This window comes from Castanea sativa, chromosome 8 (assembly GCF_040712315.1).
Source record: "Castanea sativa cultivar Marrone di Chiusa Pesio chromosome 8, ASM4071231v1".
Lineage (NCBI taxonomy): Eukaryota > Viridiplantae > Streptophyta > Magnoliopsida > Fagales > Fagaceae > Castanea > Castanea sativa.
In genome coordinates this window covers 38,828,685-38,972,863 of record NC_134020.1, presented here as the reverse complement: position 1 = coordinate 38,972,863, position 144,179 = coordinate 38,828,685, and the positions used below count along the sequence as shown (strand labels likewise).

At 34.0% G+C, this 144,179-nt stretch overlaps 7 protein-coding genes and 2 pseudogenes across 9 annotated transcripts; 5 read left to right on the top strand and 4 right to left on the bottom strand.

Moving 5' to 3' along the window:
- Positions 1 to 5,086: 5,086 nt before the first annotated feature.
- Positions 5,087 to 6,023, bottom strand: LOC142605735 (germin-like protein subfamily 1 member 7; annotated as a pseudogene).
- An 8,728-nt stretch (positions 6,024 to 14,751) lies between these two features.
- On the bottom strand, positions 14,752 to 15,845 carry LOC142607959 (germin-like protein subfamily 1 member 7). Its single transcript, XM_075779649.1, has 2 exons — positions 15,671 to 15,845; positions 14,752 to 15,422 (listed from the first exon to the last, which is right to left on the bottom strand). Exons 1-2 carry the CDS (start codon positions 15,795 to 15,797, stop codon positions 14,890 to 14,892), a joined length of 660 nt encoding a protein of 219 aa, XP_075635764.1. The 5' UTR covers positions 15,798 to 15,845; the 3' UTR covers positions 14,752 to 14,889.
- Positions 15,846 to 25,420: 9,575 nt separating this feature from the next.
- Positions 25,421 to 41,054, top strand: LOC142605983 (uncharacterized). Its single transcript, XM_075777409.1, has 14 exons — positions 25,421 to 25,785; positions 25,919 to 26,596; positions 26,965 to 27,171; positions 27,289 to 27,604; positions 28,874 to 28,997; positions 29,240 to 30,391; positions 31,957 to 32,098; positions 32,207 to 32,372; positions 32,505 to 32,668; positions 33,318 to 33,403; positions 34,140 to 34,239; positions 36,914 to 36,975; positions 39,801 to 39,960; positions 40,440 to 41,054. Exons 1-14 carry the CDS (start codon positions 25,621 to 25,623, stop codon positions 40,611 to 40,613), a joined length of 3,696 nt encoding a protein of 1,231 aa, XP_075633524.1. The 5' UTR covers positions 25,421 to 25,620; the 3' UTR covers positions 40,614 to 41,054.
- Positions 41,055 to 49,740: 8,686 nt separating this feature from the next.
- LOC142607703 (abscisic-aldehyde oxidase-like) lies at positions 49,741 to 64,806 on the top strand. Of its 2 annotated transcripts, none has more exons than XM_075779294.1 (10): positions 49,741 to 50,054; positions 51,095 to 52,789; positions 53,366 to 53,625; positions 53,798 to 54,007; positions 54,262 to 54,480; positions 57,993 to 58,958; positions 60,349 to 60,444; positions 60,625 to 60,723; positions 63,236 to 63,425; positions 64,207 to 64,806. In XM_075779294.1, the coding sequence occupies exons 2-10, from the start codon at positions 51,316 to 51,318 to the stop codon at positions 64,422 to 64,424; spliced, it is 3,732 nt and encodes a 1,243-aa protein (XP_075635409.1). In that variant the 5' UTR covers positions 49,741 to 50,054; positions 51,095 to 51,315; the 3' UTR covers positions 64,425 to 64,806. The 2 variants fall into 2 exon arrangements, with proteins under 2 accessions (XP_075635409.1, XP_075635408.1); XM_075779293.1 differs by having other exon boundaries at positions 49,747 to 49,979.
- A 235-nt stretch (positions 64,807 to 65,041) lies between these two features.
- LOC142606302 (protease Do-like 10, mitochondrial) lies at positions 65,042 to 74,344 on the top strand (annotated as a pseudogene).
- Positions 74,345 to 87,240: 12,896 nt separating this feature from the next.
- On the bottom strand, positions 87,241 to 89,548 carry LOC142606301 (uncharacterized). The gene is made up of 4 exons (XM_075777675.1): positions 89,461 to 89,548; positions 88,000 to 89,207; positions 87,352 to 87,510; positions 87,241 to 87,306 (listed from the first exon to the last, which is right to left on the bottom strand). Exons 1-4 carry the CDS (start codon positions 89,546 to 89,548, stop codon positions 87,241 to 87,243), a joined length of 1,521 nt encoding a protein of 506 aa, XP_075633790.1.
- Positions 89,549 to 95,792: 6,244 nt separating this feature from the next.
- LOC142607540 (uncharacterized) lies at positions 95,793 to 100,870 on the top strand. The gene is made up of 10 exons (XM_075779078.1): positions 95,793 to 96,127; positions 96,353 to 96,610; positions 96,744 to 96,948; positions 97,359 to 97,449; positions 97,566 to 97,711; positions 98,742 to 98,985; positions 99,080 to 99,184; positions 99,361 to 99,543; positions 99,652 to 99,856; positions 100,210 to 100,870. The coding sequence occupies exons 2-10, from the start codon at positions 96,391 to 96,393 to the stop codon at positions 100,692 to 100,694; spliced, it is 1,884 nt and encodes a 627-aa protein (XP_075635193.1). The 5' UTR covers positions 95,793 to 96,127; positions 96,353 to 96,390; the 3' UTR covers positions 100,695 to 100,870.
- A 7,243-nt stretch (positions 100,871 to 108,113) lies between these two features.
- LOC142606610 (uncharacterized) lies at positions 108,114 to 114,047 on the top strand. Its single transcript, XM_075777926.1, has 9 exons — positions 108,114 to 108,287; positions 109,834 to 110,297; positions 110,429 to 110,519; positions 110,803 to 110,948; positions 111,199 to 111,442; positions 111,560 to 111,664; positions 111,813 to 111,995; positions 112,422 to 112,626; positions 113,383 to 114,047. The coding sequence occupies exons 2-9, from the start codon at positions 109,861 to 109,863 to the stop codon at positions 113,865 to 113,867; spliced, it is 1,896 nt and encodes a 631-aa protein (XP_075634041.1). The 5' UTR covers positions 108,114 to 108,287; positions 109,834 to 109,860; the 3' UTR covers positions 113,868 to 114,047.
- Positions 114,048 to 118,555: 4,508 nt separating this feature from the next.
- Positions 118,556 to 140,933, bottom strand: LOC142607260 (structural maintenance of chromosomes protein 3). 2 transcript variants are annotated; one of them, XM_075778688.1, is made up of 30 exons: positions 140,576 to 140,933; positions 139,824 to 139,864; positions 139,655 to 139,730; positions 139,030 to 139,068; positions 138,850 to 138,917; positions 138,692 to 138,763; positions 137,354 to 137,433; positions 137,162 to 137,240; positions 136,920 to 137,037; positions 136,649 to 136,824; positions 135,619 to 135,864; positions 135,226 to 135,347; positions 134,473 to 134,617; positions 132,711 to 132,886; positions 132,533 to 132,632; positions 130,230 to 130,366; positions 129,856 to 130,057; positions 128,921 to 129,008; positions 128,681 to 128,830; positions 127,633 to 127,784; positions 127,002 to 127,193; positions 126,696 to 126,879; positions 126,540 to 126,610; positions 126,303 to 126,454; positions 125,553 to 125,721; positions 125,314 to 125,460; positions 121,788 to 121,883; positions 120,720 to 120,894; positions 119,216 to 119,401; positions 118,556 to 118,875 (listed from the first exon to the last, which is right to left on the bottom strand). In XM_075778688.1, the coding sequence occupies exons 2-29, from the start codon at positions 139,836 to 139,838 to the stop codon at positions 119,217 to 119,219; spliced, it is 3,612 nt and encodes a 1,203-aa protein (XP_075634803.1). In that variant the 5' UTR covers positions 139,839 to 139,864; positions 140,576 to 140,933; the 3' UTR covers positions 118,556 to 118,875; position 119,216. The 2 variants fall into 2 exon arrangements, with proteins under 2 accessions (XP_075634803.1, XP_075634804.1); XM_075778689.1 differs by having other exon boundaries at positions 132,711 to 132,883.
- Positions 140,934 to 144,179: the final 3,246 nt, after the last annotated feature.

The following is a 144,179-nucleotide window of genomic DNA, read 5'->3' as shown; positions in this document are numbered from 1 at the left end:
TTTGGAATCATAATACATTAATTGTGAGGTTGAATACTAGGACTGCCTAATTAAGTGTTTATTTGGCAATTCCTAATTTGTAGCTACATACAATTTCAAGTTTTGTGTTTATTGTGATAGGCTTGCTTGATATTGTTTAGGTTCTAGCTAATCTCCTTTGGAGCTTGGAGAATTAAGCTTTTTGCAGGTTGACAAAAATTGAAGTTGAAAACTTTACAAACTTTGTGGAAGTTCTGGTTATTCAAGGTTTTTGAACCTACCTGGATATAAATTATGTGTTTCAAAGTACATATAACCTGTGAGCTTTATATGGTTTTAATTCTATGCCATGTGTGATTTCCAAGTGATCACCCGATTTGGTTTCTGTAGTCTTTGTAACAACGAAATCAAATCTTGGTCATTGCCCTTTCACTTTGGATGACGCATTCTTCCCTGCTGCCTATAGGAGGAAGAGGTTCCTTGATTGTGTGTGGGTGAGGCTGCTACTCATAAGGCCAAAAGACCACATGCAAAAGATGTCATATTTGACACATTCTCTCTACTACCCATAGGGGGAGAGACAAAACCTTAAGGGTATGGGTGAGTGTCACGCCCCGAACCCCTAAATGGTCCAAAGCATGAGAAAAACATCTCAAAAGTACCTGTAGATTTTGTTCCTTTTGGCAATTCAATCCAAATAAAATCATATCAAGTACTAACATCAAGAGTTATCATAATAATTTCATTAAATATACTCCCAAAGCAAGTCAGAGCTCTATGTAATAAATATAATGACCATTGGTCACAAAAAAATGGAGGTATGAATAAATAATTACATATCATCAATTTGACCCATTAGTGGAAATAAGGGCATAACCACTATTAGATACAAAAGAATTGGGTCAAGCCTACTCTAAGTTATACATCATCAATCATCTCCATCACAAAAGTCAGCCTCCATCAGCAATTAGTCTAACTACTGCTAGCCACCAAAAAGCTGTCTCAAACGATAGTTTCCTACTTTGAAAAAGTTTGTAAAATAATGGAATGAGACAGAGGTTAGTAAGTAGCAAAATTAATGAGGTGGAGGAAATGCAAGTCTCATGATGATAACAATTTACAAATCATGTTTTAATTTGCGAATTTCTAAATAATTTCTACAAAACCATTTCCAAAAATAATATGACAAGAATGAATAAAATGACATGACACAAAGCTTCTCAAAATGCTCTCATGAAACTACATGCTATAATTTGTGAGCAATAACAATACAATTCCAAACCTAAGGCCACATGATAATGCCGTCACAAAGACGGAACTAATCTGTCGCCACAAATACAAAACTCATCGCTAACACACAGTCGGAACTAAATATGTCGTCACAAAGACGAAACTAATCTTCCGTCACAATGAGAGGAGATATTTATGAGTGTGTGGTAGGGAAATAAGGGGTTAGTGGGTCACGTGTGGCCCCTTAAAAATCTAACCCTCTTTTTTTTTTTTTTTTAAGTGGCCTGGGGTGTTTCAATGAGGCTGCTGCCCATTGGGTCAAGAGACAACATACCAAAGAGGATGATATCATCTCAGTTGTGAATGGATGGATCTCCTGTCCGGTCTATGTGGTAGTGTGATATATTTGTGATAAATTACCTTATTTTAGATTTTATGGCTTTTGGAATTATATTGCTAGTGCTCACAGATTATAGTATATAGTTTTAAGGTATTTACTTTGAGAAACTTTGTGTTCCATTATTTTATCATTTTTGTCATACTATTATGAAAATGATCTTCTAGTATTCAATTAGAATTTCCCAAATTAAAATATAATTCGTAAACTATTTATCATCATGAAACTTGCATTTCCCCCCACCCCCATTACTTATGCTACTTACTAGGCTTTGACTCATCCCATTATTTTACAAACTTTTCAAAGTAGGCAAAAATCATTTTAAGACAACTTTTTGGTGGCTAGTAGTAGTTAAACTAACTACTGATGGAGGCTAAACTTTAGTGATAGAGATATTTAGATGATGTACATCATAAAGTAGACTTTACTCATTCTTCTGTATATTATAGTGGTAATGACTTTATTCCCACTGATGGGACAAGTTGATGATATGTAATTATTTATTCAGACCTCTATTCTTTTGTGGCCAATGGTCCTTGTAGTTATTGCATGGAGCTCTAGCTTACCTTGAGAGTATATTTAATGGAATTATTATGATAATTCTTGATGTTGGTATTTGATATGATTTATTTGAATTGAATTGTCATAAAAAAAAAATGTACAAGTACCTTTGAGATGTTTTTCCCATGCTTTGGACCCTTTTGGGTTTGGGGTGTGACAGGCTAGTTGCATTTCTTTTTCCCACACTCAAGCGATTTTGTTGCTCATAACCTAGCTAAACATGTAAGACATATTATTGGTTTTATGGTGTGGATGGAGGATGTTCCTCCACACCTCTATTTTGTAAGAAATTCAAAATCTTCTTTCTAAAAAAAAAAAAAAGCTGTCCATATTGTATCCAAAAGTTTTGTAGATCAATTCACATTTGTTAGTGCTTCCAATGGAGACATTTAGAATTCAAATTCCCACCCCCTGTTGTAGCAATTGATTTTTTTTTTAAAGAAAAAAGTTGTCAATGCTGTAAATATACGATATCTTTGTATTCTCTACATGATTATATATTCTATTTCTATTTTGCATAAGTGCACTATAAATAACTCCATTGTCAACACAACAAATTGATATCAAATTTTCCATTATCTTAATAGGTAAGTGTTAGATTTAGTCCCTTGAACAAACATATCATACACAGCGAAAAAGTAAATAACACAAGATATGATAACCCAGAAACCTTATAAAATAACTAGTTCCAAAGGAATAACCTGGGGAGACCAATTCCAAGAAGAACTATCCACTATCAGATAGAGATTTATAGTCAAAATATCAATTCATAGTAAACCTATCTAAAGTTAACAAACCTAGCTTTGAATCTCATAGACTTCTCTGATATAAATATGTTCCAATATGAACCTTCAATTCACTCTTTAGATCTCATGTACACTGGATTGTTAAAGCTTGGGTTGCAACTTGATTCCAGCCGTACTAAGTGTGTGAGTATGATCTCTAGTAAAAGCATGAAAGAGTACAAGGTACGCAACCTTTTAGAGCTCATAAGAGTAGCTTTCCAAGTCCTGAAAACGTGTATTAGGGTTCCCTTAAGTATTAATTGAAACTGGATTGAAAACCTAATCACTTACTTGGCTTAATGAGCTATAAAAAAAAATTTTCAAAACCAACTTTCGATCGGTCGAACAACAGCTTCGATCGATCAAAACTACAATATTTTGATTCCTTGATTCTGTAGTTTCATGTTCTTTTACACTATCTTGTCAGTTTCTTGAGCATTGTCTAATCTATCTTATAGATACTATGATCTATTCCTAGACAAGTTTGTGATCACATGTTTGCTAATTATCGTAGACACATATAGAACCTAACAGTAATTTCATTTCATATATAACTAAAGTGTGGTGTGTTTGTGTTAGAAGTACTTCGAATACCGCTCCCTCTCCCTTATATGTGTGTGTTTGTTTCTCAACAAAAAAGAAATAAGTGCTTTTCCTAAGTAATTAACTATCAATAAAGCTTGAATTTAGCTGCAAACCTTTAATTTCTCCATTACTGTCTCATACTGATCATGTAGAGTAGAAACGTGAAAGATACAATGCTTTTTCATAATGAATTATTGAACTTTCAACTTTTTTTTAAGTAGCTTTTAATACATTTTTTTTCTTAAGTGCTTGTGATTTCTGAAAGCTCGAATATGTGCTAAAACACAAGAGCTGTTTAGACCCCCAAATTAAACAATACGGCTCGGTTGGTTTTACTATAAATTAACTAAGTGCGGAATAGAGTAAATGCAAGCGAACAAACAATAAGACTACTCTAAGCCATATTCATCAAACATTAACTAGTAAAATGAAAGTTAAAGGAGTAGGGAAGAAAGATGCAAACACAAAATAACACACCGATGTGTTTTCGAAGAGGAAACCGAAGAACTCGACGAAAACCTCTCTGCCGCCCTCCAAGCGGTAAATCGATCCACTAGACAATAAGTTGGAATACACGAATAGCAAGACACCCTCTAAGCCTAATCTACCCAATGCACCTAAGCCCTCCAAACTCCTACTCCAACAAGGTTTCTCAGAACCATATCTTGTCTAACTTTCCGAATCCTTCAATACACTTGATTGCATCCGCCAAAGCTTGGCTTCTTCCAATGCTTCCTAATAGCACCAAAACCTCACTTTACTCTTAGAATGGGTGTGGTAAGTGTTTGGGCTATCAACCTCTCAAGGATATGGATATGGAGAGGTAGGAGTATAAGGAAAACCACAAAGGATTGTGTAGATGATTGTGAATATAACAATCTCTAACTCTCAAGTATGTATGCTAGGGTTTTCTCTATGAAAATTACTTCTTCCAATATGTGGGTAATAAACGTATATATAGTGTGGGTGAAGACGTAGTGGAGTAGGTATGCCAAAATAGCAAAATAGAACGTTTCGCGGGAATTTCGTGTGGGAACACCTTACCCCCGAATTACTCGCGAAAATCAGCTGTCATGACTCTTCGCATTCCAATCATGTGCTCTGCACGTGGCTCACTTCGCGGGAAGACTTCTCGCGAAACTTCTCGCGAAATCCACTTGATCTTCAATAAAAACTTGAGTCTTCACATTCTCTCTCACACACAACCCATATAATGAAATCCCACATAAAAAACAGGGCAAACATGATTAAACAAAATTACAATCAAATTTGGCACAGAATTAAAGCCAACACAAAATAGTTGTAAATAACAACTTTACAATTTCAAACGTTGTGGATCCAATGTATATTCAAGATTTAGTAATGCACTAATTCCTCAGCATTTGCTTGGACACCGTGACACATAAAAAAAAGAATCGTAAGACAATTTTATTTGATAATAATTATTTTTATGACATTACATATAAGGAATCGAGGTAAACTTTATTCAAACTCTGCTTTGTAATGGTCATCATTCCTATTACAAATTATTTTACAAATTGTGGTTTGACTAGAATTGTTTTTGAAGATAATCAAAAACATTCTTGTCCAACTGGAAGGCTTTGGCGAGAACATCAGGATTGATGGGAGGATTAGATCCAAAGATTGCATTTTCTATGGTAATCAACCCAGGATTTTGACTGTTGAGACCTGCAAATGCAACAGCATTAGTCTACCCTATGTTGAATTGGAAGTGAATAAGACCGATTGGGAATACAAAGACGCCTCCCTTGTTTAGAACTTTGGTAAAGATTTTGTTTGGGTTGGATGTGACAAATCCAACCAATAGAGCACCCTCCATAACTACCAAAAGCTCAGTGCCATGCGGGTGAATGTGGGGAGGATTCAAGCCATATGGTGCAAAGTCAAGACGAGCCAAAGATATGCCTAGAGTGTTGAGACCTAGTAATTTATCGACGTTCACAAGATTGACACTTGATCCGAGTTTACTTGCAGCTGTATTTCCAGGAATATTGAGTCCGGGAAAGAAAAAATCACAAGTTGTGACAGTTGCTGGATCTTTGCAAAATTTTCCATTCACAAATACTACACAAAGAAAAGTTTGTTATTTTCAAAAAGAAGAGAATTCTGTAATAATGGAAAATAACATTTCATGTAGGAGAAAAAAAAATCTATTGTGGATGATATAACATAGGTGATGATAATAATTTCATTAATGTGTAGAACTTCATTATAATGATCTCAAAAGAACATAGGTAATGATAACACTACTACATACTGCTAATAATGAGAGAGCATGCATATTTGCAGTTTATCAAATTAAATAAAAATAAAGGAGAGAGCATGTACATACCAGTAGAATCAGTGTTGTTAATTGCAACACAAAAGTCTTGCAAAGGACTAGGGTCATAGGCAGAAGCAAGGGAAAATGCCAAAGCCAAAATGGCAACAGTAGCGAGGTAAGGAACACCTTTCATCCTACTTGAGGTTATGTTATCTCTATCTTATGGTATAGTCGTCATGCTCCGCCCCCATGTGCACGATATTGTCCTCTTTGGGCGGCCTGAAGGCTCTCTTAGTCCCTCAAGGTTTTGTTCTTCGCTCGTGACACCAAACCTCGTTGGAAAAGGCCTCATACACATCAAGGGAGGGCACCCTTTATGAACCAGGCTCTAGACACTCACTTGAGCGATGTGGGACTCTTGGCACCCAATGCCTCACCCACACCCTCAGAGGAGAGCCGTCCTCGGCTTTGATACCATTTGTCACGCCCCGCCCCCATGTGTACAATATTGTCCTCTTTGGGTGGCCTAAAGGCTCTCTTAGTCCCTCAAGGTTTAGTTCTTCCCACGTGACACCAAGCCTTGTGGGAAAAGGCCTCATACACATCAAGGAAGGGCACCCTTTGTGAACCAGGCTCTAGACACTCACTCGAGTGATGTGGGACTCTTGGCACCCAGTGCCTCACCCACACCCTCAGAGGAGAGCCGTCCTCAGCTCTGATATCATTTGTCACGCCCCAACCCCATGTGCACAATATTGTCCATTTTAGGCAACTCAAAGGCTCTCTTAGTCCCTCAAGGTTTTGTTATTCCCACATGACACCAAGCCTCATGGGAAAATGCCTCATACACATCAAGGGAAGGCACCCCTTATGAACCAGGCTCTGAACACTCACTTGAGCAATGTGGGACTCTTGGCACCCAGTGCCTCACCCACACCCTCTGAACGTATGGGTGAGGCACTGGGTACCAAAAGTCCCACATCGCTTACTGGGTGCCAAGAGTCCCACACCGCTCAAGTGAGTGTCCAGAGCCTGGTTCATAAGGTGTGCCCTCCCTTGATGTGTATGAGGTCTTTTCCCACGAGGCTTGGTGTCACGTGGGAAGAACAAAACCTTGAAGGACTAAGAGAGCCTTCGGGCCACCCAAAGAGGACAATATTATGCACAGGGGGTAGGGCGTGACAAATGGTATCAGAGCCGAGGACGGCTCTCCTCTGAGAGTGTGGGTGAGGCACTGGGTGCCAAGAGTCCCACATCACTCAAGTGAGTGTCTAGAGCCTGGTTCATAAGGGGTGCCCTCCCTTGATGTGTATGACACCTTTTCCCACGAAGCTTGGTGTCACGTAGGAAGAACAAAACCTTGAGGGACTAAGAGAACCTTCGAGCCGCCCAAAGAGGAAAATATCGTGCACATGGGGGCGAGGGGCGACATATGGTATCAGACCCGAGGATGGCTCTCCACTGAGGGTGGGGGTGAGGCACTGGGTGCCAAGAGTCCCACATTGCTCAAGTGAGTGTCCAGAGCCTGCTTTATAAAGGGTACCCTCCCTTGATGTGTATAAGTCCTTTTCCCACGAAGTTTGGTGTCACGAGCGAAGAAAAAATCCTTGAGGGACTAAGAGAGCCTTCAGGCCACCTAAAGAGGACAATATCGTGCATATGGGGGCAGGGCGTGACAATAGTACTCTGTGTATTCTTGGTTGGGTGAGTGATGGGAACAAGTATGAAAGTTAAAATTGTGTGTAAAACACCTATGAACGTTTAGACCCCCAAAAACAAAAATACCAACACAAGCTTATAATCTAACAATATATGTGCGGAATATGAAATATAAGCTATATCCATATTGGTAAAACACTCTAAACCATAGTTAATCACAATCCCGACAGCAATTAAAAGGTAAAGAGTAAGGGAACAGAGATACAAACATAAGGATAACACGGCGATGTGTTATCAAAGAGGAAACCGAAGAACTCGGCGAAAAACCTCTCCGCCACCCTCCAAGTGGTCAATAATCCACTAGAAAATAAAGTTGGGATACATGAATAGTAGAAAACCCTCCAAGCCTAATCTACCCAATGCACCTAAGCCCTCCAAGCTTCTTGCTCCAACAGGGTTACATCGAACCTTGTCTTTTCTAGCTTACTAAATCCCGCAATCGCCCATTGCATCAACCAAATGAATCGGTCCCTACTGAACTACTTCCCAAGCACCAAAATACCTCCTCACTGATATGGGTATGGTGAGATAGGATTTGGCTAAATGTATCTCTCAAGGATATGTCAATGGAGAGGGTGAAAGCAGAGAAATTTGGAGAATCCAAGGATGAAGATTGTGGATGAGTTAATCTTGTTTTTCTTAGGGTTCCTCTATCAAAATTCTCTCTAGAAGCTCTCTACATTTCATGGGTATAAGGGTATTTGTAGTATTGTGTATGAGGAATGCGAAAAGTTAGTTTCAACCAAACAGAGCATTCTGGCTACTCAACCTCACGACTGGAATGAATCGCGAGTCTGAGTCACGAGCTAACTGCCTGGCCAGACTGGAAGTTTTGTCCTGTAGTGCTCCAGCTATCGTGACCCTTCAGCTCTCCCTACATGCTTCACACGTGTGCCATTCTAGCGACTTGCCAGTTGCGAGACTTCTTTGAATTGTACACATCTTGAGTTTTCTTCACACTCTCTCACATACTACCCTTACATAATTCTCACCTAAATACAGGGTATCTAATTGCTAAATTACAAGCAAGTTTGGCACGGAATAAAGCCAACACATGATTTAATAAATTCAACCTTACAAAGTATGATATGTCTATTTATAGAGAGGAGTCAGTGAACTTGCCTAAGTTTTTCAAAGACAGAGTATTTAAGACTTGGTAATTAAGCATGCATATATCTTGACTCTGCCCTCATTAGGGAATGTTTAATTGTCAACGGTGTGACCCATATAATTAAGCATGCTTGAGTTGTACTAACCTTATTGACCTCATCTTATCTGGTGGGTACTAAATATGTTTTAGTTGTTTATTAGATATTTTAATTTTTTGAAAGAGATCGAAAGCAAAATTACATGGGAATAGAATAGCATTTCAGAATTGTTTTACCTGTAAAGTAAACGAGAATAACACAATCATGTTTGATGTTAGTTGTTAGTGAATTCCCTTCTATATTCCAATTCTTTTCACGGCAAAATTAAAATATTGTTACAACCTTATTATTACATAACTACTTGATGATTTTTGAAGATTTAGTACTATTTCTGAATCTCACTATGTATGGTTGATCCCAACTCTCAAATGTTGTTCTTCTTACAATAAAATAAAATAAGGAAGAAGGTTACTAATGCCCTATGAACATTAGTTTAAGAAATAATTTTAAAAAAACAATTTATATAAAAATTAAAAAAAAAACAATTTTATTTTTTTTTACAGTTTTTTGTATTTCTCATGAAACTGGTGCTAAAACTTTCCTAATATTTTTCTAAAAAAAAAAACTTTCTTAATATGGTTTATTAATAATTGTCTTAAAGGCACCGTCAATAAGAAAAAATTCTCACTTCTACGAGATATGGGAGAAATGTTTGATAAGCCATCTTACCCCCATTATTTTAGAGGCTTCAATGTTCAAAGTATCAAACTTCAAAAAATATATAATTGAATGGAGATGCAGTTGCACACTTCCAAGAGTATGGGATCATCTATCCAAAAAAAAAAAAAATTGTATCGGATCAAGATGTCCCCCACCCCCTCCCCCATATGCAATTCAAGTTGTCATTTTTCATATGATTATCATTAGCACATGTAACAATTTCATCCCAGTGTATTATCAATCAATTCATGCTTCCATACTCCATGACATAAGAATTTAACAAACATTTTCATATTAATAAACCAATAGAAAAAAATGAGTCAAATTTTACGCGTAGTTACTCGTATATATTCACTAATGGTTGGATTATTTAGACTCCTATACACTCAGATTATTTAACCTAATTCATTAATCAAGTTGTTACTTAAGTTTATTATTCAGATCTAGGTTAAACTCAAACAATCACATCACATAAAGTGAAAAATAAATAACATAGGCAATATAATGACCCAGGAAAACTAATGAAACCATCCACTTTCAAGGTAAAAAATCTAGAGAGGATTTAACATAAACTATTCTCAAGGCAACAAATTCACTGTGATAGAATGAAAGTTTTAGAATAGATGTTTCCCTAAATCTTAAGCTACCTCTTGTAGTACTTACTCACGTGACCATATATAGCTCCAAATCCACGAACTCTTCTATCTGAATTTGTTGAACACAAACACCCATGTTTGTGACTTTGAGATCCCACTCAAAACTTTAGATTATCAGTAGTAGTTGATCTTGTATGCAACAACTTCTACAATACCAGATCTTAAGTTTCTTCAAAGAAAATTGGCGGTAAAAAATTTGAGAGAGCTTTGGGTACAAAAACCCTAGATCTACAATTGGAGGCACAAAATGCACTCTTGTCTCTTTAAAAACTCTTTTAAAACGTGCTTTATGGTTTTCTTTAAATACTAGGAGAATTAGATCTGAAACCCTAATTACTTATGGGCTTAATGAGTTGTTAGGCTTTAATTAAATTCTGCAGAATCCTTCTTTTGATCAATCAAACCATCTTCTCGATCAGTCGAGCCAGCCAAATTTTGATTTCCTGAACAGGCAGTTTCCTTACTCTTGTATTCTGATTTGCAGCACCTTGAGCATTGTTAGATCTTAGGAATTTATATCTAGATAAGTTTGCGTTCACGGTTTCCCAAATGTTCTAAACTTTTAGAACTTAATACTAATATTGTTAAGGAATATAATGGTGAATCATCTCAGGAATCTATTTCCGCCAGGATCCAATAGTCCGACAATCTTCAAGTTATTGCATTGAATCGTTCGTCCACAAGGCACAAGCCTCTTCTTTGACCATTGATAGAATACATGTGTTGCTAGCTACGACTGTGAAAGTGTGAATGATGATATTGTTTTTTATGCAAGTGCTGATTATGAAGATTGAAGAATGCCCAGGTGGCTAGGGCTTGATCTCTTCAAAATTGTATTTATGCTTTTTTTATAAGTTGATTGTTGGCGAGGAAAGAAAAAATTTCCTTGAATGATGGTTTTTTAATTAAAAAAGAAAGAAAGAAAGAAAGAAATTTCATGGGTTTTGTTGGAAGGTTATGGTCCTTATGGAGAATGTGAAAGTTTTTTAATCAGTGGTCAGAAAAACGAATTGAATGAGAGAGAAAACTGATAGTGAATTTTCTAATTTTTGAAAGGGAAAAAAAATTTACTTGACGCTTGGGGACTACAGTTTCAAGTATTACACACTGAATTTATCCTAAAAATATGTTAGAAAAAGAAATCCTTAAGAAAAACTGGACAAATGAGGGGGTGGGAAACACAATGCCAATAGGGAAATAAAAGTGCCAAATCAGCATTTTGAGAGTTATCAAATAAATATAAATCTTCCTTAGGAAAATGAGATTTACAAGGAAAGTGTTAATCTTTTATTCTTCTTATAATGTGAGTAGGGATTGCAATGGGACAAGTGTCAGATTAGGGGTTTTTTGTTCACTGTCCAGTGCAAGAAAAACCTAGGTAGCACTGGAGTGAGGTAAGTTGAGTTTAGAGCAGGTTGGAGATACTTTGTCATCTCTAATGACATAGAGATGAAAGAAAGAGATGACAGGTGGTCTCAAGAGTGTTAAAAGAGAGAAAAAAAAAACCAGTATTTTGGGAATAGTCATAGAATAGGTATAAAACAAAAAAATAATTATAAACAGGATATATATAAAAAAGATTAATATATATATATACACACACACACATTCAAGGGGGTGAGTCAAGGTGAGAAAAACCTATTCCCACCCCCATCAGCTCCTAAGGGAGAGAAAAATCTATCCGAGCATAACGAGGTAAGTTTGGACAGGGAATTTTTGTCATTCCTATCTAGGAGGTTGGAAATTTTAGGGTTATTTAGTTTTTGAGATAAAGAAAGATAGCGGGGGACAGTTTAAATCATATTTTTTCATTAACTTTGGAAACTGAATTTGGAGAGAGAGTAGAGAGATTTTCACAATTACGGAATTTAATAAGCTGTAATATTTTACCACAAGTATCAACAATTCCAAGAAATTTTTTATAGAAAAAGTTTGGTCTCAAACAGGTTTAGAGATATTTTCTTTCAACTCATTATGTGGTGATTAAAGAAAATATTTAATTGTAATTTTAGTCATATGACTTTTTTTATTAGTTATGTGACATGTTTAAATAATTTACATGAATTGACAAATAGCCTTAAAAATTAGGATGTAGTGGGTTGGAACAAGTTCTTCTAAATTAGTTTGTAGCTAATCTTTGTCCAAGTTGTGTAGTGTTATATTATGGATTGAATATGGTGCATATAGGGCACCTAGGCTGCATTACAGCGTAGATTATACCCATTCAAACTCCGTTTGTGTCAGCCATGCGTGTTCCACTTACCTTTAAAAAAGAAACATTAGAAATTTCATCCATTAGAAATTTCATTCATTAAGATAGAGTCAGAGTAGAATATCTGAGATAAATTATCCAACAAAATATGCTAACATTTGAAACACACTATTATTGTATTTACATGTCAGACCCAATAACAGACATTCATTTTTAGAAGAGCATTCCACATGTCAGACCAAAACATTTACGCAAGCAGCTATATTTTCGCACTTATCAGTGACTGCCATCCCTGTGATAATCGTTTCATGAAGCAAGCTTTCACTAAAACTAAAAGTTCAAATAATGTGTAAAACACCTATGAACATTTAGATACCAACACAGGCTTATATTTAAACAATATATGTGCGGAATATCAAATATAAGCTATATCTAAATTTGGTAAAACACTCTAAACCATAGTTAATCACAAACACAGCAACAATTAAAAGGTAAAGAGTAAGAAAAGAGAGAGGCAAACACAAGGATAACACGGCGATATGTTATAAAAGAGGAAACCGAACAACTCGGCGAAAAACCTCTCCATGGCCCTCCAAGCGGTCAATAATCCACTAGAGAATAAAGTTGGGATACATGAATAGCAAATGACCCTCAAAGCCTAATCTAACCAGTGCACCTAAGCCCTCCAAGCTTCTTGCTCCAACAGGGTTACGCCGAACCTTGTCTTCTCTAGCTTACCGAATCCCGCAATCGCCCATTGCATCAACCAAATGAATTGGTCCATTCTGAACTGCTTCCCAAACACCAAAATACCTCCTCACTGATATGGGTATGGTGAGATAGGATTTGGCTAAATGTACCTCTCAAAGATATGTCAATTAAGAGGGTGAGAGTAGAGGAATTTGGAGAATCAAATGATGAAGATTGTGGATGAGTCAATCTTGTTTTTCTCTAGGGTTTCTCTCTCAGAATTCTCTTTAGAAGCTCTCTACATTTCGTGGATATAAGGGTATTTATAGTAGTGTGTATGAGGAATGCAAAAGGTCAGTTTCAACCAAACAGGGCATTTTGGCGACTCAACCTCACGACTAGAACGAGTCGCGAGTCTAAGTCGTAAGCTAACTACTTGGCTAGACTGGAAGTTTTGTCCTGTAGTGCTTCAGCTATCGCGACCCTTCAGCTCCCCCTGCATGCTTCACACATGTACCATTTTGGCGACTTGCCAATCGTGAGCCAATCGCGAGATCCAGTCACGAGACTCCTTTGGATTGCACACATCTTGAGTTTTCTTTACACTCTCTCTCACATTACCCTTACATAATTCCCACCTAAATACGGGGTATCTAATTGCTAAATTACAAGCAAATTTGGCATGGAATAAAGCCAATACATGATTGAATAAATTCAACATTACAAGAACCATTTGCAACAGTCCCCGAAAATGTGAGGGTGCGATTTGCCCTAATTAGTAAGAAAAAATATTTATAATTTTTACCTTGTTTCATCGGTATGAATATGTTAGTTATTTAGAACCCTGTAAACTCAGATCGTTTAACCAAATTTATTAACTAAGATGTTACTTAAGTTTATTATGCAGATTTAAGTTAAATAATAACAATCATATCACAATAGCGAAAAAGTAAAGAAAATAAGCGAAATGATGACCTAGGAAAACCAATGAAACAGTCCAATTTCAAGGTAAAAAACCTGTAGAGGATTTGACCTAAACAACCCAGTAGGTAACAAATAACTAATAGAATGGAAGCTTTACAATAAAGTCAACCATAAATCAAATGCTACGTAGTACTTACTCATGTGACCACACGCAGCTCCAAATCCACAAACTCTTCTATTATGAATTTGTTGCACACAAACACTTCAGTTAGTGACTCCAAGACCATCCTTGAAGGTTTAGATCTTTGGAACCTTTGATGACTAGTGATGGCAGCAACTTCTACAATACTGGATTTTAAGTTTCTTCAAAGAATATTACTAGTAGAAGATTTAAGAGAGATTTAGGTCCTAGATCTACAATAGGCGGCATAAGATGCACTCTTCTCTCTCTGTTTAAAACGTGCCTTAGGGTTTCCTTTAAATACCTAGTGAAATAGATCTGAAGTGAAACCCTAATCACTTAATGGGCTTAATGAACTGTTGGGCCGAAATTAAAATCTGCAGAAACGTGTCTCGATCGGTCAAGCCTTCTTTTCAATCAGCCAATCATAGCATGTTTCGAATTCCTAAACCTGCAGCTTCCTTTTTCTTGTATTTTGACTTGTAGCACCTTGAGTAATGTTTAATATACCCTATAGACTCGAAGATTTATATCTTGACTTTTAGAACCTAACATAATACATTGTGCATACAAGGTGTAATCAAGAGTTTGTGATGCACAAATTAGCTTTTTCACCAGGAGGTACCAGATAAACGACAAGGATCTTGGCTACTTAGCCTTTGCTATGACACCATGACATAAAAAAATCATAAAAAATCATTTTATTCTATAACAATTTTTTCTATGGAATTACAAGAAGAGAAACAACGAACACATTATTTGAACTATCTAGCCGTTCATCATTCCTATTACATTTATTTTTCTAAAGTGTGGTTTGTCTAGAATTGTTTTTGAAGATAATCAACTACATTCTTGTCAACTTGGAAGGCTTTGATGAGAACATCAGGATTGATGGGAGGATTAGATCCAAAGACTGCGCTTGCAATGGTGATCACCCCAGGATTTTGGCTGCTGAGACCGGCAAAAGCAATAGCGTTGGTCTGCCCTATGTTAAACTGAAAGTGAATGAGACCAAATGGGAATACAAAGATATCTCCCTTGTTTAAAACTTTGGTGAAGAGTTTGTTTGGGTTGGATGTGACAAATCCAACTAAGAGAGTACCCTCTGCAACTACTAGAATCTCAGAGGCACGAGGGTGAGTGTGTGGAGGATCCAAGCCATATGGTGCAAAGTCAAGACGAGCCAAAGATATGCCTAGAGTGTTCAAACCTGGTAGCATATCGACGTTCACAAGAGTGACATTGAATCCGACTTTATTTGCAGTGTTTGCAGGAATATTGAGTCCAGAGAAGAAAAAATCATCGGCTGTGACAGCTGCTGGATCCTTACAAAATTTTCCATTCACAAATACTACACGAAGAAAAGTTTTTCATTGTCAAAAAAAATAAATAAATAAGAAACTTCTGTAACAATGGACAATAACAGGTCAAGGAAAAATTAAAAACTAATGTAGATGATTATACAACCATAAGGCATGTTTTCATTATTTTTTATTTATTAAAGGGATAATTTCATTAATGTGTACAACTTCCAATGATTTCAAATGAACGTGATGAAGATTACTACTACTGCTAATAATAATGAGAGTATGTACATACCAGCAGAATTGGTGTTGTTGATTGCGACACAAAAGTCTTGCAGAGGACTAGGGTCATAGGCAGAAACGAGGCAGGATGCCAAAGCCAAAAGGGCCACAGTTATAAGGGAAGTAACACCTTTAATCATTTTTGAGGTTTTGTTATCTCTATCTTATGAGTATTCTTTGCTTGGATGAGGGATGCGAATTTAGCATATGTGGAAATGTCTATTTATAGAGAGGAGTCAGTGAACCGGTCCATGTTTTTCACCCCCCAAAAAAAAAGCATATAAATTATTTGAATTTATATCATTTTTTAATTTATGGGGTGAACCATTCTTGCTTGGTAGTTCTTAAACTTTTATCAATTTTTAATTTATGAAGTGAACCATTCTTTAACCATGTCTGCACGTATTTAAAAACCAATGAAACCTGACCACTTCAATGCTATTGTATAGTTTTCAGACTGTTTTGGCCAACCCAATAATGCGCCTTATATATGTTGATAGTATATTTAAAAATGAAATGAGTGAAGCTTCCATGCATATTGACTGTGTCCTCATTGCAATGAGTGGCGTAAACTCTTTAAGTCGAATGTTTTAAACTTATTATCTTATTGTCTTATCCTGCATCATTTCATTGACTTTATCTTGATTGATGGGTAATGATACTTCTTAATGGATGAGTTAGATTTTTAATATTTTTTTATTCTTGCCGTTCACCTTCTTTTTTTTCTCTCTTTATGTTGACCCTATATTTTTGGTGCATTACGTTTAAAATCGAAGATTTTTAACAGAATATTACAAACGAATTCTCATTGCTTACATCTTACAAAATAATTTTTTGAAATAGATAGAAAGTGAAATTTGTTGGACTAGAACAACATTTCAGGATTACTCTATAATCTATATATGATCTAGATGTAAAGTAAACAAGAATTACTGAATGACACAACCATGTTTGATGTTACGTGTTAGTGAATTCCCATAAAATATATTCCAATTTCTTTTACGGACAAATTAAAATATCAAAACAACCTTAATATGACTTCGGATTTCCGAACTTTTATCTTTCTGTGAAAGGATCAGCCATTTTCAACTTCTGCGGCAAACACCGCAAAGAAGAGCTGGCATTTAAGAGTTGGGATCAACGTTAAATAGTTAGATTCGGAAATAGTATCAAATATTCAAAAATTATCAAGTAATTTCGCATGTCAAAAAACAAATGCAGCTCTTTCGTACTCCATGACATCAGAATTTATTTACATTTTCAATTAATAAAGCAATAAAACAAACGAGACAAATTTTACGGTTACCCGTATGTACTAATATTGTTAAGGAATTTAGTGGTGATTGGTGAACTTTCCCAGGAAACAATTTTCAGGATCCAAAAGTCTGACAATCTACACGTTATGGCATTTGAATCATTCATCCAGGAGCCTGTTTTTGACCTTTGTTAGAATACATGCGTTGCTGGCTACTACTGTAAACGATGATATTGTTTTTTATGCAAGTGCTGAAGACTGATGAATGTGCAGGCGGCTAGGCTTGATTCTTCGAAATGGTATTAATGCTTCTTTTATACTATGATTGTTGGTGAGAAAATGGTTTTTTTTCCCCTTGAATGATGATTTAATAAAAACAAAATTTTTAAAAAAGATAAATTTCATGGGTTTTGTTGGAAGGTTATGGAGAATGAAAAAGTTTTCTAATGAGTAGCCAAAATGAAAAAGTTGTATAAGAGAGAGAACTGTAGAGATTTAGACCCCTTAACACAGTATGATTAACCTAATATTATTCCAAGTTGATTAACAAGTTTGAACACTAGGTTGAATCACAATATGTAAAACAAATATAATGCGAAAATATAAAGAACACAAAGATCTGATGACCCAGGAAAACTAAACCGGTAAAAAACCTAGAAATGATTTAACTTAGCTATCCTCAAGGTAAAACAAATCCACTATGAAAGAATTGAAGTTTATACAATAAGACTTAGACTACCTCGAGTAGAAAACTTACTACCATGACCACGTGACAGTTCCGAGTCCACGAACTAATTCTTTCTTTGATCCACTGCAACCACAAGTTCTCCTACTTGTGAATCTTGATCTTCTTGAATATTCTTTGTGTAGTAATTGAAATGATCACCAAGCTCTTGACATCAATCATGATCTTGATAACCCCAAATATGTATGAAGGTAAACACCTCCAGATCTCACAAGAGATTCAAACAAATAACATATCAAAAGCCTAAAAACGTAGCTAGGGTTTTTCTTTTTATATGAGACATAAAATATAAAACCCTACACATCAAACGGACTTAGGTTGAGTAGGAAATTATTTAGAAAAAACAAACTACACGAATCTCGATCAATCGAGTCTAATTTTCGATCGATCGAGCCTTGCAGAATGTGACCAATAATTTTTGCAATCACTCGATTCTAATTTTACAACAAAACATACTTTGAGCAAGCCTAAACCTAGACTCTATGTTTTGATTGTGGTTTGTCAACACAATACACAAATACACATTGAAATTTTAATACATTAGTCCCTAAGGTCTTAAAACCTAACAAGAACGATAGTGAGTTTTCCACATTTGAAAAAAAAAAATTATCTTGAGGCTTGGGACTTCATTTCCAAGTATTAAACACTGAATTTATTTATACTTTAAAAATATTAGGGGGGAAAAAAACCTTTAGAAAAATTGAAGAAATGAAGGGGTGGGAAACACTATGCCAATAGGGAAATAAAAGGGCCAAATCAGCATTTAGAGAGTTATAAATAAACATCCTCATTAGGAAAATGAGATTTCTAATAAAAGTGTTATATCTATATTTTTTAAAATAATGTGAGCAGAGATTGCAATGAGACAAGTGTCGGATTAGGGGTTTCCCATCCTCTCTCTAGAGCAAGGAAAACCTAGGCGAGTTCAGAGCAAGTTGGAGATACTTTGTCATCCCTAATGATTTAGAGATGAAAGAGAAAAAAGATGGATAGTCGTGAGAGAATTAAAAGAGAGAGAAAATAAGTATTTTTGAAGTGATAATAGAATATGTATAAAACAAATCAATTATAAATATGATCGGCATAAAAAATATTAAATTATATATATAAATAATTGAAAAATATATTAAATGAAAACATATATAAATATAATGGGTGGGAAAGGGCGAGATGAGTTGAGGTGAGAAAAAACCTATTCCCACCCCATTGCTCTTCAGGGCAAGAAAACTTTAAGGCTTTTTAGTTTTTGAAAGAAAGAAAGAGAATGGGATAGTTTTAGTCATATCTTTTCATAAATTTTGGTAATTGGAGAGAGAGAGAGAGAGAGAGAGAGAGAGATTTTCACAATTAGGAAGTTTAATAAGCTGTAATATTTTTCCGCAAGTATCAACCATTCCATGAAAAATTGAATGGAAAGTTTAGTTTTATACAAGTTTGGAGCTATCTTCCTCCAATTCATTATGTGGTGATTAAAAAGATTATCTATGTGTAATTTTAATCACTTGACTCTTTTTTAATTAATCATAAGATATTTTTAAATAATACACGTAAATAATCCAATAAATTGCAACATATTGGGTTCAATTTAGGTGTTGTTGTTGTTGAGGCAAAATATAGGATAGGACTGTCCACAAATTGGGTTGGGCAGGCGGAGGACAATATTTTTAACCAACCCGCCAATAACCTATTGGGAAAATTTTAATCCCCAACCAACCCATCAATCTATAAATCCGACAAGTCGGTTAAAAATCTTAACGGTTTCAACTCAACAAGTTGAGCAGGTTGGATGGGTTGGTAAATTCAGTTGACTAAATGAAATTATTTCAATAAAATTAGACAATTGTTTGCTCCCTCAAATAATTTTTCTTTTTAAAGGAAAGGAAACACTGCAAATTATTTTATTAAAAATTATAACAAATACTGCATTGCTTATCATAAGAATGACTTCAAATAAAAAGAAATTTGAAATGCTTGGTGACTATCTTGGTGAAATGCTTAAAACCACCAAGACTGAATATTTAAAATTCATCATATTATATTGATGATCACCAAGCTTATTCACCAAGATAATCACCAAGCTTTATTTAGTCGATAATGATGAAAGAAGAGTCTATGTTCAGTCAAAGAAAATATGTCCCCTGAGTACGGCCAGTTGGAAAGCAAAATAGCAAATCTATAAAAGAAATTCATTCATTCCAAGCGATTAGCTCCTACAAAAATGTGGAGTTTGCTATCCTATCTTAGTTCTCATATATTGAGGTTCCCTACAAGTTTAAAACCATCAAAGCTTGAGACATAATGGTAGGAAGATGTCACATGAATATGATCCAGGGAACTATCCACTCTGTTGGGTTATAGATTGACCTCAATTAATTAATTCAATTAATCAAGTTGATTAATTAGGTCAAATTACATGCAAAATCGTGGAGGCACAAATAAATCATCAAATAATCTAAAGTGCAAGTGGAAATAAAATATGACACGATGATTTGTTAATTAATAAGGAAAATCTCTCATCAGGCAAAAACTTCATCGGGTGATTTTTCAAGTCACTACTCCCAAGTTACTACTCAAAATCAAGAGATTACAAGTACAATAAATCTTACCCCAAACCTGGTATATTCCAAAGTACCTACCTACAGTAGAATCATTACAACAATCCCCAATTGGTCTTGGTTTTGTAGAGACTTCTTCCCTTTGCATGGATCCCAGTACGTTATTAACTCTTAGTAACTTGAAGCATGTTATTGGATGCAAAGTCCTTCAATACACTTGAAGAAAAGGAAGCACCTGGTCACAAAACCCTAACGTGCATAAGAACACAGTAGCTTCACAATTAGTATATAGATTCTCTAATTGAGTCTCTGTATATGATGATGGCTACAAAGTAATCCTTTTATATCCCCTAAAAGTTTAGTGAACGAAACCATAGAAGTCCAAGTCATCATGGGTCGAAAAATAGATTAGGAATTTCTAGACTTGCGAAGTTCGATAGATCAAGAGGTATTAAGGTTTATTAAATCTCGATAGAAGCTTGTATCGAGCTTGTGTCAATGTCCACTCTTTTCAACTTTTCACACTTGTTTCTTTGTGTAGTCTTCAATAATATCACTTGTTTTGTTTGTAAGACATACTTCATGATATTCTAGAATCCACTTAAAACTACCCAAATACAAGTAAAATGTGTTTTGTCAAAGGATATATATGCCAACTAATGAAAAATATGACCCTAACACACTCCTCATCTAGTTCTAGTATGGTATCTCAAATTGGAAAGTCTCTTAATGGAAGGAATTGGTGGATGCATTCCTAGCACAATACCAATTTACTTCAAAAGTTACTAAGTAATAAAAAAAATTTGGAACGCACAAAGATGGAAAAACTTAGGCCATGTTGCCAATGATTGAGAAAGAATTGGTTGGATATTTGTCGATAACTTGAAGCCACCAAACTATGAAAACAATATTGAGACCTAAGCACAATTCATCACTAACTTGATACCTACTGATGAACGCATAGAATATGGAATAAAGAGTAAGAATATCCTTGACATGTCTCTCATTCTCTCTCTAATGGAGTAATTAATAGGCTAAAGAGCTATTGCCCAAAAGTAACAAGGAAGAAGAGGTTCAAATGATCACCATAAGGAAGTCAAACAACCTGTAAAAACCTAACCCAATTGGTTGATCTCGACCAACTCACAGCCTCCTAGTCAATTTCTTCAATTGACCGTGGGTTTCATGCTATGAAACCCCGACCTTCATAGGCCAAATATTAGGTGGAGGGGTGGCAAACCAAATATCAACTGATTACTTGAATAAATTGATTCTTCGCCGAAGATCCACTATCACCTATAAGTACCAAATTTGGTTATGAAATGCTATAATCTTCACCGGAAAACTAGTTATGACCGTAACAAGACTAGATATGTCCTTTGGAGGCTACAATCTTCGCCTCTCTCCCCCTCTTGCTATCATCCTTTTGTCTCTATTGCAAAAGATTCAATCTCGTACCGGAGGTGTACCGGTTTGACTTTGACTAGTTGAACAATATATTTCGGTATCGGTCAATATCGATATACCATCCATTATTTTTATATTTATAAATGGGGGTAATTACACATAACCTACCTGTGGTTTGGACGAAAATCACTTTGCCTACCTGTGGTTTGAAAAGTGTCACTTAACCCACCTGAGGCATGTTCCATTTGTTTTCTGTAACTCACATCTGTTAAAATCAAGGGTAAATAGGTATTTTTGCTCAAATTTTATGTCTCTCTCCTCCCAAAACAAAAAATAGAACAAAAATGCAAGAGAAACAAGATCAAAAAGTGGTATTTCTCTCTCTCTCTCTCTCTCTCTCTCTCTCTCTCTCTCTCTCTCTCCATTCACACAAATTTTGAACATGAAGAACATACCCAAAAAACCACTAAACATGAAGAACCCACCAAAGCCATCACCTCCACTACCACTGAAACACCATAGAATTGCCCAAAAAAAAAAAAAACGGCCACCACCACCGAACCACAACAACCCACAAATCACTAGCCACAACCACCAAGATCCACACCCATTGCGACTGCAAAACCCACCGTCGAATCACCAGTCACCATTGCTAATCAAACACCACGACCCTAGACCAATCTTCAAAACCCAGAAACATCGATCAAACCCAAGACCCACAACCCACACGATATAACCATTGATCAAAAAAAAAAAAACCACAACATCGACCACCACCACCGAACCACAACAACCCACAAATCACCAGCCACAACCACCAAGATCCACACCCATTGCCACTGCCAACCCCACCGCCAAATCACCAGCCACCACTGCCAATCAAACACCATGACCCAAGACCAATCTTTAAAACCTAGAAACGACCAAGAAACCATGACCCAAGACCAATCTTCAAAACCCAGAAACGACCAAGAAACCATGACCCAAGACCAATCTTCAAAACCCAGAAACATCGATCAAACCCAAGACCCACAACTCACACGATATAACCATCAATCAAACCAAGAAACCACTGAAACATCGATCTAAACCTAAGACCCACGCGATATAAACCTAGAAACGACCAATCTTCAAGCCATTGTCGTTTGTCTTCTAGCCTCTGCCGTCGCCTTTGCCATTGCCGTTGCCATTGCCACTAAGATAGACTTGGCTGAGATGGGAGAGTCGATTACGATGACGTTTGGCAAAACCCAGATCCAATCCAACGTCATGCTCCTCCTCAAAACCTAGACCCAATTCAACACCGTGCTCCTCCTCAAAACCCATACCCAACCAACACAGCCAACTTGTGCTCCTCCATAGTTATCACCCAAGCCACCATAACCCAAAGCTACCGACGATCTGAACTGGAGTGTGAGAGATGAGAGAGACATGGACAGAACAGAGAGAGAGAGGGGCAGAAAGAGCGTGAGGAATAAATTAATGTATAGAGAAGAAAATTAGTTAATGGGTTAAGTAAAATTTTCCTTTTATGTTATTTTCTTTTGAGTGTGTTACAAAAATATAGTTTATGATTTATTGGAGTTCTTGAGACAAGTTTCTAAATTCTTACAAATAGCATCTTTTGATCTTATTTTCTCTTGTTTTAGTGTCTTTTTTTTTTTTTTTTGAGAGAGACATAAAAGGGGTGTAGAAATACATATTTACCCCTGATTTTAATAGAGGTGGGTTACTGAAAAGAAACGAAACATACCTTAGGTGGGTTAAGTGACACTTTTCAAATTATGGGTAAGCAAAGTGATTTTCGCCCAAACTACAGGTGGGTTATGTGTAATTACCCCTTATAAATGTGTGTGTGTGTGTGTGTGTGTGTGTGTGTGTGTGTGTGTTATATAATAAATATAAAAGTTTACCATAAAACATTACCTCAATTCAAAACAAATTATTCATGATTTTAGACTTTTGCATCAATTAAAAGAAAAAAAAAACAATATAAAAAATAGAAAGCTTGATTGTTCATTGCATACTAAGAAAAAAAATAATACTAAATCATTATGCCCTTACAAAAATTCAAAAACTACAAAACTAAAATAAAAAAAATAAAAAATAAAACTTTTTTCTGTACCAATCGGTATACTCAGTACTGGCCGGTATTTAAACCGATACAAAATATTATCATTTTGATACCGGTATACATACCAATACAGTAGATATCGACCGGTACTAATACGGTATCGACCACCTTACTCTATTGTCAACACATCACACCATCAAAATCAATTGAATTTGATCGGTCATTACTCATTGGAAAGGTGCAAACATGTTGAATAATCAAAACTCAAGGGTCAATAATAGGTTCTCACTTCTCCCACCCAAATGTAGTAAGTCGGGTGACAAGTGAGTAGAAACTTGTCCTCAGGACACCATTGATCACCCTAATAAAATATAATTCATACATGCAAGCTCATTTTAAGATTGCTTCTTTGTATGACCTTAATTAGAAAATTGATTTCATCTCATGGAAAATGGGATTTTCATGATTATGAAATGGATTGTCTATGATAATAACATTTATTGGTTTAGGCTCATTACTTAGTTGACAACCCAATTTTTGGAACAATAAGGTTGCGTTTGTTTCACATGAAAATGCTTTCAAGAAACTATTTTACACCCTTGTGTCTATTTGGTACACATAAAAAATACGCCCAAACGGAAATTCAGCAACCCGTTGACCATAAAATAAGCCACTAAAAGTGTAAAATCATTTACACTTTGATTTTACCTTCAAACATTTCCCGGAAACCACAGAGAGCTCAAGCACACTCCTCACACGGTCCAAAACCCATCTCCAAGCTCACCTCAGCCAAGCTCCGGCCAACCCAGATCGTGTCACCCCCACCGCCTAGATCACACCGCCCCACCGCCAAGATCACGCACCAGCGAAGCTTCCTCTTTTTTCTCTCTTACTCCTCAACTCTTCTTCTCCCTCTTGCTCAACGTTGCCGACATCTAGATCGGAGCCTTGCATCTCGTTCTTCACCACCCAAGACCGATCTTGTTCTCGACCCACCCAAGACCAATCTCATCACTGCTGCTGAAGACCGATCTCGTTGACCCGATCTCCATCTCTTTCTCAATCTCTCTCTGTTTCCCTCAATCTCTCCCTCTTTCTTCCTCCCTCTCTTTCAGTTTGACCAAGTGAATGAATAGAGCTAACGGTTTTTTGATTTGTTAACTGTATATACTGAAATTTTCCATTATAAAATTTGTTTGGAAGCTGAGAAAATGTGAGAAACTAGTAGAAATTTGGGCTTATAGAATGCAACCAAACACCTGAAAACATTTTCTAAAACAATTTTGATAATGCAACCAAACATTTGAAAATATTTTCTTTTTCCAAAAATGTTTTCACCTAAAAATATTTTACAATCGGAAAATATTTTATACTGAAACAAATGCAACCTAAGTCTAGTAACACATCGTAATAAAATATTCAATTATGAGCCGTGGAAAAGAAAAAAAAAAGTGATGAATTTATAGAAAAATGATTGTACATTACTCATAGGTCATCATTATATCAAGTTGTGTACATAAATTTTGGGTAATGGAAATTTGCAGTCAAATTTCAAAGTGTGTGAGCAGCTTAGGAAATAAATTGATTATGGCCCTTTGTACGGAATGGACAAAATTGGCCCAGTTTTTTTTTTTTTTTTTTTTTTGCATTCATAATAAAATGCCCAAAATTTTTAAAATTTTTGAAAGTGGAATTGCTGGGCCGGATCCAAATTCAACAGTTTTATTGTGCCGGAACAAACGGTTCGTTTTTCGGTCCATTTTGTTTTTTAAAACGTTAGGCGGGCCAATTGAAGTGATTGCGCTGCGAATCGGACTGAAAAAACTAAAAAGTAAAGCAGCAGAGCAGAGAAGAGAAGTGAAGAGCTTTTTGCTAGTACAATTTACAAAGCTGAAACAAGGTATCAGATTTCTTCAATCGTCTAAAAATGGCGGTGGATGCGAATTTGGCTTCGTTGTTTGAGAACCTCAAGGTCGAAGATCCATGGCTTCCTCCCAGGTCTTGGGAATCCATCCCTTCCGAAAGCGGACGCCCTCCGCCAATCTCCTTTTCCTCTCACCCACCTCCTCTCTTCCACGCCTCCACCGTCTCCGTAAGCACATTTCTCTCTCTTTCTCTCATAGCGTCTCTTTAGGGTTTCTACTATCATTTCCTTTTTCTTTTGAATTTCACTGGTATTTTGCTACTAGGATCTTAATTTTTTGTGTGAACTTATGAATGGATAGGAGGAAAGTTTGGTGAGGTTGGCAATGTATGCAATGCAAGGCGTAGAATCGGCACTTATTAGTATCGAAAAACTTTCTGCTGCCTTTTGTTCTGAACCGGCTGATAGGACATTCCATCGAATTCCAAGCCTGTGGACTCGGGCTTCCAGCACTCATGCTCTTGGAAACATTCTGAGCTCCATAGGCTGCTCAGGTTCTCGGGTTTTTCTTCTCCTTAAATTTGTAGATTATTTTACCAATTTTGGATTGTGTGAAAACTCGACTAGCAAAGACGTAGACACTGAATTGCATGACGAAAAGCACCCTTCCTACAGCCTTGTTAATCAGGCATTTGCTGTTGCTGTTGGGAAGGTTTTAGAAGGGTACATGTGTGCTCTTGACACGTTGTATGCATCAGTAGGTTTCAGGCGAATATCAAGGAATGATGGCGCGCCATCTTCTTTGGTAGGGTGTTTGACAAGTGTAGTGCATTCTGAAATTACATTGTTGGAGCTGTACCTGCACACTAAGGACTTGAGGACTCAAATTGAAGCTCTTGCAAATATTTGCAACCTACATGATGTAAAACTTTCCCTCTCGGTATCTTCTGTTGAAGATTCAATCGCTAAAGCAGCATTAGAGTTTCGTAACTTCCATAGAGGAGGGGATCTTCTCACTTATTTATATAAACAACTGCAGGTCAGCTTAGATATAAAATTCCTTGTTTCCATTTTTTTTTTTCAGCTGAAAATGTTCATTTGAAGTAATTTCACTTGTTTCATTCACTGGCCTTAATTCTATGATATCCTTTTATATTGTTGTTTGTTGTCTTATGGTAAACTATAAAATCGTTCTAGACATACAAACGCTCTTGTAAGAATATTAAATTTCTGACTAGGTTGAAAATTTGTATCGTTCTCTGTGAAGGGGCACACTATGGTATTGGCAATTGACGTCCTGATTTTTTGTGGATGTCGCTTGTTCTTTGTCTAATTATTGAATGGTTCTTGCATCATTTTTATAGTTTTGCTAATGATTGTTTGGGGAATTTTGTTTTTTCCTTTTAGGTTGCTGATAATTCCCACCTTGCTCTACTCAAGTTTCTCTTTCTTCGGTCATGTGAACCATATTGTGGGTTTATCAGATCATGGATATTCAAAGCTGAGATTAGTGATCCTTATAAGGAGTTTATAGTAGAATATTCTAACAATCTACCACCTAATCAACACGGTAAAGTTGGCGTATCTGTTGACTTCCCATTGCCAAGTATCAGGGTATTGTTCTCTATTGTAAATATGAAACATTGGACTCCGAAGTTTTTTTCTATGTGCTCATGCTTTTAGCATTCCTTCTTAATGTTAATTATCATGGTTGGGAACTGTTAACCTCAGGAGCAAGATGTAGTTGCTGTTCCTTGTTTTCTAAAGAACTTCTTGGTTCCACTTGTCAGAGCTGGTCAGCAGCTTCAAGTGCTGACAAAATTGCTTGAAATGTATATTTATGTTGCCACTGGGGACCATACTCATGAGGATTTTCTTCCGTGTTGGAGTGGGTTTTCAAACAGTTCTCCTTGTTATGCATCTCCAGTGACTTTCAGCAAAGTAAATATAGAAGCCATGGTACTGGCAAGAGACAGTTACTACAAAATGATGGAGGAAAAACTTGAATATCTTTTGTCAAAATTGAAGTTTAGACATGAACAGGTAGGTAACCACGCTATGGTGGTTCAGATTTTTTGGTGATTTGTGTTTTTTCTGCTTCATAGTATTAATGGATGGTAAAATATGCAGAAACAATTATGAATTATCTGAGATATATATATCTATCCTTTATCTTGTTTTTATATGTTTTTTGTTTGCTGTCAAGAGCCTTGTAGCTCAACTGGCACTTCATGGTGCTTCCAAAGGAGACATTTAGGGTTCAAATTCCCCACCCCCAACTATTGAATTATCAAAAATATGTTTTTTGTCTGCAACATGCTGTGGTTCAAAGACCTATTTGTTAGTTGTAACCATCAAAACTATGTTGTGTCCTGTCTTGGCTTTTCATGGTTCAAGCTTGCTTTAGATTGTAATCCTCCTGTTTACAATTGTATATGCAAGTGATTATGATTGTTTAGTTTTTTCCTTGTCCAAAATATTTATATCTTATGATCTTATTCATCACTCTTTTTTTACCATGATTACTATGATGCATGCTCTCTTTATTATTCCTAATTCCAAGCTGTCAGGAAAGTATAATTTTCCTGCCTGTTATATCTATAAGAAATTGTCCAGCCAATTTCCATTTTTCCACTGAATATAATGCTTTACCTGATTTATGCAGTGCGAGCAATGAATCCTAAATATATCCCAAGCAATAGACTATTATTCATCTTTTTTTTTTCCCAAGTGTCAATAATATGTTCAACATATACTTTTCCGTTGCCAGTCTTTAGGCATTCTAATTCTGCTAAAATGCTATGGTGTGGTCTGCTGTAGTCTGTGAACAAACTATAGTTCTAGATTTCTAGATTTCTAGTATTTTTTTCCTTCAATTCTTAATTTAATTTTCTCTTCATATATTTGTATGTAAATTTTATATTTTAACTAAATAATAAGCGAAACAAGCTTCTGGTTAAGTCATTTAAGTTTTTGTCAATCCTGTTATTAGATGCTCTATGTGTTGTAAACCTAAAGGAAACTGTTAATCCATCATTTTCAATACTAGTCTCTTCATCATTGCTACTGATCTCTAGCTCAAATGGCACCACTATAAGAGCAAGGTGAAGGGTAAGGTTGTTGGTTGTGCATGTGTAATTACTAGTAAAAAAATTATTGTCTTCAGCATGAACCTGGTTGGCCATGTAGAGAATAAACAATTGTTTCATGTCAATAGGTGACTAACATGTCTACCTGCATGCTGGTTCTGATTCACTGCTGCTCCTGATCACCTAGTTACATGCTTATATTGAATTTTTTTTCATTTTGCAGGTAGCTCCGTGTTGCCCTGAAACAATGTATTTTGCCAATGGTGAAAGGAGTTCAAACAATTCAGTTTCGTGCACATTGGATGACACTTCAATTGCACCTTCAACAGCAGATAAAAGAAGCTCACATGTGTAATCTCTCTCTCTCTTTGTGTGCGCATGTAACATCATTAGGATATTCTGGGAATATACAAGTCATTATTATTTATGTTGACGATAATTTATGTGTGTGCACTGTATGTCAGCTGATGAATATATTTCTCTCCAGTTCATGAGCACTACTCTTTCATTTCATTTACAAACTTCTGTATTTGTCACTTTTCTTTCAAATGTTTTTAATGCTTTGTTGATGGTTTGATTTCTATAATTCTCAGTGCTAATAATGTGGACTGTGATTCAATGGATGAGTTGTCTTTTGTGATGGATACAGACGAATTGTCTGAATGTTCGTCCTCAAACAGCTATGAAGAGCAAATCGAGTCTGAGCAGCTAATTGAGCCTCCAAATCACACTAAGTATTTATCTGCTTTAAGCTTCTCTCTGAGTACTTCCATGGATATTTCTTTGCAAAAACCTCATGAATTTAAAAATTCATGTCATATAGAAAATGATTCACATGGAATTTGTGAAGTAACAGACATCCTTGGTCATGATGTGCATTCTCAAAATAAGGGTATCTTTTTAAGTCACTTACCTGAGCTGCTTGAGCCAGAGGAGTCTAACCAGTCATGGACATCTGATATTCAACATACAGATTCTCTAGCTGATAAAGTCTTCTCACCAGGACACCCCCAAAAAGACTCTGACCTAAATCCAAGGAAAACAGATGTGGGAGTAATAATGGAAGGTACATCATATTTTCGCAAAATTCAGGCCATGTTAGATGCTTCAATTGGGGAAGCCACTGGCAAGGGCCAACTTGAAAATTTCACACACACTCCGTATTTATATATGTTGCAAAGGTGTAAGTCTTACTACCAAAGCAATTTTATGAGTGTGAATCCAATGTTGACAAGTTATGCTTTCCTTCACTCAATAAGCAAGCCAGGAGAGAGATGCAATGCAAACTATGGCCGATCTTTACCTTACTTTGACTTTACCTCTGTAGAAGACCCTTGTAAGTTATGCGTGGAACAGTCAGCAACTGGTTCTGTGCATGAATTTGGATCTGAGCCTCGATTACTCATGCATTCTCATGCTTCTTCTACCAGAAGTAAGAGTGATCATCATAGTAAACAAGGCTATGATGGAGACCATGTTTTAATTGATAATATTGAAGTGCCTTATGTTTGTTCACCATCAGACTTGAAGGACCACAACCAAGAAGTTATAAAAAATGTTTCTGGTGGGAGTAGTTGGGAGAGTTTGCTTGGTGGTTCCAGTATCACCATAGATAATAGTGTTGGAGATACCTATCAAAAAAAAGATAATAGTGTTGGAGATCAGAGGCAGAGTTTGTCAGCCATGTTTGAGATACCACTTGATTTCATCATTGAAAAATGCTTACTGCAGGAAATCATTCTTCAGTATCCTTTTCTTCATGCTAGTTTTCGAATAAATATTAATCAAATTATGTTGTGTGGTTTGTTCATTTTTTTCTTTATGTTTCTCTTTAGTAATGCTCAGTGTTGGGCCCAACCAGAATTGTGATGTGTACACTTTCTGAGTTGTGTGCTTGCCTTTGATGAGTTTATCTTTGCTGTTTTTTTTTTTTTTTTTTTTTATGTTTTGTTTCTGCTGAGTATATTTTTTTTCTTTTAGTATACAATTGCTGCCTAAACATTAGATTACTATATAATACTGAAGACAGAGAATGGATGTCATAACATATTTAGATATATATTCATTGTTCACTAGGAAATCCAATTTGGAATCTAATTTTGCGTTTCCTATATATAAAATTCTAATGAATATTAGAAGTGGGCATTGATAGTAGTACCAACATTCTAACATGTGATGCAGATTAGGTATTGATGCTTAAGTAACTGGTAGTGAGGGACATTGAGGTACAATGGATGTAACAGAGGAAGGTAAGACTGAGGATGATGTTGTCTATAGAATCTGGTCAGGGTGGATGAAATTTAGAATTGATTTGTTCTTATAAACCCACTTCTAAAAATCATCCATGTTTTTCCTTGCGATGTTGGGGACTGATGAATGACAAAACTGGGAAAAAAATGCGAATGTAATGTATCCATATGAAGGTTAGATCAGTTGTGCTGCCACAATTGTAATGTTGGGTGGTGAGGCTGAGGATGCTGTTTGTAGAATTCACACCAGGTGGGAGAAGTCTATAACTAATTTTGAGCGACCTTTTCTTTTGAATCTAATTTTTAGGAACTCAACGTCATATTTTCATAGTGTATTTTTGTGGAGCATAAAATCCACAACAGCATAGTATGTGGTCTCTTGCAATGTTGGAGATTGATGAGTGAAAAGAGTGGAAAAGATGTGAATGTATTGCCCTTTTTAAGAGGGATCAAATCATTATATTAGAAGATCGGATTATGAACATTTCCTTATGTATTTAATAAATAATCAAAGAACTATGGCATTCTTCGGAAGCCATTTAAAAACCTCACAATTGACGATCACATGAAAACATGCTTCAAGTATTTCATCTTTCACTTCATGTGAATAAAGTTGTCAATTAGACTCAAAAGGGAAAAAGAACATTATCAGGTGCAGGTTGTGCAATAGAAGATTAATGTTTGAATTCTTTAATCTCCATTTTCTCTCATAGCAATGTGTTTTAGAAGCATTTTTATTAATATAAAAATCCGTCAGTGATAGGAAAGAAAATCACAGATGAAAGAATACCTTAAATACGACTTCACTTTACCCAAATCAACTTGCAAATGCTACTTATAACCCTTATGAAATAGGATGATTGTATAAATTCTCTAATCTTTTTAAAGAGGAGCACATGATTCACTGTCGATTTTCTAATATTCCTCAATTGATCTATTTCTCCTCATTTTCTTTTTTGTCTCATTGTAAAATCTTCATTACTAAAATGAGTCATCATGTTCAAATTGTTTCTGTTGGCACAGAGATCACTTTATATTATGCTCTTCCTTAAGAATGCTAGATATAAGTATGTCAGCAAGTTAACTATCAAGTTGCTTGAGGAAGGATTTGATTTGCAAGAACATTTGCTGGCACTGCGGCGTTACCATTTCATGGAATTAGCAGATTGGACAGATTTGTTTATCAAGTCACTTTGGCAACATGTATTCTCGTCAACTGATCACTATAATGCATACTATTTTATAATGATATGGTTTATATAACCAAAAACCTTCTGATTTTATTCCTTATCCTCCCCCCCCCCCCTGAAGCCGCATAAGTGGTGTGTTGCTGAGCCAGATCAGAGACTTTCAGAAATTCAAGGTTTCCTTGAGTTGTCAGTTCAGAGGTCTTCATGCGGGCGAGACCGTTATAAGGATAGGTTATTTGTGTACATGAAAGGGCACAAAACTATGCCTCTTTCAACATCTATGAATGGTATTTTTTACAGTTATTATTTGGGTACTTATTTATTTTACTGTTTGTTTAATTATTCCCTTTCAAGTTTCAAATTAAATTAAAATTTTCATCTTAATGTACCTTGATTCTGTTTGTTTCTTTTTATTGCAGGAGTGCATTCCTTTGATTTTTTAGGATTGGGTTACCGAGTGGATTGGCCACTTAGTATTGTTTTGACTCCTGATGCTTTGCAAATATATGCTGAAATATTCAGTTTTTTGGTAAAAGTGAAGCTTGCCGTATTTGCATTGACTGATGTATGGCGTTCATTGAAGGTATGGATTCCTAGGCATTGGTTTACTACTTTACTCTCCTACATTTATCAAATTGCAATAGCAGGCTGCACACTTATTGTTTGATCATATGAAAATAGTTATGTAGTAGGCTCCCCCTGTCCCCCAGCCCTTTTCACAAAACCCTACCCTCCCCAGTACTGACCTCACTTTTTTTAAATGGGATCGAGCCATAGAGGTACCACTTGGCTATAAAAGTTGGGTTCTGTAGCCATTATTGTTTTCTCTGTCTAAATGATTTTGAGATTGTAATGTGTGATTTTCTGTATCATTTTCAAGAATATGTGGTAGATGCATTTACCTATCCCAAAAAAAAAAAAAAACATGGTAGATGCATTCATACCTGCTGTTCTTTCTTCAAAATTGGAATGTAGGAGCATTTGGCTATCAACAGCTCCAAAAAAACATGGTAGATGCATTCATGCCTGCTTGTTTGCTAAAACATGAATTTGATATTTAGTGTCTGCAGAAATGGATTCAATTTCTAGTGAGTCTAAATTTGGACATCAACATTAGTTTTAAGTCATAATGCATTTCTTCAAATTTGCATCTAAATGATAAAACATCCTGCAAATTCAAGTGGCTTTTGATCATGCTAATGTATTGAACAAATGTCGATTTTGGAAAACAGGAGTTGGTGCACTTGATTAAACTGAATCGTTATTCTGAAAATCATGAAAGTGAAGTAGGCCATTTTAATATATTGACAAAGCTAAGGTACGCTGAATAATTGATTGTTTTATTTGGATCCTTTTGTTATGCTTATTTTCTGTGGCTCATAAAGCTAGCATTTACATTTGCTTTGCTACTATGTTTATTGTTTTTTTACATGGAAACATCACCCTATTGTACCAATGTTTACACAACATGGAATGCGTAAGAAATGGCTAATGGACACTTCAAAAAGTGAGAAATTTTTACAAAACTTACAAATCCGAGTACATGCAGTACACTTTCTTTGGATTGAACAAAAGTTCTCTATATAGTAGCGAGAGATGAAGATAAAAGAACGGTGAAGAATCAGTGTGTTAAATATTTTACTATGATGGGGGTGTGGGGTGAATTGAGCTAGAGCTCATTTGTTGAGGGGGGTGTTGTGGGGTGGAGTTGAGGGTGGAAGATGATTGATGTCTTTGAGCCCAATCTGTTGGGATCAAGGCTTAGTTCAATTGAGCATGGGAAAAAAAAACCTTTTCATAAATAAAAGCAAAGAACTAAAATGATGCCAATCAAGTAGAGTAAGTGGACAGCCCAATAATTTGTCTTTATATTATGTATCACCTCATCAGATAGCCCTTATTTTTTGCTAATTGAAAAGATGTCAATCAAGTAGAGTGAGTGGATTGACATGATCATCATCTCAAATAGTTCTAACTTTCATTGGAGTTTCCAATTTTAGCATGAAAATTTTGTTTTGTAAGTAATCATTCTCTCTCCATTTGTCCCATGTCAGGCATCAGGTCAATCATTTTGTATCTACATTACAACAATACGTGGAGTCACAATTATCTCATGTATCATGGTGCAGGTTTCTTAACTCCCTTCAGAATAAGGTTTGAAGAAAACTATTTTTATTTTTGATCATTTATTTGCTTCTGCCTATAGTATATTCATTTACTAGTTTTTTCCATTTTTTTTCTTAGGTAAGTTGGGTCAAACGTTTTCTAACTTGGTATCATAACTAGAAACGTGTTATGAAACCTTGTCTTACCAACTGTAATACTCATATCACCAAGAACCACTTGAAACACCATATACCTGAAACCCTAAAGATCTCAAACATCCAAACCCTAGCATTTCTCACCCAAGGCCCTACTTGAACCATCTACAACCTAACCCCAACCAAGATCCTTACATAACCACTCCCCCTCAAACCATGACATATATATTATATAATATTAGCTTGTTACATAGAAAATCCAACATAGTTTTGCAGAAAGGTTTAGTAAACATATCCGCAATTTGAGCTCTTGTAGAAACATATTGGGTAGCAATAACTCTACTCTCCACTTTTTCCTGAACAAGATGATAATCCACCTTTATCTGCTTAGTCTACTCATGGAACACAAGATACAAAACAATAAGTAGTCATAATACATAGTCAAAGGTAACTGCACATTGAGCCTTAATTCCTCAAGTAGGTGCTTAATCCACGTAAGATCACATGACTTATTGAGTCATGGTATACTCAGCTTCTACACTAGCCAGGAGATGACACTTTGCCTTTTACTTTGTCAAGTAATCTAGTTTCCCTTAGAAAGCTACAACAGCTAGTTGTTGATCTTCTTTCTAAATGCATCTACTGTAAATGACCATTAGCCCTCTATTAAAGTCCATGACCAGGATGTGCTTTCAGATACTTCATAATCCGAAGAATTGATTCCTGATCTGGATTCTGGGTAATGAGGATCTGCCCTATACTGACTCAACAGTCACTGCAAAGGATATATTTGGACAAGTAGTGGTGAGATAGTTAACTTGCCAAGTAGGCAACAATATCTCCTAGGATTATAAAACAACACCCCTTAATCCAGGTACAGCTTAAATTGGGATCCATAAGTCTATAGATTTAGAGTTTAACAGTCCAGTTTCTCCCCTCCCAAAATATCCAAATGTCTTTCCTCTGTGACAAACTAAATCCCTCTTTTGATCAGGCTACCTCAATCCCCAAGAACTAATGTAATTTTCCCAGATCCTTAGTTTGAAATGAACTTTGCAGGAACTCCTCAATCTCCTCATTGCCAATGATAATTATAGCCTCAACATAGATTATTAATAAGATGTTCCCTCTCTCAGAAGTGGAAGAGAGTGAGTGATCAGGTTGTAGAGTGATCACCCTTCCGATGACATACTTGGGTTTGCCCCTTGGTTCTTTTATCAAGGACAATATGTGATGGAGTGGTCAAGAGGATGGACAAAATGCCAGCTAGTTGGAAAGGCTCTACTTATATGAAGGGGGAAGGCTTACTTTCTAGTCTTTCAACTTTCTCTCTTTTTCCCCCATGCATGTTGGTGTAGCTAATAAGGTTGAGAGCTTCACGTTGTTAATTGGAAGATACAAAGATAGCTTGTTTCTCCTATTCAGTTTGAGGTTTTGACTATCATAAAGCTTTTGGTTTTTAACCAAGTTGTGCTAGGTAAGTGGTCTTGGCATTTTAGATGAATAATATGGGTTGCATGAAGTCTTAGCTTATGAAAGAACATTAGGGGTGATAAGGGTGTATAAATCTATCAGATTTATGTGGAAAGCAATAGACTTTAGTGTGATATGTGGTGTGGCAGAGTGCATTGAAAGCCTTGGTTCCTGGACTATTTCAAATCTCTGGTTATATATATGCTACAATGGCAGCTTATGTGGGCTGTTCACGTGGTGGTTATCATTGAAATCCAAGCTTCAACCACTTGGGTACAACAAGGGATTGAATCCTTTCTTTTCTCCTGAAGTTTTAATGGAATCAATGCTGTCTTCGAGTGTTTTAACCCAACCAGAATTGTCTCCACTGAAACCGTGCCTTGTTGGTAGTTATTTTGTTCATTTTTCTTCTTCATTGTCTTCTTCAATGGTTTCAGAACCATGATTTGTTGCTTTCACTCCAAGAGTTGTCTGAAGACTGGCCAAAATCATCCCCCGTTATCTGGTAGAATGAGTACCATTTGCCTATGTTGCACTCTTTAGTAGCTCCACCATTTGATCCTTCTTTTTTTGGGTCCTTTCTTCCATGGGCTCTTTATTTGTGCTGTAGTGACAATTACTGGGCTTATGTCATAACATTGTAAATTTGGGCTTAAGTCATAGCATGTGCATACTGCATAATCGTGTAAGTAATAGTGTTTGGGCTTTGGATATTTGGATTGAATCTTGACATTTGGGGTTACGTATTTTTTTTATGATCTTTGGTCAAGGTGGCCGTATCCTTTAATAGAGCCAGACAGAATCAAAGGACTAACTTGGAGGGTGTAAAGTACACCCTCCAAGTACACTTTACCTTGATTTTAAAATACAAAAGCGTGTATTTAGAAGATAAGCACCATTGATAGACTTCTATCATCATAATATTTTCTTTTTGTTTTTTATAATCATTAATTGTCTATAATGTGCCATTTCTTTTCTAATTTTTATAAGTATATATCAATGTTTTTATTCAATTTTTGTACCGTCCTTGATCTTGAACACACACACACACACACACACAAAAAAGATCTTGAATTTGCTTGTGGTCTATGTAGGTCAAAGATATGTTGGATCTTGATTCGGTGCATATGGCTTATCTAACGGATTCGTTACACACGTAAGTTTTTTTTTTTTTTTTTTTTGGGCATTAATCTTTTAAAACTTGAAATGTCATTTACATGAACAATTATTGCTACATAGAGTTGCAAAGTTGGCTGTAAATGAAACCAACCTCACCCTTTACCTCCTCTGAGAACAAGGTTATGATATCTATACTTCTGTAGTATGCCATGTTTATCTTTTCAAAGTAAAAATGACCTATTTAGGGGCCAGGATGCAGGATATCTGGTAAATGATTAGATCATATAACTCAACTATGATTATACCAAGATAATATATGTATATAGTCTCTGCCATTCCATTTCCTATAGCAGCGTAAATTTCTTGGATTGTTTTGTTGAAATTGCTCGTGCTAGTTGCAAAGTTATTGTGGAGTTTTTGGGCTATGTGTTAGATGCAAGAGTCTTTGGAATAGTCAGTATGTGAAATGAGGTAGACAGTAATACTCCCCTCAAGCTTGTCAAAGGTTTTAGGTCTCCTTCATGGAGTGTTGATTTACTTCAATGTCATTATGTAGTGTCTTTCTTATGAAAAAAACTCACTAACTAATCGCATTCATTTTTCCTGCCACTGTCCTCAATGCTTTTAGCACACCTTATAGCTACCAAGGGATGCTCTTTAGTCATGGTGTCTAAATTCCTCACAGCACAGTTGGAGTATTTAAGTCTGATTCCAAACCCAATTTGCATTAGTGTATGCCTTCATCTTTCTTCTTTAGTGCATGCCTTCACTGTTATGTTCCCATGATCTTGATTGTTACCTTCTTTTTAGCATATTTCAAATGTTCAAAGATTTGATGCAGAATCACAAGCTTTGCAGTCCTTTGGCAGATGCAGATTGATGGTGCTCATAAACAATTTAGCACTTAATTAGGAGAGGGTTAATAAAATGTGGGTTACAATCAATTTTGATATTGATGTAACTCCTGTCCTCCACAAGTTGCCACCGTATATGCTATACTATCATTCACCTTGAACAATTAGCTTATATGCAGGATTAACTCTGTCCTGTCTGGTACTTCTAAAAAGATTCAGTCTTCTTCATCTACAAAAATAACTCTGGCCTTGGATTGGCCACCTCAATCCTCTAATGATGTTTGGGTACACCAAAGTTTTTAATATCAAGCTCCTGTAGAGAAATGCTTTCAGCATATAAATCATTTTTGGATTATAATTTGTGAGATTTGTCACCTGCCAAGAGCCTTATAGCTCAGCGGTAATGACTGGTCTCCTTTATTAGAACCAAGATTGAAATCCCCTTCCCCACTTGTTGTAACAATCTATCAAACCTTGTGATATCTATCACCCACAAACACAATGGGTGCTGCTATACTTTCTCTAGTATGCTTTAGGAATGAGTTGCAATATGCCCAACTCTACTTGTAAATGTCCAATCTTGTAACCACAACTGTTGAAACAATGCTTGAGTTACTACACTCCTCTTAAGGTTACAACTGCTGTTACCTTTTGATGAAGTCATGGAAGATTAATATTGCCTATTTCAATAATTATTTTATTGGGCCCTTGTGCTCCTATAAATCAGTCTAAAAATATGTATCATTCACTCTTGTCTATTAAATTCCATATTCCAAAGGTAGTAGATTAAGAACAAACCTTATGCAATTCATATTGGAAGAGACTTGGAACTAAAACTTCATATTTCTCACTAAAATCTTATTAAATCACTCTTGCTGTGAACCTTTCATAATCTATTACACTTATGATTTGAAGGTTAATAAATGTGCTTAGCCTCTTATGACAGTTAAAGTAGCAGCAGTGATTTATAAAAAAATTAGAGTAAAATGCAAAACTGACCTTTTTAGTTTTTTCAGATTTCATTTCAGTCCTCTAACTTTGCTTTTGTTCATTTCAGTCCTCTAACTTTTAAGTTTATTCAATTAAGGCTTTTCCATTAACTTTTGTTATATGTTGTGGTTAATTTTTCAATATTATAAATTTTCTTCAAATTTTTTAAATTAAAAAAATTATATTAATGATTGAAAAATATTTTCCAGATTTTTTTTTTCAAAAATTTTTAACAAAAGTTAACGGAAAGACCTTAATTGAATAAATCTAAAACTTGGAGGACTAAAATGAACGAAAGCAAAATTAGAGAACTAAAATGAAATCTAAAGAAAGTTAGAGGATTAGTTTTGCATTTCAGCCAAAAAATTATATGGGGGACAAATCCTTGTGCTTAAGTGGGTCATAACTGGTCCAGACATGAAAGACGCTGACCATGTTCTAGGAACACTGACTAGGGGATTCAGGATAATTTCTTGCTTGTGTCACCCTAGGGTGAAGGATTAAGTTCAACACTGAGGGCTGCTCTTAGTTTATTTGGGCGTATTTCTGCGTCAGGCAGAGGGAAAAGTCCTATTGTGCTCTCAAAGCTCACCCAGGTTGAGTTCCTGGGGATGGGCCTTAGGGATGCAAGATGCTTCAAATCTGGGGTCTCATCTATTTGTTATAGGAAAATTTTCATCGTTGCATTTTATGATTATGTTCTTTGGCTTCAGTCTCATCTATTTGTTATAGGAACTTCAACCAGTTACTATTAAGAACTTTAATGAGGAAATACAGCTGTTTGTTCTTTAGGGAACTCTTCATTGTTGCTTCTTATAATATGCTCTTTGGCTTCAGTCTCATCTACTTGTTATAGTAATTTTAATCAGTTAGTACTAAGAACTTTAATGGGGAAATATAACTGTTTATTCTTTTCTACTGCAATTATATATGGGAAGAGGAGGAGGGGGGGGGTTGTATGTATTGAAGTTTCTTAAACTTGATATCACTTAACAGTGTACATAAATAACCTTTGCAGATGTTTCCTCTCTCATGAAACGCAGCATATAGCAAGCATTGTTGAAAACATATTACAATGTGCACTAGACTTCCGGTCTTGCCTTACCGGAGGCATATGGAATGTTGGCATGGATCGAGGAGATTTGTTGGGTAAATTTTCGAGAATCAATATATCCCAGGTGATCCTCGCATCTTTATTATTAATGATGCATGCACAACTTGAATTGTACTCTGTTTTGTTGGACTTGTTGTCTGGATAGATGCATGTAGAAATGCTCTGATTATTTGGGTTATTAAATACCCAGCTTGAGATCTCACAATGATTAAGAAAATATAAATTGAAATCATTAACAACAGGATATGTACATGAAGGGAAGCCATTTACTTCATACTTGTGGATGGCAGGTTTTAATTTTATCTATTTTCATGATGCACTATCACATGGTTCATGTTTGTAAAAGCCACGTCTTGCAGGTCTACGTTTGATATATATCTGCCTAAACACTTCTCAATCACTTCCATTATGATATAATGCATCTGTGTGCAGTGGTCTTCAATATATTCGTTATGAATTTCAGAATACCTGCTTTAGTGTTTTGAAATCACAGCAGTGGATGAGAAAACAGTTTGTTGACCTTTCAATTGCATCTGTTTACAGGTACTTGCCATAAAGCAAACATTTGACAAAAATCTGAAAGAATTGCACCTTTGCTATCTGAAGTCACCTAAACACAGGGAGTACGGGCTTTCCCGTTTTTGGGTGTCTCTCAATTATAATGAGTATTACTCAGATGTTGGTAATGGCATGGACTATTACGCTTTCTCGGTGTAAGGCTGTCTATAATGCCAACTGGGACAAGCTTTTTGGGTGTTTTTGTGTTTTGTTTGTGAAGAAAATGATGAGCGTGTTATTTTAGAAGGTAAAAAGTAATACGTACTAATAGTATAGTTTTTCTTTTTTCTTTCTCTTGGATAGGAAGTAGTATGGCAGTTTGTCTGTATCTATGGAAGCGTAAGTTGTATAGTAGAAAAAGATTATTGTCACTAAATTTTTTTATGTATTAAAAAAAATTTTGAGGGGGAGATGTGGTAACTTGCAACCAACTATGTTAGCAATTGTGGAAAAAGTTGTGTCCCTAACATTATACTTATTAGTTATTGCTGTGGTTGTGGAAGTGTATATACTGACTAGTAAGTTTTTATCCTTACCCAGGGAAAAAAAATTGTAAGTTCTTATTTAATAATAATATAATAGAAAATTTGTAATTTCAGTGCCAACGGAGGGTTGTGTCTGTAATGTAGATAACAAATCCAAATCCAAATTAGTTCTTTCTTTCTTTCTTTATTTTTTTTTTTCATTTTAATTAAATGATATACATGTAGTAACTAATGCTGCTGGTTAGATTCTTTTTTCTGAAACTTTAACCCAATTAAGAAAAATATATTTTTATTGTACCCACTAGTCACTACTAAATTTGAACTTATTCATAAGGCATTATCTACATATAATATTTATATTTATAATAGGTAGATTATATAAACTAATGCTGTTGGTTAGATTTTTTTTCGGCAAGGTGAACCTAAATAAGAAAATTATATTTTATTATAATCACTAGTCACTACTAAATTTGAACTCATTCAATGTATTGTCTACACATAATAGATGGTGGTATACTAATGCTGTTGGTTAGTTTTCTTTTTTGGCGTGGTGAATCAAGATAAGAAAAATATATTTTTATTGTAATCATTAGTAAGGGCGGATTAGAATTTTATGAAAGGGATCAAATAAAATATAAAATTGAACCAATTCAATAGAGTAATGGAAGAAATATGAAGAATTTGGAGTCTAACCATTTTTCTTTTATGATTTTTAGGTAAATTTAAGGGTAAAAGTCTAATATTTGAGAAGTTTGGGATCAATTATATATCTTTTGAAAAAAAAAATTAAGGGTCGTTTTCTAATGTTTGAGAAGTGATCTCCCCCCAACCCCCTGCCCCCACTTGTCTAAGTGGTTCTGCCCTTACTCACAAGTCACTACTAAATTTGAACTCATTCATAAGGTATTGTCTACGTCCAATAATTATAATAGATAGATAAATGGTGATATATTAACTAATATTTATTGGTTAGTTTCTTTTTTGGCATGGTCAACTAAAATGAATAGATACATAAATATATTTTATTTTACTCACTAGTCACTACTAAGTTTGAACTCATTCATAAGGTATTGTCTAGATATAATACTAATAAAATTATAATCACTACAAAAAAAAGGAGCTATAGCCGCGTTTTTAAAACGTGGCTATAGCACCATTTGGTCTATAGCCGCGCTTTTTAGGCCACGTTTTTTGTAGCCGTGGCTATAGGCAGACCAATGGCCACGCTTTTAGAAACGTGGCTACAGGACATTCTATAGCCACGGTTTCAAAACCGCAGCCATAGCCATGATATATAGCCACGTTTACAACGTGGCTATAGGGCAATTGGTAACTTGCCCTGAAGCAAGATTAGCTGCGTTTAAAACGCGGCCATAGACTTTTTAAAACGCGGCCATAAAACGTGGCTATGGCCGCGGTTTTGAAACCGTGGCTACAGTATGTGCTTTAGCCACGTTTTTAAAAACGTGGCAATTGCCCATTACTATGGCCGCGTTTTAAAAACGCGGCTATAAGCCCTGTAGCGTTTTTTGAATTTTTCTATAGCCGCGTTTTAAAAACGCGGCTATAGACTTTTTTTTTTTTTTTTTAAATCTGTACACATTCAGATGCAGCAACAAACGCTGCTATAAATTATAGAAACGCTACTATAAAAAACCTGTCACATACACAATTCAACCTGTCACATACACAAATTCCTTTGAATACCAAAGGTCAAATTCTTTCTAAACAACAACAACAACAACAACAACAACAACAAATCTTTTAAAAGTGACGTCATACCTGCAACTTGCAAAGGTACTGAGGCTGACCATGTCCTGTCTTAATGGTCTTAGTGTGCTCCAAAAGCCTGTCAGCAAAGGTATGAATTGCCATTATCAACACGAGTGATAATGGAAACTTTCCTATACAACAAAATTACAGAAATTGAACCAGCAAAAAGTACTAAAATAACAATATAGAAAACAAATCAAACCACAAATTATGAAATGGTATTGTTCAAATTTCAAACTTACAATGAGAATGCATGGCTTCACTATTTAATCCTCTTGGTCTTCTATGTTGTTAAAGCATCAATGTAGTTGTCTACATATACAAAAGATACAACTACAAGGCCGTGTGTGCACAAAAAATATTGGCCATCTTTGAATGACATGATTGACATGTGTATAATATGAAAATAATAATAATGTCTACCATACTCCTTCATGAACAGCCAAAATATTGTCACTCTATAGATAATACAATGTACAATCACAAAATATCCACGAAGAGTCTTCAATTCGATGCAGTGTTACCCTGAATACATTAAACACATCGTGTTATTTCTAAGGTAACAATTCATTGCAATAAACCACTATTTTCTTTAAATTAAACTAAACACAACATAAGCAGTACCTGGGATTGCAGCTGTGAAGCAGTTATATCACTGCGTAAATCACGTACCATCTCGCCCATTACTTTCATCACCTCTGCCATTTTTTCGTTATGCCTTGCTTCTGATTGGGCAATTGCTGAGGTGAGTTCCGCCTTATGCTGCTCATGTAACTCCGCGATTTGCTCCTGATGCCTCTGCTCTACCTGGGCAAGTTGGTCCCTCAAAGTTTGGTGCGAAGTTTCCAATTCAGTCATTCTATGGGCTGTTTCGATGGACGACAATGGAAGTGTGTACCATGAACGGTTGGACCCATTTCTTCCTGATGGAGTTGGTCCAAAACCTACCCCATGAACACGTCCAGAGCGTTCTGCCCCCATCACTTGGGCAAAAGCATCATCCTTTGACCATAGGATTCAGCAGTATCCAGCAAGGCAGATATGGTTGGTAGCATAGTATGCAGATTGTAAAATTAATCACATAACAGCCCTGAACCATTTCAATCCTAAAATCCAAAACAAAAGCAAATAAACAAAAAAGAATTTCTCTAACCCAAATACCTAAATCAATCAATCCAACCAAATATCCAAACATAAAGCATATTTAACACTCAATTAAAAAGAAAATTACCAGTGATGGTACAAATAAAGTGGAAACTATACCTGGTAGTACTGTTTCTACTCATACTTGGATTGCTTCCAAGGATTTGCCTTTTCACCTGCAAACCCAGAAAAGAAAAGTTAAAGAAAAACCATTTAATTTTTTATTACACTGATTTGGAATAGAAATCAATCAATGACAAATGAAATTTACAATTGAATCCAAGAGATAGTTAAATAAATAAACGTTGAGTGGAACGATTGGAAATTCTTCGCCAGGAGTACTCATTCAAGAAGCGTAAAAGAAATTGAAAAGATCAAAAATACTCTGCTCTCTATGCGATTGAAAAATTACCCAAAACAACTTTAACTTGAAAATCCAAAACCAAACCAAACCAAAGCAACACAAATACCGTAACCATAAACCAAATCTAATCAAATAAACTTAATCAAAATCAAATCTAGCCCAAATGCCTAAATTGAACCTATAGTACCAAAAACCCAAAATTTGGAAAAAAATTACTGTTACTCGAAACCCTAAACCTAAAATCGAAACCCCACAATCACAAAATCGAAACCCTACAATCACAAAAACGAAACCCTACAATCACAAAATCGAAACCCTAAACCTAAAATCAAAACCCTAAAACAAAAATCAAAACAATCAATTTAAAAACTTACTGTTAGTTGGCCCTGTCAGTGTCTTGAGTGAGATTGAGAGAGGGAGAGACCCAAGGCAGCGCCGGTGTACGATCGGTGGTGGAGCTTGGGTGCCTTAGGGGTTTTTTTGTTATTTTTTTGAGGGTAAGGCTTTTCGCCGCCGCCTCGGACTTCGGTGCGGGTGAGGGTGGAGGCGGTGCCGCGGCGCTTGCTCTGGAGGTCAGTCACGATGCCTTGGTGAACGACGGCGCGAGAGGTGTAGGGTGGGGCGGACTTCAGTTCGAGTCGTGTTTTGATTGAGGGAATTGGGTTTGAAGGTTTGGACGGTTTTAGGTAAGTAGATTTTTTCATTTATTATTTATAGTAGGGTTTTTAGCCGCGTTTTTTAAAACCCAGCTTCAGGGATTCTTGAAGCCGCGTTTAAAAAATGCAGCTTCAGGGTTAACTATGGCCGCGTTTTTAATAAACGCGGCTTTAGGACATACCTAGAGCCGCGTTTTTAAAACGCGGCTTCAAGACATATATTAAAAAAAAAAAAAAATTCAAATGGGTCTGAAGCCGCGTTTTTAAAACGCGGCTTCAGCCCATTCCAGAAAAACGCGGCCATTGGTCCAAAAAACGCGGCTACAGAGTTGGGCTTGGGCTGCGTTCATCACACGCGGCCATAATATAGGTTCTGTGGGTGCGTTTTTTAGAAACGCGACCCAAGTAGGGTCTTAGGCCGCGTTTTTACAAACGCGGCTGAAAAAAACGCGGCCTAAGACCCGCGTGTTTTGTAGTGAATACATGGATACTAGATAGATGGTCATGGTGATCTTAAAATAATTGATAATAATAGTTATCAAAATATTTGTATTAGTAATAAACATAAAATAAGTATTTATTATATTGGTATTTTTCAAACAAAAACTAAAATTTGTAGCATCTTTTTCAACAATTTTCGCAACAAATATTACAAAGAAAAGTTTCATTTGAAAAGCTCAACCACTACAAATCTTAGAATGGCCAAGGGAGTTTGAACACTGTGCTTTGAACAGTGTGATTATAGTGCACTTATCTGTTGAGAAGTCAATGCCTAGGGAGTTTGAACAGTGTCAAACATCACAGCCATTAATTCAGGTGGGTTTTAGCAGTAGGCTGAGCCCCATCAATATCTTAATAGCACCAACTCATGGGGAATCTTGAGTAATAAATCAGCATCAAACCCCCAAGGTTTGAATCAAAACGTAGTCCCCATTCAAATTGAGATTGAACCATTGTCATATGCTACTCAGCCTAGATGTTATGGGGCTTCTTTACCATGATTTTGGCAAAATAGATCAAGTGCTGTTAATGTGTGAATCATATCTTGAAGAGATCCATAAGAGCATATTTTTGTGTTTTCATCACATGACAATTTTTTCCCATAGTAATTGTACGAATTAGAAAAAGAATGGATGAGAACCTTTGAACTCCCAAAACCATCTAAAAAAGAGTCACAGACACCCACACTTCATCATTCGTTCTCTCTTCTTCTTCTTTTTTTTTTTTTTTTTTTTTAATCTGCTTGGAATATATCAGTTGGATTTTAATTAAATTTTTTGGCCAATCACTTAGCGATATATATAATCTTTTGAAGCAAAAAAAACAAAACAAAACCAAAATAAATAATTGTATTGTGCACCGTATGTCTTGCCAACGTATAAATACCAAGTATTCAAACTAAAGTATTGTCTAGCATCTTTCTCTGAAAATAAAAATAAAAAGGATTGTCTAGTGTATATTATCCCAAATTTCCTACTAATTATTTTGTTCCACACATTCTATTTCAAGTTTTGTAATAGCCTATATTTTGCCATGTGGTGGATTCCTTGAGAATGAAATAGAATACTTATCATTTAACCTTCCACCTCAACACAACTTGTAATCATTTGTTTAATTATTATTAGTATTAATATTCTTTTATATTTGGCAAAAAGCAATAGTGTTTGAAAAAAGTTTGGCTCCAAACATGTTTAAAGTTATCTTACTCTAATCTTACTATGTGCCATTTGAAGAGATCATTTATAGGTAAAAAATAAGTCATGTGACTTATTTAAATTATTCACATGAATAATCTTATAATTTACTATATAATGAGTAAGAAAAAAACAGCTCAAAACAAGTTTTGAGCCAAACTTTTTCCATAATGATCTTTTACAAAAATATACGGGATTAATTTATTATCATGTGTTTAAGGGTACATTTATGAATATTAAATTATTATTTTTTAAGTGATGCACTATTTATTAATATAAAAGAGAATTTGATTTTTTTTTTTCTCTCAATAAGTTGGGAGGGAGGATTTAAAATTTTGGGTTTTTCTAGGCAATGCTACTAACACATAAAAGTCTAGGCAACTTATATGATTATTTTCCTAAAATTTAGGATAAAAACAGCTGATTTGGAATGTGGCATTTTTGCCCCAAGTTCAATTGCTTTAGCAATAATTAAAACACAAACTAGCAAATCACTATATATATATATATATATATATATATATATATATATATATATATAAATAATTATGCAGTTATATTAATTAAAATAATTAAGTATTTTTTATTTCGTTCAAAAAATATGTTCATATACTTAACTTAACTATATCAATAATAATATTTATGTTTTGCTGTATTTTTCATAACATGTAATATAAAATAAATAAATAAATAACATAATCAATTCTCAATAATTTTACCTAATAAGTGTTAGACATCAACTACAAATACAATATTTTACAAAATATTTTTGTAAGAGCATCCACAGCAGTGGAGTTAAAAATTTAACAATTTAGTTCCACCAAAAGTTACTTTATCTATTTTACCTACACACATGTTGCAGTAGTGGATCTATTTTAGCTTTCAACACAATAAAATAATATAAACATCACAATAAAATAATATATCTACCACAATAAAATAATACATCTCACTACAATAAAAACACCACAATAAAAAAGTAATGTGAACACAAAATAAAAAATTAATTTTTTTAAATTTATGAACAACAGTGCACATCTATTTATAGATGCGATCAGAAGAATGAAACTAAAAAAATATAGATTTAACTCCACTGCTACATGCTTCTTTTTGATGTTTTGGTAAAGCTAAAATAACTATATAGTTATTTAGCTCCACTGCTGCAAGTGCTCTAATGAACTTATAAATTATAATGTATCGCAAGTTTCAATAAAATCACTCTGCTCCAATAAATAGAGGCTGCTGATGCCCATGTGACTACTGACAAGGTCCCATTTTTGTAAGACCCATTTGCATGGATTTTGGGGTTAGCTATTTTAGTATTTCTCGCTTCAACTGTTGCACCGACCTACATATTATTACTACTACTATTTGGCTAAATATTAAATATTAGTGTACACCGATTATTATTATTATCGATAGTAAATAAATAAATTATGGTAAGCTTTAATTAGTTTAATTGGTAAGAACTCGTATGGGAAAGTGTGAGGTTCTACCAAGTGGATTTCTTTGACAAATAATTTTTTTTCTTACATAAATTATTTACTCGAATGCCACGTCAGAGATAAGGACTAATTAAAGTTCAAAAGATAAAATCTTTTTTATTTTCTTAGATTCGCTGCATCAAGACATTCATCAGGTTCCACATTAGAGATAAGAGAGGTGCTACGTCCACAACATTTTTACAACAAATCATAGGTGGTTAGTTGTTATTGGTTCAAATTTGAACCTAACACTAAGATTACTTTTTTGCCCCAACAATAACAACCAGTAACATCCTGCCACTTAGGATTTGTTGTAAAAATGTTGTGGACATATCATTTCTCTAGAGATAATGACTCTTTATTTTCTTGGGTTCATTGTTTCAAAACTTTACTCTCTTTCACATAACACAACTTTTTATGTTGCCACTCACCATTTTCACCTCTTACACTTCTGCTATTTTATATACACCTAGTCATATCCTTTCATCTTCATGCCATAGGTTAGGTGTTTTTGTATTTTGTATTTTTTGCCCTTATAATTTATTGGTTTCTCTGTAATTTTTTAATACTATTTAGGGGGTTTATTGGAATGAGCCTTGACCATGAAAGTATAAAATGATGATTATTTTGAAGTTTTCTTTGCTGTGAATCAAGATTATCCTAACTTTAGTTGCAACCTCAACTTTAGTTGCAGCTATTCACAAATATTGTTCAAATGGTGTACACACTACAATCATATTGTTAATTCTCTCCTTCAAAGCTACAATTAAGTAATTCTTTGTATAATTTTTATATTCTTTCTTATGTATCTTTCGCGTATATTACTTATCCATCGGTATCTTTTTCATTACTTTTGTTAGTGCTGTAAATTATAATTGTTGCAATTTGTTAGGATTAGTTTCAAATTATTTAATTTATTGCTATGGTTTTGATATATGATTCTAAGTTAATTAGTGGTAAATATTGTAAGTTAATTAGGGGTTAATATCATAAATATTATATAACAAAGTAATTATTATATATGGGTCTTAAAAATATATAAGTTATTTTCAAATGAAATTGTCAAAAGTATTCGCACATTACGCGAGACATTATTTAGTTAGCTTAACTAAAGTCTCTAATGATTGAATAAGAGCTCTGAAATTTACTCTCTACCTAAACTAAAAACCGATTGATATCTTGATCTAATAATAAAAAGTTGTCATTAAAAGCGAACCGCAAACATCACATGTTAAAATTATCTAAAAAATAATAATAATAAGTTATGATTTCAATGCAAAAAGAAAAAGTCACGATTTCAAAATTTTTTTTTTTATAAATTTGTGTCTAGAGGGAGAGAGATAGTTGTGTACAGTAATCCGTGTGAAATATACATTGCTGTTATTATTATTATTATATTTTTTTGAGAAAGATGCAGTCACATGTTATTCATTTTATTTTTCTTGGCGGAAAATTATATATAAAATCCTTTAATTTTGAGAGGGCTTTACAACAATAAATGGACAATTTACTTGGCCTGTTTAAAAATGAAGCTAAAAACTCGGGTCTTTTTGCATTTTATCAAAACAAAATTCTTACAATGTGACATCATTGTCAGCAAGCTAGTGTGCAGTAGTTACTAGTTAGTAGTTAGTAGAAACCGAAGCAAACTAATATTGCTTTTGCCTTTTGTCCTCTCTCTCTCTCCAAAAAAAAAAAACATTATTGCTGTTGGACTTCTTTTAAGGAAATGAGTTGAGTTCAGCTGAGTATGTCTGTTTGTCTTTCTCCAAGAAATGGCGGTGGAGAGAGAAACCAGAAACAATCTAGTTTTTGCTGTAAATGGAGAGAGGTTTGAGCTCTCCACTGTTGACCCTTCAACTACTTTGCTTGAGTTCTTGCGTTCCAGAACTCGCTTCAAGAGTGTCAAGCTCAGCTGTGGTGAAGGTTCGTGTGCGCGTGTCAATGTGTGTAGCTATAATATTTTGTGTTATAGAGAATTCATGATTTAATTTCTTTCAGGTATACATTCTCTTAGATGGGTAGTTGAGTTTTCTTTCTTCTTGTTATGCTGTGAACAATATTGCTTGTTATGGACTGTATCTGCTGTGATAACTTTACTCTTTGTCAACAAAAAAAAAAATGCTCTCTGTTGTGTACTCTTTGTGTTTGATTTTGGCTAGAAAAATGCACTTTTGATGACATGGATTTTGTTGTATGTGTCTTTGTATAAGTATATAAGAACATTCTGGATTGTTAGATTATGATTAATTTTCCTCTTAGGAAAATGAGTTGTTTAGGTGTTGATTAAACCTGTCGAGGGGAATCACAGTATGTGTGTGTATGTGTAGAGATTAATACCCTCTCATTGCTTTAGCGTTGATTATGTGATTTGAGTATTGAACTAAGGTTAGTTGTTTTTCCTAAAAAAAAAAAAACAAAAAGGTTAGTTTTTTTTTGTGCGGCTAAAATGCAAAAATCACCATCTATGTTTCACCAAAATTTATTTCAGTTCCTTAACTTTGCTTTCCTTCATTTCAGTTCTTTAAATTTCAGATTTATTCAATTAAGGACTTTCCATAACCTTTTGTTGAAATTTTTTGAAAAATGAAAAATATTCTTCAATCATTAATTGTATTTTTTAATTTAAAAAACCTGAAGAAAAATTAAAAAATTGGAAAATTAACCACAACATATAACAAAAGTTGATGGAAAAACTTTAATTGAATAAACTTGAAAGTTAAAGGACTGAAATGAACGAAAGCAAAATTAGAGGACTGGAATGAATTCTGTAGAAACTTAGAGGGTGTGTTTTGCATTTTAGCCTTGTTTTTTTATTTTCTGCAAAGTCAAACACCTTAAACCTGTAATCCAAAATGACGCTCTCATATTTTTAGTCAGTGAGCAAGAGTCTTTCTTTTATGCTGATGATTCTGAATTTTGAATTGTGGCAGCTTTCTAATCATCTTAATTTGACTGAGATTGGATTTACCTAAGATATGAATAATTTCTAATTATCATTGAAATGATTTCTTGAATTGGTCTATAATTCATGGTTGCAGGTGGTTGTGGTGCTTGTGTTGTTTTACTGTCAAAGTATGATCCTGTGCTTGATCAGGTTGAGGATTTTACAGCAAGTTCATGTCTTACTCTACTTTGCAGCATAAATGGATATTCTATTACAACAACTGAAGGCCTTGGAAATAGCAAAGATGGGTTCCACCCAATTCATCAAAGGTTCGCTGGTTTCCATGCTTCTCAGTGTGGGTTTTGTACTCCTGGAATGTGTGTTTCACTCTTTGCAGCTCTGGTCAATGCTGAAAAGGCCAATCAATCAGAGCCCTCTCCTGGATTCTCCAAGCTGACAGTTTCCGAAGCTGAAAAGGCTATTTCAGGAAACCTTTGTCGCTGTACTGGATATAGATCAATAGCCGATGCCTGCAAGAGTTTTGCGGCTGATGTTGATGTGGAGGATTTGGGGCTCAACTCTTTTTGGAGAAAGGGAGAGAGTAAGGAAGTAAAGATGAGTAGATTACCTTTCTATAACCGTAACAAAGAGATTTGTACATTTCCTGAGTTCCTGAAGAAGGAAATCAGGTCTTCCATGCTTTTGGATTCTAAAAGATTTTATTGGTACAATCCTGTTAGTGTCAAGGAACTTCAAAGCTTATTGGAATCTAATGAGACCAATGATGGGAGCTTGATTAAATTAGTTGCTGGCAACACTGGAATGGGTTATTACAAGGAACTAGAACACTATGACAGATATATTGATCTACGGTATATTCCTGAGCTCTCATCGATTCGAAGAGATCCAAAAGGGATTGAGATTGGAGCGACCATCACAATCTCTAAAGCTATTGAAGCTTTAAAGGAAGAAAACAAAAGTGAATTTCACCCAAAGAGTGAGATGGTGTTCAAAAAAATTGCCAACCATATGGAGAAAATTGCTTCAGGCTTCATCCGGAATACAGCTAGTATAGGGGGAAACTTGATGATGGCACAAAGGAAGAATTTTCCTTCTGATATTGCTACGATTCTTGTTGCTGTGGGTTCAATGGTATATATAATGACCGGTCCTACATGTGAAAGGATTATGTTGGAGGAGTTTCTAGAAAGGCCTCCTTTGAGTTCCAAAACTTTACTTCTCAATGTTAAAATCCCATCCTGGGAATCAATAAAAAATATTTCATCTGAAACTGACACTATGTTGCTCTTTGAAACCTATCGAGCTGCACCACGACCTCTTGGAAATGCATTGCCCTATTTAAATGCTGCATTCTTGGCTGAAGTTTCTCCATGTAAAACTTCTGATGGAATCATAGTAAATAACTGTCAGCTAGCTTTTGGTGCTTATGGGACTAAACATGCAATTAGAGCAAGACAGGTGGAGGAATTTTTAGCTGGAAAATTTTTAAGTTTAGATGTTCTATATGAAGCTACCAAATTAGTTAAAGCCGTTGTGGTACCTGAAGATGGCACTTCCTCTCCTGCCTATAGGTCAAGCTTGGCCATAGGTTTTCTTTTTGATTTCTTTAGCCCCTTAATTGACAATGGTGGTAAAATTTCTAATGTTTTGTTAGAAGGATATATCAAGAATGTTAATGCTTACAAATCAAACCAGAATCATGTTCAACTAGCTCATGATAACCTGTCAAGTTTGCTATCATCCGGTAAGCAGGTGATTGAATTAAGTGAAGAGTATCATCCAGTTGGTGAGCCAATTACAAAATCTGGAGCTGCCATCCAAGCTTCTGGTTCGTAATACTGCACATGAATATGTGCATAGTAACAATGGTTTTGTTTTTATTTGGGTTCATTTTCATTTTTATATTATATTCAATACAATCATTACTAACATCCTTCTGCTGTTTGGTGGCCTCATGTTTCTTGTTTGAAACTTGACCTGCCACCTTAAAGGCTTAAGTGAATTGAACAATTTGAATTTTTGAATCACAAAGCTCCTAAATTTACCTTTTCCCCATTTTTGTGCTCTTGTATAACTAGTGTTAATCATATCTCCTTCCCTTTCTCTCTGGAAAATTTCTGCAAGCTCGCAATTTCCTCCTCAGAACCAACAGTAACTATGCAACTGCCGTTACATAGGTTGTCGTTACATAGGTTGTCAGCTTCATTATGATTGATTATTATTATCTAGCCTAGACAACAGTAGTCTGATGTGAGTTTATATATTTTTCTATTGTTTCTGCTGATGATTAGTGATATCAGATTAACACAATTATTTCCTTTTCTTTTACTTTTTGTTATATATCTTCAATTATTGCTGGAAGCTCCTTGAAGAATTAGATACTTAACTCATGCTGGTCAAGTAGGTGAGGCTTTCTATGTGGATGACATTCCTTCACCAGAAAATTGCCTACACGGAACATTCATTTATAGCACAAAGCCTTTGGCGTGGGTAAAGGGTATACAATTCCAGCCTAAACCACTTCCAGATGGAGTGGCTTCAATTATTACTTTTAAAGACATCCCAAAAGGTGGAGAGAATATAGGGTCAAAAAGCATTTTTGGTACTGAACCTTTATTTGCTGAGGAGCTTACACAGTGTGCTGGTCAGCGTCTTGCATTTGTGGTAATTCAATGATTCCATTATTCTTCTCTAGAAATATATGGCCTTCATTTCCATTGATTACAATGTATACCTATGAGATAATACACAAATTCATTTAATTCCTTGTTCTTATTAAAAAATTAATTCCTTTTTGGAGTTTCTGCATGATATACTCATTAAACTGACTTTGTAGGTTGCAGATACACAGAAACATGCAGATAAAGCTATAAATTTTGCTGTGGTTGACTATGACTTGGAAAATTTAGAACCTCCAATTCTCTCTGTAGAAGAGGCTGTTAAGAGATCTAGCCTTTTTGAGGTTCCTCCTATGTTTTACCCAAAACAAGTTGGTGATATATCGAAAGGAATGGCTGAAGCTGATCATAAAATTCTTTCTGCTGAGGTACTTGTCATCAACATGCCATTGTTTTTCTTTCCTTTCCTTTCCCAAACCACCCCCCCCGCCCAAAAAAAGGCTTATGTATGGATATTCAATTTTGCTTTATTTCAAATGTAAATATGGCAATTAAAAAAGAAAAGAGAAATCAGGATTGTTGACGTGGTTATACTGATTCAGCATCTTTTTAGTTGTCCACTAATAGAATGCATGATTGTTATCAAATTTTTTTTTTTTTTTTTGGGAATTGTGACATTCAGATTAAACTTGGGTCACAATACTATTTCTATATGGAGTCGCAAGCTGCCCTTGCTATACCAGATGAAGACAACTGCATGGTGGTTTATAGTTCAAGTCAGGTCCCAGAGTGGACACACGCTGTGATTGCAAAATGTCTCGGTGTTCCTGAACATAATGTCCGCGTAATTACGAGAAGGGTTGGGGGAGCATTTGGCGGAAAGTCCATCAAAGCCATGCCTGTGAGTATCTTGTATAAAAATCTCCTTATTTTAACTTTTTTTTACAAAATTTATTTTCACTATTGACATTGATGTAGGCAATGAGAAGCTAGTTTTGTATAATGTTGGGCAATGTTATCAATTCTGTTCTATTCCACCCGGAATAGCCAGAATATTCAATTCCATTTAGTGAACTGGTACAAATCACCCCTCCATTCTACCTAGTTCTGAATTCCAATTCATTCCAGCCAATTCTGCCTATTTCGGTCCATTCTACTAAATTTTGACCGGTATTGTGGTTTTGGCTGGTATGTAAAAAATTCATTATTTGTTTCCTAAAGTCCTTTTTATTTCCTTTATTTTACTCACATATGGAATTTTATTATTATTTTCATTGAGAATGTGTTCTTTTTTCATTTACTTTACTCACTTATGATATGTTTTTTATTTTTAATTATTAAGAATATGTCTTTCATCATTTACTCATAATTCTCCCATACCCTTTCATGCAAAATATATTGGATCTTAGCCTCTCTTTTATTCTAGAAATTTTTCTCGTACATTGCTTTCTTGCAGTCTGAAATTGTTATTGAACTGGTTTAATCTGGTATTGTTAGTAGGAACTAGGAAGTGGTGATAGATAGCAAGAGAGTTATTTCTTACTTACCTGATTCTTTTCTAATGCCGGTCCAAAGAGGAGCTAGCAAAACAATCAACACAAGAGAGTAGTTATTTATTTATATGTATATATATAAACCGAAATGGTCACTGCAAAGGAATTGACAACTTTGATGTTGAGATTCCTGTCATGGGCTGTAGTTTTGGGTGTTCGGTCTTGTTTTTGGGTTTTATTATGTTATTTTTGGTTTATATTGCGAGTTTTATTAGTTATTTAATTTGAATTTGGTACGTCCAACTGCTATTGCAGTTAGGTTTAGTTTTCTATAAAATGATGTAATGCTTTCAATTCAATGGGGAACAGGTTATTGAAATTTTCAGCATTATGCTGTGGAGTTTTGAGTGATGCAATTTTTGTCTTAAGTGTGTTTTTGACGAAACCCTAGGTGTAATTTTTTCCCTTTAATTTTTCATTGATTTAAATCAATTCCAGCAAACCCATACCTGAATTGTGTTTCCATCTTCCCCTAAAAATCAAAGTCTTAAAATCCAAAAACATCATGTCCTTCAAATAGCGTGAAAGAAATGCTAGAAGTTTGAGGGATGTGAGCGCTCTATGTTAGAGATGAAGTCTTTTTTTCTACACGCTCTCCTCGTTTGGAGTATGGTCTTTTGTCATTTTTCTTGTTCTTCCCTTCCTGTTTTGCTTGATTGTTGTAACCTTGATCCTTGATTTGTGCCCCCTTAGTACATTCCCAATGTACTCGGGTTGGCTGTTTTTCTTTGCTTAATTAAATTTTCCGTTACTTATCAAAAAAAAAAAATATATATATATATATATATATATATATATATCAAAATGCGGTTGAACTTGAGTTTTGTCTGTTTGACCTTCAAATCAAATCTATTGCTTAGCATATTTGAAACTCTACCTCTAATATATATATATTACATCCTTTCCAGCACAATTGCCTAACCCAAACAATCCTAATTGCCTACCTCCTAGAATCTGCCTTTTGCTAACTCAATTAGTACCAGAGCTTTTGTCCTAGGTCAGATACCCTGTCTACAGTTCTGGTCTAAAATTAACATTTGTAACCACTGTAAAATGAACCTGAACTTTCTATAGTTAAGAGTGATTGAATCACTGTAAATGACTTATAGGTTTGTTCTTTCTTGATTGATGCCAACTACTAGGTTATCTTTCTTTATTTTTCTATTCTTCAATTTTATTTTTGCGTCCACTGTAGGGGTGAAGCAATGTTTATACTAAGGGAGTCCATCCACCCTCTCGCCCTCCCCCCCCCAAAAAAAGAAAAAAAGAAATTGTCCCATAAATTCAACAAATAAGATAGTTATCCGGTCCATTGTCGCTCCAAATTTCTAAGTGTTACTAATATCAATTTGTTTGTTAACTTAACTTCTTTTATACACACACACACACATTCAAATTAGTGTTTTGGAAATTTTTTTTTTTGTTCCTTTTTTTTTTCAAATGAATTTGTTTTGTTACTTGCTATATGTTGTTTGGGACACAACATTAAAAAAATTAAAATTTTGTTTTGGGATTAGGATGTTGTCATGTTGTTGCTGACTAAACCTAAACAATTTGTTTAGGTGCTTCTTTTTTTTCTTTTTCTTTTTTTTTTTCACATGGTGACACATTAAGTGATTGAGGCTGGGTAATGTTAAGAACATCTGTTTGTGTTTGAATTTTTTTAATTAAAATTTGGTGAAAACACTTTTGTGGTCCTTATATTTTGGCCCTATTTTCAAAATGGTCCTAGTTCTCATAGCTTTCACTATGGTCCTTTTTTATTTTTAAACTTGCTGTCATTTTGTCCCGCCATCATCTCACTTACGAAAAACGCCTCTATGGCTAATGGACATCACTACTAGTTTAAAAATAGCGTTTAGCCAGTTTAAAAATATAAGGACCAAAATGAAAACTGTTAAAACTTGAGGACCAAATTGAAGATAAGGCCAAAATATAGGGATCAAAAGATGTTTTTGCCTAAAATTTTTAGCTTGGCAACACTAATTATTTTTTAGTTAGAGGAATAGTGAATATATAATGAGATAATAAATATGTTTTTTACTTGATAGGTAGATGATAGGAAAACCAAGTACAATATTCGAATTTTCCCACCATGAATATTGTCAAAACTTGGCTTCGCAATAAAATGGAGGATGAATTTTTAAAGTGGTCTTTGATTGTGTATAGTGAAAGGGAAATTGTAGAAAAATTTATTACATAATCAATCATAGATAAATTTTGGGATTCCAAACAAGGTCAAGTTCTATTTTAATAGGTGATTATTGAGTTGAAATGTATTAAGAACAATTCTTTTGTGTCTTTTTTATTTTATTTATATTTTGTCAATATTGAAATAGATTTTCATATATTAATTTAGGTTTGAATCTTAGTGTATTTTTGGTTCTTGAAAGATGGAAACTTTTTGTTTCATGCTTTCTAACCCCAAAGATGAAATCATGGTTCCATCCGTCCTTGATCCTTTTGGTTGTGTCTTATGCCATACCCATATAAGAAGTTTTATTTAAATGGATGCCTATGGTCAGTTTATCTTTGGATGTTAGATTGTAAAGGATAACTTCATTGTGAACCTTTTTTACATTGTAATTCGCTCAACCTTGGTTTGACATGAGAATACACCACTTTAAACTGGAGTTTTATATGATTCTAAGATCCTTAATCTCTGTGTATAAGATTTCCAGTTTTTGTTTGTAAATTAATCTCTCTCTCCCTCTCTCTCTCTCTCTCTCTCTCTCACTCTCTCTCTCTCTCTCATTTTTGTTGATTTGGTTCTCTGTATCATTTGATAGAAACTATTAAATACTCTATTACTTCTGTTAAAAATAACCCATTAGCACAAATACTTACACTGATGTTTTAGGTTGCTACAGCATGTGCACTTGCAGCACACAAATTGCGTCGCCCTGTCAGGATATATCTTGATCGCAAGACTGATATGATAATGGCAGGAGGAAGGCATCCCATGAAAATAACTTACAGTGTAGGATTCAAGTCTAATGGGAAGATTACAGCATTACAACTTGACATATTAATTAATGCTGGGTTGTCTCCAGATATAAGTCCAATTATGCCGCATAACATACTAGGTCCACTTAAAAAGTATGACTGGGGTGCTTTATCTTTTGATATAAAGGTATGCAAAACAAATCATTCAAGTAAATCTGCAATGCGGGCACCTGGGGAAGTACAGGGATCATTTATTGCTGAAGCTGTTATTGAACACGTAGCATCTACCCTTTCAATGGATGTTGATTCTGTCAGAAGCATAAATCTCCACACATACAACAGCCTTAACTTATTCTATGAGAGTAATGCAGATGAACCTCTCGAGTATACTTTACCTTTTATATGGGATAAGTTGGCCATGTCATCAAGCTTACACCAGAGAACTGAAAAGGTGAAAGAGTTTAATAGGGACAATAAATGGAGGAAAAGGGGCATTTCTCGTATACCTATTGTGCATGAATTTTTTGTAAGACCCACACCAGGAAAAGTAAGCATTTTAAGTGATGGGTCTATTGTTGTTGAAGTCGGTGGGATTGAGCTCGGCCAGGGGCTCTGGACGAAGGTAAAGCAGATGGCTGCATTTGGTCTCAGTTCAATCCAATGTGATGGAGTTGGAGATCTGTTGGATAAAGTACGGGTTATACAGTCTGATAGCTTGAGTTTGATTCAAGGGGGTTTTACTGCTGGGAGCACAACATCTGAGTCAAGCTGTGAAGCAGTGAGGCTTTGCTGCAATATTTTGGTTGAAAGACTCAGGCCTCTCAGGGAAAGGTTGCAGGATCAAATGGGTTCTATTAAATGGGAGATGCTTATTGCTCAGGTAGCTATGTGCTCTTTGGACAATTTTTTTTTCTTCTTCCCCTTTTGAACATGGGATGTGATAATCAAGACCTTATTTCCAAGCCTTTGTTAATCAAGAACTTATCCTAATTCAACCCTTTGACCTGAAAGTAGGACCATAAACACAATTATCAATAATCTTTGTTTGTCAAGGTAATAAAAAATGTTCCAACGATCTAGATATGGGATATAAATTGATGTAAGGTGGCCTTTGATTGGGATATTAAATTTTCCATGACGAGAGTATTTGGCTTTGAGCCTTTAGATTTTAAGGTTTGTTTATTGGAAGGCAATTTTAAAATTTATGGAGGGTTGCAAGAAAACTAAGAACCAAGCTGCTGTCCAGTGTGAACTGTACTCATGAACAGTAACTTTTTGAAGCTAATTTACAGTGGGCTGTCACATGGTTTATAAAATAGGAATTTTAGGACTAACTGAGGGTTGAAAAGGGTTTTTTAGGGGTCTGGTTGTGGCTCTAACCTGAAGATGAAGAAGAAAGAAATAAATTGGAAGCTTTGAAATATCAACCTAGCCTTTTGTAGTATCACCATCAAATGAGAGCATAATATGCTGAACAACTGATTATCAAAGTGCTTTAATTGTTTGCTACAAGACCAGGGGACTTGCTTATACAGAAGCAAAATCCTAAAAGAATTCGGAAAAGCTAAATACTCCTTAGTGTTAGTTAATTTATCCACACACATGTTTAATATCTGTGCTATAATGTTAGTATATTATTACAAATTTACCCCTTAACATATAAAAATTAAATACTACTCTCTTTTTTATTGAGAATAAAAGAAAAAAAAGAAAGAGTTGTAATAACATATAAATACTACTCATAATGCTTCCCCTCAAGCTGGGACATATATATCATAGAATCTCAAGCTTTAACATATTGCTGAGATTCTGAGCTGCAATGAATGATCTTGATTTAAATGACATTAATTATTTATTTGAAATGTAACTCAACAAATAAACAACCTTCACTGGTTTTGGATTGTGTCAAGGCATATATAAAACTCCCACAAATGAAAGGTGTAATTTTGTGAAGTAGTTGCTTGTTGTATGAAAAATGCCCTAGGAGGCAGGATATTTACTTGCATTTTTTATTCAGGATGGAAAGGGTCGAAATAGAAAGAAGGGAAAAGAAGAGAAGGCAGGGAAAATTCTAAGCTTCACCACTTAGAATTTGCCTTAAAACCCTAGGCTTCACCACCTAAGGGTGCTTGAAATCACCACCATGCTAGAGAGAAATATCTCTAGCATGGTGGTGATTTTGGTTGTGCTCCTAGCAGGAATTTTCCTTTCGGAATTTCTTGATTTGATACATTGCGCTTTTCCACTGACTCAGATTTATGAAATTGTAGGCCTACATGCTCTCTGTGAACTTATCAGCAAGTTCTTTCTTTGTCCCTGACCTTACTTCCATGCAATATCGAATCTATGGTGCCGCAGTGAGTGAGGCAAGTTTACCTCTAATACCTTATTGCCTCCACATTTGCTTATTTTGGAACTAAAGAAGTGCTTCTTTAAATAAAGTTGCACGAGGGCACACTTCCAGTGTACCATATTGCATTACAAGTCACAATGAGTGAAAATATAAATATCGGCTAAAATTCAATGACAAAAGTTTGGTGTCACAGGTGGAGGTGAATATTTTGACAGGAGAAACCACAATTTTGCAAACTGATATTATCTATGATTGTGGACAGAGTCTCAACCCTGCTGTGGATTTAGGACAGGTTTGCCTAATTTTAATCCTATGAGCTATATATATTGTGTGTGTGTGCGCGCATTGGGTTCAAGTTACACTTAGTATAGATTGTCCAAAAAAAAAAATTACACCTAGTGTAACTTCAGATAATGTTACACAATTCAATATTTTTTATTAGATGCAAATTTTGACAAATCCACTGGTTGGATTACATTTTCTTCTTATATACATGCTTACAAAATTTCAACGTGATTAGAGATCAATAACTATCTCATCTATCAAATATTTTAATTTCAAGTTTTTGTATTATAAAATTGTGCATAAAATGGATCGAATATTAAATAGCATTTGATTGGCACAAAATTTGGCATGTGTTTTAAGAATATAGAGAACATGTAATCCAATAGTGGGATTTTCAAAAATTAATTTAATAAGAAGTTATTACATAGTGTAATGTTACTTAGAGTTATACCAAATGTAACATAATCTTGAATGTATACACACAATCACACACACTTCACTAAGCAAATGAAGGCGTCTCTTATTTCATCTTGTCATGACCTAAGGAAGTGCTAGCCATATTTGTGATAAACCCCAAAAGGGATTTGGTCTACTGACATTCCAATCCCTACTGTGGGGTTTGATTAGATCTAGGGTCAAATCCCCTTAACTTTCATTTATGGTATAAAAAAAAAAAAAAGATGTTACCAAAAACAATCAAAATCAATGAGGATTTGTCAAATGAAGAGCAACCAATTCAAATTCTGGATAGAAAAGAGCATGGTTTACCTACCAAGAATATCCTCATAATTAAAGTATTCTGGAGGAATCATGCCATTGAGGAAGCCAATTGGGAGAGTGAGGCTAAGACGAAGGAAATATTTCCATTTTTTTTCAAGGTACATCGAATTCAGGGACTGAATTCTTGTAGGGGAAGCAGGAATAAGTATTTTTTCCCACCAAGCCTAAGACAACATAAGATCTAGGAGTTCAAACAATTAAAACAGGACGTTAGGTTTTAAATGAGGGAGATTAAAATCGCTCAGATTGTTTGGATCTGGATTATGAAAGTCTTAGGCAGGTGCTAAGTCCCACGTTAGACATGTACCAAGTTGATTTGGGCTATAAAAGTGATTAGAGAGATTCTAGTTGTGACTAATCCTTATTGCAATACCTCAAATTGTTTAACTTATCAAGAAAGAAAAACTAATATCTCAATTTGTTTGGTTTTGCGTGTGAACTTAGATTTTGAAGTGTTGTGTGCACTTGTGTTGAGTCCCATCTTTCATCAGGCGGGAAATAGGTCAATCAGAGTTATATAAACAATTATGAGGAACCCAGATTGTTATATTCCTTTTTGGGTATAATACAAATGTGGTTAGCACTTTTCTCTGATAGTGACATATGGTAGCATAACCGACCTAGTAATGCCCTATATGCTGGGGAAACTGCAACACAACACGTGCCTTGATGAGGACATAATGATTTAATTGTAGGAAAATGTGATATCTTGGATTGTTTGGATTCATGTGTGGATTTAGATTGTGAAAGTGTCGTGTGGCATGTGTTGAGTACTATATTGGGCATGTGCTAAATCGTTCTAGGTTATATTATGATTATGAGCAATCTCAATTGTGACTATTACTTTTAGGGTATAACATAGATGTGTCTAGCTCTTTCCTCGGGTTATGACACATTTAGTCTATATAGTCTTTTTAGGTGCCATACTTCCCTAGCAAATGAAGGTCCTTATTTCTTTTAGTCTACATTGCACACGTTGCTCTGGAAAATGTCAGTTTCCCAGCCAAGGATTCTTTTCTGCCTTCTGGAAGGGGTGGGGGAGGGTGCTGTGCTGACTATGGTCCTGTGTGGAGTCATTTTTATCTCAAACAATTGTAGCTGTTTCACTAGGTAATGCAATCCACATGGACTTTGGCAAGAATGGAATTCCAGAAGTTTTGAGGGATGTGAACAGAATATCCTAGAAATTAAAGCCTTCTTTCTCCATACTTTGTTGAATTGGAGTGCTGCTTTTCTCTCTCCCTCTTGTTTTTCTCTCTTACAATTGCTTGATCACTGTATTTTGAATTGATTGTATCTCTCTCTTAGTACACCACTGGTGTACTAGGTTTGCTTTTTTCTAATAAATTTTTCGTTACTTATCAAAAAAAAAAAAAAAAAACTAAACTTAGTAGTGCTGCTATTTCGTTGGCCAAAACCCAACCAAACACTACTCATATAGAGGTGAAGCCTTCTTTTTACTTTGTGTGAATCTCACCTCATACAGCTCACACAAGGACTCCTCAATCCATTTTGAACCTTTTCTTCCACCTTTCCTCTCCAATCCACGATCAAACTTGAGCTGCTTCTTTACTTCGTATGTATTGGCTTGGTTTTGTCCAGAAGAAATTCACCTTGCAGAACCCAATGCTTTTGTTGCATACAAGTATTTATGTTAGAATGTTGATACATTACTAATTGGATGCTCAAAACATCTCCTTTCACTTATAAATTATGATATCTGAAGTTGCTTCTTGCAGATTGAAGGAGCTTTTGTCCAAGGAGTTGGGTTTTTCATGCTTGAGGAATACTTGACAAATTCAGATGGATTGGTGGTTGCGGAAGGTACATGGACATACAAGATTCCTACACTTGACACCATACCCAAACAATTCAATGTTGAAATACAAAAAAGTGGACATCATCAAAAACGTGTTCTTTCTTCAAAAGGTATGTCCCTTCGAATTTTTGTTTTAAATGCAAATGGCTTTTACTGGAAAACCTTCCAGATGTCTCTAAGTAGTTGAAGTTGAAACTAATTGATGAAGCAGATCATTGATGATCTTGATCTGTTGAAACTATGAGAACTTTATGATTTATTGTAAAAATATTAAAAGAAAAATAAATTGAAGGCCAAACAAGAAGACCTATTAACTTTAACTAGATTCGCCTACTTCTTTGACAGGACCTCTTTGCTTATAACTAAGGCCATTGCAATGAATATGAAATTGCAAAACCACCCTTATTTTAATGGACTTAAAATAGTGAAATGTAAAATAAAAGGGAAAAGGATCCTCTCCATTTGAAATGGATCTGATTCATGATTCAAAGTAAATATTATAAATCTGAGGGTGTACACTGTACAGACTGCCAAGTCATTGAAATGTGGTGGTTGTATGCTGTTAGATTCAGAGAATGAAATCTTAACTGTAAACTGTGAAGTGGAGGGGATCTTGTTATAGAATATTGAAATCATACTAATCCTTTTCCAAAAACATCTTATACATTGCGGTGCTCATGGCTTTAGCCATAGACTGATGTAATGTCTACTTCCGTTTAAATTATGCAGTGTGCTATCCTGGCAGACACTGCAAAGGATCTAATTTGAGTTAGTTATCAAAACACACTCCTAAAATTAATATAGATTGTAGGCGCAAATTTTCATCGGGTAGAGTGATGTTTGTAGTCTGATCAATTAGTAGTGTATAAAATCAAAAGCTGTTTTGTGCAGCTTCTGGGGAGCCACCTTTAATTTTAGCAGCTTCAGTTCACTGTGCTACTAGAGCAGCTATTAAAGAAGCCAGAAAACAGCTTCTCTCTTGGAGTGGCAAAGATGAGTGTAGTTCAACATTCCAGTTGGAGGTTCCTGCTACCATGCCTGTTGTGAAGGAGCACTGTGGACTGGAAAGTGTGGAGAGGTACTTGGAATGGAGAATGGGCAGAAAGTGAAGGAGCTCTATGTGCTGGAAGATGGATGGAATTCATCATTGCTGAAAATAAGCTCACTTTTATCATTTGGTTTTAGCTTTTTTTTTTGTACATTTATTTAAAATAGAAAAATAAAAGAGAGAGTAGTACTTATAGAGACGAAAATTTGGGGCAAATAGATAATAATCTCCATGTTATTACCTGTGGTAGCTAATTTTTGTATTATGGTTAACCTTAATGAAAGGAGAGTTTGGTAATAAATCCTTGACCTTTTGTTATATTTTACCATCTTAGTTGTTTTATGCATTCTCTATAACCCATATTCTTCACATATTGGTGTATCCTTAAAGCTTATGTGAAAGTTGTAAATTTTTCAATGCAATAATTATATAAGAATTATACTCTGCCTGTGCCTGATGTGATTGATTTTGGAAGTGGAGGACGTGAATAGTGAAATTTTGGGTATTTTGGAGATATTTATGTGAAAGAAACTGTAATTGCATTTTTGGATGATTTTGTACATGCTAAAAGAATGCCATGACTTGCTTGCGATTGAGTCATTCAGTCATACTTCAAGCTTGCTTCTCATGTTGTTATGAGATGCCCAAATTCATTATAAACTTTTCTAGTCCATTTATATGCCACCACATGAACATCGAAACCTGAGAATTGAAATTCCAAGATTACAGGCCTTATGGCTGATTAAGTTGACAGGCTCCGACCATTCGCCTGTTCGGCGGGGATGGTACCTCTTCAAGCCTTACAAAAAGGGGGGTGGGGGAACCGGTTCGAGTACAACTGTAGTAATGTAGGATTTCTAACCATTATAAATAAGAATAGTTGACAGGCTATGGTTTTACGAGAAAATAAATCAATTGAAGTTCCCATCTAAAAAAAATTAATTGAAGGGAGTGTTTAATAGTGGCAACTGTTTTCACTGAATCCATAGATACAACTGTTTTTATAATATCCGTTAGTAATTAGTAATGATCTACTTATGATCCTATAGGACCCAAAAATAATAATAGACTCAATACCTATAATAAAAATATTGCAATAGATTTTTTTTTCCTTATGATAATTCAAAAATTACAGAAGAAAGTTAATGGATGCCTTAAGTTATGGGCATTGGTTTAAGATGTATTTTTAGAAACTTTTTATGAGAAAAAAAAAACATTTAGTAAATTTTTTTATGGCTTTTTATATTTCTCATAAAAGAAATGTCAAATTTTTTCTAAAAGAATTTATTAATAATTGCTCTAAGAATACCTGTTAACATGAACTTAGATTTATAACCAACCAAGATCTCTAGGTTTATAAAGAACCCAGATTACACGGATACATGTTTTCAGCTTCACAAAGGTGCCAATTTGGCACTAAACTGATGGGTATCTCATGTGGTAATTGGTTGAATAAGATGGCTAAATCCTACCATTCCAACTCTTCATCGAGCGAAATCTCAACCCAAGGAGAAACAAGATCTCTAGCGAAAGCTCAACACAACAAGGTGAAACAATTTTGTTTGCCAAAACTGGGGAAAAAGGGAGCTTTTCAAACATGATTACTTAAACATAACACGATTTACGTTTCTCTTTTTCTTTTTCTCCTTTTTTTTTTGTTGTGTGGAGGGACACGACATATTGACCTTTTTATAACTTGATATTAGGGGTGTCAAATGGATGTGTTTGGGATGAGCATAATTGGATTGGGTATATAAAACTCATTTACCTATTAAAACCTATTTAACTAATTGTTTCTAACCCAAATCCAATTCAACTCAATTATTATAGGTAAACTCCAACCCACCCAATTACTCAATTATCAAAATTATCAAAATGCCACTAAAGTGAAAATAACCAAAGTACTCTAAAATCTTCAAAAATGACCAAAATACTCCAAAATACCCCCAAAATCCAAAAAATGACCAAAATATCTTCAAAACCCAAAAATTACCAAAATACCCCCGAAACCTAAGAAATGACCAATACACCTCCTAAACCCAACAAATGACCAAAATACCCATAAAACCCAAAAATGACCAAAGTACCCTTGAAAATACTCCAAAACCCAAAAAATGACCAAAATACCACCAAAACCCAAAAAATGACCAAGTACAAGCACACTTTATCTTTCTTTCTTTTTTTCCCTTTTTTTTGAGCAAGTGCATTGATTTTGTTAAGAAATTCTATGACACTCTAGTTTTTTATTTATTTATGATATGCTTAAGATTTCTATTGAAATTAATGTTTCGAAATTCTTTTCCTTACATGTTTGAATGTGCTTCTTGCGTTCAATTGGGGTTCTCGAGCTTATATGATAATAGATTTTAGGGTAGTTGTGACTATCTACCCAAAACTATGAGGTGGTGTTTCAAAACTTTTCCTTACATGTTTGAATGTGGCTCTTGCATTCAAATGTGGCTCTCAAGAAAAGAGTAGTCAATTAGTTCTGGTTCAAATGGCAACATGACATTCAGAAGTAAGTTGGAGGGTGACATTACAAATTCAAAACCAACTGATTGCGTAAGCTACTAATTGGCAATAACCATATGTATATACAAAGTCTTTTGGGCTTGTCTCAAGAAAACGGATTCTAAGAAATTTTATCAGAAATTTGAAGTCTATTAAATGGCAATAACGACCCCTTGGATGCTTGAATGGACCACAGTTTGAAAAAGCCACTTACATGCCTTTCAGCTCTTCACTGCATGAAAAGCAAGTCTCCTATTGGATTTGTTAAAATAACAAAATTCAAAAGGAGCTATTTAGAGTCATTTAGTTTGTGTTTTCAAACAATTATTTTCAATTTTTAAATAACATTACACATATTTTTATATTTTTTTATTCACATGTATTTTCACAAATATTTACATTCAACAATTTTCAATTTTTAAAAATATATACCAAATGTAACCTTAGTAGCACTTCTCTGAGTTTGGGGCCCTTCTCTGAGTTTCATTTTTCCACCTTGACTTCCTTATCAAAATACCAAATCTAAAAAAATGTCAACCATGGGCGTGTGGCCACCCTTTCCACGGGCTTGGATTTAAAAATTGTGTAATTGGTCTTACATTGAAGTAAATAGGCTAAACATCTTTCAGCCTGAAAGATTCAAGTTTGAAGCGCTTCAATAACACTAGCACTGATAGTATTTTTATTAGCAAAGCTAATGCTCATGTTTCTTCATCTTCATCTTCATCTTCATCTTTATCTTCATCAACAACACAAATCAACAAAAACAATGAGACCCATTTGCGGAATGGCGACTGTTATACTACTACATTGGCAGCTCACGTGCTCAGAAACAGCAAGAACAATAGACAAAGACAACGCGGCGGCGGCGGCGTTGTGAGGCATCAACAGCAGCAAAAGAAAACGACTACGACGGATGAGGAGGATAAAGATAGAGATGCAATAGAGTTGGCATTGGATTCGGTGGTGAAGATTTTCACAGTGAGTAGCAGTCCCAATTACATCCTCCCTTGGCAAAACAAGTCCCAGCGTGAATCCATGGGTTCTGGTATTTTTCCCTTTTTTCCATATACTCACTCTTTTTTAAAGGGCAACTTACAACTTTACCCGAGTTTGAAATTTGATACTTTTACCCAATTGAAGTTAGCTTAGCTAAAACAAAATGTATAATTTTGCTCCGCATTTATGTCTCTTCCAAAAATACAAAAAAAATATAAATACAAGATCAAAAAACACTTGCATTGTGGGATTTCAAATCACATGTAAGCTGCTTAAATTTTAGTCAAGCCATCAAATTTTAAACCACATGTAGTCAACTTAAATTTAAGCTATACCACATGTAGTCAACTTAAATTTAAGTTAAAGCACATGTTTTGAGTGAGTTTTTGTGCAGTGCAATGAGAGTATATATATGTGTGATGTGAATGCAGGGTTTGTAATCCCTGGAAGAAAGATAATTACAAATGCTCATGTAGTGGCTGATCATACGTTTGTACTTGTGAGGAAGCATGGTTCTCCTACCAAGTATAGAGCAGAGGTTCAAGCTGTTGGTCATGAATGTGATTTGGCTCTTCTCCCTGTTGAAAGCCAGGATTTTTGGGAGGGAATGAACTTCTTGGAGCTTGGAGACATCCCTTTTCTACAACAAGCTGTTGCTGTTGTTGGAAATCCACAAGGTTTTACTTCTTTTTTTTGTTTTTTTTGTTTATATATTTCTTGCATCTATCTATCTGTGTGTCAATATGACTAATCAACAACATTAACAACATAATGTAAATTAATTGCAGGCGGGGACAACATTTCTGTTACTAAAGGTGTTGTTTCCACGGTTGAACCCACACAATATGTACATGGTGCAACCCAACTTATGGCAATTCAGATTGATGCAGCCATCAATCCGGGGAATAGTGGTGGCCCAGCAATCATGGCCAATAAAGTCGCCGGCGTAGCTTTTCAAAACCTTTCAGGTGCTGAGAATATTGGGTGAGTTGATTTTCACTTTGGTTGATGATAACTCATCTTCATTTATCACTTCCACTTCTATACTTTGGATATTATGTTCTTTAAAATCTGCTACTTATTTCCTGATAGCATTTACTTCTTATGACGTGTCTCCATTAATCTTCTTATGCCATGCGGCATCAAATTAAATTCAGTCTGTTTAAGGACATGGAAAATCTAGGTTCAATGTATCCCTATGACGTATCAACTTTGTATATTTGAAATAGAGATTATAAAAAAAGAGTCTTGCATGTTATTTTGTGTGGTCTTGCATGAATATTCTCCAAATCAAGCACAAGGCTTCCACTGGTCAATTGTTCTACATTAGAGTTGTTCATTCTTCATCATATGTGTGATTCCTAGGCTATGAAAGCCACAGCGCTTGGCTGTTCCTTGCAGGCTGTCCTGCATCTGCAGAGTTTGGAAGGATCATGGTCCACCAACATTTGGTAATTAGTTGACAATATCAGTGTGTATTGGTTTCAATAATGGATACAATGTATACGTGAGATTGCATTATCCTAGGGAAACATAGTTGTTATTTGGCTTTTGATATTATATCAACTTAAATGAGATCAAATCCACAGGCAAACAGAATATAGACTTTAAATTATCAAGCTTAATATCTTCAAACATTTTACTTTTAAATAATAATAACAAATTATCTAGCATAATTCATTTCATCATAAAGTTAAAGTAATTTTTTCCATATCTCCAGCTGTGTAAGACAAATTATCTATGAAAATGTTTTCCTTCATGTTGGATTGTGCAGTTATATTATTCCTGTTCCAGTAATAAAACATTTTCTAGATGGTGTTGAAGAAAGTGGAAAATATGTTAGGTTCTGCTCTCTGGGTTTAGTATGCCAGCCTACTGAAAATGTCCAACTTCGAAACCACTTCAAAATGCTCCCTGAAATGACTGGGGTACATGTGAGCAAAATTAATCCTCTTGCAGATGCATACAAAATCTTGAAGAAGGATGATATTATCCTCGCGTTTGATGGTGTGCCTATAGCAAATGATGGAACTGGTACTCGCTTTCTATTCTTTATTTATGATAATCCAATGTAAAATTTTTGTGGCATGCTGGTTTGCATTGCATGCTACTACATTAGCAAGTGTGGTTATTTTGATTTAACGTAGACTTTGTCTCTACTCTTACAAAAGCTACAAAATTTTAATTCAGTTCTGAGTAAAATCAATTGAGAGCAACCCTTAAAATGTAATACTAAGATATTATTTCCCCATACTGGTATTCTTTGCGCAAGAAACTGCATATACATTGGTTTATTGGTATGCCTCTGAACCAAATGATGAGAAGAAGATTGATGTTCATTCCTGCTAGAAAATATGTTTGTATAAACTATTTTTTTTCTCTTTTTTCCTATTACTTTTTTCCCTTCTCCTTTTCTCTCTTTTTTTCTTTTTTGATTTATCTTCATATTTCAAGGTGCATTTTTGGACATATGCTGTTCTCCCCTTACATTCATAATTTGTACTGTGATTTACACACCACACAGTTCCTTTCCAAAACAGAGAGCGGATAACATTTGATTATCTAGTGTCAATGAAGAAACCCAATGAAACAGCAGTAGTTAAAGTTCTGAGGGATGGTAAAGAGTGTGAATTTAGTATCACCCTTCGACCTGTAAGTCATTCTGCTTCATTTTTAAGATCAATAATTTCGTCCTAGACTCAATAAAATATCCAAAGTTGCTTGAACTGATATAAATTAGATGAAAAATGGAAATTTTGTTGTCTTAAAAAAAGAAACTGTCACTCGTAAAGATACTACTCAAAGAAGAAGAAAAAGAGACAGAGAGACAGAGACAGAGGAGAAAAGGCAAGAGTTTTGGTTGAGAACAAAACAGTCATGAATTGTAATTTCTGTGAAGTATGATTTATGTAGCCAACCCCCTATTGTTAGAATAAGACTAACACTAGCTGTGGTAGCCAAAGGGGGAGGGGAAGAGAAATGAAAAAGGGTAAAGGAAGGGGAAGAGAAGGGAACGGAATGGGAAAGGAAATTACGTCTAATCTGTAATTTTGGTTCTATGGAAGAAGGTAGAAATCCAGAAGAAAAGAGTATATGTTTATTTTGTTAATTGACCTTTATGTCCATATATGACAAAAATAGTATGCGGTGATAAAAAGGAAACCATGAAGGTAATGGTAATTGCAAAAGTAAGTCCCTTTTTGTTTGTTTTTGCCCAATTTGGGAGGTAACAATTTTGTAGGCACAGGTGGAAGGTTTATTTCTCCCTTCATAATTTGTTTGCTAATTAGTTTGAGAAACTTTTGATAGGCTTTTAGGGTGGGTATGGCATATAAATTTTCACGTTACCTAGCTTACTTGGAGGATATGTGCTATCTGGTTCAGGAGGATAGTTTTAGAATTACACATCTTTGATTGTATATGTTTGTGCCCTCAATGAATACTTCAACATTTCATCTGGATTAATTCAATGGTATGTCAATTAACTGAAATATAATTGTTGGATTTTGCAGCTGCAGCCATTAGTACTAGTTCATCAATTTGATAAACTCCCAAGTTAATATATATTTGCTGGACTGGTCTTTGTTCCTCTCACTCAACCATACCTTCATGAATGAGAGCTCGGATCTGTGTTAAAAACACAAGAGCTGTTTAGATCCCAAATTAATAAATTACGGTTTGATTGATTTTACACTAACTTAAACTAAGTGCGAAATAAAGTAAATATGAGTGGACAAGCAATAAAGCTACTCTAAGCCATATTCATCATAACACAGCAGTAAAATGAAAGCTAAAAGAGTAGGGAAGAGAAATGCAAACGCAGGATAACACGCCGATGTGTTATTGAAGAGGAAACCGAAGAACTCGGCGAAAAACTTCTCTGCCGCCCTCCAAGCAGTAAATCGATCCACTAGACAATAAGTTGGGATACACGAATAGCGAAAGACCCTCCAAGCCTAACTATCCAGTACACCGAAGCCCTCCAAAGTCCTACTCCAACAAGGCTTCTTGAAACTGTGTTTTGTCTAGCTTTCCGGATCCCGTAATGTGCCCGATTGCATCTGCCAAAGCTTGGCTTCTTCTAATGCTTCCTAGCAGCACCAAAACCTCACTTGACACTCAGTATGGGTGTGATAAGTGTTTGGGTTATTAACCTCTCAAGGATTTAGATATGGAGAGGTAGGAGTTGAGGAAAACCACAATGGATGGTATAAAGGATTGTGGGCACGACAATCTCTAACTCTCAAAGGTTTGTGGCTAGGGCTTTCTCTCTAAACGCACTCTTCTCAATATGTGGGTAATGATGGTATATATAGTGTGTATAAGGATATAGTGGAGCAGATATAACAAAATAGCAAAACAGACTGTTTCGCAGGTATCTCGTGAATGCCCACTTGGGAAGGCCTCCAGAACATCGCGGGAAGGCCTTACCTGTGAGACACTCGCGAAAACCAGCTGTCACCATTTGTCATAACTCTTCGCATTCCAATCATGTACTGAGCAGATGCTTCATTTCGCGGGAAATCTTCAATGTTACCTTGAGTCTTCACACACTCTCTCTCTCACACACAATCCTTACAAATAAATCCCACATAAAATACAGGGTACAAAAGATTGGACAAAATAAAATTTGGCACGGAATTAAAGCCAACACAAAATAGTTGTAAATTATAACTTTACAATGAATATGGTGAAGACTAGTATAATACTTCACCACGTCAATTATGTGAACGTGCACTTAGGGAATTGCCTAAGATGGCTGGTGAACAACTTGTTGTCCTTTCTCAGGTCTGTAGGCTTCTTCAGTTCTTTGTTGGGATTTACCAGGTTACATGTATTTTGGTTTTTTGATTGAATAAGCTGGTATTTGACTCATTTTTGGGGAAGGGGGGTTTACAGGGTCATTGGGACAGTTCGTGAGCTTTGCTCTTGTTTGGATATCCTGTGCACTAGGACTGCACCCCCGTATGTTGCCATATGAAACTTTTATACTAAACAAAAAATTGTCTCATTTATGTTAAAAGGCTTCTGAAGCTGGACCTCCATCACATCATTAAATTCATTCTTCAATTGGACACTACATTTTTGTTATATTGATTATGTTCAGGTGGTGATGGATGATATCAATGCGGGTTACGAACGTCTGGCAGAGTTACAGGTGCTTATATTTATGTTGTTTGTTTCTCATAACTTTAATGGGTCTCTTTTAACTAGCTGTAAATAGGCACAGACAATCAGAATAGGAAGAAGGAAGCATAGGCCAGGCACTTGATATGTCTGTAAATTTTCTACGTCAAATTCCTAAGTCTACACTGAAATAATCATACCATGGGTACTGATTTTCCTGTAAATCTCCTTGGTCCAAACTACAAAATCAACCTACTAAGATTTTTATACCATGAGTGTTTTTATCTGTAGAAGAACTTTTGTTGGTAGATGCTAATATTAGTCAGAGTGGACTTTTGGAGTGGGAGATTTAGTGATGCCTTTTGGGGTGGTCATGTCCTGTGTGTACTCCCACTCCCTGGTTACATAAAAACCTGGAAAATGCAAACGACCCCCTTGTGGTCTGTCCATAATTTATGAAACAACCTTAAAGTTTGAAGCATAGCACATAACCCCCTTGTGGTGCAGATTAATACGCAAATGCCATATATCCTTTCAATGGTAATGGAAAAATTCATGTAGAATTGCGACTCGCGTGTGCCTATCTAAACTCCCTGAATGCAAGGACGGGATAATTTTCCACCTCTTTCTCACAGATTTAAGGCCATCTTTTGGCCATTATCTTTCATTTCGCAAGATTACAACTAGTTCCTTCCATGATGACTTATGAAATTAGTTGAAAAATAATTTGCCACCTCAAGAGTTATCATGTATTGAGAAATGTAAGATAATGTCAAAAAAATATCCTTAAATCTATAGGAAAGAGGCCAGGTGATTTCACACTCAATCTGCTCTTGCATTCAGGGCTTTTAAATGGGCACGTGTGCCCTACATGCACTTTTCTATCACTATTGACGAAAAACATTACATTTTCCCTTTGATCTATCCACAATTTGGAGGCTTTATGTGTCACACTTCAAATTTCAGGGAGTTTCCTTGATAACGGAGGTTTTTTGTAATTCCTTAGAAATTTAGTCAACTCGGAAGCTTTACCAAGTACATTGCCAAGTTGTTGCTGAAAATTTTTAATTGTATCATGCGCAGGTCAAGAAAGTTAATGGTGTAGAAATTGAAAATCTGAAGCATTTATGCCAGATTGTGGAGAACTGTAGTAATGAGAGCGTGAGGTTTGATTTGAATGATGGAAGGGTCATTGTACTGAACTATCATTTGGCGAAGATTGCCTCTAAAATTTTGAAGCGCCACAGAATACCTTCTGCCAAGTCCAGTGATCTTATTGATGAACAGAACAGTTTGGAAGTTGGGTTGGCCTGCTAGTGCTCAAGCTGAGAAAACCTAATTGAAATATGTTGTGCCATTGTGGCCAAGGATTTGAGCTGAATTTTCTTCAGATACCTTCTTCCCAAATAGTGGCTAGTTTATTTAATTAGTGGCTAGTTTATTTAGTTAGCCGCCCTCTACTTCTTCCTTCATAATTATTAGTGGCTAGTTTATTTTAGTAAGAAAGGTTGAAGATCCAAATTCATAAAAAGTGAGTGTATCTACGTATCTATGATAATATTATTGATATAAATAATTTCAATTACAAACTATTTATTTGTTATTCTAGAAGTTAGGCTGTTTATTGATACAAACCTAACCTAATGTAGGTCAACAATTGATATCAACCTAAGTTATATTATTATTAAAAAAGTTATAATTTGCTCAAAATCGCATATGGAAATTTGTTTTACATTTTTAAAATTTTACCAGAAAAAAAAAAAAAAAAAAAAAGGGATCCAGGATTTGATCTGTTTAATGAGATAAGGATATAATAATTAAAAAGAATATAGAATTTTTTTTTTTAGCAATTAACTTTTTTACATATTCAAGGGCTGTTTGGTAACGTTATTCTAATAACGTTGTTTATATTTTTTGAAAATACGTATGGGTAAAAAAGTTTATGAAAATACGTGTAATGTTATTTAAAAACTAAAAACATGCATTTAAACACATATATCAAACGAACTCTCAATTGTTCAAAATACACAATTGGTGTTTATTTACAAAGTTGTGTACCTTGGTGTTTGGTTTGTTTGGAGTTCATCGGGTTTTGCTGAAGAGTTTTATGGATTTGCTAGTTTCTTGACAAGATCAGCTTTGGGCTGTCATCATAATATAATTAAGGGAAATACTAACGAATGCCTTAAGATATTGGTTAATAATTCATTTAAAAAAAGTTTTTATGAGAAAAGGAAATAAAGCAATTAATATTTTGACAACTTTTTTCATTTTCCATAAAAGTAGTGTTAAAACTTTCTTAAAATAGATTGTTAATCAATACTCTAAGGACATTCGTTAACATGACCTATTAATTAATTAGAAAGTTGTACCCCATTGTTTAATATTAGCACGTTGTGGCAGAAAATAAATGAACTGTCTAAATGGATCTTAAAATTTTTATTCTTCAAATCTTTCTCCCTTGTGCCGCTTCCAAACCAAACGTATTTGATTGTGAAGAAAGTTTTGTGATTCCTCTCGCTGGATAGATAGCGCCTGACTTGCATTCAAGAGTTGAGACCCTAAAATGGCCACTCAGACAGAGACCAGACAATCTATGCTTAATAGACAGTACAAATAAGGATGGGACTGTTGCGATGTGAGACAATACAATCTATGCTTAATAGACAATACATCAAGTTGATATCGATGTAAAATCTAACTTTGGATGGTACATGTGCATCCCCCCCATCTCTCTCTCCAAAACGAAGTAAAGGAAATTTAAATAATAAAAAAAGGGACCACCATAAAATGATTTATGGGAAAAAAAAAGAAAGTAGGGATTAAAATCAATTCTAAATTTTATTTATATCATAAAATAAAGAAATAAATCATTTGGTTTTTAAAGCATGTAAACATTTACATTAATCAAAAGAGACATTAATTTTAAGAATTTTGACAATTATGTCATAAAAAGTTAATCACATTCTTATAATAATTTTGATCACACACAAAGTTAGGGTAGCTATTTAAAATATAAATATTTATTTTACTATAATAGTTGTTTAGTACCTATTTGCTAGAGGCAAAATATTCACTTACTAAAAATTTCTAAGAATGATAACGAATATCATCGTCTTCCAATAATAAATAATTGAGTTTTGCTAAAAATAAAATAAAATAAAAAACAGATAACAAAAGACATGAATTATCAAAATTTTCCATTAGGTAAATTATAAGTTTCAAAAATTTAAACTTAGTTCTTTAGAAAAGAAATAAAATATCTTATATTATCATTCTAACTTTTCAAGAATTATTACCACCTAAAACTCAAAATACATAAAGAAAATTTTTGGGACATTAAAATTTAGTGAGAGTATTTTTGACATTACACAATAAAATATTTTAAGAATCATAAGCTTTCGTTAAAGTTTAATTGAGAGAATAATAATATGACATATTTGCTATTTTCCAAAATATTAAGGAAAAATTGTTTAATTTTAAAGTTTAAGGAGGAATTGTAAACTACTCCAAACATAAAGGATGAAAAATGTTTTTATCCTAAGTTTTTGTTTTTGATTTTTGATTTTTGATTTTTTTTTTTTGGTTTTGGTTTTTGTTTTTGTTTTTGTAAAATGGTACATAAAGAAAAAAAAATACAAAAAGTCAACCCAAAAAAACTGTACGTGAAACAATGAGTTTTGGCTCAATAAAGTTGACTAGATCAACAAAAAATTTCTAAAAACACAATAAAATGGCACAACATTTTCATAATACCTTTATAATTATATTTTATTTTGACTTGTAAAAAATTGACACCTCAACAGTTTTGAAAATATTGGAACGACAATAAGATATCTTAACATTTTCACAAAAGAAATGTTATGTCCACAATATTTTCACAACAAATCACAAGTAATAGATTGTTACAGGTTGTTGTGGATATAACACTTCTTTGTTATGAATGTGTTTTACACACATAGTTTTGGCACTTCTTGAGTGAGAAAATTAAGATAAAATTTCAATTTGAAGAAGTATGAAACTATATATAAAAAATGTATGTCATACAATGTAAATCTCATTCGTATAAAAAAATTGATCACACACAAAGTTATGGTAGCTATTTAATATATGAAAATTTATTTTACTATTATAGTTTCTTAGTACTTATTTGCTAAAGGCAATATCCACTAACTAAAAACTTATAAAAATGATAATGAATATCATCATCTTTCAACTATAAGCAACTGATTTTTGCTAAGGCATTGTTACAATATTTAAATTTTCACAATGAAGGATGTCATATACTACAATTGAAGAACTTCATCAAATACCTTCAACCATACACAATGAAAATTTTGTCATTCATACTTTCTTCTTTATCATTCTACATGAGTCTAGATGCAATCTTTAGCTTAATTAGTTTTTAATGAACACCCATTTTAGGCAAGAAAAAAAAGATAACAAAATGTGTTATCGAATTTTCCATTTAATAAATTATAAGTTTTGAAGATTTAAAACTAAAAAATCAATGTTCTCTAGGTAACAAATAAAACAGCTTATACAACCATTCCAACTTTCTAAGCATTACTACCATCTAGAACTTAAAATACATGAATAAAAATTTTGAGATGTTAAAATTTAGTGAGAGTATTTTAGACATTACACAATGAAATATTTTAAGAAACATAAGCTTTCATTTGGGTTTAATTTAGAGAAAAATATGACATATTTGCTCTTTTCCAAAATAATAAGGGGGAAATTGCTTGATTTTTTAAAGTTTAAGAAGGAATTTTGAACTACCCCAAACATAAAATATGAAAAGTGTTTTAATCCTTAGTTTTAGTTTTTGTTTTTTGTGTGTGTATGTGTGTAAAACTATGTGTTTTTACTTAAAATGGTGCATAAAGAAAAAAATACAAAAATTTAACCCAAGAAAACTGTACGTGAAGCTATGAATTTTGGCTCAATAAAAATTGACAAATAAAAAAAATTTCTAGAAACATGAAGAATGACACAACATTTTCATAATACCTTTATAACTTTGTTATATTTTACTTTGACTTGTAAATAATTGACATCTCAACAGTTGTGCAAATATTTTGAGGAAAAAAATGTCTTAACATTTTCACAAGAAAAATGCTATATTCACAACATTTTCTTTACAAATCATACATAATAGGTTGTTACAAGTTGTTATTAGTGGAAAAAAAAAAGTAATTTCATAAGATTTGATATGAAAATGTTGTAAAAATGTAGTGGATGTAGCTGTGAGAGACGTGTCCCTCAAAAAAGAGATTTAGGTACCTTTTAGGGTACCTCTCTTTTTGGGTAAGTGCTATGGAGTTACCACTTATTTTTTTATGTACAAAAAATAAGAAAAACGAAATACTAATTTACATGACTAAATGTTCCATTCATTGATTGAATAAAATAAAATACAAGTTTGAAAATTTGAACTTTACATGGCTTTGGGTCCTAATTACAATCTACCAAATATACATGGCTTTTTGGTCCTAGTTACAAACTACCCAAAATAAGGATAAAGCTAAGTCTACTTAACCAAAAAATCTAAATCTGGAGGCTAGGTTACGCAATGGGAAGGTGTTAGACACCCATTCCGCCCAGACAAAATTTGGTCTTTTAGACTTTTGTGACCAATGTACTATTTTATGCATGACATGTTGAACATGTGAAATAAACTAATTACATAAAACCATCTATGAATGCATCCTCTTTTCATTTAAAAAATTCAGATCTATTTTTATATTTAAAAGAAATTGATTTTGGCATAAAAAATCAGATCTATTTTTGTTTGTGGTAAAGATTTTTGAAGAGAAAATTCAGATTTGTTTTTTCTTAATAAAAACAAATTATTTTGATTGGTTTTTTTAAAAAAAATTCAGATTTTTTTATATATATATATATATATTTAAAAATTATGTGAAGAGGATCTCATTCACAAAATAATTTCATGCTTCATGAGTCAAACAAAACAAACAGCAATACGATCTCCTTCTTTATTTCAAAAATCTGCATGCATTAAAAAAGTCAGATCTGTATCTAAAAAGATACAAAATCCATTTTTGTTTTAAGGGAAAAGAAATTCAAATCTACAATCTAAGGAAGATGTAGATCCTTTTTTTTTTTTTTTGAAGAAAAATTCAGATCTACATCCAAGAAAGGTGTAGATCTGTTTTGTTTTGATGAAAAAAAAGAGTTCATTGCATGCACATCTTTAGAACTAAGAAACATATTATAGAAACAATAAAAACATGATCATATTATCACAATCTACGTTAACAAGTCAGAATATGAGTGTTTAAAAAACAAGAAAGCATACATCATCACAATTAGAGAGATATAAGAACAAAAGGGTTAGAGAACAACCTCTTGCATGAGCACACTTTGTTCTTGAAAGGATGTTTTAGGGTTCAAAGAAATTTGTTCAATTCTCTTTGAAACTTAAAAACCCTAATTTAGGCAGCAACACTCAGAGAAAGGATCAGAAAATATGGATGATTTGAGAGCCTAAAACGTATGCCCCTCAGAGTGTAAAAAAAAAAATGCTGAATTATGAGGTTTAGACTCTATTTATAGATGCCAGAAGACTCTAAAAAATAGGTACAGACGATTAGGGTTTGAATCTGGACGCATCCTTTTGTGAAAATGTTGAAAATGGTGTGCATTATTATCACTCGAAGGCTGTTGAGCCAAAGCCCATCCCAGCGCAATTTGGCACTTTCAAAGTTCCAAATTGGCCCTTGGATACCGAACGCACTTTCATGTTCGGGTGCCAATCAAACTCTCTTTCTAGGGTTTTTTGGCCGGTCCTTGTACCTAGAAGCGTCATCCTCGTCTATGATTTTTTATCTCTTTTTTGGATAATTCAAGCTTTTTAAGAACAATTATCTTGACCCATTATTTTGTGGATAAACCCCTTCAAATAAATTTCGATAAAGTTCAGACTATCCACAATTTTATTGTTATCCAATCATTCCTTTTATTTCTATGCATGTATCTCTAGCTTAACTGAGAGAATAACAATATGACATATTTGCTCTTTTCCAAAATATTATGGAAAAATTGCTTGATTTTAATGTTTGAGGAATTGTAAACTACCCCAAACATTAAGGATGAAAAGTGTTTTTATTTTTGTTTTTATCCTAAACTGTGTAAAACTATTAAAAAAAATTTAGGTGCACATGGTGTTGTAATTAGAAAAATAAAATAAAAAAGTTGATGAACAGTACATATTAAACAAACCAAAAGATACTATAACTTTTACACATTCTCGCTTTTTATATATAGATATATATAGAAAACCAACCTAGGAGAAACAAAACTATTTAAAAAAAAAAATTAGGTGCACATAGTGTTGTACACATGGCAGGTAACCATATTTTAAAAAATAAAATAAAAAAGACTGTGAGAGACCAGAAACTTTGGGGCTCTTAAAAAAAGAGATTTGGGTGCTTAGGGCACCTCTTTTTTGGGTAATTGTGTGGAGTCGCCACTCATTTTTTTATTACAAAAAAATAAGAAAAAAAACATCAAATTTACATCAAATACATCAGACTTCATTAATTATATAAATACAATTTTGGTCAAATAATCGTTACAAGACTTTGGTCCTAAATACAATCTATGTAAAAATTACAAAGTTTTGATCCTATTTACAGTCTACCAAAACAAAAGATAAAACACTAGTCTATTATCCAAAAACCTAAGTTCGGGGGATAGGTTACGAAATGGGAAGGTGGCCATGCTGCCCAAACAGAATCTGGTCTTCTAGACTCTAAATGACTATTTATATACCCTTTCAAAGATGCATGATATTACAATGACATATTAAAATCCCTAAAATCAATATTAATTCATTCTTTGAAAATTCAAAATCTGTAGTTTTTATTTAAGAAGAAAACCATTTTTTTTTTATCATAAAAAAGTTCAGATCTGTATTTAATGAAAGTACAGATTAGTTTTTTACGCTTGCAAAATTCAAATCTATATTTAATGAAAAAAAAAATTAGTTTTTTATATGCAGAAAAAATTGCAGATCTTTATTTAATGAAAATGCAGATCTTTTTTATATGCAGAAAAATTTTCAAATCTATATTTAATGAAAATACAAATTTTTTTTTATATGCGGAAAAAATTACAAATTTGTATTTAATGAAAATACAGATAAATTTTTTGTTCAGAAAAATTTTCAAATATGTATTTAATGAAAATAAAAAAAAAATTGTTCAAAAAAAATTTCAAATCTATATTTAATGAAAATACATATCTATTTTTATCAAACAAAATTTCAAATTTGTATTTAATGAAAATATAGATCAATTTTTTTATTTAGAAAAATTTTCAGATCTATATTTCATGAAAATACAAATATGTTTTTGTTTTTGAAAAAAATTCAGAAAAAATGTCCAAAACTGTATTTAATGAAAATACAGATTTTTTTTTTTTTGGTGATTAATTGCAGATTTTGAAATTTAAAGAAGAACTAAATCATAAACATGTTAATCAACTAAAGAAAAATCCAACTAAACATGTGAACATGGCATATATAAATTGTGAACAAGATCATATTGACAATGAAATCAAACACATATTCATGAAAACCATGCAATGAACAACACATATATGTCAATTAAGAAAGAGAAAAATAAACAAAAGAATGAAATTAAATAACTACTTGCATGAATGTACCCTTCAATGGAAGGCTTCCAAAACGTCTTTAACGTACGGGGAGCAAAGAAGTCAAAAAAAGAAGGGCCAAAAAAAGTGGTCCTGAATGTTGGAGGCCTCCCCTATTTATAGAGATGTTAGTTGCTTAGAAAATAAGCTAGGTTTGCTTAAAAATTAAGTCCAATCAGTTTAAAAAATAAGCAAAAAACGTATGGGTAAAATCCAAAAAAAAAAAAAAAAGATTTGGATAAGAGTAAGCTGATTTTTCAAATCAGAACAAGTTTCAATATTTTGATCATATCTTTTTACTCAAAATTCAGATTAAGCTAAAATTTTGACAGCTGAAGGGAAATTCAATTCACTACAACTTTGTCAGGATAGCCTAGTCCGAATTTTGAGCTCTACTATGCCAAAGGTGCCTTGGAACGTGAATCTAAAATTTGCTACTTGATTAGCATGTTTTTGAAGTGTTTTCCAAGTCTAAAACTGTATTTGGATGAATGTTAGAGTTATTTTCATGATAAACCTCATCCCAAAGTGATAATTAGGATTTTTTAAATAATGATTTTGAATATAATTATCCTAAAAGCCTAATTATCTACAATCTTTAAATATTATCAGCTTATTTGTTTTAATTCCATGCAACAAATCTCACTTTAAGAAAAATACTTAACCAATCACAAAAATTCATTTAATTTATTTTAATAATTAACCAATCAAAATTAATTTCAATTAATCACATGTAATCGGCTTCACCCTCATACAATGCATGCAAACCGTGAACACTTATCATGTGATATCTTTCAATTCGATGGTCTGATTTGGGAATTGGGCGTACCGTCACGACCATTAGAATCTCAAAATCATTTTTATGATATGCAATGAATAAATTGATGCATGTAATGCAAATATGATTTTTCAAGTATTTGAAATGGTTATTTTAGTCATCTTCCAAAATTAAATTAGGAGTGCAAAATCGAGCGTCTACAAAGACGCTAGATTTTCCCTTCTCTTTGGGCCTTAATCAGGGTGGATACACTTAGAGGTGGCAATTCGTGTTCGCGTATTGGTTTTATGTCATGTCAACTCATGCATATCCGACTATATGGATTAACACTAACTTGACATATTTATTAAATTATTCAAGATTTCTCAACCCTAGCACAACTCATTTATTAAACAAGTCAGTTGTGTCAACCTGATTATAAGATTTTATCAAAATAAAGAAAAAATTTTATGAAAAAACAAACATATAAATATTTTAAATATAAAATTCAAAATTAATGAGTAACTATATCACAAATTCAAAACTAAAGCATATCTCAATATCACAAATAATCAATCACAATATGTCAAAGAAAATAAACCACAACAACTAATAAATTTATATACCTAAGGTTTGAAGGGTATATTGGTAAAATTTTATTTAATTAAACTGATCAAACGAGTCAAACAGGTTTCATAGGTTGAATACTAACCCGACCTGTTTATAAAACAGGTCCATCATGTCAACTCAAATATGACATGAACTCATTAAGCCTCAACCCATAACCTGCTAATTTCGTATCATGTCGTATCAAGTTCGCAGGTTATGTCCAATTTTATTACCCCTAGGTACACCCAAATTGGTCAGGAATTTTCTGGAAAAAGAAAAGGATGAATTTCCTATTATGCCTAAGTTTTAGTTAATTCAATTGGTAAAAAATTTTGTTGCAGAATAAGAGATTTAAAGTTTTTAACCCCCTTCTACATGATGATAAATGGCAATCATCATGATAAAAGAAAAAAAAATGTTGCTTATGCTACAAAATTATCATAACTCATAACTCCTTCATAGGCCTGTCCAACCAATCCGAGCACCCGACCCACCCGGCCAAACCGACCAAACCCGACCCATCTGCTGTCCAACCCGACTGTTTGGTGGTCGGCGGTGGGTTCCTGCCATCCCAAACCGACTCCGGCGGGTCGAGTGACGGGTCTTCCCTTCCAAAACCCGATCTACCCGACCCGACTGTGAAATATAACCTGTTAGTTCTCAGTTCTCTCATATAGTTCTCAGTTCTCATTCTTTCTCAGTCAAGCCTCTCTCTCGCTCTCTCAATCTCTCAACATCTTCGACATGTGCTGCTGATCTACACTGATATCTCACCATCGCCGAGCTCATCGTTGTCAACCTCGTCATCGCCGATCTGCGCCGTTGCTGTTAACCTCCATCATCACCGTTGCGCCAAAATCTCAACCTCTATCACCGATCTGCGCTGATCTCTCTACCTCCATCATCACCGATCTGCGATTCTCTTCCGTTCACCATCGTCGATCTGCAATCTCTGCCATTCAACATCTCCGATTTGCGAGTCAAGGTTGTAGTTTTTAGAAAATCTATTTGTGTTCTTTAGATTTGTGGGCTACTGGTGTTTGGTTTTGTAAACTTGTTCAATGGTATAGATTTTTTTCTTCCAGATATGTGAAAATTGTATCAAGTTTGGTTCTTGATTTGTTTTTTAGTCGAAGTTGGATCCAACCGCCGTCTACCTGAGCCCGATCCGACTCGACCCGTGGTGTTTCACGGTCAACGGCAGGTCTGCCGTTCTGCAACTCGACAGGATCGGGTCGGTTCCGAGTTGGGCACAAACCCGACCCGGACCGATCCGTGGACAGGCCTACTCCTTCATACTCGTTGTTTCATACACTCAATTCCCTATTTTACTCTTCCTTATCCTATTCTCCTTATATGCAACCAATTCACACTATAAACCGACTGGTGTTTAGGGTTCTAACCAGGGTTAGAACTACATTGCCCCTCCAAAAATTTAAAATATCTTTTCCTAGTATATATATTAGTGAAAAATTTTAAAGGATTCATTAAAAAAAAAATCAGGATTTGGCCTCCCAAAAAAATTCAAGTTCTCAAACAATGCTCTAAAAAAAAAAAGAATTGACTAACAGACCCAATAATTATAGAGATAATGAATTGTTTTCTCAATTTCATTTTTTATAATTTCATTTGTTTCTCAAAAATACTTTAAGGCTTTGGATCATTCACAATTTTGAAGACTTCGTTGCTTTCATTGGAGGTTTTTTATTCATTTTGATAAACAACTTAGTAATTGATATTACAAATGAAAATTGTTAGAATTCACTTTGAAAACGATAATAATTGAATTTTATTTTATGAAATATCGTCATCAAGTTTTATTCTATAAATTTTAAAAATACTAATTTTCATTTTATGCGCGTGGTACATATCTAATATCAAAGTAGACAACATTATGATCACTATATGATAACTTGAATACTATAAATCGGCCCACCCAAGGTAAAATTCTTGATTCTGCCTCTAGTTCTAACCTTTCCTGCACCATAAATGGATTAGTTTTAACACCTCATACTCATTTTTTTCATCCAAGAAACAATTTCTTTTGCTATCAAATAAGAAATAAGGATTCTAACCCGTCTACACTATAAACCGATTGATATCTTAACCTAATGATAAAAAACAATTATCCTTAAAAAAAATTGTTACTTAAAATTAACATAACTTGTAACACCCTCATACTCAGTTGTTTCTTTTTTTTTTCTTTTTTTTTTTGAGAAACCAGACCACAGGCCAGGGAATTTATTCAAATAACTAAATCAATGAACATCACGAAACACAAAGGGATCGATGTCAGCAGGTAAGGCTTCCAACCAAACCTGAAGCCCCACATTAGAACTAGCTTTCTTTGCTAATGCATCAGCTACAGAATTACAGCTAACATAATTAAAAGCAATACACTGAAAAGCAGAGGCTTGAACATGAATATCAGCCAAAATAATCCCAAAGCTAGAGAGCTCGCCCGTCCCAAGCTGGAGAGCATCAATGACAACGACAGAATCCCCTTCAATAACCACACGAGTAAGACCAATCTCTAAAGCAAACTGGACAATTCTTTGACAGGCCAAAACTTCCAACTCACCCACAGACCGACCAAGGGAAGTGGGCATGCAGAGCGCTCTAATAGCAGCACCACAACCGTCACGCACTATCACACCTAATCCAGCAAAGTTTGGAGACCGGAAAACCGCTGCATCAAAATTAACCTTATAAATGTTAGGTGCTGGAGGGCGCCATTGTTGCAAGGGCAGAGGGCGAGGAGGGACCAACTCATCATCCTGAGAATCCAAAAACTCCTGCAGAAGGTTACTGGCGCTGCTACGTATGCGATCAACAGGAAGGGCATTTCGACCAAAGTGCAAAGCATTCTGTCTATTCCAGATTCTCCACGCAGCAATAACAAAAATTTCGGCTCGGTACTCATCTCGGCAGTGCATAAACCTGGACAGAAGCTCACTGAAACTAGCAGGTTGGACCGGAATAGCTTGGTGAAACCACTCCAGAGACGACCACACACTAGAGATTTCCTTGCACAGCCAAAGAGCATGTACAACGTCCTCCGAATGCTCTTTACAGAGTTCACACCTATCAGAAGGGGTGATATGTCTTCGATGCAAATTCTCCATAGTTGGCAAAGCTTCATTACAAGCCCTCCACACAAAATGCTTAATTTTATTAGGAACCCGGAGCTGCCAAAGGCCCATCCAAAACTTCTTTTGATTATCCAAAGTGGAGCTTCCTGCATTAGGAGAAGAATCACATGATACAATCAGTTTATATGCACTACTAGTAGTGAACATACCCAAAGGAGTGTCAGCCCATGCAATACGGTTAGAGGGTCGCCGAATGCTCAAAGGAATTCCCAAAATTATATCAACTTCATGGGGGAGAAATAATTGCTTTACCACCTCATTTTTCCACTCAGATCTGTCCGGATCAATTAGGGAGCTTACTCTTGTATCATCTGCCAACTGAGGTAGGGGGGAAATAACAAAGCAACAAGCTTGATCCGGCAACCAACAATCACCTTTAATCCCCACAGCTTCCCCAGTCCCTAAACGCCAAATCATCCCTTTACGAATCACCTCACTTGCACTAAGAATACTTTTCCATGCATAGGACCCCATAATGGACTCCCTTGCTTCAAGGATAGAACAATCCAGAAAAAACCTCACCTTGAAGACACGATGGCAAAGCAAATCAGGGTTATTAATCATCCGCCAAACTTGTTTAGCCAACAAAGCATCATTAAACTTCTCAATTTCTTTGAACCTCATTCCAACCACCTCCTTAGCTTCACAAAGTCTATCCCATTTAACCATATGGGTCTTCCTTGAACCACCACTATACCCCACCAAAACATACGAATCATGACTTCCAAATCCTTAATTAAGCCCTTAGGGAGCTTAAAACAACTCATAGTATACGTTAGAATTGCTTGTATAATTGATTTAATCAGCACCTTTCTACCTGCTTGAGACAATAGTTTCTCCATCCACCCTTGAAGTTTTTTCCAAACCCTTTCTTTTATATAAATAAAACTTTGCTTCTTGGCCCTTCCCACAAGTGCTAGCAAACCCAAATATTTCTCATATTGACAAATAGCAGGAACACCCAAAATAGTTTGGATTCAGGTCTGCATATCCGGTTTGGTTTTGGTGCTAAAAAAAATATTGGTTTTGTCTCTATTTACTTTCTATCCCAAACCTTTCTCATAGAGAGCCAACATATCCAAAATTTTCTGACATTCCTCATCTTTTGCCTGACAAAATAACACACTGTCGTCAACAAAAAATAAATGAGATACCCTTTGACCATTCCGACAAATAGCCACTCCTTGGATATGGCCCTCCACTTCAACCTTATGTAACAAACTTTGAAGCCCCATAGCACACATAAGGAAAAGGTAAGGCGATAATGGATCACCTTGGTGTAAGCCACGTTCTGGCTTGATATACCCAACAGGCTATCTGTTAAGAAGCACAGAATAAGAGACAGATGTTATACAAGACATAATAAGGCTTACCAATCTATCTCCAAGCCCTAAATGCCGCATGGTTCTCTTCAAAAATTCTCATTCCACCCTATCATATGCTTTACTCATATCAAGCTTAAGTGTCATATAACCCAACTTCCCTTAGGTCTTCCTTTTAAGGTAATGTAACATTTCAAAGGCTACCAGTACATTATCAAAAATAAGCCTCCCAAACAAAAAAGCACTCTGAGATTCAGGAATAGCACTAGCTAGAAATTTTTTCAACTGGTTTACCAAAACCTTTGAAATTAGCTTATAGACAACATTACACAAGCTTATAGGCCGAAAATCAGAGACCTTCCTTGGTTGATTTTTTTTTTTTGAATTAAAGCAATAAAAGTAGAGTTAAGAGATTCCTGAACCACACCTAAATTAAGAACTTTTAGCACCATGGCTTTAACATCCTCTCCCCTCTCTCACAATATGCCAGAAAGACTTGTAGAAAATGGGAGACATCCCATCAAGATCAAGAGCGGTAAGAGGAGTCATCTGTTTAAGCGCAACCCAAACCTGATTAGCATGAAACTCACAGCCTAAAGGACCAGTGGCATCCTCGAAAAGAGCTGGATGCATACCTTTTAGAATATTCTCAAAATTCGACGACTTAGAGGAAGTACAAATAGCTGGGAAATAATCCTCAACAATACTACTCATGTGGCCTTCATCTTCTACCCACTCACCTGCACTATCCTCCAACCCAGAAATGAAATTTTGTTGGTTTGCCCGGCAATGAAAATAATGAGTGTTGCTATCACCCTCCTTAAGCCAAGCATTGCGGGACCGCTGCTTCCACAAGGTTTCTTCCCGAACTTCAAGCTTCTGAATCTCATCATGTAATTTGTAAATCCTCCCCAGGTCTTTTACATAGTTGCCGTCCTCTTTTGCACGCTTAAACTCTCTAAGCATCTTTGCCAAGGAATTTCGAACATGCCTAAAGCAATTTTCATTCCATGCTTTCAAGTTGTCTTGGCAAACCATAATCTTCCTATTAAAACTCCACACTTCATTTGATGCCAAAGATCCACCCCATGATGTTTTTATCACCTCTTCACAAGTACTACCTTTTAACCACATAGCCTCAAAGCGAAAAGGCCTCCCTTTCCTATAGAATCGCTTGAGTTCAGAGTCTGAACACAGCAACTTTGATTTATGATCAGAATGGAAAGCTTCTAGATGGTGGATTCGAGATGCCGGGAATTGAAGAATCCAATCAATAGTTGCCACACTCCTATCCAAACGGATCCAAGTATTTTGATCACCAGGTCTACGATTACACCAAGTATAAGGAAATCCATTAAAACCAAGGTCCTTCAAATGACAATAATCCAATGCATCCTGAAACCCCTGCATTTGTCTTTCAGGCCTATCCAACCATCCCATCTTCTCATTAGCGAACAACATTTCATTAAAATCACTCATGCAAACCCAAGAAAAATTAAAACGATGACTCAAAGATCGAAGTAAATTCCAAGAGTCGTCCCGACTGGCGGTATCAGGATCTCCATAAAAGCTCGTGAAACGCCAAGCGTCATCCACTCCTTGGTTAATAAGAGCATCAATGTGATGGTCAGAAAAAGTTTGAACATCCACTCCAAAATCAGACTTCCAATATAAAGCAAGGCCACCACCTGTATTGACACGAGGAACAACAAAAAGATTAGTAAACTGAATCTTTCTACCAATTCTTTCCAAAATAAAATTTTCAACTTTAGTTCCCATTAAGAAAACCATTTTGGGATCTTTGGTGTCACTAGGGCAACAAGCTCATCTTTTGTTTGTGGGTTCCCAAGCCCATGACAGTTCTAGCTTAGGCAACTCATAATCCTCGGTGGTGCTATCTTACAGCCACCACCTCAAAATTTTGTTCCTCCTACCCCTTACAGAGATCCATGCAATATTTTTTACTCTCCACCTGATCCTCAAGATCAATGCTCATGCGTCTTTTCTCACAGTTAACAGAATTTTTCATTGTCATAACCCTAATATCTGCATTATTTTCCTTTGTCACCTTACCCACCTCACGAGCTAATCTCTTCCATGCCTTAGGGTATGTTTGGTTGGGGTGAAAACAGGGAGATGGAAAATATGGAGAGGAAAATAGGGTGAAAAATGGCATTTTTCAACATTTGGTTCAGGAGAGAAAACAAGATAGACAAAAAATGGGGAGTAAAATAATCCTTCCGAGCCCACATTTTTTTATCCTTCCAATTTAGGAGGAAATTGGGGAGGAAAAGATGTTGAATGATGTAATTTACACAAATACCCTCACTTTATTACACTCACCTACCCCTCTCACTTTGTATTTGATGACTTTATAGGGAAAATTTAAATATTTGTTAAATGGTGTTTTGCTGCTAGGTGAAGGATGTATTAAAAACTAGTTGAATTGCTACCAAGTGAAGGATGTTTTGCCAAGTTTGCCCAGTCGCCCCTATGAATAAATTTTTTTTTTTTTTTTTTTAAAAAAAAAAAAAATATATATATATATATATATATATATATATATATATATATCTTCCCACGTAACAATGGTTAGATAAATTTTTTTTTTTTTTTGGAAAATATCATCCCAGTCTACGCCTGGTCACGTGGATAAAGTATACCTAATCAATTTTTGTTGCCCATAAATATAAAATTATATATAATAATAAAGAAAAGTAATATAAATATATATATATATAAGTATTTGTGTTAATTTTTATATTATTTAACGAATGTAAATATATCTATTTCTTATATATTATATAACAAGGACATAATCGTCAATTTATATAAATTACATTTTTCATCATCCCATTTTTCTCTCCAACCAAACAAAAAAAAATTTCACCCTTCCACTTTTCCACCCCTTCAACCAAACACACATGAGGGAAAATCAAATCTTTTCAATCCTCCTACTTTTCCATCATCCTGCTTTTTCACTCTTTCAACTAAACAGACCCTTAGTTAAAAGGGTAGGCCCAGGTGTCCGAGGAAAATCATCAGCCAAAGGATTTGGCAAAACTGAGTGGACCGTAGGCCTAGCGTGACATATTCTCTTACTCTATTCGTTGTTTCGTATACGCAATTCTTTACCTTACTCTTTTCTTTATCATATTCTCTTCATGAAAAATTCTTAAGTAGTCCCGGAGTATATTAAAATGATATTACTTCCTCTCACATTTATGATGGACCCCACCATAAATTTAATAAGTAGACCCTATCATAAATGTGAGAGGAATGAGCACCATTCTTTGTGCTCCAGAAGTACCTAAGAATGACTCTCTCTCTATATACTTATTGCTTCATACACTCAATTCTTTACCTCACAATTTTCCTTATCATATTCATATTCTCCCTATGTGCAACCAATACAGAATGTGAAATAATGGACGTTGATGTTGCCTAAACTATCGCACATTTTATTATCTGGTCATGTGACTCGTGCAATAACAAAGGGAATTTAATAAAATAAATAAACATAGATGGGTGTAAATAACAAGGCCTTCATTATTTACTTAGCCAAAAAAGAAGAAAAAAAAATCATTATTAAGGAATAAGAACATACCTCACCAAATTTTTAATCATTCATTTCAAAAACTGAAGTATCTGTTCCTGCTTTCCTAACGTTACAATTTTGACTTTTTTCAAAAAAATAAAAGGCCGTTTGAATCAGAAGTACAGGTTGCAGTTTAAAATATGCCTTTTTTGTTTTTGGGGGTCTTTACAGCATTGGTGTCTGTGCCATTTTTTTTATCCTCAAGTATCAAAATGGAATTTTGTCAACAAAAAAAAAAAGCATGAAAAATGGAAAACTGTCTACAAGCAAGGAATTAATTATTCCAATTATTTCTTATCAAGTTGCACAACTCCGTACTTGCAATTTCACGTTTTTGGTGGGGATCACTGCCCACTAAAGAGAAGGAAAATGTTGTGACGGATATGGAAATAGTACAGAACTATGGGCCATCATAATTAAATTATGACTTATGAGGACCAAACTCTGTCTTGATTTTACTTTTTAGATCAAACACTTTCAATAACCTCTTGTTTCTTCTTTCCTGTCCTTGTTTTCAAGCCTGTTATGATGAGGGAGTGGGTAAAAGGATTAACAAGTTAGAAAACAAAATCTCTTCACAGTATTTACGCAACAAGTTATAAATGGTACAACTCTAAGTAATATTAGATCATTCAATAACTTATTATAAAATTTATATTTTGAAAATCTCAAATTATATATTCTATACGTTTTTAATATTTATATTAATTTATATGCTAATTGGATGTTATTTACTATTCTATCTATAAATTTATCTTTTATATATTATTTTAAATTACAAAAACTTGAATTTATATATATAGTGAAGGCCTTACTTCCCAACCATTTAGCCCGAATGTCAAGTTTGACTTTCTTAGAGGCCCTGAACCAAGAGACATTAGCAGCTTCCAAGAAGTTTCTGTCTCCAAAACCCTGAATTTGATTAGTGCCAAGACCTAGCATCTTAAGCACTTACAAGATATATATATATATATATATATATATATATATATATATATATATATATATATATATATATATAGACACACACACATATACACACACGTCTGGTGTAACTTTAAACTTCACTCAATATTTTTTAATCGAATGTGAATTTTGATAAATTCACCATTAAATTACATTATCTTTGTATATTCTCTATATTTGCAAAATTTCAAAGTGATCAAAAATCAATAGCCATATCATCAATCAATTGTTTAAATTCAAATTTTTGTAGTTTAAAATAATGTATAAAAGATGAGTTTATGGATCGAAGAATAAATTACATCTAATTGGCATAAGAATTTGCATACATGTTAAGAACATATAGAACATGTAATTTAAAAGTTGAATTTTCAAAATATAAATTTTGACCTTACACTAGAAAAGCGTGCCAATAAGCCATATAAAAGTGATGCATCAATCCCAATCGCTAATGATTTTATCTATGTTTATTATAAGGGTTATACTAACGAATACCTTTATGTGGCGTTTGGTACGGGGTAATATTTTAGGATTCCCAAGAATGTTTAAAGATTCCTATGTTTGGTTGCAAATCATGCTAAGGAATCAGATACCAGGGGAATCTGGATTCCCCTCTCAGTAGGAATGTGGATTCCCTTTAAAACAAGTGGGAATCCAGATTCCTGCTTAAAGGAAATTGTATTTTTTATAAATTGACAATTTTAACCATTTTTCATTATCATTTAAGCAATTAACATAAAATATAAAACAAATTATTATGGATTAAACTCTTTTAAAATTATTATTAAGAATAAAAGCATTTGAGAATTTAAATAGTTATTTTTGTATTGTACCTGTCATTTTGAAATATTAGACTATAATTTTAATGAATTTTTCATAATTAATAGTTGATATTTGGTTTTTCATTATTTATTTAGCAGAAGATTTTTTTTTTTTAAGAACTTGGTAGTTCACATTCAAATCTAAGGATGGAATAGGAAAAATAAATAATTCATTTAAGATTCCTGGGGATAAACCAAGCGTTATCATCTCACATTCCTAGGAATCTTAAGATATTCTCAATGAAACCAAACATTGGAATAGCTACATTCTTAGGAATGTGATTCCTAGGAATCACATTCCTAGGAATCTAGATGCCAAGAGTAATGTGGATTCTCCCGTACCAAACGCCACATTAGGGTATTAATTAACAATCTATTTTAAGAAAGTTTTAACATCACTTTTATGGGAAATGAAAAAAGTTGTCAAAACATTAATTGCTTTTCTTTCTTTCCCCATAAAAATTTTCTTTAAATGGATTATTAAACAATCGTTAAAATGAACTTCTTTTTTTTTTTTTTGATAGATATGAAGGCTTTTAATTTTTGTTGATTTTATCAAAATCTTGTCACACAACGTATGAAAACCTATATACTTGTACGTCATTATTTAAAATTTTTAATGTGAGAAGGATCTTGTTAACATAGTTTTTGGTAAGTTGATTTTCAAACTATGTTAGTTTAAACTAATTAGGAGCCACCATCTTTTTTAGAAATCAGTCTAATATTAAACAAATTTTAATTAAATTATGTATGTTGTTTTCTGCAAATTCTCTAATATGCTTTCTTATTTATTAATATTTTTAAATTAAATATGTAGTAGATATTATTTTTGTGTAACTTGCATCTGTATTATATGTGTTATCAACTAGTAATATATTGAAATGAAAGCTCAATAAAAGACCCAAATTTTATTCTAGTTTACATTCTAAAAGTTTTTACATGGTTTAGTTTTGTGTCAGTGTCTCTCCAATTTAAAACCACGTCAGACTCATTTAAAAATACTTCAAGTCTAATTAAAGTTACTTTCAACTAATTTCAAATCAATCCAAAATTTACACCCAAAAAAATTGTTCATTTTAAATATATTTTCAAAATAACTCAATTTCATAACTGATCTGAAAAAATAAAAAATAAAAATTCTAGAGGCCAAAATTAAAAAAACCTCTTCTTTGAGGGAAATAAATATAATTTACCCTGTATTTTTTTAATATCTTTTTTTTGGGGGGGGGGATTCCTAATTTCCTATATTTTAAATGATTGACCTGCAGCCTGCTTATAATAAATTATTCCAAACACACCTAAGACATAACTAGAGACAGCTGCACTTTATCTCAAAAAAAAAAAAAAAAAAAGAACAGAGACAGCTACACGCGTCTTTTGAGTTGCCCAGGCTCACAGACAAGGAGACAAAACCGATTCTTGAAGTCTTCAAGTTACGCAAAGATCTTAAAGATCTTTTTTCTTTTTTTTTTTGGTTGATTGAAATGATATATATATATATATATATATATATATATATATATATATATATATATATATATATATATATATATTTTATACAAGATAGAATTTATATTCTAGTTTAATCTAAGTGTATATGTGTGAAGCTCTCTGCTAGAGACTTAAACCCCAACCCTTGCCTCTATACCCTACAAGCACTTGTACTTGTAGAGTGACCACCGCACCAAAGATGCGTGGTAGTTGATTGAAAAGATCTTAAGAGCCTGGTTGGTGAGCAAGTTTTAACACACAAACTCATATTTTAAACAACTTTATACATATTTTAAACTTTTTCACCCACACTTATATTAAAAACACTCAAACAACATTACTTAAACTAACTACCAAATAGTCCCTAAAGATCTTAAAATAAAGCAAATTCTAATATTATAATCTCATTTTTACAATAATTTATTATAAGGTATTAATTAATATGTGCTCTTAAAGTATACATTAGCAACCAGATCCTTATTAACTGGACCCTTATTATAATTGATCTAATTAAAAAAGAAATTGATATAATTAATAGTAAGTGATACAACTAATTTTTCACTTATTTTTACAATATTTTAATGTAACTGATTGAATCAGAAAAGAAATTGACATAATTGATGGTAAGTGATTAAAATAAGTGACTAGTACGTGTGAATCTAACAACTTTTATTTTGTTTTGTCTAATAAAACTAAAGAAATTAATATTATTTTTTAAGCAGAAAGAAATATATATATATATATATATATATATATATATATATATATAATAGATGAAACTGAGATAAACTCAAATTAAAGTTTAAATTAGAGTTCTAATTTTGCGCCATGTGTTCTAAATTATTTATTCTCAAAGAGTTTTATTTCTTAATTTTAAAATTAAATGTGAGACCACATCATAAATATTCATCTAAGTGAGTTATTAAGTACAAAAAATAAAGGGTCTAGAATAATATTGAATCGTAAAAAAAAAAAACTTTACAATAATAATAGTAATAAAAATGGACAATTTACATTTTATACCTAATAATATCTTTACAAATTTTTTTTAAAAGTTAATAAAATATAAAAATGACTATCACTAGTATTTCAATTATATATATATATAAATTATATTATTAATTTTATTGTATATCTTTAAATGTATTCATCTACATACATGCGTTTACAAACTAATTAATATAATTGATGGCAAGTGATTGAAAAAAAAAAAAAAGTGATGAGTACATGTCAATTTGACAAGTTTTGTTTTGTTTTATCCAATAAAACTGCAAAGATATAATTGATGATAAGTAATTGAAAAATAAAAGTGACAATTCTTCTCGAACGTGCCGACTTTTATTTTGTTTTGGTTTGTCCAGTAAATCTCGGTCGTAGCAGTGGAGAGAAAATAGTGAAAAAAAAATAACAGAATAATGTGAAAGTAACCATTGAACAACTCACATTTTCCTGCGCGTCTCTGTCTTTCGTTTCCTTTTTTTTTTTTTTTTTTTTGGAAGCGCTTTCAGCGCTGAAAGGCACTTTTAGTCTCGTATACGCATCTTTTTTTCTTTTCTTTTTTCATTACAAATAAGTTCCACGATATTATTTATATATTAAAAATTATTTTACTGTTTTAGCGGAATTCAAACGGAGCTTAGCACAGAGAGTTCCTATAAATTAACAACTCATTGTCAGTCTTATATATCTCTCAACCAGTTTGGTCTCTAAGCTTGTGTGTGTCTCTGTTCAGCTAGTAAGTTCAGTTCAATGCTTTCTTTCACATTTCTTATTCCTCTGTTAATCTTCACATTTGAGCTTAAATATGACATTTTTGTATATGCTTAAAGCTGTGGGAGTGTGTTTGTGTTTCATTTTTCAATCATAGTTTGTGTGTGATGCAGAGTCTCTGTTAATGTTGCTATCAGCTATATAGCATATTGAAGCTTATCTATTATCTGACTCAGTTTAAAATCTTCAGATTACAGGCCAAAAGATCTCGACTTTGGGTGTGCTAAAATGGGGAGACTTTCAAAACCCATGATGGGTTTCATGCTATTATGCTGTTTAGCAGTGCTCACTGAAGCAGATTACATAAAATATAAGGACCCAAAACAGCCAGTGGGTGCTAGAATCAAAGACCTCATGAAGCGAATGACCCTGCAAGAAAAGATCGGCCAAATGGTGCAGATCGAGCGCAGTGTTGCTACCCCAGATGTCATGAAGCAATACTTCATTGGTAAACATTTTGGTTCATATATATAACTATATATACATGTTGTACTTGTATGTATGTTGTCAAGGTTTGGTTTTTACTTTTTAGTACACGAATCCTGTTTCTGAGTAAAATGGTCTGTGTGGATTTTGGCCAGGGAGCGTGTTGAGTGGTGGAGGGAGTGTACCGGCTCCAAAGGCCTCAGCTGAGACTTGGATCAATACAGTGAATGAGATCCAAAAGGGGTCTCTATCGACCCGTCTTGGGATTCCTATGATTTATGGGATTGATGCAGTTCATGGCCACAACAATGTGTACAATGCCACTATTTTCCCTCACAATGTTGGGCTTGGTGTTACCAGGTAAGTACTTAATATACACCTTGATGCAGATTGCGGACATGATTTTTTGTTTTAGTCTTTAAGTGATTGATATAGCAATTACTTGTTTGTTGATTTCCGAGAGGACACTAACTCATTGATGGAATTTTGAAGAATATAGAATTAGATTGTCTCAATCAAATTCAAAAGTTCTGATGTTTTGAATAGTTAAGCAGCTTCACTAAAATTTAGAAGAAATTTTTTTGGTATTACTGGATAATTTAATGGTTATCTATATAGAAGCTGGGATATTGTTACAATCTGTCTAAAAGGAAAAGTTTTGATCTTGTCGAGGATAATGAATGAATGGGAAATACATCAAATTCCTATCTGTTTTAAAAAATCTACAGTCTATAAATATGTTGGATTTAATCTTGTTTTTGTTCTTTCAGGGATCCTCAACTTGTCAAGAAGATTGGAGAGGCAACAGCTCTTGAAGTTAGAGCTACAGGAATTCCATATGTTTTTGCTCCGTGCATTGCGGTAATTGAACATTTGAAATAGTTTTATTGGTGACTTCCAATCCCCACCCTCAAAGAAAAGAATAAAACCTTGAACAGTTATATTGACATATTTTGTCCACTACCTTGGTTTCACAGGTTTGCAGGGACCCACGATGGGGTCGGTGCTATGAAAGTTATAGTGAGGACCCTAAGATTGTTCAGGCAATGACTGAGATTATACCTGGCTTGCAAGGAGAACTCCCGGCCAAATCTCGAAAGGGCATTCCCTTCGTAGCTGGAAAGTAAGAGCCCTTTTGACAAATTTCTACTTTTATGACTTTGTCCTTTTTGTTTACTCTGGGTGAATTATAATTAACCTTGACTAGATTCAGATAAATGTCTCCATTGGCATATGTGTTCTATTGTAATAATTGCACGAGCTTCTCAATAGAACTTACTTGAAGGTGGCTAATGGAGACACCTTAATATTTGTATGAGCATTAAGGGAAAATGTATTTTGAGTTCTCCACACATTATTAACAAAAAAAATGCTAGCCTTATCCAATTTACTGCCTGTCAAGGGTGAACATCCTATATGAATGAATTCCTTAGTTTCACATATGCACGATAGTTTCTTTAGGAGAATTTGAGATCTCAATCCCGTAGTGGGCGATGTAGTGTTCTACATGTCAAGCATTATTAAATGACAGAAAAATAGAAAAGCTAAGTGCGCCATTTCCTTCCCATGGTCAAAGTTCAAAGCAACAGCTCACATTATTTGAATTGAGTTGGCAAGGGTCAACATCCAATTGATATGATACTTTCAAGTTTTGCCTGATAAATATTTCTTTTGGACCTCTTTTGGTTGTTCTAGATGAATGGTAAGTCTAAGTGGTGGGACATGTCTAGGCATATATAAATTATAATAACGACAAAGCTAGGTCCCCCAAGCCCTTCCTATGTTCACAATTCATAGGTGGATTTCCTTATGTCCATCTAAAAAATTTGAAAGAAGTTTTCCAATTTAGTACAGTTGTCCCATATTATTATTCTGCCATTTTCGGTCAGTCAACTTCTCTCAAAACCTTTATATACCTGCAAAGCAAGGGTTGCTTCACATTGTTTTCATGGAAGGATCAGTTCGCCAATTCTATTTATGCAAACATCATTTGTGAAAATTTGTTCTTGGTCATCCCCATTTCTTGTCCATATATGGATTAACATATTACAATGTTATATGGTAATTTATTGAATTTCTGTAGCATATAAGATGAACAGAAATTAAAACCTGGCAATAACAATTTCACCTAATTTATTGATTACTGTGGCTAGACAAAAGGTTGCAGCCTGTGCTAAGCACTTTGTGGGAGATGGTGGCACAACCAAGGGCATTGATGAGAATAACACTGTAACCAGTTTTGATGGATTGCTCAGCATCCACATGCCGGGTTACTATAATTCTATTAGCAAGGGTGTTGCAACAGTTATGGTGTCTTACTCGAGCTGGAATGGGAAGAGGATGCATGCTAATCGTGATCTTGTTACTGGTTTCCTCAAGGACAAGCTAAAGTTCAAGGTGGAAAAATTCATTTGATCAAATTGTTTAATATAGTTTTGAAAGGAAACCCTGAAGGTGCAAAGTATAATGAGTTTCTTTGGGTGCATTTCAGGGTTTTGTCATATCAGATTGGCAGGGTATTGACAGGATTACCTCCCCTCCTCATCTTAACTATTCATACTCTGTTGAAGCTGGAGTTGGTGCTGGAATTGACATGGTCTGTCAACATTTAGAACATGTCTATTGTAAATTGTACATTCATCATCGTACCAAATAAATGACATTTTGATATAAACTTAAAAATTCAGTGTTATATTTCTTCAGTATACACATGTAGGGCTTGTATTTTTATACTATTTTTCATTCTCTAATGTTTCTAATTGTGTGTTGCAGATCATGATTCCATACAACTTTACAGAGTTCATTGATGATCTAACCTATCAGGTGAAGAACAATATTATACCAATGAGTAGAATTGATGATGCTGTGAAGAGAATCTTGAGGGTTAAATTTGTCATGGGTATCTTTGAGAATCCTCTAGCTGATTTCAGCCTGGTCAACCAACTTGGTAGTAAGGTATTTCTCAAGTTTGTTATTGTCTTAGGATGATTTCAATGCTCTTCATCTATCTTTGTCAATTGGCAGAATTTTGCCATGCAATAATCCTATGACTTGCCTGAGCAGGAACATAGAGAATTGGCAAGGGAGGCCGTAAGAAAATCACTTGTACTACTAAAGAATGGAAAATCTGCTGACAAGCCCTTGCTTCCCCTTCCCAAGAAAACAGCAAAGATACTAGTTGCAGGTAGTCATGCCGACAACTTGGGCAATCAATGCGGAGGCTGGACAATAACATGGCAGGGTCTTGGCGGCAATGATCTCACAATTGGTATGTTAACTTTTACCCATTTAATATGAGTGCTCATATGTGAAATACTCTGGCAAGCCATTTTGCTTCACTTTAAAAGATACCCAACCAAAACAATTGAGACTCAGTGGAAATCGCTTAACAGATTTATACATGAAAATAGTCCGCATGATGATATGTATATACATATCTTATACTAAAGCATGTTTTGATGATTGTATAACCCTTGTCTCAAGATAGTCATCTTTATAAAAAGGTCTCAATAAAACTTTAATTTGTACAATCAAACTTCTAGGAAAATAATCTAATAGTCAATTGCAATTTAGTTCTTTATTATACACAGTTGTTTGATGGTACAACATTTGCATGAACAGGTACTACAATCCTGAATGCTGTGAAAAATACAGTCGATCCTACCACCCAGGTTGTCTACAATGAGAATCCTGATGCAGAGTTTGTCAAGTCCAACAAATTCTCCTTCGCCATTGTTGTTGTGGGCGAGCCTACGTATGCAGAAATGTATGGTGATAGCTTCAATCTATCCATACCAGAACCTGGCCCAAGCACTATCCACAATGTTTGCGGCGCTGTCAAATGTGTTGTTGTTGTCATTTCTGGCCGTCCTGTTGTGATCCAGCCTTACCTCGCAAATATAGATGCTCTTGTGGCTGCTTGGCTTCCAGGAACTGAAGGCCAAGGCGTTGCTGACCTATTGTTTGGTGACTTTGGATTCTCAGGCAAGCTTGCTCGTACATGGTTCAAGACAGTCGACCAGCTCCCAATGAATATTGGCGATCCCCATTATGACCCTCTATTTCCATTTGGGTATGGCTTGACAACTAAACCTACCAAGAACTAGGACACCATTTAGGATGAATGGCTTCTTCTATCCGCATTTTTTCCTAGCTTGGGATACTCTTGGACCTCCATGAGGTTTACCAAGTGTATTGTTTTCGAGAAATAATATTAAATGACCTTTTGACATTTTCTTTGCGCTTTTTCAATGAGAATATTAGATAACTTATCAAAAACAAAGAATGCTTGGTTAATGCAATTACTCTATTTGACCGAGATTTTTTTTTTTCTTACTGAAAATATGAGTGCACTGTGCAGCTGCAGAGTACAGACAAATATGTAATTGGATTGTATTTAGGAATTGGTGATAATAAGATATAGGCTAATTACAATTGGGGTCATTTTAACATTGTTTACTTGTTTGAAAAGTCACTTTACCACCCGAGGTTGGCTTTGTCATGTAGCCGTTACCAACTCAATCACTTTCATTGTTAATAACATTACAAAAGAAATATGATCTAAAAAGTAGTATTTGTAAAAATTGTAGAAGCAAAAGTGAAACACTACCACATTAGTGATCATCCACTTCAAGATCTTGGTCTCTCTCACACCGTAGAGCATTCACATTGAGAATGCCATATGCAAAAAGGTAGGGAACATTTAGCATAAAACTCCAAAACTAACTATTGTAAAAAAAATTTGCAATTATACTGCAGTGTAATTTTACCTTTAGAATTGTAAAAAAAAAAATACTAATCTTTTATTCAAACTTTATCAGTTCCTCTCTCTCTCACCGGTCACATTCTCATCTCCTCTTTTTTTTTTTTTTTTCTTTTTTCAGTTCCCCTCTCCCTCTCTGGTCCCTCTCTTCCCTTTCATTTTTTTTTTTCTCTCTAATATTCCTTGAATCAAGGGTTTGATGTGGTGGCAGATGGGTTTGATGTGGTGGAGGGTTTCTGTGGTGGTGGGGATGGGTGATTGAGGGTTTCGGTGGTGGGTATTATCTAGCGTGGGCTCACGGTGGTAGGTATTATCTGGCATGGGTCAAGTGACGGTGTGGTTGGTGGTGTGGAGGTGGATCGTGGCAAGGTTGTGCGTGGCGAGCTAGGTCACGGACTCACGACGTGGATTCCGACGAGGTGGGTCACGGACTCACGGTAGAGGTGAGTGGGTTTTGATTTTGGTGGTCGGCGTGGATGGTGCGCGGTTGATGGGTCTCTCTCACGGCGGTTGATGGGTCTCACGGCGATTGGCCTGGGGTTCGTGCATGGTGATTCCGATGGGGTTCATGCAGCAGCGAAGATCTATGGGTTGCTGTGAGTTGTGGTTATCAGTGGGTTTGCTTGTGGATGAATGAGCGTGGTTTGTGTGAGAGAGAAGTGAAAATATTTTTATTTTATTTTTATTTTATTTTAATGCGTAAAATGAAAAAATAAAAGTTAGAATATTAGGTGCGTTGAAAAATGATATTGTATAAATGATAAAGTAGCTTTTGAGATTATAAAATAATTTTTTTTTGTAAATTTCGGATGTGAATGCTCTTACAAATTGGTAATACAGTCTTTCACAACGAGGTCCAACTAACTCGGATGTGAATGCTCTTACAAATTGGTAATACAGCCTTTCACAACGAGCCCCACACATTAGTTGGACCTATATATTGTGAGAGGTTAGATGTATACACTTGCGGCGCGGCATGGCATGATATACCATCTCCAACTAAAATAGTCTAAGATAATGCCATGTGGCACATCCCTTACAATTTTCTTCATTTAACTTTCAAGTTTACCAAACTTTGCATTTATGTGAAAGGGTTTGGCTTACCTCCAATGAAATTTTAACTGGACATTTCTTTTTGTTCCAAGGAGAAACAGCCACGTCTCTTTTACCAAAAAAAACAGCCCCACATCTTTCACTGACAAACCAATGGTAGTGATTATATAACTCAATGCCACACCATTTTATTTTAAGCAAAAATTAACAGAACAAACCTTTTGAGCTAACGACATATTAGCTCTTGAAGTTTAAACATCATTGTTTATTTCGCTGCATCACCATTCGCAGCACAAGAGTAAGGCACAATTTTTCTGGGCAAAATTTTGAATGGGAGAAGAAATAAGAATTGATTAATGAGCAAAATATGTTTTTCTTCCTTATTCCAATAAAATAAAATAAAAAATTGTCATCAAGAGAGACTTCCAATATTAATGAGAAATTTTTAATGATGTAATCTTAAAGAAGATTTACAAGAAGACTAACCTCATCGCACGCGCAAAGCGAGTGCGATGAGACTTTTTTTTAGTGGTTTTATTTTGTAGAAAAAAAATTGTGTTTTTTTTATTTTATATATATAATTTTTATTTTAAAAGTCTAATTTATAAGTGGATAAAGTAATTTGAAAATTAACAGGAAAGTGGTCCTATCTTTTAGGCAATATTTTAGTAGGAGTTAGAGTTGCATTTTCACCATATTGTCCTTTAGTTTTATCTCTACTTAAACATAGGAGTATATGGGCATTTTTAAACTAAAAAATGAGGAATCTAAACAGTGAAAGTCCCTTAAATAATAGTATAAATTAAATGATCCTTTGGTATAGGAGTTTAAACACATATTTTTAGTTTTTAAATAACATTACACGCATTTTCACACATTTTTTCACCCACTTTTATTTTCAAAAAAATACAAACAATGTTACTAAAACAACGTTACCAAACAGCCCTTAATAGCTGCCTCAATTTGAAATTCTAAAGGCAACTTTTCTCAATCATTAGGCATGTCTTATTTTTAAACCCAAAATAAAAAACTGCCCTTTTACAGAGCACACCACCCCCATTACAAAACAACCAGCGTTCATCAAGGAAAATTACAAAATAATAAGACTATCCATGTTTTGATTCTCTGTTACATCGCAGCATAGTTTGAAGATTTAGAAACCGCATTGTTGGCATTCTTCTGAGATCTTTTTTGTCTGACTGTGCCTTTGTGTGTGGAGATCGCATAAAAAAATTTGAACAAAAAGAGCCAGATGCTTACTCTGAAACAATATGGAACAGATTAAACTTTTGCCCAGTTGTGTGTTCACACCAGTACTACAAAGGTGATGCTGCAGAAGGGAAAAAAAAAAAACGATGTTTAAACTTCAAGCGTTAAAGTGTCGTTAGCTCAAAATGTTTGTTCCGTTAGCTTTTGCTTAATATAAAATGACATGGTACTGTGTTTTAATCACTACGGCCGATTTATTAGTGGGTGATGTAGTTGTTTCTTCTTGAAACAAAAGGAAATTTTTTGTCAAAATTTTACTAGATGTAAGCCAAACCTTATGTGAATATAGTACTAATTAATTGTCATGTTTTAATGGGACAAATGCATTTATTATCATGTTTTAATTATCTTAGTATACTAATTACACACTTTTTTTTAAAGATAATTACAATATGTTGTTAACCCTACAACTCAAACTCTATTTCCCCTAAACCTCCAAGCGCTTTATACATAGAGAGGTATCAATTCAGCTACAAGTCATTAGCCTAATTACACACACTTAAGTGTCCACTTTTCAATACCATTCAATGTATTCATCAACCCCAAATAAGGAATTCAAAAGATGTATTAGAGTGACTTTTTTTTTAATTGCATTGCTTTTACGAATCAAATTACATTGGCTCCTGTGGTTTTTGGGCTATCTCATAGATAAGGGGTGGATTAGTCTAGCAAACTTGGGATACCGATTCTCTAATATAAAAAATTTATATCATATCAAAAATCAAATTATATAATTACATATCATATAATATATTTAAACTATAATAGTTGAATTTAACAATGGGCATTTGTCATGATGGTTGAATAAGAAATCTAGGATTCAATTCCCGCTTACACTAAAAATCAATTGGTATCTTGGTCTGATGACAAAGAGCTATTATCAAGAGCAAACATCATAAGTTAAAACTTTCTAAAAAAAAAGCTACATAAAAGGTTTTTCTCAAAAAAAAAAAAAAAAAAAAAAAAGCTAAGATTTTGAGGGGAAAAAAACTTAAGATCAAACAATGGGCATGTCATATATGTAACTGTGGGGTCATGGATTTTGGGATTTGGCCGAGAGCATGTGGTTTTGGCCGAGAAGCATGGGTGGTCCGAGTCCGAGGAGTACTATCTCCTCGGATAAAGCTAAACGCAAATCTGGTATAGATCCTAATGATCAAGGATGACCTTTCAGGAAGTTCTAATAATAGCAACAAGCAGCATGAATGTACAAGAGGGATAAGGACTAAAAAATATCTAAGGGAAAGCTGCTACCACCGCATTAATGAGGAAGTGACCTCTGAACAGTATTATGTCAGCCTTACAGCCACTCCAAAAGACTTTTAGAGGGGGCTGATGGGACAAATATCAGCATAAACCATCAACTGTTCACATGTAGTCCACGTGTAGGGTAAGGATGAAGGGAGAGATGTAATATAAATAAGGGTAGAGATCCCAGAGAAGGGAGAGGATGAAGAAAAGGAGAAGAGAAAGCACTATAACAGTCTCAACAACTTCTATAACCATTGTCATCCAATATATACTAGAACAGAGCTCTTCAGACTGTGCCGAGGACAAACTTTCTCGCACAAACCGGGTTCAATTCTTGTTGGCTCATCATCCAAAACCATATTAACTGTTATCCATGCACTAAAGCCTAACTATTTGACCCACTCTCTACAAATTTATTGTACTGGGTTCACTGGGCCAAGATCCCTTACATTTTTGGGCTTGGTTTGAAAATCGTGTCCCTACAGTAACTTTAAAAAAAATATATTAATTTTATTATTTGATTAAAATTATATTATGATATATAATCAAAATAATATTAAATTCATTTTATAAATTGCTTAAAACTTTTAGTAATAGAATTTTAGTTTAAGTAGAATGTTATATTTCTTGAAATTTAACAATAGAGTTTTATGTATAACTAGTCGCTAACTTGCGCGATGCACGGAAAAATTATTGACTTTGAAAAAAAAATCCAACGAGTAAATAAACATTTTGCTAGATAGTATTTTTTTTTTTAAATGAAGAAATATTTAACTTTTATACTTTTCCATAGTTTAGAAGTGTTGTCTAACATTGAACGTTATTGAGTTGCAATTGCATATAATTACCGAAACCTACAAAGTAATTTACAATTCTTAAATTAATAAAGTAAAACTCTCAATAGTTATATAAACACACACACACACACTCAAATCTAATATAAACTACAAATATATAAACAAAGACCATGATATGAGGAAGACACATCAAGTTTCAAATTTGAGTATCAATATGATTTTCTCATAGTAATAACAATATAAACAATTCAAAACATAGAACAATATCAAAATTGTAATACCTAATTCCATTATCTTTTATGTTGAATCCAAACAATTAATTAATTGAGATTAATCCAAACAAATAATTAATCAACCAAAAATCATAGCTTTTAATAGGAAAACAAAAAATCATATGAACCTAAATAAAAAGCATTTAAGATGAAGAATTAATATCAAACTTCAAAATTTATAGAATCCCCAAATTCTACTTCAAAACCAAACCAAATTCAACAAATTTATATATAACCTACCAAGTAAAAATTTATCATTCCCTAGACTTGGAGACATAGGTTGCAACTTTTATTTTTCTCTAAAAAATAGATATGCTTTATCTGCCATGTACAATAAAAAAAATTAGTAGAAATTTCAACCCAAAAACCAAACCCACGAAAATAATGTCAATATAAATATGAAGATTAACCCAAATACTCAAAAGAAAATCAATTTTAAACATAACAAAAGAATAAGATAGAAAGAAAATCTTAGATAGAAACAAATGTCCACATATGTTGAATTGAAATTTTATTAATAACAACAGTATAAAAAAATTTGACATAAAATTCATTAATAAAAGAAGAAAGTTGAATTAGATTGCTTGCATTTTTTATACGTTAGTCTCTGTTTTTTGCTTCGGTTATATATATTTTCAACGTTTGAGTTTGAGTTTGAGTTTAAGTTTGAGTTTGAGTTTAAGTTGGACTTATTAGAGAGATAGAGTTTCACTCATTGTTAAGTTTGGATTAAACAAAAAAAAAAATATTTTTTAAATGATAATGATGAATTTGAGTTTAAGTTGAACTTGTTAGATGTAGAGTTTTACTCCTTGTTAAATTTGAACTAAACAAAAATAATTTTATTTAAATTAAATGATAAATTTATTTAAATATTGTGTAAACATAAAAAATTGTGAGAGTTTTAGAGGCTTCGGTTATATATAAATAAACTATATGTATATATAATAGTTTAATCTACATAAACTATCTTAATAACAAATGTGATAAATATTAAATTTATTTTAAATTACTTGAAACTTTTGATAATAGGAGTTTAAATTTCTTACAAGGCACATGCTTTAACTAGGGAAAAAAGATTTTCTTATTCGCTTTTAGTATGGAAGTAGTTTGTTTCTCCTGATATTGATAATTTTGTAATGGCTGATTTAATCTTGATAATGTTTTGTCAAACTATTTCTAAAAAAAAAGTTTTATCATGTCAAGTAAGTAAAGTATTGGTAATAGTGTTTAATGCAAGATTAAATATATTATAATATTAATAATAAGAGTGTAGACACTTGTAGCAAAACAAAAATAGCCACTTGGTGCATCGGTGGCTTCTAGAACCAATATGATTTTAAGGACACAACCACAAGTTGGTTCTAATGCTCTAGTTTACGTAGGAATATTAACAAACAAAAACATATTTTTATATAGAAAAATAAAAGCCCGAATTATTGGCTGCAAAATTAACTTTTAGAATCTACCATTAATTACTACATTTTTAATTTCATTCCCTATTTTCAATGAAGTTATATGATATATCAATTTTTTTTTTATCTCACATCAGTAAGAGATATGGAATGTGATTTAACAATGCTATGATAAGGTTTTTATTACTATTTGTATATATATACCAAACTCTTTTTTTGGTGATCTCAATGTAATAAGTGATTCCACATTAGTTGTGTGTGTCTAGTGTCCACTGTTTATGACCCCAGTTTACAACTACAAATATTATGTCATTTTGTAATTATACTCTGGTTATATAATATATTATAAACCCTGTTCAAAATATTATTATTATTTTTGTGTGTATTCTAATAAGTATTATTATTTACTTAAAAAAAAATCCAACAAAGGTTTTACAACTCCTAGTTTGGAAAAGTATAATTTTGTTCTTATCCAAATTAAGTTGTATACACCTACTCATCTACAACGTTATCCACAACTTATCCGGATTAAGTAATAATTTTGTGTCACCGTAATAGGCCAGATAATGCTTGATAATGCTTGATTTTGAGTCATAAAAAGAAAAAAAAAATCCAGATAATGCTTTATATTCGTATTTGTCATATCAAAACAAATCCTCCACGTTTTGTTTTCCTAAACCCTCTATAAATATTTACACTGGTTTCTACCTATATGAAAAAAAAAAAAAAAAAAGCACTGGTTTCTAGGTGAGGTACTGCTATTGTTGGCGTTGGAGGTATGGGGTTTTACTCTTCTCCTCTCTAGATCTCTCCCACCACAACAGTTGCGACTTTTGTGTTTGTTTCTTTGTGCTACGTAACGCATGATCGCATGTAGATGGTATAGTATATGTTGCCTCTTCAGATTTTCCTCGTTAATTAGCATTGAGCATCCGTGATTTTTTTTTTTTCCTTACAATTAAAAGGTTTTAGTAGTATCTGTTTGTAACTTGTGAAAGTCACTCTGCAAATCTCGGTTTTCAACGCAGTCTGGTTCATTCTCTGAATAACTCTTCATGTAATCATGTTCCAAGCTTTTTTGTTTGTTGTTCTCTCTTCTCTCTCAGACACAGAAGAAATTAATTTTCCTTAGGTAACAAAGCTCTATACACATTAGGATTTAAACCTACATGAGACTAAGACACCATTTATCTCAGGTTTTTTATTGGACGACAAAAAGCTTAATCAGTTTAGCTAATTGACCCCACTTTTTTGCTAGTTAAACTTCAATAGAATCCATGCTTTTTATATCCTTCGTTTGCATTAAATATATAATTTGATATTTTCATGTTTCTAATTTTGAACTTAAATATTTTTTTTTTTCTGTAAATTTTTTTATCCTTTATTCTTTTTTATCCTTTTTTTTTTTTATGAATATTGTCTTTGTTTATTGTTCTCTCTCCTCTCTCACTCACACAAGAACTTCTCCTTAGATAATAAAGCTACCATATGTGTTAAAAATACTTAATATTCTAAAAAAAAATAACAAAGCTTCCCATAATTTCTTTTATTGATATATAAATATAACTAAGATTCCCATGCTTTTTTTATCCTTTATTTGCATTAATGATTAAACATATAATAATTATATTTGCATTAATGATTAATCATATATTAATTATAATTTGATTTTTGCATGTTCCTATTTTGAACTTAAATCTTTGATTATTTGTAAATTTTTCTATTCTTTCTGTTTTAATCTATATAGTAGAGGGTGTAACAACCATGCCAAGTTATCAAAATCTTCTTCTTTCTGATTTGCTTTCAAACTGACTTTTCCTTAGGTAATAAAGCTTCCCGTGTGTAGAAAAAAGTAACAATAATAACTAACCACCTATGATTTGTTGTGAAAATATTATAAAAATGTTGTGGACGTAGCGCATTTCTTTTCTTTTAGAAAAATGATATGTGCACAACATTTTTACAATATTTTTACAACAAATCATAAGTGACAGGTTGTTACTAGTTGTTATTGTTGGGCAAAAAAGTAATCTTAGTGTTAGATTCAAATTTGAACCAATAATAACTATCCACCTATGATTTGTTGTGAAAATGTTGTGGACGTAGCGCATCTCTTTCTTTTATTGATATATATATATATATATATATATATAAAACTAAGCCTCCATGCTTTTTTTATCCTTTATTTACATTAATGATTAAACCTATAATAATTATATTTGCATTAATGATTAATCATATAAATATATAATAATTATAATTTGATTTTTGCATGTTCCTATTTAGAACTTAAATCTTTGATTATTTGTAAATTTTTTTATTCTTTCTGTTTTAATTAAGAGGATGTAACAACCATGCCAAGTTATCAAAATCTTCTTCTTCTTTCTGATTTGCTTTCTAACTGATATTTCAATTTCCTTTCACAGATATTGAAAGAGCTATAGCTTTGAAGGATGGCGAAAAGGTTTTCAATAGCCCTCGTGGGGCTTCTGTTCCTATGTTGCAGTTGGACAGTGGTGGTAAACGCTGAAGGAGAATACTTGAAATACAAGGACCCAAAACAACCCATTAATGCTAGAATAAGAGACCTAATGAAACGGATGACTCTAGCAGAAAAGATTGGCCAGATGGTGCAAGCAGACCGCTCTGTAGTCTCGCGTGAAATTATGAGGAACTACTCATTAGGCAGTGTACTGAGTGGTGGAGGAAGTGAGCCATTGCCTCATGCTACACCACAAAATTGGATTAACATGGTCAATGATTTTCAAGAGGGTGCTATCTCTAGCCGTCTTGGGATTCCTATGCTTTATGGCATTGATGCAGTTCATGGCCACAATAATGTGTACAAGGCCACCATTTTTCCCCATAATGTTGGTCTTGGAGCTACAAGGTAAGGATTGTATTATATTCCCCTTCCATAGTATATTATTATATTGTATTGTCTATTCTAATATAGAATGAACCCAACAAAAAAAACTATGGACTTTTACTTTACTTTCCAATCATGGAAACATGTTGCAGGGATGTTCACCTTGTGAAGAAGATTGGTGCAGCAACTGCACTTGAAGTTAGAGCTACTGGGATCAACTACGCTTTTTCTCCATGCATTGCGGTATGGAACCAATTCCAAGAATCATTCTCCGGACAACCAAGTACAGGAACATGATGTTTTTTACGACTATTGTTTTGACATAAAATTTTGTAATTGGTTTATGATAAAAGTAGTATCAGTAAATCACGTTAGCATTCATAAAAAAATATATATATATTGTAAAAAGTGTTTAGTCTTTAACATTACTCTTCCATGAAATTGCATAATTTCTTTGTTAGTCCCCACCTTTGGTGATGAATTTGAGGAGCTAATTAATCTTAATGTTATTTTGCATATCTAACAGGTGTGTAGAGATCCCAGATGGGGTAGATGTTACGAGAGCTTTAGCGAGGATCCCGAAATTGTGAAAAAGATGACAGATATCATAATTGGATTGCAAGGCGAGATTCCAGCTGATTCACGAAAGAGTGTCCCATATGTTGGTGGAAAGTAAGTTCAACGAATACTATCGTAAATACATATTTTTAGTGCATGCCTTCTTGCTTTGATAACTGATATGTAGTCAAAACCATTACACCATATGAAAATATGGTTACTCACCTCATACCTAGTCCAACAGAAAGTTATTTTGAAACATAAATTACATTGAAATTTGGTGTGGTATTATTATTCATGCCCCTCACGAAATTAATTACTTAGAAACTGTCTTCCTAGCTAAGGCCTTGTGTTTTTTATATAGGGATAAGGTTCTGGCTTGTGCAAAACACTTTGTGGGTGATGGAGGCACCATTAGAGGCATCAATGAGAACAACACTGTAATTGATTGGCACGGATTACTGAGCATTCACATGCCTCCCTACTTGGATTCTGTTATCAAGGGTGTTGGCACAATTATGACTTCCTACTCCAGCTTGAATGGAGTAAAGATGCATGCTAACCATGAACTTGTCACCAATTTTCTCAAGGGCACCCTCAAGTTTAGGGTACAAACATTTCCATACACTATCTATACGAAGTTTTTTTTAGTTATTTAGATGTTTGAACCTGAAAGAACCAATCAATTCTAACTCGATCCCCATATGTTACTGTACAAATTGCAGGGTTTTGTGATCTCTGATTGGCAGGGTATTGACAAGATTACATATCCACCCGGTTCAAACTACTCATACTCAGTTTTGGCTGGAGTTCAAGCTGGTATTGACATGGTTAGTGGCCATTCTATGCATTAATCACATTTCTCATCTTGAACTGTTTTGGACTTAATTAATAAAGAAGAAGAAGTCATTTTGCCTGATGTTGATTGTTTAAAGTGAAATGCTTAACTATGAAGCCTGATATTTTGGGTGTTTTCAGGTCATGGTTCCCTACAATTTCAGTGATTTCATCGGTAATTTGACTGACCATGTCAATAACAAACGTATCCCTATGAGTCGTATTGATGATGCTGTTCACAGGATTTTAAGAGTCAAGTTTATGATGGGTCTATTTGAGAACCCCTTATCTGATGAGAGTTTTATTGACCAACTTGGAAGCCAGGTTAGTCACTTTTTTTTTTTTTTTTGGATAATTCAATAGTGAAGTAGTGAAAATTTGAACTCTAAACTACAAAGCTCTTGACTATTCACCTATATACTTAATTAGGCAAAAACATAGTTACAATTCTTTAGGTGTTATATTTTTTGTTTCCTGATTGAAATCAACCACATGGTTGTATAGACTAATTAATACAACATAAAGAGTGTTGTCCTTTTCAAAGACAATTAAATTCAACTATGTGATTCATTCTTCATTACAATCACATGATTAAATTAGATTGGGAAACTAAGGTACAGAACCTAAGGAATTGTACTCAGCTTTACCTGAGTAATTAATGCAGCTAGGAACTGTAAACATCTTTGTAATTGACTTAATCATAATATAATGTACTATTACAAATGAAATCGTGTGATATTTTCCTGACAGGCACATAGAGATTTAGCACGAGAAGCTGTGAGAAAGTCACTAGTTCTCTTAAAGAATGGAGAAAATGCAGATAGTCCATTGCTACCTCTGTCGAAGAATGCATCAAAGATCCTAGTTGCTGGAAGCCACGCCAACAATTTGGGCTATCAATGTGGTGGTTGGACTATCGCTTGGCAAGGACTTGATGGAAACAACCTCACTGCAGGTACATGCTTTACCTACCATTTCACCTCGAATTCATATACGAACAAACAGGGCCGGCCCAAGGCCTAGGCCTAAGGCCCGCAACCAAAAAACAAATTTTCATAGTAAAAATAGGCTCCATTTCTCTTTATAAAATGCTCAAAATTTTATAAAAATATAACATTTTTTAAATAATTGGCACTTCTTCTTTTTTAAATAATTGAAACCCTAAAATGTTTTAAAAAAATACTGCAAATGTAATAGATCATCAATGATGACTAATCTCTCCTAATAATTTGAGACTTTAATTTTTGTAAACTAATCTCCTACAAAACCAACGCACCAAATAATATCTACCAATCTCTTTCTCTTAAAAAGAAGATATAAAATTAAATTTCAAATTACAACTTTACTTAACAATGCACAATCATATATTCAAGTTAAAGTAAGTTTATATAATTTTAAATAATTTTTTTTAGTTCTTTTTGTTTAGATTTATTATTCAACTATGATATTCAATCTTCTATATGAAATTAACCTTAGTTTAGTTAGTATTATTCATCAAAGTATGTATTTATATCTAATTAGTCTTAATTTAATTAGAATTATATAATTTTATATAATTAATGTTTACATATAAAAAGGCTCTATTATAAAATTTCGTTTTAGGCCCCAAAATTTATTGGGCCAGCCTGCCAACAAAGAACAATTATTCCATTACAACATCTTGTATTCATTGTAATAAGCAATGAGGTGCCTCCTATTTTTTGAAAAACAGGAACGACGATTTTAAGTGCTATTACAACTGCTGTTGACCCCAGCACAGAAGTTGTCTATAGCAAGAACCCGGATGCTGATTATGTGAAGTCCAACAACTTCTCCTATGCCATTGTTGTTGTAGGAGAGCACCCCTATGCAGAGACACTAGGAGACAGTTTGAACCTGACAATTGCCGAACCAGGTCCAAGCACAATCACAAACGTGTGTGCGAGTGTCAAGTGTGTTGTTGTGGTAGTCTCTGGCAGACCTCTTGTGATTGAACCATACATGTCACAAATTGATGCACTTGTTGCTGCATGGCTACCGGGTTCTGAAGGCCATGGAGTTGCTGATGTTCTTTTTGGTGACTATGGATTCACTGGGAAGCTTGCTCGTACCTGGTTCAAGACAGTAGATCAGCTACCAATGAATGTTGGTGATGCTCATTATGATCCACTATTTCCATTTGGGTTTGGACTTACTACTAAGCCAGTTAAGGCATAGAGTCTCTCTCGTGTGTGTCTTTTCTTTTCCTTTTTTACCTTCTTGGATTTGTTTAAATATTGGTTTAGTTGTTAACGTTTAAAAGTCACATGGGTATGAGGAAATTTTGCAGTCTGACTTTATTGGAACTATACTACGCTGCTTGTCGTTAATTGAGATGTTGCGAATCACTTGTTACCTCGCTTCGTTTCACCATATGTAATTTCAACCATTTTTTTTGGGTAAAAACTAACAGGTGAATCTTCTTTATAATGAACCAAGTACAAACAGATTCAACTAAAACAAAATGTAAATGTCAAATCTATTTGTTGTTTAATCATAAAGATAATTAAAAGTCAATAACACAATAACACTCATGAATGTTTTGTTTAGACCGCAGATAAAACCTTTTTTTTTTCCCCTCTCAACAATAAAAACTTCATTTTGCCAACAATGTGTAACTACATTAAAAAGAAATGATGTATTCATAATACTTTTACAATAAATTATAAATAGTAAGTTGTTATTGGTTCTAACTTGAATTCACCATTAAAATTATTTTTCCTTCCACCCATAACCGTCATTAACAACTTGTTACTTGAAATTTGTTGAGAAAGTATTGTATACATCACATTTCTCCTACATTAAATAGATTGTTTTTAGTTTCTAAAAAGATATAAATGTCATGTCACAGCATTTTCCAATAAATTAATTTATTCTAAATGGCAGGTTTTTATTGGGCAAAAAAATAATTTCAATAATGAGTTCAAATTAGAATTAAAAACAACTTATGATTTGTAGCACTTCTTAAAAAGAAAATCAAAACTTTTTTTTTTGGGGGGCTAAGTAGTTGATGTTATCAAAAATTGATGTAACAGTAAATTTTTCACTTTCAAGTATCAAATTATATTCTTACATCATTTTTTTTTTTTAGGGGATTCTTACATCATATTTTAATATTCCAAAAATTTGTCTTACATGCTACGTTTTCTTTAAATAAATTAAAACAAATACGATACGCTTTTCTTTAAACATCATAACATTACCTATTCTCAAAAAACAATCATAACATTACCTAAAATGGTTTCTTTTTTTAAACTCATTAATTATTAAATTATTAAGACAATTTTCTCTGGATATATCACTAAAGTTTTTAATAAATTTCAAAATTAATCCAGTTGAAATTTTGTTATCAAAACTTGAAAAGCATTTAGGTAATTCAAGTTTCTTGATGCACTGGATAGTAAAAATATATTTCAGCCCTCCAAGTTCCAGTAGTCCAACTAATTGGAGTTTTTACAAATAAGTCTGTCCTGCCTTGGAGTCATATGACCATTTCAACCAAACATTTCTGGGGCGGTGTGGTGATAGAAGAAAACCATAATACCCATAGTTTTAATCTATCTATATCTATATCTATATCTATACTAAAAGTTTTCTCAAAAAAAAAAAAAAAGTTGAAACTTAACGTTTATTGTTACTACACTCCTATTGAGGCACCTCATTTATTACGTCATTGACTACATTATTATTATTTTGGGTAAACTACATATTTTGTCTCTATCCTATATACCATATTTTAATTTGATCAACAATCTTTCAATTGTGTCAATTTGGTCTCTAACCTTTTAATATCGTGTTAATTTAGTCTATACTGTTATCTTTTAAATGAAAATTGATGACGTATTTAATGACCAAAATATAAAATTAACTTCTGTTGATGTGGCAATAAACTAAAATTTTATTTTGGTTGTTTGTCATATTAGCAATTTTCATTTAATATACAATGGTAAGGACTAAATTGACATAACACTGAAAGGTTAGGGACTAAGTTGACACAATTGAAAGGTTAAGGATCAAATTGAAATATGGTTTAAAGGATAGAGAACAAATATGTAGTTTACCCTATTATTTCATATTTATTGTTTACCATTAATTTTTTTGACAATATTAAATATATTGGCTTTACAAATTCATTTTAGGTGGCTTTAAGTTTAACTTTACATATTCATCTACTTTAATGTTAATATTATAACTAATTAATAAATCAACGAAAAATCAAAGACAGTTTTAACTTTACATATAATTTTGCTCATTTATCTTCCTTTATTTTGGCTTCTCTTATTCTCATCTCCTTACTATGAACTTGCAATTATCTCCTAGTCTATGCATATTTTTCTCACACACACACAAAAAAAAAAAAAAAGTTGTCTCTCTCTCTCTCTCTCTCTCTCTCTCTCTCTCTCTCTCTCTCTCTTAATTTTTTTTTCATTCTTTGTTGGATTTTTTGTTTTTCTTGCATCTCAACCTTAGATTGACAAATATTTGAATTCTTTAGAACTTTAAATTTGGTTGTTTATAATTTTTTTTTATAGAAAAATTGGTTGTTTATAACTGAAAAATGAAATCAATGAAGAATCAAAAATATTTATAAAAATGTATTCATAAGTCTTGCTTAATCATTAATGGTTAAAAAAAAAACCAACTTAACAACGGCCCCATAGGAGATGTCCTACTAGAGGTATGTACCCCCATTGTCCTATTATTATCGTCCCCTTAATATAAATTTGCAACTCTCTCCCATTCCATGTATAATTTTCTTACACAAAAAATGTATTTATAGATCTTGTTTAATCATTGATGGTAGAAAAAATACAACCTAACAGCTGCCCCATAGGAGGATCTCCTACTAGAGTACAGTACCCCTATTGTCCTATAATTGACTAATTCAAATGGGGTTTTTTTTCAAAATAACACTAATTTTCAAACAATTTCGTTAGTTAGCATGTTTTCAAAACTATTTAAAAAACTAATATCTAGAACGTAATAAACTCGATTTTGGAATGCTAAACTCAAGTCCATCAGACTCGTTTTTCGTCAAATTGAAATCGAGCCTTACAGACTCGATTTCAGTACTCACTCAACAAAAACAAAAACAATGAAGAACATCGAAGTAGCAAACACAAACCCATTTCCAAAAAATCTTCTTCTCAAAAAATCAAACACAACAACCCATTTCCAAAAACTCTTCTTCTCCAACAATCAAACACAACAACCAAAGAGAAACAACGAAATCAACAAACCCAAGCAAACCCAAGACCCACCTGGGGTTTTGCTCGACTCAGATCGGACCTGGGTTTTGCTGGCATTGTTGGGATCGGATCAAAATTGTGAGGAAGGTTTGCTGGAGTTGATCGAATTGGATCGGTGGTTCTCTCTCACTTTGTCTTGTTCCATATCTCTCGTTCCCCACTGAAGCTCACCTGGGTTTTGCTAGAGTTAAGTCTTGCTAGAGTTCATTGAAGGGTAAGAACTAAAGTTGAATTCTAAACTTCTGAAATTTAAACAAAATCAAGTCCAATACGCTCAAGTTCGTTGAAATTGAGTTCATTGTACTCGATTGAGAACACCAAAATTGAGTTTATTACACTCAAGATGTTAATTTCCTAAATAGTTTTGAAAACATGTTAACTAACAAAATTCTTTGAAAATCAGTGTTATTTTGAAGAAAAAAAAAATCCAATTCACATGTGTTTCTTGATGCAAGCATTCTTTTAACATTTTTTTACAACCCAAAATAATTTTAATAAATGATGTTTGTTGTTGACCTGATTTGGGGAAAAAGCATATTATAATATGTCATATTTTGCGTTGTCAGATTTTAGTGTATTTAAAAAACAACAAGATAGTTTCGATAATATGATAAAGAACAACTGATGCAATTGAAGAAGATGATTTTTGTGTAGTTTCCTTTCACTTTTTATAAATATTTTTTTTAACAAATTAACAGCAAGATTGTTTTGACTTTGTTATATGATATTCTTAGATGCTTGAGTACTTGTTTTAAACATTTACGAATATCTTATATTATTCTTCCCACCATATGTGGCCAGTGAATGATTTTCCTTCATAGACAGGTTTTATTCTTATCTCATTAGTGTATTCTTTGAGATTTTCAAGAAAATAAATTCAATTTTGTGTTTTAAAATTATTTATTTATTTTTTACATATTAAATTAACTGTTAAATTAAATTATGACAGTATCAACACAACGCTTCTTTTTTCAACAAAAAAAATTCTTTACTTTTTTCTCCTTTGGAACTGTACTTCTGGTTTTATTATATATAATTTCATTATTATCAAGGAAAAAAAAATTACAATTGTTATGTATAAGGCTATATCCAGCACTTTTACATGAAAACAACATATTTCTATTGCATTTCTTCACAACTTTATTAAAAATTTTGAATTTTATCGTGCATTGAATATTTAGGTTGATCACATCACATTTGATATGTATTACATATTTGAAAAAAGGAGTTTGACTTCAATGTGAATTTTATTTTTTCATTTCTTTTTTATTTTGAATTATAGCTTTGTCATGTTTTATTAATTTTTTAGATATGTTTCTTCGTATTTTTCATTGTGCAGTATAAAAAATTGGATTTGAAAATTTTTGTTTAAAACTTTAATAATAATTTCAAATTTTTATATACTTTTTAATGATACACAAAATGTTATAAATAACTTATATTAAAAAATTAAAATTTTCACTAATTTACCGTTTGAATTCTTGAAAAATATTGTATTGTATTCATTTTGGTATGACAAATTATATATATTACATTTGTGATTGTCCCTATAATAAATGAAAATATGATTATGAAATACATTACTATTTATTAGATTAGTCGAAATTGCATAAAATATATTTAAAGAGACTACCCTAAAAATATTATTACGCGAAACACACAGGTCTGACTAGTTAGTAAAAAATCTACAACATTTCAATCTGTTGCTCCCGCTTCTAAATTCATTCCATAAAATCTACAACATAATACTAGAAAAGATGGGTACAACATGATTTAGATGAGTTGTTTGGCTTCTATACAGTCTTGTGGCTCCAGGCAAACATATATCATACCAAGTTTAAGAGCTTCTATACGGTCTTGAGGCTCCACAAGCAAACATATATATATCATACCAAGTTGAGCGCCCAAAGCAATCCAATCTGCCCAGCGTTTGTCCCCTACATGGCAGCAACAAAAAAAGTATTTTAAGCCAAACATGGATCAATAATGGTATTTTGTTTCACCTATGAACATGCAAATACTATATTGTGAGCCACAAACAAACATAATTAATGATTGGGTGATGGGGACACGGCCAGGCAGCTGATGTATGCTACACTGAGCTTGAAAAATCACTATAGTAGTCATTGCCATGTCCGAAGGAAAGGTCAACACCACTAGACATAGCAGTGTAAATAATTCTCTTAAATGTAAAATTGTAATTCTTGGTCACAGTCATCCTCTCTTAAATCATTGATATGCAATATTTTTAGGCAAAACTTATGAAATGGTCCAGACCTTAGTTGTGAGATTGGTCCTGCTCAATAAATTCTAGTGCGTCTTCTTTAGAGACAACATTGACACGGCTCACTCTATTTTTATGTGTCACCCCATATATCTTGTCAGCAACTTTCACAAGCTCTGGCCGAAACGTCGTTGTTATAAATTGAGTATTTGCCATGTCTGCCAGGCGACGTATCATATCTACCAAACAGCTGATTTAAGGATCAAACACAATAGCTTCCAATGACTAAGTGATTAGCTAAAACCAAACTGAAAACAGAAGGCCTAAGGAGTACGCAACAATTGGTATTGAGTTTCCCTAATATATGCAAGACAATGTCATTATGCAAATGGATTGACAAAAGCAATATATAGTGACAAGAGCCACTTACTGGAATAAGCAAGCATATAGGGTTCATAGCCATGTAACTAACCATTTTTCTTGTTTATAATGGTAGAAACTGGAAGTCAATTTTGCCCATAAAATACAAGGAATCAAAAGTGCATTATTATTAACGAAATTATGATCTCATCGTCACCATGTGAAGCCCATTTAGGCCCTCTTGAACAAAATAGCTCCCCTAAAGTACACTACGTAGGGCAGGACTGTTTGGTTTCAAGCTACATCTGAATCAAATCCATTTTAGGAAAAAACCATGCAAACTATATCAGACCTAGTCAACCATTTTGGGAAAAAAAAAGTTACTTAAATATATCCATTGATATAATTTAATTATTCACTAGATGTTGCTTCACAGTTTTGGACCAAGTATCAAGTTGCCAATGAGCTCTAGCTCAAATGGTTCTTCTCTTTTAAGAGAAAGGTGAAGAGTGAGATCATGACTTATGAGTTCAAAACCCACCAGGTGCATATGCAACTTACTAATAAGAAAAAATAATAATATAAATAATATGAGCAAGTTGGTGGTTACTCAAAGCCAACTGTTATTATATAAAGCCCCAATGTAACACATGCAGCCACCTGAATTGAGCAACTCGAACCCTTGCTAGCACTAGGCTACCCTAAACATTATGACTTTACATTCTGATTCATCAAGGAAAACTGCAGTTATTAAAAATATTATTGAACTTAATTAAATGCCACAACAGCCATTATTTGTTTCCAATTTCATCTTCAATTTGTTAAGACTCTTAAATGAAGCTTCAGCTATCAACACTGGTTACCTCTTTGCTGAAGTCATCCCAACAAGTTTTCTTCTTTAAGTACATTGTAAAAAAACAATATAAAAAATGCCTAAAGTTTTGACACAGCTTGTGCATCAATCTGATTCTATGGGCACTAACATATAAAGCTAAGCATCTATGATAAGCCATTAGACACAAAGAAGCTTAAGCTAGTTGGTACTGAGGAGTATTCGCGACAAAGGAGGCTCTCAATTCCCCATGAAAGGTTTATATGCTACTCCAGACCAACTAAAAAAACAAATTGAACATGAAAAACCAAGGATTGAATGATTAAATCTGATAAGAGGCATATAGCTAACATAACAAAGGATACTTCCAACAGCAGTTCTGTACTGAGGATCCAATGCTGCATCTATCTCATCAAAAAGGTAAAAGGGAGCAGGATCACATCGCTGTATGGCAAAAATAAGCGTCAGGGCAACAACAGTTTTCTGACCCCCAGACAACTGCTTCATGGATTGTGTCTCCCCTTGCCCAGTAAAAGAAACCTGCCACACCAGAAGCCAATTTGGATCATTGTTAAATTTAAAATGTAATGGCTAAAATGAAATGGAAGATGCTGCCAGCTGAGGTTCTAAAGCCCGGCAACTGCAAAAAGCAATGGCGGAAAAGAGAGATCCCTTTTTCAACATTTAACAACCCCCCCCCCCCCCACCCCCAACCTCAAAAAAAAAAAAAAAAAGTGGTCTTTTCAATTATCCCCTCAATCCAACAAAGAAAACAGACTCCCCCCTCATACAAGTCAATGACTCTTTGTTTCAGTAGTGTTAATTTCACTTTTAGTTTCAATCGCGTTAACTTCCAAAATCCAAACACTGCAAAAAATAATATATATGGGTGCATTCCAAATTTATAGATAAACAAAATTTAGCAGAAATCATTCTAGCTGTACTGTCACGTTACTACCACCAAACACAAGTCAACAGCTTACTTCCTACAATCCTATTTCAATCATTTGATTTATTTCCTTTTTCATCAATCATTTTTTCTTTTTACATCCTTTCGATAGTATATTATAATATTATCTTATTGTTTTCCTTCATAGCAGGTCTTTAAGTAGTGATTTTTCTATTTTCTTGTGATCTAATTACTACTTTATGAACATGAGAAATACTTGGGGTAAATGAAGTATTAATAGGCTTAAAACATATTTTGTTCTTCACATTCACTAAAAAATTAAGTGTTTGATGATAATTAATTAATTTTTATCCACTTTTTTTTTAATTAATGTTTATAAAATTGGAGTTGCACTAGTAGTTACTTCCACAACAATTCCCCCAGTGGGAACCACCCAAATTTTTTTTTTTTTTTTTTAAGGGATAATCCTGACTCTGCCATTCTACCCTTGCCCCTTCCAAGTCTCACATAAGAAGATACATGCCTTCACTTTCACACCAATGTATTTCTCCACCCTTCCCTCCAAATCTGCTTCACGAGGTCCATCGTCATCAAGATCGTCATCGCCCTGATCACCATCCTGAAGAAATGAACCAAAACTTATTTAATAATAATAATAATAATTCAAGATATTGACAAGCTTATGAAGAGCAAGACATGTTTTTAAAAAGGATATCCAAATTCTAAAATTCCCAATGGATCTTTCCTGAATTTGAACCACCCCCAATGTCCAACCCCCCCCCCCCCCCCCAAAAAAAAAAAAAAAAAGAAAGAAAAGAGAACCAGAGGGAGATAGAGAATCACTAATTTTACATAATCAACATCATGAACATTAAAAGCATTAGATAATATTTTGGCAAGGATAAGACAGTTACTTTGACATGCTAACAAATATTTAAAAGGAAGGAAACACTGTTTAAAATCACCAAAATAAAGCTAAAATTTAAGCAAGGAAAAAAGGATAAGGAAGCACATTCGATAATAATAACTTAAGGAAGTCCCTCCTTTTATTTTATTTTATTTATAAAAAATAGAGGAAAATTGAGTAGACCAAACAAAACAAGGTTCCCTTTATATTCTTATCTTTCTCCAAAAGATGTCAAAGAACTAGTGATAAGTCTGCAACAAAATACTTTCTTATATTTCTAGCAGGACAAAGGGAAGTAAAAATCAGGGTGGAACATAATTCAAACAAGCTATAATTCTTGTGGCACAGTCAACTCCTAAAAGATTTTTTCATGATTACTTCATACATTTTCAGGGTTTAAGACTTAAAAAAAAAAAAAAAAAAACAGATACGAAATTTCAGACTCCTTTCTCAAACACACAATAACAAGATAATATAATGAAAACATTTGAAAAATAGTAACAATCAACTCGAGAAGATTCTTTTTATGATTTCTTCATATAATTTGAGGGTCAGTGGTCAGTTTAGGCCAACTAGAGGACAGAATATTTCAGACTCCTTTCTGAATTTTTTTTTTTTATTGTCACCTTTCTGAAACTCACAAAAGATAATAAAATGGAGAAGTAACAATTTTTTTTTTGATAAATAACGTAAGAATATTATTAAAAATAATAAAGAAAAAGCCAAGACGAGTACATTGGGGATGTACTATGGGTACAAAAATCAAGAAACAAAAGAACAACGGTCAAGAAAAATAGAAAAGGAAGAACAAGAAAAATGAGAAAAAACCACACTCCATTCAAAAACTGTGTAAGAAAAATGACTTAATCTCCAGCAAAGATCATTCACAGCCCTCAAAACTTCTAGCATTCCTTTCTCGCCAAATGCACCAAATCAAGCAGTGAGGTACTAATCTCCAAACATCAATGTGACGATGTCGCGCAAACTTTCCTTGCCAAGCCTCAAACACCTCAATAACAGTACGAGGCATAACCCACTGAATGCCAAACAAACAGAAAACCAAAGACCACAACTCTCAAGCTATGGTGCAATGAAGTAGAAGATGACCCACCGACTCCCCACACCTCTTACACATAAAGCACCAGTCAAGAACTATCACTCGTCTTTTACGAAAGTTGTCTGTTGTTAAGATCTTACCTAAGGAAGCAGACCAAGAAAAGAAGGCTACCCTTGGAGGCGCCTTCGATTGCCATATCATTTTCCATGGAAAGGAAACAAGATTATTAGGGTAGAAGGAACTGTAATAACTTCTAACCTCAAAACTTGTATTCCTTGTAGACTTCCAACAAACCTTATCTGGACCAAACCCTCTCGGTGACGAGGAATAGACTAGCCCCATGAACCGGTCAAAAGCTTCCTCTTCCCAATCTTGTGGTGGACGACGAAATTGCACATTCCAATGAAACCTCCCAGCAAACCAACCCATAACTTCAGCCACTGAGGAGTCCTTGGACCTACTAAGACAATATAGCTCCGGAAAGGCCTCTTGGAGAGTACAATCCCCACACCACACATGCTTCCAAAATTTTATTCTAGTACCATCCCCCACATCATAAACAAGAAGTTTAGAGAAGGTCAACCAACCACTTCTAATATATCTCCACAAGCTGACCCCATAAGGACTTGTCACCTTCTTCGTACACCAACCACCCCACATGTTCCCATATTTTGCCTCTATAACCCTCCTCCATAAAGCATCAGTCTCGGTACCATACCTCCACAACCATTTACCTAATAAGACAGAATTAAAATTACTCAACTGTCTTATACCCAACCCCCCATCCTGCAAAGGCCTACAAACCTTGGCCCAATGAACTAAATGAAATTTAGGTTCACCACCAATCCCATCCCACAAAAAATCTCTCTGTAACTTCTCCATACGCTTAGCCACCTTACCCGGTAAAGGAAGAAGGGAAAGGAAATATGTAGGTAAGGACGAGAGTGAGCTTTTAATGAGTGTCACCTTACCTCCTTTAGATAAATACATTCTCTTCCAACCTGCTAATCTCCTCTCCATTCTCTCAAGAATAGGGTTCCAAACAGATAAGTCCTTGAATTTTGCACCTAAAGGAAGGCCCAAATATTTCAAGGGCAGAGAAGACTGTCCACACCCCAACAAACCCACCAAAGCCTCCAAATTGGGTACCCCTCCAACAGGTACCAACTCAGATTTCCCTAAATTAATACGAAGCCCTGAAACTTCAACAGGTCTGATTATATATATATATATGAGGTTAGGTACACCGGGTTTAACTCTATGAGATGTTACACCGCTCCATAACTTTTCATTGAAAAGAGATTTTAAAACCGTTGGATTACATTATGTCCTTACACCCTCCATGCTTGTAGAATATCAAGATGATCGGAGACCAATTAACTATTTCATCATAAAATGTTTAAATTTCAAGCCTTCTTAACTTTAAAATTATATTCAAAACATGAGTTTGTGGATTATACAGTAAATAAAATCCAATTAACACAAAATTCAGCATACATATTAAGAGCAACTAAGATATCGAATCTAAGGTCGGATTTATAAAATATTAATTCTACAAAAAGTTATGGACTGGTGTACTATCGTAAAGAGTCAAACACACACATTGCAGTCAGATACACCATTTTATATAATAATACAATGATCTAGAAGCCAGGATCAAAAGAGAAGGATGTTACAAAGCTAACCTTGTTAAAATACTGAATAAACTATTTCAAGTACAGACAGAAATGTTAAAAAAGTCATTGCCCACAAATCATTCTCAAACTGAACATCAAGACAGTGAATAACAGGTATAACCATATAAGCTTACTTACCTTCTAAATTTATTGTTTAAGGCTGAATTAAGGTGAGCCAAAAGCACAGGCTCTTTTAAAACAACTTTCAATGGTTACAGATTTTTATTTATTTTTTATTATCTCCGATGGCCAATGGAGCTCAATCAAATAAACAATCAAGTTCAAGCTTGTGAGTCTGAAAATCAGAAAGCAAGTGAGACCAAGAAATGATTTTTTTTCCTCCAGAGATTCACTAAAATAGTGACAGGGTTAACACAAAAGCTGGAAGAGATGAAAGATACTAACAAACCTTTTTCTTCATCATAACCAAATGGCCATGGCCACCTTGCACAAGTTCAGAAAAGACTTCTCGGAAATGCCTAGCAACACCTTTAAAAGTACGTTCTATTGATTCATCCTTGCGCTGATCTAAAACAGATATAAGTTCTCTAATTTTCTGCAGAATTTCAGAAAAGCATATCTTAAGTTCATATTTAAAACAAAATGTTATATTTAAGAGATTTGTGTATAGAAATTCCAGAATAATACCTCATCACCTGCATCCAGTTCAGCTTGCCTTTTCTGGAGTTCTTCTCGCTGCTCTGTAAAATTTACGTACTGGTCAAGTGCTTTCTTGTTTACATGGCTGAACTGTTGAAGTTGTTCATTGCACCTCTGTAGCATCTTGTGCAATTCTTTGATGCTCCTCCGTTTATACCTGTCATTATCATTTTCAATATAAAGAGTTATTGAAAATTAAGAAAATACAAGTACAGTTAAGAAATATACTGTGATAAAATTTGAGACATAAAGTATGAAAAAAATATAGACCCAGACATTGATAACATCTATCAGAAAACATTAAAGACCAGAAACTTCAAACTTAAGGAAAGTAATAACATCCAGCAGGAAAAATGAAAAAATGAAAAAGAACAAATACAGAAGTACATATTTCAAAAGCATCTGATGACAATAGACCAATTCCCTGATTTTTATCAAGTACTTTTCTAAACCAATTCCCTTTTTTACTCTTCTTGAATGGTGTTTGGTTTTACCTTCTTTTTCTTGTATTTCCCTTCCTGTGTTGCTTGATTTTTATACTTTGGTTTCTTGATGTTTTTGCCTCTTTTGTACATTTCCTATGTACGGGGCTGTTTCTTTCAATATATTTTCTATGTTACTTATCAAAAAAAAAAACTCTAGACATGAATATCATTCAGAAAACATTAGACACAAAGCAAACTTCAAATCTGAGACAAAATTGAAAAGATCCAGCCAGGAAAAAAAAAGAGGTAATACATTTCAAAAGCATCTGATGATAATGGACCCAATTCCCGGATTTTCTTTGAGTACTCTTCTTGTTTAGCAAGAAGCATATTTCTTTTACTTAATAGCTGCTCTAATTCTTTGGCTTCATCCTGAAGTGTCCTCTCATACTCATCCTCCAAACTCTGCATCAAAAAGTGGTGATCTCAGCAGCAGAAAGAGAGAAATTATAACCTCGACCCCTTAACCAACAACAACCAGCAGAAGTACCTTTAACTTATTCTTTTCATCTTTTTGCATCCTGAGTTGCTTTGTAAGGTCATCCATACGGTCAGAAACTCCTAAGGAGACAATTGCAGTCAAAACATGGAACCATACTTTAAACTGCAAAATACAAATGTGTTGAATGAAATTCGAAGCCCTCACTTTTAAGCTGCTCCGTGACATCGACAACCAATAATTTAGCATCACTCAATTCCTGCCTCTTCAATTCAGCTTCACCAGGCAAAGTTTCAGTCTCTGCAGACAATATTATGGCCTCCAACTCTTGCCTTCGCCTCTTAAGGTTAGTCGTCAGATTGGTCTCAAGCTCCGCTTTTCTTGTTTCAGTCTAATAATTGAAAATCATATACATAAGTACTTAAATTCAAAATTAATGATATATTTCAACAACAATAAAGCTGCCCAGCAGTGGGGAAAAAGAAAAACAAATTCAAAATGCATTTCTCAAACCTCAATACGATCTGTCTTGCAAGCAATAAGCTTCTCTTTAAGATCTGCAATTTCAGGGTTCAATCGTGATAAAAGCTCTTTTTCCTCTGGTGTCAAGTGATCAATAAGGTCTGTGCCCATTTCAGCCCGCTTCATTGTCATACTGGCTCTAAGCTGATCAATCTGAGTCCGTACATCTGCAAGTGACTTCTCCTACAAACAATTGACAAGAATCTGAGTGGACAAAACAGAAACATATCAAAGCAAGGCCAAAACACGCTGTTGGTCCCTAAATTATAGCTAATGAGCAATTTTAGTCCCTATAGTTTAAAGTGATCACTTCTAGTCCTTAATAAACTTTAAAAAATCACTTTTTGTCCCTAAAAAACTTAAAGTGATCAATTTTAGTCCCAAACAAACTTAAATCGGTCACTTTTCATCCCTAATATGTCTAATGGAGTGATGACGTGTCAATTTATAGTTTGGCCACATCATTTAAAGAACTAAAAGTGATCACTTCAAACTCCAAGGACTAAAATCGCACATGGGCTATATTTTTTGAACCAAAAGTGTATTTAAGCCAAGAAAAAAAAAACCACTAATAGAGAATGTTAGCCAAGGCAAGACACAAAATAATCAAAAGGTAAAATACCTTCTTTTCAAGAGCTTTAGAGATCAATTGTTTCTGCTTATTAGCATTTGTAATGTCCTGTTTAAGCTGTTCTAATTCTGACTTGTCATGAGTCCGCTTGGCGTCAATTTTCTGCTGCTCAGAAACAAGTTCTGTAATCTTCTGGTCGATCTGTAAGACTAGCTAAGCAAAAACAAAAGGCGTAGAACACAGGAAACCGTTCATAATGAGGAATAGCACCTACTTTGGAGACTGCCATCTATTAATGGTCTATTTTTACCTAAGGAAAAAGTTTACCTCACAGCCATTACATGGCGGTTAAAGAGACCACCTACGTGTACTTTAAGTCACATGACTTTTTGAATAAATCGTGTGACTTGTTTAAACAATACACATGGTTAGTCTTATAAATCGCCACATAGTGGGTGGGATGAGTTTGAAGGAAAACGTTGTCCTTAATTTATTTGAACCTTACAATTTGAGAGCTTTGATTTTTCTAGCAACATTTTCTGAATAAGATGTCACAAGTAAAATATGCTACACAATAAGCTCCATCAATATTCTTCTTGTAGAAACTTCTCGTGAAACATTACTGTTATTCAGCCATCGTGATAAACAATGAGATCTCTATATAAAAACCAACATTATAAATAAATTATCACTTGTCTCGTAAGTTTAAATTGTTAGGAAATGGTGAATTTAAGCTTTTAACCATTATTCTAACACTCCCCCTCACATGTGGGCTAATACTTCCCCTTAATAAGTGGGACAGGAAATTTTTTTTTCCAAAATAAGGTAGAGCGGTGACAAGGTTCAAACACAGGACCACCTCTCTGATACCATGATATATTACCACTTGTTCCAAATTCCTAAGTTATTAGGAAATTGTGAATTCAATTATTTAACTATTATTCTAACATCAATAATGCACTGGAATACATCAAAACTTGTATGAAGTACATAGCTATGCAACAAGCTCTTTTTATGTGTATATGTGTTAGGAAAAGACATACAAAAACAGGAATGGAACCAATGCAGCTAAAGATAAAAGCGTATGTCAAAAGGATATCTTGAAGCATATTTCTAACTTCCTCCAGTTCTTTTTCCTTCATGTTGATAGATTTTGTATTCTGCACAACTATATTCATAAACTTCAATTTCGAGCGCCTGTAATCATAAAACCCACCGGTCATACCCCCTTTCTTGCTTACTTGATCACCTGTTATAAGATAAATATCAAATTGTGTGAAGCCATCAGAGGCTGACCAAAGTTTCTGAAACAATTAATACAGAGCACTTCTATGCCAACCTTCCAAAGTTATGCAGTCCAGACCATCAGTGCGAGCAACCCTGGTGGCCACATCCAAATCTCTGCAAATCACTGTCCTAGCAAAAACCTAGGTACAAGGGAATATATAAAAGATTAAAAGCAACGCCAAAGGACATCCAACAGGAGTCAAGATAATAATATAAACAGTCACAACCCTACAGTGCAATATAATTTTAAATAGATCTTACAGTAAGCCTTCTCACATTTGTACTCTTTTTGAAGCAATACAACGGCTACCCTACCAACAATTTTAAATTTACTTGAAAGAAGTTTACTCCTTTAGCAAAATCTTTTAAAAGATGTAAAGCCAATAAAATTTCTTAGTATCTTTCACCCTTTCTATAAGTATAACAATAATATACCAAACAAAGACCACGGGCCACCATCATCTTTCACTGTACACTTGATCAAATCTCTTAGTTACTATCATAAATGATAAATCTCTCTCTCTCTCTCTCTCTCTCTCTCTCTCCTGCCAATTGAATACTTGTGTTTAAAGTAATAAAGTGGAATTTCACACACACATATTAACCATTTTACATCTTCCATTTCAACAATAAACCATTAAGTTGCTTCTATGCACTCAAAATTGTCCAGTTCACTGGCCTCCCAACATCCACTTAAGGTTTAAAACCACCTTTGACGCTTCTTGTGTATGTAACTGAGCTCTATTATGAATACTTCAAATTCAAGATGACAGTTACAAAAAAAGGAACTACACAAAAAAATAATCCCCTACAGTAAAAATAGCGCATTAATTACTAAATTATTGGTTCACCATATGGTAAAACCAAAGAAGTTAAAAATAAAAATTTTAGGAATCTATCAGGGAAATTACTAATCTAGCATCATAAACCATGCAGGGATACAAAATGTGTTTCTAACAAGGAAAAGAACCCATGGCAGATACAAACCTGTGCAAATGCTGCATGATAATTGGGAGAAAACTTTAGTCTCTTCAATAGGGGTACCACATCAGAACTCTGTGGATAAGACACATGGGGAGCCCTCACCCTGTTCAGAGGTATAAAAGTAACTCTTCCACCCATCGATGAATTAAGTTGTTTAATTATCCTGGTTGATATTTCATCATTTTCGACCACCACATGAAATAAGCTGTTCAGACAAAAACAGATGTCAAATACCTTCTTCTTCTTTTTCACTATCGAACACACACAACATGGAAGGTCCAAAAACTACTAGATATTTTTACTGGTTACCAGGCAAAAACATTGCAATAACATGCAGCTCCAAGAATTAAGAGTCCCCAAAAAGAAATCATATTTACCTGTTTCCAGCAGTAACTTCAACAGCGGTAAAAAACTTTTCATCACAATCAAGCAACTCAATGACCGGACCATACACCCCACGAATGTTATACTCTTTGCAGATGGACCTAACAGATTTCAGCCCTCTCCTCACATCCTGCGTATTACACAATGGAATAAAAAATTGAGAAGGTAGATCTGTCATAACGAAACAACTATGTTATTGTCATAAAATTTGTGGCAAAACCAACTATTAAGAGAGAGGCAATTATAAGAGAGAGAAAACATAACTATAAAAATAAATAAATAAATAAAAAGAGGCTCATGATTAATCCATTGAGGAATATACAAGATGTAAAGCCTCTAAGCCACATTTATGATGAAATGTTGATACATACGGAAACACAACAAATTAATAGATAAATATGCTATTAGCATTTATATTTTCTTTTAGTTATTAAAATTTAACTAAAAAAATATTTTGAAAGCTTTTGTCACCAATTGCATCCAAAGTTCTGATGTCTCAAACAACAATAAGCTTAAGATAGAATTCTAGTATCACATATCACCTTTGTGATTTTTGTACATATTTGTGAAGGGAAAAACAAATTTATATTTCATAATATTTTAAGATAAAGGCTAAGATCACGTAAGTCAACCTTAATTCCAATTAAATTAGGGTCATCCTTTTTCTCCATTCTATTCTATCCAAATATATATTGCATCCTTGTTCAATACATCTATTCATATTGTTCTAGGCCCTTCTCCACCTTTCTTCGCTACTTTAACTTGAATTAGATCAGCCTTTCTCACTAGAGCATTAAGCATTCTCCGCATCGCATAACCAAAACATCTTAAACTACTCTATCTCATCCCTTTCTCAATAGAGCCACTCTACCTTTAAACAGATGATTTCATCTATTATTTTCACACCTATAACTTACCATTTTCATTTTCACTACACTTGTATTAGGAATGTCTTACTTCTTACCAACCAAACACTTTGTATCATTTTTCATTCCACTACACGATGTTCATTTCTTTCAATAAAAGTCTTATTACCTATTAAAAAAAATAATAATAATAAAGCATCATTGATCTAATGGCAATTCTATATAACTTTTCCTTTCACTTTAGAAACCCAGCCCTTATCTTATGAACCATATTTATTTCAATCTCCTGGTAGGAAATTAAATTGATTCCAAAAATAAATAAAAAATTCTATTCATTGTCAAAATACTATTTGGGTTACTAGTAAAAAAAAATGTAGCATTTCTCATTCACCATGGAATAGAAGTCAGAGCCTATATATATATATTAGGAAATACTGTGAAGAGTTTGGTGGCTTTGGTCCAGGTGGTCCTCTCACATGGGCAAAGGAGAAGACTCTTAGAGAAACAATTCTTTTGGGGTTATAAGATACCCACATGTTTGAAAAGAGTTTGGCTATTGTTTGAGTGAGAAAGCACCATTGGATGTATTGGGACTACAAAATGTGTGTCTTATTTGTGAGTTAGTTGGTATTGAGAGTTTAATTTAGGTATAATTGGATTTGGGTTAGCTTTTATTTGTACAAGGTTTTGAATATGTGTGTTTGTGAGCGTTGCAATGTTGTTAAAAGCGCACTTAAGCTAAAAGTTCGAAGCCCCAAGGCTCCAGCACTTTTGCCTCAAAAGCTAGGCTCGTTCAAAGAAGCGCACTTTACGTGCACTTTTTTGCGCTTTTTCATAAAGCTCAAAGCGCGCTTTTTGGAGCTTTTTTATATTTTCAAAAAAATAAACCAAAACTGAATTAAAACTATAGGATCTTGACATTATTGATATAAACCATTGATTTTGCATATTTTTAGTGTAACTTACTTATCAAAAAAAATAAAATAAAATTGAGTATAACTTGTCTACAATAGTTTGAGTATAACTTATCACAAAACTCTTGTCACAAACTCTTGTCTACAAGATATGTTCTCACTAGATAAACTCCATCCCGTTTTAACATTGCGTACTGGGAATTGAATAAAATCCAAGTTTCAAAGTTTACATGCCTACCACAACATAACCATGAAACATAACTTTGTAAAATGCATGTTGAATCATATCATATTTATACCACTCCACAAAAAATTGTTGGCACTTATAAAAAAAAAAATAATTGTGAGCAACTACCAACACACAGAAAATTTAAGCCTAATACATACACATTTGATTGTGTCATTTTTTATAAATCACAAACTCCAGTAGTACCAATGTGAAGGTTTCCCTACACATTTTGACAACCATGTTCAGAAAATTGAGAAAGTAAAACAAATTTAAACGAGATTACTCACTCCAGGAGTTGCATGATCAAGGCTCTTTTCTGCCTTCTCAACTTCTATTCTCAGCTTATTGATATCAGAAGAAAGTGCACTTTCTTTGCTCCATAAGTACCTACACAGTTAACCAAACTTTAAGCATCTTGGAGTATTTCAATAACCTTGACCAAAAACAAAAGCACAAAGATCATACTTCCGCTCATTTTGGAGCTTGTCCCTCTCAGTTTTATGATGACTGAACCCTTCACGTGACTGGGAGATGTGGGATTCTAACGTAGCAATTTCAGTTCTGCGAGACTCAATGTAGGCATCCCACTCTGTCAACTCAGCATTAAGCCGGCGAATTTCTTCCTGAAGTTTTTCCTCCTGCTACCAAAAATAACAGATAAGACCCAAAAAAAAAGATAAAAGATAAAAGTGACCTATAAACTATACAGAATTTCATTTCAATAAAACTAATTAATGTTGAGAATAAAGGAACTGGAAAATTCAAACACAAGGCTATGCAATAGTTTGAGAGTTGGATGCAAGGTAGTACAGACAAGTCAACTTATGACCATGTATGTGTGGTTTTGATTTCTTCAACCAAACCAAGCATCATTCTCAAAGCAACTAAGCATACAAGTTTTACGAAAGGAGAAAAGTCAGATAAATGAGACCGCCAACATCAGGGAGATGCAGGAATCAAAATTTAGAGGCAAATATTAAAAATAATAAATAATAAAAAGAAAGGGGGCACAGGGGAGGTGAGGGGGTGGTGGTGGTATTCCCACAATAGAGCCAATGAAATCAACTCTCCCAAGCACAAGGCCAACTTGGTGGCTCAGAAAATGAAGTGCAAACTTCACACCACCTACGTTCAACAACTTGGTGCCTCAGATAATCCATGTGCTTCAATTAATTTCAGCATATGTTAAATGTGTAGCTATAGTTAGTTAGCTTGCAAATGGAATTCCACAAGTTATAAATACGCTAATGCTAGCTAAATATTAGGAGTTTTAGTTGTAGGAGGGTGATGTCATCATGAAACTCCTAGGCTTATAAATAGCCTTGTAAATCTCAAATTACAAATTCATTCATAAACTCTCTTGAATGCATGGATTATCAACCTCTTGTATCATTTTTATACCATGACAAAGGTGTTAATAGCTTCAAACAAGGCTTTCATCATCATTTAGTAGAGATTCTTGAACAAAATTAATCTCAATCATAAAGAACAAGAGTTAAATAGCTACTGATCCATGACATTCAAGAGCTCTGCCACCAAAAGATACAAAACAGAAACAATACAAACCCCATTAAAGGGCATGAAATCAAGCTTCAAATGGCTTCATGGTCGGCAAGAAATACTTTATGACAGAGAAAATGGAGTATATGAATCTGGCAGAAGATCCTTTAATGAAGCTTACAAAGACGGAAATAAAGAGAAGAAAGAGTAATACATGTTGAAAAGAATGTTATTACAACTTCGAATGGTGTAGACAAATTATAACACGGTAAAAAAGGAATTCATCTTTTCATATTCTTGTGTCCCCAGATTGGAAAGCAAGTGACGTATATCATGGCAAACAGGTCTTCTCTTACTTTCAAGGACTTCACAGAAGCCCATATGCTACCTTATCTAACTTACATTTTCATTTGCTTGATAATATGAACAATCTGTGGGGTTCTACAGCTACGTTGTTCCAACATCAACATACTCTATATGCTTTCAATGAAATTCATCATTGCCATTAAAATGAAAAAGAAAAGTAATTGTTTTCGGATAACAGAGTTCTCCAACAGAAGGGCCCTTAGATGACCAAAGTGTCAAAGACGGTGTAATTTTCCTTCAATAGTTCTTCACCAAGAAAGATAAATTAAAAGATCCTCATGTTCTATCCATATAAAATATTTAGAAAAAACTATGATGTAGCATCCAAAATGGCACTCTATTTTCCTAAAGCAACACTTACCTGCACCAAATTTGAAGAGAGCACTTTTTGAAGATCATCAATTTCTCTTTGAAGCCATTTGTCACGATTAGCTTTACTCGAAAACTGGGTAGCACGACCTTGTTTCTGATAAAGAATGCTAAGCTGCTTTTCACGCTCCATTATTCTATGTACACGAGAAACAGCAATTAGGAAAAAATTTAGCAACCAACAGGAAATTTCTCCAAAGCACACAATAAGTTCAATCATTTTGGCTAGATGAGCACATTTGATAAAATATACAAGCATAGATACATCAGTATATACATTACTTCCACACCAGAGTTCAGAGGAATAAAAAGGAAGTACAGCATAGGAACAGAAAGAAGAATCACATAAAATAAAAGGGATGAAAGGGCAAAAGCAAATTTTTTACTGACTTTTAAGCACAACTAATCTAAGGCCACTGTTTGCCTACTAAAATGCATTAACCAAGCCTATCCAAAAAAATTGCAGTTGGTTTAAACAAAAAAGCGAAACTAAACAGATTTATTTCAGCTATAAGGTATTAGCCAAGCCAAACAGACCAACTTTTGCAAACAGAAGGCACATTGCCTTAATATATACATATGTACCATAGATACATATGTACATACATATATACATCTATTGAGATAAAATAACAGATAAAATTCTCAATGAAGAAAAAATATAAAAAATTAGAAAGTTGGCATACATTATGAAGAGCATGTATATAGAAATCATTGCAGTATCAACTAACTGCCATAGACATACCCCTTTGTTATCTCCTTTTCCTTTATGACTTGATTCTCATAAAACGGATGTATTTTGTCAAGCTCATCCATTGAGTCTTGAATTTCTTTCTGTAGAATCTCAAGCTGTCTTGTAGCGTCCTCCTAAAGCATGCAACTTGCAAGTTTAGCATCAACATTTGCAAAATTGTTATCACACGTACACACACACATAATTATTGATCTCTAATCATCTTTAAATTTTGCAAGCATTAAGAATTAAGGAGATATTGGTAATCCAATGGTGGATTTGTCAAAAACTCATCTAATAAAAAGTTATTAAGTGATATAACATTGAAAAGGTGTAACTCTCATTAATATATATATATATATATATATATGAACTGATATATACTGTCATTATCCATAACAATACCTTGGCTCGGTTATTTCCATAGATCTTCTCTTGTAAGTCTTTTACATCAAGCTCCAGTTCTGTGTGCTTTGTTATTGCTTCTGTTCGTCGGTTTTCCAAAGCTTCTTTCTCCTTGACTAAACCTTGAACTTCTTTTGTGAGATCTTTCAATGTCTCCTCCAAGTCCTTAGCCTTTTCATGGGCATCCAGCACACTATTATACATCTTCGTTGATGTTTCAGAATATTTATTTCGTGCCTCTTCAACCTGCAATCAAGGTGAAAATTATATAACCTTCAGCTTCAAAGCCACAGCTATACAAAAATAAAATAAAAGTTAGTTTGGCCACAGCTATACATTTTCACTTCCTAGTAACCACAATACTTAAGTAAAATATGTCTTCTATTGATTCAAAAATACATAATACACTGTAGAGGATGCACAACACTATGACTTATCTCATCCATGTTGACTTTCAATTTTATAAGCTATGAGACTCAAAATCTAAATTTTTGTCTTATTGTAAGGAATTAGATATATTTTCTGAAAAACTTTCACACCAAAATACATTAGAACATTGGTGTCCATGGCAAGAAAGTAACACATTCCCCTCCAACTCACTGCTTTGTTGATTCATTGCAGAATAAAATCCGTCACAATCCACAGAATCATAAATCCTATAGTGATATTTATATTAAGGCTGCTGTAATTTTTTCCTATTGAAAAGCTCTATTTCCATATTGATACTCCTGTTCAGAAGGAAAGAGAATTCTAAGGAGACAATGTTCTTGCTTTGTGCTAGTCTGAAAAGGTGGACATTCTTCACCAACATAACAAACAACGAACCACAAAAAATGGACTTGACTATTCTTTATTCTTCATTTATATATATATACACACATACATTTTCTGATTACATTCTTATTAGGATATGCAGTTGAAGAAGTAGCACATTATTAATTAAGATGAGGAGAATAAAGTATATTCCTTTCCGATTATGAAAAAAGAAATGATGCAAACTTCATACATCCAAACATCTAAATTATCTGACCTCTGCCAGTTTCTGCCGAGCATCATGAACTTCCTTGTCATAAATAGTATATTCTAGAGATTTCCGCTGCTTGTCAAGCTGCTGATATTTTCTAAGTTCCTCTTTCTCTTCATCCAGTTCCTTTAACCTCTCATCCAAGTACTGAACAACTTGAATTATTTGCTTTCTTTTATTTCCTGATTAACAGGTGAAAAAACAGATATATATCCTTGCATACATACATGCATACATAAAAGAAAAGAAAAGGATGGAGAAATAAAAAATGACTTGCCCGTTTCTTGCATAATTTTCAAACTTTCACGTCGTCTCTCCTCATAAACTCGAGTGCCACCAATTTCTTTCAGTAAATCCAGTCGCTCAGCATCTTTCATCAATGTCAATGATGCTATCTATGTAACAGTCCGGATATCCCGAAGAGGGATAATAAAAGAGAATAAGTGTGTGTCCGATGAATCATAAAGCAGAAAGAAATGGTAACAACAAAGTTCAATAATAGAAAAATCATGCTCCTACTTTTCCTTGCTGCACAACATAATAAGGATTTGAGCGAGAGAACCCAGCACTTTCCAATAAATTCATAACTTCTGTTTTACTGCAAATCATGTTACCCATGTTAGGCTACATCATTTAAAAGAAAGGGCGCTAGTGAACATAATCATATATGACATAGAATATGGTCTTTTTCAAACAAGATTTAAAACTTACGTGATGTGCTTTCCATCTAAGAAATACTCATCTTTTTTCAAACCAATTGTTCGACGCAAGCGCACTTCCTCCTTATCAACCTGAAAAGTGGTGGAGAAGCATACTAAAACAGTGATAAAAAAAATAAAAAATAAAAACAACCCATACAATCAAGCATCCAACATCCCTCAGTTCTGGGTGTTCTAGCAAAAACAAAGAACGAATAGGAGTAGCAGTGATTATAACTATACAAAGTAATATTAAATTGTACAGACAAATCTTTTTACCATTTTTTTTTTTTTGATTGGCACATGATACAAACAACTATAGCTTAAGTTATTGTATTCGAAAGAGAAAAAATAGAAAGCTCTTGTATACAGGAGCTACTTTCACTGTTTTACATAGTCCACATTAATAACTAAAACTAAAGATAAGAGATAAAAGGAACTTATAAAACCGCAATTGTAATTGTTCCCCAAGACAACCTTGTAAATTATCTCATCACTTAGGGGACTTCAAGTGTACTCTGGTCTGGTGTGTTGCATGGATTAGGGTAAATGTATCAGGAGATATAATGTGCCAAGATATCTGACTCACCTTTTTTTGTTTTTTGATAGGTAAAAGGTATTTGACTCACATAATGTACAAAACTTGGAATACGAAACAAGCAAAATTTTCGTGTACAGATACTGGACATGTCATCAAAATAATATAAAACAGTACTGGACAGAGAAAGATTCAATGCTGCTTTTTGGCATGGCATGATAGGTAATTAAAATTTCAGATTATTAGTCAAGAGCCCTAGTTACTTGAATATTTAAAACTCATCTTTTTGCCATCTATATCAGAGCTGTAGGTTATTTCTTCATTTATTGAAGCCACAACATAATTTACGAAGATAAAGCACAGAAAAAGGGGGGAGTGGATTATAGAAATGAGCTTACTGTATTAGATCAGATCCCAACTTCCATTAAAATGGGCTTATATAAAATCAAACAGAACAACACTTTTTCTGTTAATATATTTGTTGATATTTTTTACTTAACTATAAGTTTTTTCTTTGCATGCCCTTCAATGATGCAAAAATAAAATCACAAAAGAGAGATCAGCTTTCAGAAAAAATAGTTGGCAGTCCAGTCAACAAAGCAACACTATGCCTAACAAATGCACCAGTTTATCATGTACTAACAAGCAAAAAGTACGAAAAAGAAGGGGAAAAAACAACAATAACAACAACAACATCAAGGTTTAACATTAACCCCCTCCCCTAAAAAAATTTTTTTTTTTTTGCTATACTAATAAAATGGTTATGGTACGAAGTGTTATATCAATCAAAAAAAGTTAGGTACAAAGCATTACCGGAATACGATTGTCAGAATTGTCAAACACAATCTCCACAAAAGCAGATAATACTTGGTGTCCAGCACCTTCCTGCGTAATAATGATACATAGAATTCATTAAAACATAAACTCAACTTGATTTCTAGACAATGAACAAAAAATGTAGCGAAGCATACATGGAGCAGTGCATGCCTATCTTCACTGCGCAGGTTCTGGAAGAGATCACTTAATACAAATCGAATCGCTATAAAGATACACATTTTAAGTACCAAAAAGGAAATTTCACTGTCAGTTTCCTTCCAACAAAAAATCGTCAGTCAACAGATAAAAACAAAGTACCCAAATCAGGTACTCACCATGAAAAAAGTTTGTTTTTCCAGATCCATTGGCACCAACTGCAGAGGACATAGTTCAAATAAACAAAAGAATTTATTGATATTCCAATCACACATAAAACAATGCAATACACAGACTTCATTAGATAGGCATCTAATACTACTAAAAGAAGATGCAAATGAATAAAGTACATTTCAAAAGGGAGGACAAAATAATTACTCTATGTTTTATAATGTCTTTCTAAGACTCCTTGCTTCGCATGAAAAACCATCTACTAACTAGATAAATAAATCTGGTAAGAACTCAAAATGTTTCTAGAAAGAAGCTTTCATTTGAAAAGTTTCTTCAATGGTAACACTGACTTTTGTCATCCAATGATAATCAATGCTAATAACTTGGCCTTTGAAGAGTTTCTTTACCACTTAATTGTTTATATCAGACATCACACATATTCAGAAGCAGTTTAATTCAGCGACTTAGACACTGATAATAATCACTTTTAACAAAGACTAAATTATTACATTTCTCATATAAAACAAAAAAACAAAAAAAAAACTGTAACAGTGATAAACACACACAAACTTTAAAATAAAATCTCACTGAATCATCAATAACAATATTGAACAAGTACAGGGAAACCATTACCAACACAGTTAACTTTCGGACTGAAAGGCTCAGTAGCGACTTGTTCTCTGTAGCTCTTAAACCCCTCGATTATAACCTAAATTTAAAAACCCCAGACATTACAAAAAACATATACATCTCAAAAATCTAATTGTCAGTCCTTTGCTCTGACCAGCCGAGAATAATTTACCTGCTTGATATACATGCTGAAATCAGCAGGTTATCCAGCCTCTGCACAAGAATGTGAAAGCATAACTATCAGCAGTTGTTAATACACAACTCAAAACGCCTCGCCCAAGCCTAGTAGATCATAGGTTTTTTTTTTTTTTATCAATAAAATAAGCATACCCAACACAAGATATGAGTTGAAAATTTTATTTCCCATTTTGGTGTTTACTTCACTCGCTACTCGAGGTGAATTCAGTCACTAAAAGTCTAATAGCAACAAACACTGCCTAAGTTAAGGACAGTTGAACTATTTTTAGGGCAGATAGTTCAGGTGCCATTCTACCAAACAATCCACAATACAATCACTGTTCTATCAGCAAATAACAAACACGCTTTTTCTGGAAACAAAAAATCAAGGGAATTACGGTAATTAAATTCCAAAAACAACAAACAAAAAACTTAAAGCAACACTAATTTTGTAAAAACCCAAAACCTAGAGCACTTTCCGATCAGAAAGCGAGAAAAAGTGAGGAAAAACACTTCCATAGTGAGAGTGCAAAGTAAACCCTAGCCTACTACCATACCAAAGTTTGTGCGCGAAAATTTGAATTTAAAAAAAGAACAAACAAAAAACAAACAAAGGAAGTGAGAGCAGAGTAGATTCTAGGGTTTCACTTTCAGCAAGTGAAAAATAGAAAATCGAAAACTAAATTATGGTTTGTGAAGTGGAAGTAGGAAAAGAGAGAATTGAGTGGGAAAAAAAAGGGGGTTTACCTACTTTACCAGAAGCAGCAGTTGAATTGAAGCGAGAGAGAGAGAGAGAGAGAAATGAAGAGGGTGGAGGAGAGTGAAAATCGAAGTGAGTTGACTTGAAAGAGAGGGGGTGTGTAGTTGTAAGGATGAGTGTTGAACCGTGCCGTGTGCTGTGCTGTGCACCAACGCCGATTTTTTAGCGATGGTAGTACTGTATTATGTCCTTTGATTTTTGAAGCATAGCGAGCGAAGTAGTAGAGTGGGAAAAAAATGGGCGGCAAAATAGGAGGTTTTTTTCTTCGGCTCCAGATGATAAAGGCCGGCCTTGAATGAAATAATATCAAATTATGAAGAAGAAGAAGAAGATGATGAAGCACGCAAAGGAAAGGGAATTTGCAACAACGATGAATGATTAATTGATGGGCCTCGGTTGGGTTGGGTTGGGTTGGGTGGGCGTACTGTGCAGTGTGCAATGCTTAGTGCTTTGTGTTGTTGTGACCAGTTCTGGTATTTGGGCACTTGGGCTATGCTATTCCACGTTCTCTCCAAATATTTTTAGGCAATTTACCATTTACTCAAGTGTAGTTTAACTGAAATTTAAGTTGTCTACCTCATTTGTTATTTAAATTTTTATAACTCACATGACCATTTTTATAAAAAAAATGATATGTCTACAACATTTTTTCAACAAATTATAAGTGGCAAGTTGTTACTGGTTGTTATTGTTGGGGTAAAAAAGTAATCTTAGTGTTAGGTTCAAATTTGAACCAGTAATAACTAACCACCTATGATTTGTTGTGAAAATGTTGTAAAAATATTATGAACGTAGCACCTCTCTAAAAAAATATAGATAAATATGTAATTTCTTTCCACTTTTATGTCTTTTTGCTCAAAAAACATAAAATACATAAAAATACAAGATCAAAAACTATCTATCGAAACTCTTGCATCATGAAATTTCAAATTACAGGTAGGCAATTTAAATTTTGGTCAAATCTCAGGTGAGTAAAGTGTCAAATTTTAAATCACATATAGACAACTTAAATTTTAGTCAAAACACATAAGAATAAGTTGTAATTTACTCAATTTTTAAAAAACAAAATTAAATAAATAAATTTACCCCACCTCATAATTTGTTGCTTGCACTAATTTTCTTTTTGCTCTTTTTCTTTTCCTTCTTTTTGTAAGATTTTTCTCTCTTTTTGTTTTCTTTCTTCTTCTTTTTTCCATGATATGTAATACAAGGTAAGTTTCTTGGATTCTTCTTATTTCTTGTTACACGCAAATTATAATAACTTAATACAAATCCAATAGCTCATGATAGGAGGGCTTATTAAGTTTGTAGAGTGAGCTTGAAGATCTTTTTTTTTCTCTTTACAAATCCAACAACTTATGATAGGAGGAATTATTAGGATATGTTTGGTTGGAGATGGAATAGAGAAGATGGAAGATAAATGATAGAAAATAGGTTTTGGTGCTGTTTGGTAAAGATCAAATAATGATAATTTTTTAGTAGGGTCTAGCCTTCCAAGAATTCTCTTTTCTGACCCACCAAAATTTCATCTCTCCAAAACAGAGAGAAAATAAGCATGAAAACTCCTATTCCAGCATAATGACGAAATTGCCCCCAAATTTTAATGCTTCTCAGAATGTCACCTATCCCTACCCACTCCAACACATGGTCAACACACCGTGATGGCTTTCTTGCTTTGTTTGTATTGTTGAAAAAATACATGTTTGTATCGCATACAAAACATATACAGTGGAAAATTAACGGATCTACTTTATTCGTAATTGATAATATGCACTATATAAATTTCAGAATTCAAGAACAAGAGAGCGTATATTAGTGCGATGAAATTTAAAAACAACAGATTATAAGCATTTGGGAACACTTTTAATCTTCACTCCAATTCCACTAACGCCTAGGAACTGTGGCTCTCAATTAGTTTTCAAGGGAGAATTCGAGAGAATAGCTTACATTCACACATACACACCATTTCACAATAATGTTGTTCCCTTATTTAAAATTATGTATGTTTCTCCCTTTATATTTAACTTACTATCTAATTGGGCTGGCCTTTTGGGCCTTTCCAATTGGACTTAAGTGTGTGGCTTGAAGTGAGACCAAAAGGGACTAATAAGACACTAGCTCCAATAAGCCTTGGATTTTTTTGTCAACTCTTGACTAGTCCAAAGTTACCATTAACGATATTTAATACCACTATATAAATATAGTTGCACTCTATGTCTTATTTATAAATTATATTCCAATACTTTATTGTACATGCAATCCCTTCATAAAATATTCGTAGTAATACAAAATCATAAATATAGACTGTCACTTTGAAGATTACGTCTTAATTCCTTGAGTACCCGGTTTAATCCTTTAAGTTATTCATCATATATTTATGAAATCCAATTCTATAAATATATACTTTAATAATTCCTTACTAAAGTGGTTAAGCCTAATACTCTGAATAACCAAACTCATTAAACTTATCTTAAGGGAATATTTTATATCTCCGTTAAGAGACTATGAATTCCATCTTGAGAATATATGTTCCATTAACACTAAATGCGGTTGTCTAACATACTGAGATTTTGATCGTGAATTTAGACCTCACTCCTGATATATCAAAGTCACCAACACTTCATGATCAAGTCCATTATTCTCTCAGGATTAAGAGTTTACGTAAATAGAAGTCATGAGTTTATCATTCATTTGACAGTCGTTAGGAGAATAATAAATCTCACAGCAGTCCAGTTCAATATGTTTTAACTCTTAAAACATATCAACATACCAACTATAAATCTCCATTGTCATGATCAAGGCAAATCATCCTAGTTGATATGTTATAGTCTTCGCAGCTAAAATGTCCAATTTCATCACCGACTACGAACTAAAATTGTGAGTTTACAATGAATCTGTGATTTATATCTTCTGTGCATCTCATAAACTATATGATAATGTCTCAATATTCATGTTACCATTATTTTAGATGATAATAAAATAACGTTATTAATCACAACATTAAATCATATATAATGTCATAAATAGCATCATACAATAGGATTTAAGGGCACACATCCTAAGAATCTCCCACTTGCCCTAAAGACTATTGTGCACTAATCTAACTCTCATTTTCTCCAATGTGACTCAAAAGTCCTTTGGGGCAAGACTTTGGTAAAAGGATCCGCTCGATTATTTGCACTATCAATCTTTGCAACTGCTACATTTCCACGAGCAACAATATCTCAAATAATGTGGTACTTTCTTTCTATATGCTTTCATTTCTTGTGATTCCTTGGATCCTTAGATTGTGCAACCGCTCCACTATTGTCCCAGAAAAATATAATAGGAACTTGCTCAATTTTCACAACACCAAGATCATAAAAGAATTTCTTGAGTCAAACAGCTTCATTTGCCGCTTCACAAGCAGCAACATATTCAGCTTCCATGGTGGAGTCGGCAATACAAGATTGCTTAACACTCCTCCAACTTATGACTCCACCTCCCAAGATGAACACACAACCTGAAGTGGACTTTCTGAAATCAAGATCTGACTGAAAATCTAAATCTGTATAGCCAATAGGAATTAAATCCTCACAACAATAAACAAGC

What these genes read in the sequence shown, in the direction of transcription:
- LOC142607959 (XM_075779649.1), bottom strand. Translation starts at nt 15,797, where the DNA reads ATGATTAAAGGTGTTACTTCCCTTATAACTGTGGCCCTTTTGGCTTTG. An exon ending in CAACAACACCAATTCTGCTG is followed by an intron (nt 15,423 to 15,670) that starts GTATGTACATAC and finishes TTCTTCGTGTAG; the next exon opens with TATTTGTGAATGGAAAATTT.
- LOC142605983 (XM_075777409.1), top strand. Translation starts at nt 25,621, where the DNA reads ATGGCGGTGGATGCGAATTTGGCTTCGTTGTTTGAGAACCTCAAGGTC. An exon ending in TCTTTCAACATCTATGAATG is followed by an intron (nt 32,373 to 32,504) that starts GTATTTTTTACA and finishes TTTTTATTGCAG; the next exon opens with GAGTGCATTCCTTTGATTTT. An exon ending in AATATATTGACAAAGCTAAG is followed by an intron (nt 33,404 to 34,139) that starts GTACGCTGAATA and finishes GTCCCATGTCAG; the next exon opens with GCATCAGGTCAATCATTTTG.
- LOC142607703 (XM_075779293.1), top strand. Translation starts at nt 49,829, where the DNA reads ATGGCGGTGGAGAGAGAAACCAGAAACAATCTAGTTTTTGCTGTAAAT. An exon ending in GTCAGCGTCTTGCATTTGTG is followed by an intron (nt 53,626 to 53,797) that starts GTAATTCAATGA and finishes CTGACTTTGTAG; the next exon opens with GTTGCAGATACACAGAAACA. An exon ending in AGTCCATCAAAGCCATGCCT is followed by an intron (nt 54,481 to 57,992) that starts GTGAGTATCTTG and finishes CTGATGTTTTAG; the next exon opens with GTTGCTACAGCATGTGCACT.
- LOC142606301 (XM_075777675.1), bottom strand. Translation starts at nt 89,548, where the DNA reads ATGAAAAATTCTGTTAACTGTGAGAAAAGACGCATGAGCATTGATCTT. An exon ending in AAAATATTGCATGGATCTCT is followed by an intron (nt 89,208 to 89,460) that starts GTAAGGGGTAGG and finishes GTGTCAATACAG; the next exon opens with GTGGTGGCCTTGCTTTATAT. An exon ending in ACAAGTCTTTCTGGCATATT is followed by an intron (nt 87,511 to 87,999) that starts GTGAGAGAGGGG and finishes CTTAACAGATAG; the next exon opens with CCTGTTGGGTATATCAAGCC.
- LOC142607540 (XM_075779078.1), top strand. Translation starts at nt 96,391, where the DNA reads ATGGGGAGACTTTCAAAACCCATGATGGGTTTCATGCTATTATGCTGT. An exon ending in CATGAAGCAATACTTCATTG is followed by an intron (nt 96,611 to 96,743) that starts GTAAACATTTTG and finishes GATTTTGGCCAG; the next exon opens with GGAGCGTGTTGAGTGGTGGA. An exon ending in TTTTTGCTCCGTGCATTGCG is followed by an intron (nt 97,450 to 97,565) that starts GTAATTGAACAT and finishes TTGGTTTCACAG; the next exon opens with GTTTGCAGGGACCCACGATG.
- LOC142606610 (XM_075777926.1), top strand. Translation starts at nt 109,861, where the DNA reads ATGGCGAAAAGGTTTTCAATAGCCCTCGTGGGGCTTCTGTTCCTATGT. An exon ending in GTCCCATATGTTGGTGGAAA is followed by an intron (nt 110,949 to 111,198) that starts GTAAGTTCAACG and finishes TTTTTTATATAG; the next exon opens with GGATAAGGTTCTGGCTTGTG. An exon ending in AGGGCACCCTCAAGTTTAGG is followed by an intron (nt 111,443 to 111,559) that starts GTACAAACATTT and finishes TACAAATTGCAG; the next exon opens with GGTTTTGTGATCTCTGATTG.
- LOC142607260 (XM_075778688.1), bottom strand. An exon ending in GAAAATTATGCAAGAAACGG is followed by an intron (nt 136,825 to 136,919) that starts GCAAGTCATTTT and finishes CCTGTTAATCAG; the next exon opens with GAAATAAAAGAAAGCAAATA. An exon ending in TCTCTTCAAATTTGGTGCAG is followed by an intron (nt 132,887 to 134,472) that starts GTAAGTGTTGCT and finishes TATTTTTGGTAG; the next exon opens with CAGGAGGAAAAACTTCAGGA.